A 144,179-nucleotide genomic window follows, 5' to 3' on the forward strand; every position below is an offset into this window, starting at 1 on the left:
TGTCATGAATCCTATATGCACATTGAGGAGAGTGGAACAACCCAACTTCTATAAAGCATTGTACTTCACTATCACTTTAATAACGATTAATGCAATATCATGATGCTTTCCTCTTTCAGTTAGTGTCATTGTCATTGTCAGTCCAATATACAAGGTTGTCTTTATGAGTCCAAGCTTCCAACTTAGAACCTAATTCACTTGTGTAACTCTTAACCTCAAATTGGAATGGCGGAAAAATAAAGGAAAAAGTGCAAAAAGAATAAAAAGAGAGCAAAGGCATAGAGGAGGCCTCGAAAACTAAACTGAGGCAAAAAGAGCAATTTTAAAGGAAATGCACCTTTAAAAACTCTAAAAACTCTTGTAAAAGAGCGCCAGGCTCCCTCCTGTGCCACTTGTAAAGGAATAGACGAGTATAGGCATGAAGCAAGAAGAGGGAATTAGGAAAAGGGACCTTGCCATAATGGTCAGTCATGTAACAAGGGATGGGCGCCCATGGGGGTTTTAGGGTTTAACGTATATATGAAGTTCAAAAAGTGAATGAAAGCTCATTCTTTGGTGTGTGACTAACAAGAGTCCTCTCTTCTTCTCTTCTTCTTGCTAGTGTGTGTGCTCTTGAGGGAGGAAGTGTCAGAGTGTGAGGGAGTGAGTGAGTGTGTGGAAGTGAGGGATCAAGAGGGTGAAGCTCTTCACCATCTCCTCTTCTCTTTTCCTCTCTCTTCCCTTCCCTTCTCTTACCTTGCACGTGGCTATGGAGAATGAAGCTTGGAGATGGAGGAGGCTTGAGGATTCTTGAGCTAGCATCTAGGATCATGGGGCTACCGACTTGTGTGAGGGAGGAGGCAACTCGTTCCGGCATCAAGGTAAGCTCACTACACCCCAAGAGAATCGACGACGCATCAGCTAGGTGAGAGATAGCTATGAGAGCTCGCTTGGAACGCTTGAAGCAATAAGCGATCCATGGGTCTTGGCGGTTAAGTGAAAGCTGCCACATTTTGGTTCCGTTGAAGGGACCAACGAATTCAAGCTTGAGCCCTCGGACGCTGCATATCGAGCATCGAAGTAAGGGATTCATCCCCAAACCGGAGCTTGAGATAGGTAGGAAGTTTGGGTTCTTTGATCTTCGAAACAAGTAAGTATTTCGGGTTATTTTGTTGGTTTGATGATTAGATAAGATGGAGAAATCATTTCAGTTTTTTGCCTTCGATCGTTGTTGCATTTAGAGTATGATAGGATTAGGAAACCGAATAGGAAAAGCATAGGTTTTGCTACTAAAAAACAGGGTAAAACGGGGCACAAGTCATGCAAAAATGGAAAAAAAAGAGCAATTGGGATGTTAATGTCGGCATGTGAGTGATTGGGGACACCAAAACCTTACCCAGCAAGGGATTTAAAAGTCAAGGGGATTGGGAACATCTCATTTCATGCCCTGACATTCAGAGAGAGTGAGAGAGAGTGAGAGTGTGCTTCCAGCATTGATTCGATTCGATCTTGCCATTGAGGAGCTCTCCGTGCGATTCAGGTACGTCAAGACCTCTTTGTTATGTATTTGTTGTGATCTAGAAGGCATCGTGCTCGGTGGTGACAAAATCATTCCAAATGCGGCCGTCGTCGCGCACGGCTCGGCCCGTCCGAGTGTTGGCAATTCTGGGCCGAGTCCCAGAATCGGCCCTCGGACCACTCCACCAATCGGCCCACTACACTCGAACGCCTTTCACTCGGCCCGTCTAAGTGAAGCATTCGGACCAACTTTGAAATTCGACCCTCGGCCTTGCCGACTTGGCCCAACCCCACTTGGACAAGTTGACATTCGGCCCAGCCAAATTCACCACTTGGCCCTCAGCCCACTTGACTCGGCCCACCTAACTCAACTACTCAGCCTACAACACCATTCGGCCCTCAGCCCATTAAGCCTCGGCCCATTAGCCTCGACCCTCAGCCTACAATACCATTCGGCCCTCGGCCCATTAGCCTCGACCCTCGGCCCTTGGCCCTCTTGACTCGGCCCTCGGTCCATTTGAGCTAGTTACCATTCGGCCCTCAGCCCGTCTGAGTGAATTCACCAGGCCTACAACCCCATTCGGCTCTCAACCCGTCCGAGTGACACACTCGGCCCCTGCAACTTGGACGAATAACCCAAGGATGGACAAGACGGCCAAACGCGGGTCAACAAGCCGCCTAAAACAAAGGAAGAGGGTACGTAAGCTGTTTAGACACTTGTTTTTTGCACTCACCTTGAATTTTTACACCTGAAGTACACTTAAGGACAGTAGAAAGCCTGATTGAGCACAAGTGCACGAGAAAGAACACACGCATTGAGGTGGGGTAGATTGAGGATTGGATGCAATAAGTTAAGGAACTCACCAAATAAACAGCTCAAGGAACCCACCAGTAGGAGAAGATCCCAAGACATAGACGAACAACCAAGGTACAGAGTAGGACCAAGCAAGCAACACTAGAGAAGTGGATCTCACCAGCTTGTGCAACCTGATCGACAGCTTGGTGGAGCATGAGAACGCGATCATGTCAGAGGAAAGCTCAAACCATAGGCCGAACGAGGAACTCGACTTAGGAGTTTTTCCAAAGGTGATCTAGTAGCTGGTAAGTAGCTATGATGTGCACGCTCGATATGAGCACCGCGGTAGAATAGCCATCATAACAGACTTGGAGGAGGAACGAAAGCTAGCCCACAAGGCACTGCAAGGCATAGTGAAATACAACCAAGACTAGCATGCTAGGAGCTTAAGGCAGAACGCAGAATTGCGCGAGGTACAGCGGGTGCTGAACCTGGCAGGTGGAAATCCAACTGATCACGAGAGAGCCCTAGAAGGAAACTTGACATTGAGTGAGCTTCTCATGAAGCGATTGCTTGATAACACCGCAGCAGAGCAGAGTGCTGCAGCCCTAGCGACATCATTACTAACAGGATTAGGAACAAACCAAGGCTCCAAGGGCCAGTCTAGAATCCCAATCGTTGCAAAGCAACTCAACAAGTACCAAACCCACGACGACCCATATAGCTTTGTAGAGCACTTTAAGCAAGTGTGCAAAGCCAACGGCCTCATCGACTTGACTCAATGCTCTCAAGCATTTGGGCTTTGCTTGGGTGACAAGGGTAGGACTTGGTACATGAGTCTAGATGCCAGAGAACGAGCAGATTTTAACTACCTCAAAGACCTTTTCATCAAGAGATTCTCCGAGCCTAGATACTCTGACAATCTGCTAGTGAGATTGATGAATGTCAAGCAGAAGGAGAAAGAGAACATTCGTGACTAAGTCACCCACGTAAGGAGCCTCTTCAAGAGAATCCCCATGGGCAAACGACCTACTGAGAGAGCGGTGTCCACCGTATTTATTAGTGGAATACAGAGCAAGGAGCTGTATAAGGCCTTGGCAGGTAATTCAAGCTTGCAGCGAGACTCGACAACTAGGGTGTTTGAGGAGGCCATTCGAGTGGATGACCAGCTGAAGGAGCGAAGCTCCAAGAGCTCAAATTTAGAAGAAACCAACTTGCAAAGTTTGGAGAGAGCGTCAGCCTCTAGCGAACGATTAGGTCCAATAGCCCAGGACAAGGGGAAGGCCTCTGAGACAAACCAAGACTTGATTGAGGTGAAAATGGAGATAGCCAAACTACATGATGCGTTGAGACGATCAACGTGCCCGCACATACAATGCATTTATTGTGGCGGAAGCCACTTGCCAACTGAGTGTCAAGACCCTAGGTCAAGACCTTGTGCTAATTGTGGTAGATTTGGTCACGACGTTGCGCATTGCAGATTACCAAGAAAACTCCCTTACTCACAACCCTACGGCCAACCATACCTAGCGGAGCAAACCCCAACAATTCTTCGGAAAGGTGGCCCCATTGGCCCTTCCTGCACCTAACGATGTTAAACCGGCTATTCCTAGAGTGGACATAAATCCTACAGGTATACCAAGACCACCTGGTCCCTATATGACTCATCCATCAATCGACGCGCCACTCCACTATGTGGAGGAGCCAAATGAGGAAGAGACTTACGTATACCCATACGTCTCGCACGATGACAAGGGCAACGCAGTCCTTATGGACTATCGGCCAGTGCCAGTGATGGTGTTAGGAAGAGGCCGAGGTAGAGGCCTAGGAGGGCAAACGCAGGATCCAATCATATGTTGAACTTGCAGTCATCCAAGGCATGTCTCATCATGTTGCCTTGAACGGGAGCAACCAAATAGAGATAAGGCAGACCTAAGATGCCCAGAGTGCGGAATCACTCACCTCTTCATTGACTGTCCTAAGCGAAAACCATCCTCAAGTTCAGCCAACGTGCCATTTGTCCCATTAGGGTTGTTCGGCATCGAGAATCTCGATGGGGAGGCCACACCTATCCCATTGTGTGTCATGACTTGAGCACAGACAAGGTAGGACGGCATATTGTTGCCAGGTTCAAGCAACCTCGATGCAGCTCGATCAGGAAGAAGAGCCGTAGACGGAGAAAGAAGAAACCCGAAGCTAAGATCACGCTGAAAATCGAGACTGCCACCACTCTGCTTGCGAGAAAGAAGGTTACTAATGTGGATGTAGAAACCTCAGCCCCTAAGACGGCCAAAAAGGGAAGTGCTAGGGTAGGGGAGTACCCGCATCCTAAGTGCCAACTAGAGGCTATCGAGAAAGTGAAGGAATGGGTAAGAGAGGCCCAAGAGCACCTAAAAGATGCCGAGCCCATCCTAGAGGATGAGATCAAAGATCTCTCCAGCATAAGCACGCAAGTCTCACCCCCTCAACTGAAAGCAAGAGATGCAACTATGCCGCAAGTGGTACTGCTTAGGCAAAGCCTTGATGCTACAGGCCAGCCAATCAGTCACAACCATTGGCCATGACAATCCGGAATAGGAGAAAGGCGAGCAGTCAATGACCTCCTTACCACGCTGGTGACCACCCCTATGACACTGAGCCTCGGAGGCATTCTTAGGTCGCATTCCACCCTATGGCAAGACTTGAAACAGTGGGTTGAAGGATCACGAGAGCAAGCTGCCATAGACCTGTACGATCGTGATGCAAAGTCACAAATACCAAGCCTGACGTTGCACTCTATGCCTAAGTCCTTGCACATTAATGCTTTCTGGGAAGGCACCGAGACGCATGCAGTCCTACCTGTCTTAGCCCTGGGCGACACAACTCGAAAGGGAATTGTAGACACAAGAGCGTGGGTTAGTGTACTGATCCACACAATGCTTTCAGACGTGGGGAAACCTGCCTGTGGAGACCGCCAGGTTCAATGTCACACTAGCAGACAGTACGAAAGTGAAACCATTTAGGGTACTTAAAAACTGGCCGATGAAGATCGCAGGTGTCCAGTTCTCAGTCGACTTTATAGTCATGAAGGGAGTGGACTACGACATCCTATTAGGATGACCATAGATGCGCAATGCCAGAGTCATCAAGGATTGGGGTAACGGCTTAATCTTCCTGAGCAATAGGATGGAAGCTGTGAGGGTAGAGATGAACACGTGGAAAACCTCACCAGTCGACTTGAATGATATCTCTGCTATGCTTAAGGGTCACCCTCAGGTCAAGAAGCCCTATGGGCCCTTGACCAAGTATATCCCATGCCCGGAGGATGAGCGAGATTGGATGCATGTCCTTGCTACGATCGACATGCCATTCTCAAATCATGAGGCATACAAACAAGCCATCCAAAGAGTTGGCACGACAACAGACACACCCTCCACACCAATCTATATGATGGCAGGAACCCTTTGTGGGAGACCTAAGCCTGTCACATTCCAAGTGCCAATTAACAAGAAGGAACTCCAAGAGATTCTGGAGTATGACTGGCACGCTACAGCAGCAAACCTCAAGCCACTCCAGGATCTACTAGATAGACCTAGGTGGCAATGGACCAAGGTGCATGACTTAAACCTCATGTACAATTGGGCTCTTGTCTCTGACCAAAGACAAGAGTTGTGCCAAAACCTAGCGGACGATGAGCAGTCGGACGAAGATGATTCCACGGACAAGTATGAAGACTGTCATTCCTTCAGTGACGAAAGCAAGGGCGAAATAGACATGGTGGAATACGACACTGAGGGTCGAGAAATAGAACAAATACGAGCAGACTCCAGGCCACAAAAAAAGGGTGCCTTTAGGATGGAACAAGGGGTCATGCGCATAGAATGTGACCTTGCGTGGTTGGAACACATAGGAGCCATAGATTTCAAACAAGCAGGCCTAACTCGACTAGGTACGACACCAATGCTTAGAGCAGAGTCACCCTCTGAATTGTGACCTCCAAGAGAAACCACCTCTTCTAGTAAAAACGGTGAGTTCGATTCTGAGTCAAAAGTGAGCTCAGATAGCGACCCGGAGATACCTCGACCATCCAAGATCAGATGCACCAAGGGGGACCTACTCGTCCACCTGAGGTGCAGACGGTTGAAGGAAGATAGAGCAAAATAGCCTAGGGACACACAAATGGAGGAGCAAAGGAAGCCGCAGGATCTCCCGAGGAGATTTACGAAGTTCAAGAAGGGTGACAGGGTAGTGATTCTGTTGGGTGCCAAATGCCAAGGGCAAATGAGTGAACCCGTCGAGGTCAAGGAGGTGAACCTAGCACAGGAAGGGGAGGCATCCCAACCAGTCTTAATTTCCAATGACTTGACTGAGGAAGAGGAGACAAGTCTTGTTGCTCTCTTGCGAGAGTATGTAGACATGTTCACTTGGTTCCTGGAGGAGCTTAAGGGGGTGGATCTGAGTGTAGTGACCCATAACATACCCATGACACTAGATGCAACACCGGTCAAGCAGCGACCATACCCGATGAATCCAAAACACGCTCATGCAGTCAAAGAAGAGATTGACAAGCTTATGAAAGCAGGATTCATCTACAAAATCGAGCACACGGACTGGGTGTCGCCCATAGTCATAGTAATGAAGAAGAACGGAAAGATTAGAGTGTGCATCAATTACAAGGAGGTGAACACTGCCACTAAGAGAGACAATTACCCATTGTCGTACACTGAGCACATGCTCGAAAGAGTGGCAGGCAAAGAGGCCTACAGCTTCCTAGACGGCTTCTCTGGATACAATCATGTGCAAGTGCATCCTGCTGATAGGCATAAGACTGCCTTTGTCACCAAATGGGGCGTCTTTGCTTACATAGTCATGCTCTTCGGGTTTCCAACCACCTTTCAACGCCTCATGTGCACCATATTTAAAGACATGCTTTGCAAGGAATTGGAGGTCTTCATGGACGACTCATGTGTTATTATCACTAACTTCTCGAACGTCAGGGTTATTGTTGATCTTCCACCCCCAATTAACTACAAGGGAGTTCAACGCTTCTTAGGCCATACGGGGTACTATCAATGGTTTATCCTGAACTATGCATTGATTGCCAAACCTTTGTACAAGCTATTGATCGTTTTCAAATGGATTGAAGCATGTCAACGAGTGTATGAGGAATTGAAAAAGGATCTGACTATTGCACCGATCTTACGAGCCCTAGATTGGACCGTCACCTTTCACATACATATTGATGCTTCGAAATTCACCGTGGGGGCAGTACTATGCCAACTTGGCGAACACAACCTTGACTATGCAATGAGCTTTGCTAGCAGACAACTCATTGAGACCGAAATGAACTACTCGATGACTAAGAGAGAAGGCTTAGCCATGGTATTTGCAATAAAAAAGTTTCATGGATCCCTAAGGCCAGAGCGGCCCATGGCATCACTCAAACGCCACCCTCTTGTTTAATCAACCCGAGCCCCGTGGAACCTTGGAATCAGAAGCCGCAACATTTCCCGAGCCTGCCTACTACCTGCTCACCCATGCATGAGCTCCAAGGAGTTGAGCAAGACTATTGGCCCAAACCCCAAAAAACGTTACCTCCTTCAACCCCTACTAATGACGATAAGACTTGCCAAGCCCAATTTGAGTGTAGCAGCCCATCCGTAGCAGCCACTACTCCGACACTTATCCATGGGACTCAACAACCGTATCATGGGCAACTACCACCATCTGTCGCTGCGCTTACTAGTCCCATCAAACCCCAACCACTTACGTGCCTTAAACCATCTTACGAGCGGAAATCATTCTTAACTCTAGCTGCAAGCCTAGCCGAAGACACAGGGGATGACGTTATTTCTTGTCTTAGATGCTTGGATGCCATGTTTATGTCACTAGCTCTAAGTTATGACCGCTTGGACTTGGGCCTACTGCAAGAGCCCTTAACGACGGAAGTTCGCATGATGCCTTGTTCCTGGGAAACATTCGAATTCTCTTTTGTCAAAACACCCCACTCAGCTAACCGAGTTGCTATGCACTGAGATATCAAGAGACCAAGCCCTCAAACAACGCCTCATTACGTCTTACGATAAGTGTGTGACTTCCTCCATCACTGACAAAGAAGTCAAGGAGCACCGCGCAATCAAGACTTCAGAGTACGACCCACCCACCTCATATAGAGTGTTAACCACTCTTTGTGGCCGACCCATGGAAGACCACATCAAGGGACACCCATATCTTGATCGCCTCTTGACCGAGGAGGAGCTCCATGTCGCTAGCCACGTCGATTCCGGTGATTTCCTAACCGTTGTCCTCACTTACATCACACATGTAAGTACATGACCCTTCGCTCTTGCACAAGTAAGCCTTATACTCGAACGCTGAATACCTTGGATCTCCTAACCTTCGATCCTAGAAAGGATTCTTCTCAATCTAGAAAGGGAGAGGGTACGAGGGTAGCATGAAGGTAAATAGGGTGAAGGTGAATCAAATTAAAACCAATCAAGATCAAGTAAACGCAATAAACACCTAAGAAACGGGTGATGTAAGAGGGATGTCACAAACCAAGTCTGAAGATGAGAATTTGTATCGGAGTTTAATGTTGTCCTTCAACAAACATAAAATCCTTCTTTTTTAGCAAATCCTTGTATGTATAATAATTATAGCACTAATGGGAATTATGGTTCATGACAGGAATGAGAGATGTCGCAACAAGACCGGGCCCACCGACTCCCCTTCACAAAAGAAGAGAGAGCACAGTACGGCATCATTCTAGAAAATCGAGCTTACAGACAGCTAAAATTCCGCAGCATTCAGAACCAAGAGAAGATGGTGGCCAAGAAGGATGGTGGAACAGTGCCACCTCCACAAGTACCTAGAGAAGTTTGCACAAGAACCTAACCACACAAAGTGTGTGGAGTTCTTGAGAACGTACAACCCCGACCGAGAGTGTGGAATGGTGACGGTGGGAAGGGGGGACAATGCCCAGCAAGTGCAGGTACCACTAATCTAGGCCTTGGTGGAGAAAGCACTAGGATTGGAACCTAGGGTGAAGAAAAAACGGCACTATGATTGAATATGCCCTGCTTTCCCACAATAAAAACAAATCAATGAGGACTTACGGTCATAGACATACTGCGAGACTGTCCACGTGACTGAGGGTGAGATTGTTGGGAGTCTCTCCCATGGTGGTCATTACCATCCCTACCATTATTATCTCTAACTATCAAAGCATGAGAGGTGTGAGAAGCATCGACATTCTTTTTGTTAACCTCTTCAATCAAGTATGCACCCTCTACATTTTGTAGTTGTAACCCATCAATAGTAGGTATGTTGACACGCATAGCAATATGAAAGGTATACTATGATTCAAGCTATGTAACTAAGGAAATAAGGGAAGAAGAGTGCCCTTGAATTCAATCCCCTATGAAGATAAATGACTAATAATGAAATAAAACTCATTTAAGTGAACTAACGTAGAAGTGCCCTCCTTCATGCGAAGGTCCATGAGTTCCTTTAGCCAATACATATGAGAAGTGGGGCGTTGTTTGTCATAGACATTGTGAATATTTTCCCATTATTCCCATGTAGATTGCCCATCAAAGTCAACATTATAGAATACCTATTTGGAGAGGGATAATGTGATGTGGACTTATATAGCTCATCTAATTTAGCCCAATCCTCTGGATCAATAGGTTTGAGCTTGATACACTTATGTTTCAAAGGCCTGACCTGCATTTTCCATACCAAAACATTCCAAATTTGGGACTTCTAGTAGCTGTAGTTGGTTCCATCCAACTTGTCGATATTAAAGATAGCACTATCACTCAAGTCACCAGTCATAATGAAGGCAAACAAGTGCAAAAATTGTCAAAGCAGGTTGCTATAATTACTGCAAACAACCCTAAAACCACTACTAAATTGGGCAAAAAACAAGGGGTATTGACCAAGTAATGAACTATCCACAAACTCAATGCAAAGAACTATGAAATGAAGGTGATTGATTGCATAAACAGTGTAGTAAACTACAATTACAACATGCTAAAAATGAATTGTGATCTAAGCAACATAGAAGAAGTTAATGTTTGGTGTGCATTTTTAGTCTACCAGGGAGATCTAGGAGATCTAATGCTTGGAGATTGCTTCTAAGTAGTCCCGAATAAGGATTTTGTTTATCTTCTCAGGTTCTATCAATACACAATGCTTTGATTCATTGAGCTTTGTCTTTATCTTGTGTACCTCTTGTTTATCCTTTTTCGTCTCTTCTATCTCCTATTCTCTACTTCCTTCTCTCTTTGATCGCCGGTGGATACAATCTTTCGACTAAATCCCCTCCAACAAGGTAGCCAACCAAGATGCATACATCAATGATAACATCGTGAGACAAAGATAGGTGCCGGCCCAAAAGTAATGTTAGATCAGCACTACATACATAAAGCATGACATGAGCATATACATATCACTAAATCCCATAGTCTCATTTGTAAGATCCTCAAGCTTAATTGCATAACCAAATGCTCAATGTAGCATCCACATACTAAGTATCGGCTTCCACTAGAATAAAAGTCGAATAGCAGATGAGCAAAGCTCAAAATAATATGTGGAAGACATCCATACATCTAAGATCCAACCAGCATATATCTAGGGGTATCCGACCCAAGTGGCTTGCAAATCTTTTACCATAGCATCAAATAATCATATATAATAGTGAATGACAACCAATGTCAAGATTTAAAGCTTCAATCTTAGCTTAAAAGTAATTCGAAGCATAACCAAGCATATAACATAAACAATAAGCATTGATATATCAACCCAAGTAATCGGTAAGCACCTAGGAGCAACATACATGTATTTCACTAATCAAATGAGCTTCAACCCTAGTTATTAAAGTAGTAAACAACCTCCATAAAATTGAGCAAAAGAGTGCTCAGGTCAGTCCCATAGCATTCCAATACATTGGTATAACATCTCCAAGTGATCCAGTATCAATAGACATCTCGAGAAGCATAAGTAACCTTCAAACAATTGAGAGTTGATTTTAAAGATGAAATTCAAGCATAAAAATAGCCGGAGAGACGTAAAAGAGGCGTTTTTGGTGAAATTTTGAATGATCATGAATCAACAAGCTGGAGTTTTACTAAATGCATTTCGATGTTAGAAATCCAACGCAAGTGTCCATTCATCAATTGGAGTTTGTTTAACCCCCATTTAATCGCTGCAAGGTTTAGTGCTATGAAGTAGCTACTGGATTTGAAAGCTAGAAAGCATGTGACAGAGGATGAAGTGATAGATTTCAATGCCAAAAAGTCGCCCATCCAGTCAGATCGCGATTTCAAGACCGTTTGCCCCTCCATCCAAGTCAGAACCACTTACAATCAAGTGTGAATATGTAAATGTGAACTAAATAATTTTGAGGTTAGAGTTTAATCATGGTTAAAGAGCTTATAGCTCATAAAAATCACACGAGAAAGGGAAGGGTGCATTTTTTTTGGCACTCCTTTCTCATAAAAAATGTACATTTTGCACATATTGCCATCTTCCTCCTTCTTTGTGCCATGAGATCTCACATTTTTTCACTACATGATGCTTCATTTCTCCTTCTCTTCTTCTCCTTTTCTCTTATTCCTCTACTCCCTCTCTCTCCTCTTCTTTTCCTTCTCTCTCATTTCTCTACTCCCACTCTCTCTCTTCCTATTCTTATTCTTCTTCTCTTTCCCTCTCTCTTCCTCTTCTTTTCTACTATCTCCCTACTCTTTCTCTCTCTCCTCCACTTCTTCTTCTTTCCTCTTATTCTCCTACTCTCTCTCTCTCTTCTTTTTCTCCCTTACTCTTCTTCTTCTTCTCCTTCTCCTTCTCTCCCCCTTCTCTCTCCCTCTCCTTCTTCTTTCCCTCTCCTTCTCTCCTCCTCTTCTCTCTCTCCCTTCTTTCTTCTCTCTCTCCCTCCTTTCTTTTCCTCTCCTTCTCTCCTCCTCTTCTCTCTCTTCCTTCTTTCTTCTCTCTCCCTTCCTCCTCTTCTCTCTCTTCCTTCTTTCTTCTCTCTCTCCCTCCTTCTTTCCCTCTCCTTCTCTCCTCCTCTTCTCTCTCTCTCCCTTCCTCCTCTTCTCTCTCTTCCTTCTTTCTTCTCTCTCTCCCTCCTTTCTTTTTCCCCACTACTTCCTATTTTTTCTACCACTCCTTCTCCTCCTTCTCTTCTCCTACTTCTCTCCCTCTACTTCTCTCACCTACTCCTTCTTCCTCTCTCCTTCTTCTTCACTTCTTCTCTTCTCCTTCTCTTCTCCCTCTTCTCTTCTCCTTCCCTTCCTTCTCTTCTCCTCTTCTCCCTCTTCTCCCTCTTCTCCCTCTTCTCCTCCTCTCTCTCCCTCTTCTCCTCTTCTCCTACTCTCTCTCTACCTCTTCTCCTCTCCCTCTCCTTCTCTTCACCTCCTTTTCTGCTCACGAGGGGGTGTTGACGTCACGCCCAGGTGGGGGCAGCACTTGCACAGGCGATGGGGGGGGGGGGGGGGGGGGGGGACTCTCCGATGACGAGGAGGAGGGTAGGCTTTTAAAGGGGGGGCGCATCTGAACGCCGCCACCTAGGCGGCATGCCCCTCCCCTTCTTCCACATCACTCCCTCTTTCTCTCTCCTCGACGTACTGTCGGGGGAGGGAGGGAAAGGGAATTTTTTTTTTAAAAGTTTCGAAAAAAGGGGGGGGGATGTTACAATGGGTTAGTAAAGGAAGATGCGGAGCTCCACATAAGTGAGTTTCACAAGTTAATTTTCAATTACCGAATTTAGGACAAAGGACATCTCATGATGTTTTTCAACGTGACTTAGAAAGGAAGAGCTGCAGTGCAGTATCATGGCTTGAAAGTTGAGACCATAACCACAATCATGTTATTATTTCTAGTCTTCGAAGAGAGTCTGCCCCTGAGAGAGGTGGTCAACATTGGCTGTGTGTTCTGAATGTGACGCGTCAAGAGTCCCATGAGAATACTCAAGCATATGCCAAGAAACTTAAGTGTTTTGCAAAATGTAAACCTCTATTCCTGTTTCACATATTGCCCAATTGTAGTACTTTTTACATGGATTAGGCTTCAATATCCAAGTGCAATTGAGTAATGTTGTTATTGCTAATATAGACATTCATATTACACAAGCAGGGGAGGTAGAGTTGCACTTACAAGTAGCCTATGTACCTAGGGCTAACCTAAATTCCAGTGTGGGCCCTTAAATAATTTGGCATTGGTCAATGGAAGTCAAGGTGTAACTAGTACACCTATGACCAATTCAAATGGAAGAGGAAGGATAATGCAAAATGTGCCTATGTTGTCAACTCCTCTTAATGTTGCTATGCCAATGGCTACCCAAGTGGTTCCACTAAATAATGGAAGCCAAATAGTGAACCCTAATGTCATGTTAATTAATCAGCAACATCAATCCCTAATCAAGTGATTAGACTAGCTAAACAACAAGCAGATGATCACAATTATGAGTCTAGTGCATCAAATGTTTTGGTGAAGTCAAGGACATGATGAAGCATTATACTAATTTGATAACGGAATAATATAGACAAATAGTCATAGATGTTAATTTCCTAAAGAAGTAGCAAAACTTGATAGAACGTCAACATCCTGAAGAGAGCGATCCATCAAAATTTAGTTGTAAGTGGTATAGTGGTCAGCATTTTTTCGAGACTGCCCTAATGTCAAATGTGACATATGTGGGAAGTTCAGCCATCTAGCTAGTACTTGCTAAAGTAAGATCAACTCTCTTTAGTAAGGAAGTAAGTAGCCATGTCCAATTAATCATCAAGCACAATGGCATAGCCTTTAGTAAGACGAGGGACCAAAGCAAATATTGTAGAGAGGAAAAGCTATCATAGAAGAATTGCCTAGTAGTAGTGGTGTTGGCCTTATCAAAGCCATGCATGTTAACACCACTGAGGCTACACTTTAAAGCCATTACAAGAGGATAGAAGGCTAAAGAAGGTAATGGTTGACTCCAATAAGATGTTACCAAAGAATCAAATAAAAACCAAGAAAGAGCACCTAAGCTTGTTCAGCAAGAGAAAGAATGGTTTGGCAGGAGAAGAGAACCATTGCTAATTATCATGAATTTGACCTAGCCAATTCTCTTTGCAAGATAAAGCTTGATATGAACCTCATGCATTTGATCAAGTTGTCTCCAAGAGTGCGTAAAGAGTTTAAGAAGATTCTTCACACTGAGTATATTATCAAACCTTTGGGAATAGCCAGAGTGGGAGATGACCAGTTTAAACATACTGAAAAGCATTGTCCAAGGGTGACAACATATGTTGATGGCATATTAGTGGATCATTCCATTGTGGATACGTGATCCTCTGTCGACATTATGAGTTCAGAATTGATGGAAAGACTAGAACTAGAAATCCAAAAGGATGCCTCCACAATTCTCCATATGGCTGATGATAGTTTAATGCAACCAAAAGGTTGCATTACCAAAGTCCACATGACTGTTGCTAATGTGAAATGCATTTTGGACTTTACGATTATTCAATTTGTAGGGCAACCAAGCTATCAAGTATTATTAAGAAGGCCATGGGTCTTGCAATCTGACTATCAAATTGATATACCTATTGGTCGTCTGATATTTGGTAGAGGTGTGAGATGCATAATAGTGGATGCATATCATGAATCTCCTCAAAGCAAGAGAGTACCTTTATCTTTGGCAAAATAAGATGCATTAGAGGATCCTTTTGACAGTGAGGCTTTGTCAAGTGAAGAATCAAGAGAGGGGTCCACTATAGAAGATATCTACTAGGTGACTCTGAATTAAGCTGATAGAAGCTTAAGACAGAATCAGAGACACGGATGTGATTGAGCTAGATCTCAGTACATTGGATGAGCCATGACCAATAAAATTAGGATCTTTGCTTAGCCTTAAAGAAAGGAAGGACTATGTGTCCTTGATCCAAGAATTTTATGATATTTTTACATGGAGCTATGATGAGCTAAGGGGTATTCCTTCTAGTCTTTCTGTGCATACTATTCCCCTAAAGAAGGAGAGTAACCGTCTTGTTCGACAAAAAGTGAGGCGTATGTCTTTTGACCTAAGGGACAAACTATGTGAGGAGCTACAAAATTTGCATAAGACTGGCCTGATATTTCCTATACAACACATGGAGTGGTATTCATGAGTAGTAATCAGGAAAAAGAAAAATAATTAAATTTGTCTTTGTGTAAATTTTAGGAAGCTCAATAAATAGATGATCAAAGATTACTATCCACTGCCATTTATTGATCAGATTCTAGATTAGTTAGTCAGTAGAGATATCTATTCATTTATGGATTGCTTTCCTAGCTATAACCAAATGGTTATCATAGAGAAAAATAAGTTGAAAACAATATTTATCACTATATTTGGCACATTTGCATATCATGTTATGGCTTTTGGATTATGCAATGTACTAGGGACTTGGCAATGCATGACTGATAAAACTTTCAGTGATTATTTTCCAAAGGAGCTGAAAGTCTTTATTGATGGCCTTGACATAGCCACCATAAGGGAGAGACAGCTGATTATTTTGAGAAAATGTTTCAAGTGGTGTAGGCAAGTTTGCAATACTCTCAATCCAAGGAAATGCATATTTGGAGTGTCCTATGAATTGCTATTGGGCCATGTGGTTAGCTTGGTTGGTATTGCAACCAATCCCGAAAAGATAAAGGTTATCATCGCTATCAGTTTGCCACATACTCCTAAAGAAGTTCATAGCTTTCTCTTATCAGAGTTAGATATTATCAACACTTTATTAATGCACTAGCTGAAAGAACATTACCATTGATGAATCTATTGTCCTTTAATTGTTTATTTGTTTGGAGTGATCTATGTTAAGTATCCTTCGAGGATGTGAAGAAGGAATTTGCAAAAATGCCAGTCTTAAAAGTACTTAAAAGGAGTGAGATATTTTATATATTTTCAGTGGCTATGATGTATAGTATCAACTGCTATTTAGCCCAAATTTGGGAGTCCAGGGCTACTATGGGGACTGCTTGTGCTCCTATTTTGGTTGTCGATGGTTAGTATGGCTTATGAGCCAAGTAGTGATTGATCGCCTTTTTATTCTATCATGGATGCATCAAATTGTTCAACAACATATTCGTCAGACATCCCTTGTTATTTATGCAGGGGGTTAGCTAATAATTTGATGCATTTAGTGTAGGGCCTAGATGGCCATCCCCTTGGTCTAGTTTTCTACTTCAGTCTAGTTTATGTGGGGACCAAGGGTTTTTTTTCAATAGTAAGTTGCTAAATGATATGATTTATGGCTATATTTTTGTTAGGCCAAGTGGGTCATTCTTGTTGGATTTAATGTTGGATTTTGAGGCTAAGATGGCTCTTTTGTTCTAACAAATCACTGTTCGATTTCATTAGGCCAAGAGGACCGTTTATTCTGCAGTGAAATGGTTTATTTTATTAAGCCAAGAGAGCCATTTGTTTGGTGTGGGTGTGGTTAATGGGTTTTTGTTTTAGTGCTACATCCAACAAATTTGATGAAGAACCTAGAGGAGCCTATTGCTACGTAGACACTTCTTCTGTCCAAGTCTAGGTGATGTCCTTCCTTTATGCTTTATGTATATATGCATGTGGGAATTTTTTCTTTTTGGAGACTGGCATTCAAGGCATGAAGTCCCAAGGTTAGGTTAGGTGTGTTTGAGGAGGTTTGAGTAGTTGTTTGCCTCCTATAAAGACATTGTCGGACACTCTAAGAGTTGTTTTTGAGGGTAGTCCTAGTGATCCTATTTTGCTAGCTTGCTGGGCAGTTGTTTTTAGAAATCCCTATTAGTTGTGAGGTAGATAGATAAGCCTGCCAAATGAAAGAGAAAAAAACAATGAATATATCATAAACATATAAGACATGGAAGTGTGTAAAAAGATGTTTTAATCCCCCTAAAATAAGAAAATAAAGAAATAAAAATTTCAAAGAGTAGATAATCATTGCCTTATGAAGGGTAGGTTTCTAGAGACAAGTCAGACCTAGGGCCGATGCCTTGGTTTCTTGGGGGTGGCATTTCACCAAAAAATAAATAAGGATGGTTAAAATGAAAACAAAAGCAAGTGAAAGAAAAAATAGATTTAGTATCACCTTGCAAGGGCTTAGTAGGTTTTTGGATATCGAGACAAGACTTAAGGCCGATGCCCTGTTTTCCTTGGGTCACAATATGCTCAGTTCCCTCCTTTTTACACACCCATGTATGAAATACTATTGAAAAAAATGTGGTCAAATAAAAAACATGTGGATTTTCATAGACCAAGCTATAAGAGACCTTGCTTAGTAGGACTTCTTAGTCTCGTTGTCCTAGGTCAAGTGGTTAGGTTAGACTTCTACTTAGGATGACTCCTTTGATAGTTTTTTAAAGCTGTTTTCAAACTTTGTTTGGCTTATCTTTTGTGGACTTCATGCCTAGATTTTGTCAAGGGGTAGGGTGAGAGCTATGTGTGCTCTATTGCATATTTTTATTTGAAGCAACTTGATACTCTTTCTGATTTATGAATGCGCATGTAAGTTTATGGATTTGATTGGGTCAAGTTGCCTTATCTTATGGTTGCCAATGAGAGCTAATTTTAAAACCAAAATTCAAGTGTAAAAGTACCCCGAGAGCTATAAAAGAGGGCATTTTGGTGAAAAATGAAACAATCACAGATCAAGGAGTTGGAGTTTGTCTAGATGTATTTCATTGCCTGGAATCCAACACAAGTGTCTGTTCATCGATCAGAGTCCATTTAACCCCCCATATAATGGCCGCAAGGCTTGGTATTATGAAGCATCTACTGGATCCAAAAGTCAAAAAGCATGTGACAAAGGTGACATTGATAGATTTTGATACTAAAAAGCTACTCGTCCAATCAAATTGTGATTTTGAGGCCATTTGCCCCTCCATCTAGGTTGGAACCACTTACAATCAAGTGTGAACATGCAAATGTGACCTAGATAATTTAGAGGTTAAACTTTAATCATGGTTACAAAAGCTTATAGCTCATAAAAATCACACGAGAGAGGGGGATATTTTTTTCTGCATCCCTTTCTCATTAAAAAATGATATTTTGCACATGCTATCGTTTTTCTCCTCCTCCAAGCCATGAGATTTTACATTTTTTCACTCTCCGATGCTTCAGTCCTTGTGAAAATGATATACCAAATGAAAAGATACAATTTTAATATTTCTCTCTCCTTTTTGTTCCTTGTTCATATGGTTATGTATAAGAAAGAGAGAGGGAGGGTTGATTCGATGAATTGAGGATGGATGATGGTTTTGGGAGCTTAATGGGAAGTAGATTGGGTGACTTGGATGCATCAATGGTTGGAAAATAGAATCAATAACTCCACTTTCTCGAAATACAAGGTGTACGTATGTTGATTTTAGAGTAAGCAATTTTTATTTATTTTTAATGATGAATCTTTATTGCATATGATGAAAATATGATTGAAAATGGTTGAAATATGTTTGTTGATGTCTGTAATCTTAAAAATTTAATCATTTTTCTTTACATATATTAAAAATAATAAAATCGTAAAATTTAAAACATGAGATTTGATAGAAAAATGTTGTTATTTTTTAATTTGGGAGAATAAATGATGTTCATATGGTATAAAAATGAGTATGCTGATGGATCGCATTTCACACAAGTCATAAAGTTTAGAAAACTTAGAAAAATAATTAATTTACGTTGAAATAAATGGATTTTTAAAATAAAAATAGTCAAATAAATAGACAATTTTAAGAAAAAATAAGTTTTGTGCATTAAAATTTACAAAAATTTAGAAAAATATTTGTGATTTGTGTAATGAAGGTAAAGCATGAGGGTTTACCTCAATTTATATGTTAAAGTGAGTGTTTAGGATGTGTTTTTATGAAAAACTATCACAAAATCTTTTTACATTTGTGCAAGCAAGCAAAATGTAAACGGTAGGGGGTGTGGGGTTGAAATGGAAAGATATTTGATTTAGTTGTTGATTTCTTTATATATCTTAGCATATAGGCCATGGTTTATATAAGTTTTAAGGGATTTAGTAGAATGGGTTAGCCGGTGTTATTCGTTAGCAACATAACACGATGCTAGTAGAAAGGAATCATGAAAAGATTGTTTGTGCACTTCATGATGGTTGGTTTTTAGTTAAGTTGTTTGAGCATAAAGTGCCATACACTTTGCATATGTTATCTAAATCGGGAGATAGTATGATATTTGGAAAACTGATTAAGTGAGGAATATATATACAATCTCCTAGATTGTTATGTTTATATTATGAGAGGACTTTGTTACGCTTATGTTTTATGTTGGGAGTATCATATCTTGGGGCCAATTCCTAGGGTATAGAAGAGTAGTAGGAGCCACAACACTCTATTGGGGGGAGCTCTTTGTGTATGTGAATCGAGGTGTTGATCATATATATGTTTGGATACTCCCTCTATTGAAGTTGGGATGGAAAAAATTATTGAACTGCAAATGGATACAAATGCACGAGTTACTTATAGTAGTGTATAACCTCTACACACTCCTAGCTACTAGGGCATGAGGGTGGTTTGGTGAGCATAGGAGGCTCGACTAGAGCCCTAGAGCCAATGTCAAGCCTGTTTTAGGTTTCAACAACAATGAATGAAGTGTCGTCTTGAATTGTATAATAGCAAATTGTCACAAATTATGAATCCATGGTTTATCTCGGGAGCTTCAAATGATGTGTAAGATGATAAGATCAATGTCGGGGAAGATTCCAAAGGTTGCCAAGTGTCAAGTAGTAGTGACAGGAGATGGGAGATGGAATAGAGTGATCAAGGAGGGACAACAAACAAACATAATTCACGTTGAATTATTGGCCACTCTTACTGCCTTTGTTGGATGAAATGGGGCACTAGGAAAGCTCATTAGATCCTAGGGAAGCCTCATGTGATATGAAGAAGTTGAGAGAAGGTAGAGCTCAATGCATATCTCAGGGTGAAGAATCCATGGCTACCATTAAAAATACAAGCTGAAGCAATGTCGAGTTAAGCTCCTAAATGTTGGTGCAATGGTTCTAATACTAGTTGAAGGGAGGTGAGCCCTGAAATGGAAGCACAAAGCGAAAAGCAAGAGTTATGATGGAAGGAGCAAGATGAAGAAAGAGAGACACGCACAATGTGGGAACTACAACAGTCAGAATGTGTGACCAGCCTTTCATTTATTCAAATATCATTGAAAGAATAAAGAATGAAGTGACAATGATGGGTGCCCGCTACCTATAGTGTACAGGTGTGTGGGTATTGTCAGTGTAACTAATACATAGGAGGCTAAGCATAGGCACCTTTACCCCCTACACTCTTGCCCGTAGCCCAAGGCATAACATACATGCACACGAGCAACTCACAACAAATTCTATGAATTAAAGCAGCTTGGACTATCCCTGGATGCATACCATTCAAAGTTTGTCTCTCTTTTAAAGTACGCTGCGCCGGGTATGTGGACCGAACCTATTGTGAGAGGTCTCTCCGTGGGTGCTGCTTGGAGTGGGAGGGAGGCAGTTTGGGAACTGAATCTTAGAAGTTTGACAGTAGAATTAGCGAGTCTGGGCTGTGGAGTGTTGCCATCTGAATTAAAAATCCAAGAAACGTTTATACCGTAAATACTTGCCTACCTTCCCTAATTGTAGGGTCAATAAATCGTATTATTAAATTTACTTATTATACTCTCTCTCTCTCTCTCTCTCTCTTTGTGTGTTTTCTCTTAGTCTTTGTCTATCTTTCTCAATCTCTCATACTGGTTTTTTAATCAATTTGGTTTTTACTTCAATTCTTTCTCACATATTAGCTCTCTCTTTCTTTCTCTCTCTTGTCGTCTTTTTCTTTGTAGCTTACTAGATTTTACTTTTATACCCCTCGCTCACACACTTCCTCTCTTACATATGATCATTATATGTTGAGATAGGAAAGAGTGTTAAGTAATCTCAACCTAATTTTATAACGGTGGAGACAAACTCAAATAAAACTAAAAAATGTAAAGCATCTCTATCTATTATTGACAATGAAGCTTTGAATCTTGATTTGAAAGGCTAAAAGAATACCATTGCGAAGCACCAAGAGAACACCGGTGTCTAATGAATGCTGGGAAAATCTAGCCGCGGAGTGCTTACTACGCTATCTTATATAAAGAAGGATGGGGCAAATGGATGCTCCAAAATTATTATTCTCATGGCTACAATGACAACATGCGGTCCTAGTCTTCATTACCTTCCAGCCCGCGCGTCCCTCTCGTCTCGTCTCCTTCCTCCTCATCGGAGGCCATTCAATCTCGCAGTTCCCTGGAAGCGTTGCCCGCCTTCATCGTCATTGCGCGCTTCCAGTGAAGACGCAGTTAGTGATAGCACTCAGGTTTGTTATTTTGCTCAGGACCTTCCAACCTATGACTGAAAATCAATCTGTCTGACGCCGATATAGGCTTTCTGTCAACTAACAGAAGATTTAATATCTCCTGCCTCGAGCTTGAAGGCGAAGTTTGAGATGCTTGATCTACGAATACCTAAAGCTTTTTCCACTCTATTAAATCATAGACAATGTTCACTACAATGGCCTCTCAGTTTCACCAGTGAGGCACTACTCTTTGACACGAAATTCATGATCAGAGAGACAATAGGTACCGGATCTTTCATGTATTTATCACAGAGAGCAGTTAGATTTTTTGTATATAAGTAAGAGGCATGACCTGCAACAGTTTTACACACAGGGTAAAATGTATCTGCATCCCGTCAGAAGAGGTCCCACTAGATTGAAATATTTTGAAGTGGCTACAACATCATAGAGAAGGCTCTATGTACTACTCAATAACGCTGAACATTAAGTGCCGAGAACTGAAGTGCACATCCCCAGCAATTGTCTCATCTTCTCTGGCATCCATGACACCCAAATAGCAGGCTGCTGTTCTAAATGCAGAAATGCCTACATGGTATTTGCAGACTATGAAAGTTCTTCATTTGGATGCTCCTATTGATGGTCGTACTAGAAGGCAAGCTCGTTTGCATGATGATGCACATACCATGGAATTTATTATGGTAGCAGATACATTTGATGATGAGGAGCTTGAATGTTTTGAGGATGCACAACATAGTGTGCATTGGATGGCAGCAATGCAAGTTGAGTTTGATTCCATCATAGACAATTAAACATAAGATTTAGTGTCTGTTCCTGTTTGGAAAAAAGGCATCGGTACAAAGTGGGTCTATAAGCTGAAAAGGAATTTACATGGATCCATTAACAAATATAAGGCCAGGCTTGTGGCCAAGGGCTGCACATAGAAGAAAGGCATTGACTGAGGAGACATTCGCTTCTACCTCCCGCATAACTACCATTAGGTCTATGGTTGCTTTGGTTGCCCATTATGGATGGACTGTGCATTAGCTTGACATAAAGACTGTATTTTCATAGGGAGCTTCAAGAAGGAGCGTATGTAGAATAACCCATTGGTTTTCAGTTATGGGATTTGAACACTTGGTCTATAAGCTGAAAAAGGCTTTATATGGTTTGAAACAAGCTCCTCGAGCTTGGTATGTAAAGATTGATTCTTTTTTACTTAGCCAAGGTTCATAAACAGCTCATCAGAGTCTTCCCTTTATGCATGTAAAGAGGGGGGATCCTTATTGGTAATATGTTTATATATTGATGATCTTTTGCTTACAAGGACACATGTTGATTAGATTTCAACATTCAAACAAAATTTGCAGTAAACTTTTGAGATGTCAAATTTGGGGCCTTTGCACTATTACTTGGGCGTTCAGTTGATTCATGATGCTAGGAGTATTGGATTGTCACAATCGAGATACATTGGTAAACTTCTTGAGAGGTTTGGCTTACAGGATTGTAAGCCAGTTTATACACCAATGGAACCTGGACTGAAGTTGTCATTGTATGATGACAATGACTTGTTTGATATCTTTGTATATGCTCCAATAGTTGGATGTTTTATCTACCCATGTAACACAAGGTCGGATATATAGTTTGCAGTTTCAGTCCTGAGCAGATATATGCATTAGCCACACATGTCCCATTGACAAGCTATCAAGTATGTTTTCCGTTACTTGCAGGGTACTAGGACTCTTGGATTGCTTTATGCCAAGGAGAGACCATTGCACTTACATGCTTACAATGATTTTAATTGGGTTGGTGATTATGATTATTATCACTCAACTAGAGGTAATTGTTTCTTTCTTGGCTCATCTTGCATCTCTTGGCTTAGAAAGAAACAATCCATTGTTGCCACATCATCATGTGGAGCTAAATACAAGGCAGCTTTTACTACCACAGTTGAATGTGTATGGCATGCTTGTTAGCTGATTTGGATGTATCTGTCATAAAGCCTACTTCTTTGTTCATTGATAGTCAGAGTGCCATTGGAGTGGCATGAAACCTAGTATTTTATGCATGCATGAAATACATTGAGATCCATTATCACTTTGTCAAAGAGAGGCTACATGTAGATGATATCAGCCTTGTCTACTGTCCTATCATCAATAATGTGGTAGACATCTTTACCAAAGCTTTTCCTCATGACAAATTTGAAGCATTTCGCAATGCTTTAAATTTGAACTCCTTTGGTGGATGAGCCTTGTATCTTGATCACTCTTTACTCCAGGGGGTTTGTTGGGTTTGACTCACACCTAGGCTCACAGATGAGTGTTGGCGATCTTCAGTAGGACATTAGGGCACTTTTTACTCTCAGTACGAGAGGTTTTTTTCCCAGATTTATTTTTTTCATTTTATTTGTCTATATTACACAGCTTTAGGCACTTATTGTGTTTCACACTCTTCGAGTGTGAACATCCTCTTACAACCCTAAGGTTTAAGAGTTGTACTTTGTACTTCATCTTACACTTTAGATTATTGTATTGATATCGTGCTCTCATACTCTTAGTTGAGCTTCGATCTCTTCTTACTCTCAGAAGTATCAAATTACTTTGGAATCATCGAGCCAATATGTCTTCGCAACAATTGATTTACAAAAGGTTTGTTAAATTCCTTCATTTTGAAATTCGTCTTGTTCTCAAGATGTTGCTTGAAGTATTTGTGATTCTACAATTTCTTCATAAACTGTAAGTATTTTTGATCATACGAAAGACTATTTGCTTTGGTTGAAGTATCTCATTCGCTCCTCATTCAAATTTGAAATGGAATCTTTGACTAAAATTGAGTATGAGGAAATAGACTTTTTGTTGCTTTACAAATTTGTACATGGGATAAGATGAGAATAGAGTTTTTTTTTTCTTCCACATCAAAAAATACATTTTTACCCTTGAAAGGGAATCTAAATTTATTTTGATTTCAATCAATGGCTAGATTTATTCTTCTATGTCAAGGCATTCCTAATACAACATCACAATGATCAAGATCTCCCATGACAAAACTCTCACGATCCACATAATCTCCTATCTCAAATTGTAGTTTCCGAAGAATGGGAGTAACTTCAGACTCCATTTTTTGAAAAGAAGCACTTGATATTTTTGGTGTTTCAAACCTCTCCTTTGGTAGATGTAGAACTTTGATAATCCGAGGATAGATATAATGATATGTAGCCCTTGTATCAAAATGAGTGAGAACAGGTTGATTAGCAATCTCAAGCCATAAAATGCTTCCTTTTCTCTAATGGAGATTGATTTTGTTACAAGGATTCCTTGGGTATACGTTCGCTTGAGGTGTCTTTTGGGTCTGATTTTCCTTCTTTGCCTTATTAGGACATCGGTTAGCCATGTGTCCTTTTTCACCACAAGAGAAACATTGTCCGCTTATATATTTTGTTAGTTGTTGATATGCAAAGTACTAGGGGCTGTGGACTGTAGGTAAGGATGATTGTTGAGAAACCGAGCCATTCAATATATTTCTTCTTCTTCATTTTTATTTTGGTCTCCATTTACAATCCCAAAAAGGCTTTATTTGGATCATTATTTAGTGTCAGGGTGCTACCCAAGAGAGCTAGGGTGCCACTCGAGGAACTTTAGTGAGTGCCACTTGAGAGAGTTAGGGCACGACTAAAGACAGTTTGTGCTTATAAGTACGGCATTGACTTCCCTCATTCTACATCCCACATTCATTCCTTTTGACACTCTGTTACTCTCTTTCATATTCTTCTCTTTTTTCTCCATACTATACTATGCTGTTTACACCCCATGAGGAGGATGTTACGGTTTATGGTTTCTACATCCATCTCCACCTGGCATTTTGCAGTCTACGCCATTTGGCATCAGCCCTTCTCGCTTGGCATCATCATCAGACTTGCGTTTGCAGTAGTTTCAAGCTGTCTACAGCAAGGTACGCCCTTTTTATTAGCCCTACATCAGATACTTGTGTTTTTATATGTTCTTCACTCGTGAAGGGCTGCCCAATACTTGCCTGCCTGCAGCTACCTATAGGGAGGGATCTTCATCAAATATTCTTGTGTTTTCTTCTTCAGTTGGCTACCCAACAATTGCCTTAATAGCAGCCATCATCTTAGAGAGATTTCAACATATCCTTCATCTTTAACAGTTCTTGAGGATTGCATTTCAATCCCTCTATAGCTTGCTGTCCTTTCCTTCACCATTTAGTATTACTTTGATACCTTGCAGATTGAAGGATTGCATTTCACTCCTCTTCAATGCAGATTCTCTACAAGTGCTGATGCCTAATCAGATAGGATAGTGCAATCATCTTTAGAGCTTTGGCTCCATTGTATCAGCTTGATTCACTTAGCACGATTTAGTGATTCATCTTTCATCATCTTCTTTTGTGTTTTCTAAGTTTCTCTTCTCTCTTAGTGTTTGCTATACACGCTTTATGTTTCTCCCCCCAAACCCCATTGTCTATTTTGACATGGTATCAAAGCCAGAGTTGCTCAGAGAGCCAAGAAGATCCTCTGTATTAGAGAAGGCAAAAATAGGTTGTGGGAGTGGCAACATCCTCTGATTACCCCATTTTCGTTGCATCATGGGGAGTTATTCTTATCTTTTTCTTTCTCCCATCCTCCCTTTTTCAGGTTGACACTTTGATGCTATGGCTTCTCTTGACGGACAATCTATTAGATGCTCCTACTACAACAAGAACGGTCATACCACCAAAGACTGTCGACTTTAACCTTTGCTTCCCACAGCTCCCAAGTATATGTGCCACTTGGCACTTCTTGTGCCACATCTCCCTTCTAGTCCACATAGATCGTTTTGCACCAGCTGAACAATGATTTTAGCACAATGGTAGGTTGCTAGGTAGCAATGATGATGGGGGCATTGAAGGGTTGGTGTTGATAAAACTGGTAGTGGACGGTGATAGCAAGGTGTATTGATGACCATTGGTGAGGGCAAGGATGAAAAAATGGTTTAACCCATGATTTCCATTTTTTAAAGTATTGAGTGTGTTGCTCTAGCATAAACTTGAGTTTCATATATACACAAACTTATCTTTGGGCTATATGAGAGTGGAGAAAAATTAGCTAATCATTTGAGATAAAGTTTTAGGCTAATTCTAAGGTACCTTAATAGGGTTGGGCCATTACAGGGGTGCCTTGCCCTAATCCGATGTGTAGACTGATTGGGGCAGTTGCTTCCCATGTGGCAGTTTGTTGCTTGCATGTTTGTGCCCGTTGCTTTTTGGCAAACACTCCTAGCATGGTCACTCGCCATGTCATTGGTTTGTCACATCATCACCTTTTCCGTTGTCTTTGACAAAGGATGACCACTTTGGTACTGTGTATGCTCAATTAACGCTCCAATATTGATCCATGGATGCTGCTAGTGGATGTTATCAGTTCATGGGTGAGTCTATGCATGGTGCAATGGGCTGGGCGTTTCGTGATGTGGCGCCTGCCTATTTTTGGGCGCCAATTTGTGGTCAGCAAATTATTTTATTACTGGTCGACTTCATTGTATGGCCCTTGATTTATTGCTGACCTGATCATATTATTGGCCTATTTATGGCCAGGCGCTCCCTCCTCCTTAGTCAATTGAGCATACACTCACATGTTGGTTCTAGTGGAGGGGGGGAGCCGGTGTCAGCGCCCACATAGTTGGTGATTCATTGTTGTTTCTGTACCATTGCTTGACTAGGTGTATGGATTCCATTTCCCAAGCATTCTTCTGAGTTTTCCTTGCAATGTTTCTCTTTTGTCTTCTATCTTGTGTTATGCTGTCCATTGCAGCAGATTTACTTGCTTCCATTGCTGCATCCGCTTCTAACATGGTATCAGATGGCTGTGTTAGGACTTGTGGTGCTGATTTTTTGTGCTCCAGGTTTGTGTTTCACCTCTTCTACTGCTGATTTCTTCATCTATTATCTGCGGCAACTGATCTTCAGCTTGTGCAATCATTTGCTGCTTATTTCGGCCTATTTTTTTCCTGTACTGATTGTGTTTTTGGCTGGAGGATCAATGTTTTTAGTGTCTGTGTTTGTTGCAGGGCTGGGTGACATCTTCCATGTCTGCTTGACCTGCTTCTGACCTCTCTGACCCTGCGTTTTATACAGCTGCACCTGCATTTTCAGATTCTTGCTCTTCTGCAGGACAGGGTGACTCTGTTTTCAGGCTGTATTGTTCTATTTGTGGTTGCCAGCACTTTGTTTGTGTACTTATTGGCTGTGATTCGATTTGTCTTCTCCTGTTTCCTTTCTTTGTGCAGCAGTTGTTTGGTTATTTGATTAGCTTTTGTGATTCACTGCTTAGCTTTAGAGAGGGTTCCTGGTATTTAGTTGTTGTGTTCCATACACTACACTTGCTAACCGGTGATCCATTTTCTATGTGCTTTCTTTACTGCTTGAACTCTTGAAACTCTTGTGAGTCTATAGTCTTGACACACATCTATCACTCCAGATTCCTTGCCTTTGTTAATCTTCTTTGTACCTACCTCATCATAGCTCCTTTGGCTTTTGTTGATGCTCAACATACAAACATTGTTTACTCATCTACGAGTGTTATGTTGGAGACTTGATGTGTTGAGATCGAGGTTTTGGTGAGGATGTTGTCTCTAGGTACTCTAGCTGTCACTAGTAGTTCTACGAAAGGAGGAGTGGACAAGGACGAAGGGTGGTGACTCTATTGACAAGTCAATATTTATAGGTTGAGGTTGCAAGCTCTAGTCATGCAATCTTGACAATGGTTGTAGGGGCCTCCCTTCTAGCTTGCTAGTACAAGTGATGCAAGTTATCCCTCACAACTTTGTAGTGCTAGAGAGGGAGTGTGAGACGATGGTGACAATGGGGCAGTTAGGCCTTATCCATATAAGTATATAGTTGCACAGGATCCAAAGAGGGGTATTGCTTGATGGATCAATCAAAGTTTGGTAGTTTGAAATCTTGAAGATGGGATTGGCATTCAAGTTCACGATAAGTTGTTTGACAGAGAACAGAATTTTGTTCCTTGTTTGAGCTCACATGAGGGGATACTTTGGTAGTTTGGCCGAAGGAGGGAAATCCATCGTCATAAATGTGCTATTGCATTGGTGATTGGATTGTCACATGTGCTACTTCAGAGGCATTGTTGACGGACATAGAGAGTTACTATCATATCTTCTCTATTTTTAGGAGCTAGTACGATCAATATCGATCTCATGTTCTTTTGGAGGCACCTTGGTGGTAATTGATATACCCATTGCTTGGGTATCTATGATCCTTTTTGAATGTCATTGTTGTATGTACTTGGTAAGTTATTATTGTTGTATAGCCAACTGTTCTCTCGTTAGTTAGTTGAGCATATATTTACATGCAGGTTTTGGTGGAGAGAGGGTGTCGATGCCGGTGCCTACACAAGCTACAACTACCATTGTTTTTGTACTATCTTGTCTTGGTATATAGATTCCATTTCTTGAGCATTTTTATGAGTTTTCTTTGTAGTGTTTTTCTTTTCTTTTGTAGTGTTTCTATTTTCTCCTCTCATGTTGCATAGTCCATTATAGTAGATTTACATGCTCCCATTGCTGCACACACTTTTGATAGATACTAGCCAGAGTAACTGATCATGATAGACCCCTAGCTACTAGGGTCCATGTTGCTAGTATATGCATCTACTTGATGCTTCAAGATTTGATAGACATGCAGTAAATGAGATCCATGGGATCTCTTATATTTAAGATAGGTTCAATGGCATTAGATAACCAATGTGACATGGAATTTCTCTTATGTTGCTTTGTTGAATGTGTGAGTCAATGGTGGGGATAAAATACCTTTCATATCATGACCTTGCAGTTTACCATTTTGCATCTTGTCATGGGCGTCTTACCAAGGAAGAAGACTCTAGGGTTGTATAGACAAAGAAATGATAGAATATTCAAATAAGAAAAGCTTGCCTTTTTACCTTTCTTACTTTTAACCCTTTGGTATTTGGAGTTTGTACCAAGAAGGGCTAATTGTATATGTGGCATAGTAGAAGGATGGCCATCCCAATGTCGTGCCGCTATGCGGACATAGTGTGAAATACTCTAGAGTGCATCGTCATTCGGCTTTTTTACTGATCTAGAGAGTCAATGCTATATTAGTTATTAGTGTGAGCGTCCATAGTATGGATGGTTCAAAAATACTAGATTTTTAGACAAGTTTAGCCTTTTTTTATATTGTAGATATTATTTCTTGTAAATATCCAAAAGCTATAGACAACTTCTAGAACAGGATGACATGTAAAAAAAGCAAGTGGCTTTCAATAAAATTTTTGGGGATTTTATGCAAAAAGAAGGATTGGCGAAATCGTGCGGTGCGATCGTAGTTTACAGGCAGCAAATAACACTCCGAACTAGGAGGAGTGATCTGGGAGAATTCTGATCAGGTGTCCTCGTATTTTATTCTCTTTTCGGAGCCAATGGAGGCATCAGATTGGCGGTTTGAGCAGCAAAGAGGAAGCTATTGTTTTATGCAAGTTTTTGGTCTACAAGAGATTTATCTTCTAAGGATGTAGAAATAAATTGTTAGGCTTTACCTCTATGCTTTTACATCTTCTATTTCTTCGAACCCCTTCTCTTCCGTCTGCTCCTCTCCTTGAATCTCCCTTCACCTTACTGTCTCTTACCCCTGTGGTAGACTTTTGATCCCAAACGCTCTAACACCAGGTCCTTGGGACACCCAGAAGCCATTTTGGGCAAATGTGCCAAAGGGGAACTAGGATGGGGGACGTCCATAGAAACAGGGAACACCCGTTCTGGGCCTTAGGAACGGATTAACGCGTTCCGGCATGTGTCTACTAGCGAAACGCCCACGGAACGTTCGTGCTCTTTCCCAGCCTTGTTCCTGCCCATTCCAACCCTATTCCAGGCCATTCCAATAGCCATTCCTTGGAATCAGACTGCAATGTCCCCAAATTGGGTAGTTCAGATCAGGGATTGCCCCAAATTTGGGGCTTTTTCAGCAAGGATTTAGGGTATTGGTCTTGGTTGCAATGTCCCCAAGTTTAGGGCATTTCAGACTAAGCATTGCCCCAAATTTGGGGCTTTTTGAGCAAGAATTTGGAGCATGGAATTGGCTGCAATGTCCCCAAAAGGATCGCCCAAAATTTGGGGCTTTTTCAGCAAAGATGTGGGGCATTGGACTTGGCTGCAATGTCCCCAATTTTGGGGTATTTCAGATCAAGCGTTGCCCTAAATTTGAGGCTTTTTCAGCAAGGATTTGGGGCATGGCATTGGCTGCAATGTCCCCAAATTTGGGGCATTTCCAATGTGTTGACTGATATGTGTGTGTGTGTGTGTGTGTTTTGTTTCCTCCGTTCATGTTCCCTAATCCTAAGCGTTCCCCCCGTTCTGGGGTTCCCGTTCCCCGTTCCTGGTATTATGGGGACGTCCCTTATCATGTCCCTAATAGCCATCTGCCCATCTTGGCCATCCCCTTTTTATGGTCAGCTGACTTGGGATGTTTTTGGCATGGGACGTTTTCTTGTTGTTGTTGGAGTTATCATTCTTCTTCTATTCAATTGTATGGAGTTATATCAAATCACTCACATTGTGTGCATGCATAGTTTTTCTACAATGGAAGGCACACATGCATGCGTGCATGTACATGCATGGTTTTTCTACAATGGAAAGCACACATGCATGTGTGCATGCACATGCACATATTCTGCGATAGTATATGTTCACCTACATCTTGACCTACCAACATCACACACACATATTTGGTAACTATGAAATTCAAAATGTTATTAATGTATGATGTCCCATTCCCCATCCCGGCCCCCCTCCTTGTTGCATGCTTTTGGCCATCCCCTATTCTTGACCAATGTAGTTAGGTATGATTTGTTCGACCCGTGCTGTTTGTGGACTTAATGGGTAGTAAACATACACAAAAAAATGTCAAATAAAATCCATTGTTTTGTACGGTCATTAAAAATACATAGAAATTTAAGGGTTAGGCTAGTAAATATTACTTGTTTTAACATGAGAGTGGCTATTCATGAGATAGAGTGTTACAAGGCATTATCCATCCAATTCTAATATAGTTTATAAACCACAAATGTCTTTGCGTTAGTTTTCAATAATGAGTCATGAATATGATGAGAGGTTGAGACAAAATGTAAATCCAAGACTCTAGTCACAAGTAATTTCCAAGATCCAATTTCATTTATAAGATCAAAAACATATACGATGGATCAAAAAACGAAGCTAGCTGCAATGATGGATCATGATTCAGGGATCATGGTATGGCAAGTCACAAGTGCCAAGCGGCAAGTTCAAAAACTAGTAGATACAAAAATAAACTGAAGGCTAAGACTTAAGGTGAGATGTGTGCAAGGTAAATGCTTCATGAAGAGGCTTAGGCATTGTGATTGGGATAAAGAATAAAGAGATATAAGTAGAGGTAGGGGAAGGGAAAGAAGAGGAGGTAAAGGAAGAGGAAATAGAATTATAGCTACACATGGGGATGAGATACAAGAGGAAGAGGAGGATGGAGAGGTGGAGAGAAGTGGACGAAGGAGATCCGAGAGAGAAGAGTAGAGGAGCTTATAAGAGAGAGGTAGAAGAAGAGGTGGTAAATGAGGTGTAGGTAGAGGTTAGTGAGGATAAAGAGGAAAAGGGTAAAGTCAAAAACTGGTTTTTGAAAAACACCAACTCACAAAAAAAGGGGGGTGAGAACTGGATGGATCATACATGTCTGACTAGACTGGATGGATTGTATATATGGATCCGTCCATGGACATAATGCAATCCTGTTCTTGACCATTTCCTTGTCCTCATTTCGGTCCCCCTCCTCCCATGTTAGCAGTGCTTGTTTGGGCTACCAAGTCTTTTTTGCCCTCATGGCTCAAAATTTTTAAGAATGTCAGAAGTTTTGTTGTCTGACTTTCAGTGATCTTTGCATATGAGTGGATATTTTCCCTTTTAAAAATGCAGTTAGAATAAGGGATTTTTTGGTTGGAGTTTGTAACACATTGCACTGGTTGATACTCTTTTCTTACATTGTGTCTATTTTTCTCTGTGGAGATCTTGCATTTTTGCTCATACGAACATCAGTCTGTTGTCTGTAGGTTGCAGTTGCAAGAGCTGGAACTCGAACATTTTCCGTACCTTTGACATTGGAGGAGAGTGTGGAACAGGTGATATTCTACAACGTCACTCACTTGAGAATTTATTCATGTGAGATTGTCAGCTTTTCCTTCACTGTCCATTTTTGGATATAACAAGTACTAATTAGTGATCCAGCAATAGAATCTTGAAGCATACTGGTCACTTGAAAGATAGAAAATATTGTAAGGCTGTAAAGACTAATTCTGCCAGACTTGCAATATATGATTCTAGTTCGAAGTTTGAAAAGGGTGATGCTACAATTGCTTTTGGTTGACATGTTTCAGCTCAAAATTGCAGGCACTGCTAGCATGTAAACAAGCTGGAAAAGGTGGCTTGAGAAGATTGCAATTGGAAGTTTTACTTCCTCTCATTGGGGCCACAGACCTTGATGACTGGCCAGTATGTAAAAATCAGATTTAATACTTCGCATGAACGCATACAGCCATAAGGTTCGTCACAAGGAAGGTTGTATTGGGCATGGCATTGCAAAATGGTTTTTGTGAATGCACTTATTTCACTGAAATTTTGTAGTCCCTTTTTTTTTATGGACTTGCTTTTTCAATATCCAAAAAGCAAAGAAGACAGATTACCTGTTGTGATTACATTTGGCTTGTGTTAGCAGGGCGGAATCCAACAGCAGTTTAAGGCTGCAATTCCCATTGTGTTTGCTTTACTGAAGGGTCTTACTGGTGTTACCAATCCTTCACAGGATGTTACTGTAAAAGAATACATCTTAGATGAAGGTGATGCTGTTGGAGTGTGGGAAACGGAAAAGGTATTGGCTGATGTTTTCTAATATGATTGCTACTATTCAGTTTTTCAAACATTAAAGCTTGGATAACATGCAGGTGCTAGAAAGCCGGTTTTTAATTATCATCCCTGTTGCTAAAGGTTCTGCTGGTTCTTTTTCCAAATGCTGATTGCCTTGAGAAGGTGGAAGAATTAGCAGGCTCCAAAGATCGTATGGTACTGTTTGTCAATCCTCAATGGCAAGCAGGACAAGTGAGGAAAAAACTCTTTTTAACATGTTTACAGTACTGAGCTAATAGTTTGGCAGTTCGTTTTTTCTTGTCATATTTCACACATTCCTGATCACCTTGGAAGCTGCATAAACCTGTATGTTCACACAAGTGTTTCAGGGTTTTAGTTGGACCACAGAGGCCATATGGGATAATGAGTCCCCAAGATTCAGTTTCAAGCTACCATCATTCCTTCTCAGGGATGCCCAAAAAGAAAAAAGAGAGAAACAAAACTCCCCTTGTGCCTGTTGCTGCTAAAAAAGTCTAGATAGGATAGCTTTGACCTTTAAAGCCCAGATAGACATTGTTGCCTTAACTTGTACAGGCATATGTTTCCACCATTTTTCAGTCCGCTGCTTAGACAGATTAGTAGCGATTTCTTTCCATAAATATTTGTGCCGCTTTTAAGGGAAACACAGTACACTTCTAACTCAGTGTACAGGATTCTCTGTTGCAACCCTAAGTTCTCTGCTTGATGGGCTGTGGATTTGGTTTTCCTGTTAACACTGTCTTGAGAAACAACTGACTGAAATTTTGGAGGTGGTGAGACAATTGAAAGAAGATCTACCCTTTCACTTGAATGCTAATGTTGGCAACAGTTCCTTTTATGAATAAAGCATCCTGGATTAATATAGAATTTCTGAAAGTATGCATCAATGGGAGTATCAAGACAAGTCATTTGCACTTAGCCACTTCTCTTGAATGAGCTAGTCAGTACACTTAGAGTTTATGAAGAGAATGGTGCATGTTCATTTTGTGAAGGTATTACCTCTACGCAGCAAGAGCTTGTTTGTCCGAATCTCATGCCTGGAGGTGATGACATAGTCAAAGCCAGCATTTTCTTTTCATTTTTTGTGTTTTACTAGCTGGTTTTGTAGTCACAAGTATAGGAACACTTGTCATATAGGTGAGTTGGTTTTCAGAGAAAAATTAATTCTTTGTATCGTGAGCACAATTTAGACATTCAAGATATTGTGCAGAATATCCTTTGATGAAGCCATATTATGCTGGGTGTATAAGGTCAAGAAGATATTTGCGCAATCTATTGGCCAAGACTTTGGTAAGAATCTTGTACACAGAGACCATCAAGGAAATTGGTCGCCAATGATTCAAAGTTGAGGAGAACGACATTGTCCATTTGAACAATAACGCCCACCCACAGATTAGAAATGAGCAGGGTTGGTGCCAACCAGTGTGTAAGATTGAAGAGCCTGTCCACGTCAAACAGGCAGGAGGACTGCTTGCTTGGCATTGAGTGGATGCCTTAGATTGCTAGATGGCAAAGACTACTGAAAGAGAAACCAGTACATGAGACTAAACTTGACACACAACCAATTAGGTTGACCATAGGAGGCATTGCATCAATGGGGCAATACAAGACTCCAACCAAATATGAAAAGTTTTTCTACAGACAAAACAGGAGAGCTCTTGAAAATGCCACTCTCATAAGTGCCAAGGGATGGACAGAGATGCAAAGGTTGATTGCAACAAATGGTTTGGATGATGTAAAAGCCCTTATAAGAGACGAGATTGCAGCAACATGTATGCCAATGATTGACAAGGTGACAAGTGACATGAATGCAATGCATGAAACGTGGGGAAAGGAATTAAATGCTAAAATGGATGCAAACTTGAAAGCATGTCTTAAGGTGTGGGGTAGCATGCAGCAAAAAGTCATGAATGACATGGATACAAAGCAAAAAGACATATGTGACAAATTGCAGGAGACATCCAAAAGGGAACTAAGTGCTGCTATAGATACAAACAGGAAACATGCATTAATGGCTGGAATGATGCAAAATACAAAGAAATCAAGGTTGACTTGCAGGTTGATATGACAGATAACTTGAACAAAGTAAGCGATGCTTGGAAAGTAGATATGGATGCATTGAAATTTGATACAAATGTTGTAGTATGTTTCTTCCCACCTACCTATTCAACATTTGTCCTTGGGGAGAGATCACCATTTCAAGTACTACATGAGAACATTATGAGGTATGCAGGCATTGGGGACATACTACTAATGGGAGACTTTAATGCTCGAATAAGAAGTGAGCAGGTAGACTTTTATAATACTAAACATGAGATGTTTTAAGGAGTTGGCATTTGACGAACTAGGACTTGACAGGACATCTCAAGATAAGGAAATGACATTATATGGATCCCATTTGCTAGCATTAGGAAGTGCTCACGGATTAGCTATATTCAATGGTTTATTGAGATGGTCGGGAGTGGATGCTTTCACTTGTTGGAGCAGCAAAAAGGGAGCCATCATTGTGGACTATGTAATGGGCTCACTAGCGTTAATTTCAAAAATTAAGCATTTTGAGATATTTGATAAGCTGATTGGTCTAGCAATCGACTATGCAATTAAAAAATTCACCCTAGCATGTGGTCAAAGATAGGAAGCATACACATATGTACACACATTTCTGCACTATGAGTTTTTAGAGCAAACTTTGCATATCTATAGTGATGTAGTACGAGATGGCTTAAGCTAGCTAGACCAGTATGAACCACAGGAGGATGTCACTAAATATGTAGTGAAGGTTTTACATACAATAGCTACAGAGGCATTCCCATGTAAGATGGGCTCTATTGCACCATGCAGATGCACTGCCCCTTAAAATGCTTGGTATGATGATGAGTGCAGACAAACTAGGACCTACCTATAGAGGGATATTACACTAGGGACATGCACACACGAGTATGCATGAAATCTCTTCCATCGTCTTGTGCGGAAAAATAAGAAGATAGCCAAACTAGAGTTTGAGATGTATAAGAATTTTTTGACCAAGTTGTAAGGCATGGATGCAATTTCATGGTAGACAACCCCCAATTCAGTTGACATCACCTATGGTATAGCATGAATGTGCTAGTGCACTGTATGATGTTCCATCACAAGAGCAGTGTCCATGAAACTCTAGACCAATTCTTTATGGAAAAAATGGTGAGGTATGCCATTTGGAGGTTAAAGAATGGGAGAGCACATAATCAAGGTGGCTTTGTGATAGAGCATTTTGCACATACAAATCATGTTATCCTTACAATGTGGATGAAGGTACAAATGTTCATAATATACAATACAAAATAAATAAATGTCTGAAAGTGAAAAGCTATGAAGATCATCATTGTCACTATTAAGAGAAGGAAACCACGACCTCCAAACTGGAAGGAGAAGTAAAAGGGAAGTATATTCTCTTGATCAATCTGAAGAAATAGAGGAGGGTATATCCAAGCCGATTTGTGGTAGAAGATATTGTAGAACTAGCTAGTTGAACGCCTTGGTCAAAATATCTCCAAAATTGTCACTTGACGGCACAAACTCTAGGTGAATGGTGCCTAGCTCAACCTGCTCTTTAGTGAAGTGGTAGTGAATCGCTACGTGCCATGTCCAAGGGGTGATGATAGGATTGCCTGCAAGGGCAATGGCACTCTGGTTGTTGTAGTAGACAGCTGTAAGCGACTCACAAGGAAACTAAAGTGCAGCCAGCAAGTTCCTCAGATAGATGGCCTTTGTAGTACCATTGAAGAGATCTCGATACTCTGGCTTTGCTGTGGAAGCCGCCACCGTCTCTTACTTACGGCTAGCAGTACCATTGAAGAGATCTCGATACTCTGGCTCAGCTATGGAAGCCGCCACCGTCTCTTGCTTGCGGCTAGCCCAAGAGATGGGGGCTGTGTCGAAGGTGTAGAAGTAGCCTCCGTGAGAATGTGGGGTGTCAGGATCTTTCGCCCAATCAGAATCAATATATCCCTGTAAGCATAAGCCATAACTATAAGTGAGTCCATAATTATAGGTGCACCTTAAATATCTTAACACATGAAGACAAGCAATCCAATGAGACATTCTAGGTATATTAAAATATTGACTAAGCAAACAAACTGAGAATGCAAGGTTTGGTCTAGTATGAATCAACTAGAGTAATTTTCCTATAACAAAATGATAGGTATGAGCATCAAAAGGCTGACTCGAGATATCCTTGTGTAGATGGATAGTGGGATCTAGAGGCATGGCCATTGGTTGTGGCTGATCAATGCAATATTGTTCTATCAGCAATAGGGCGTACTTTTGCTGTGAAAGGAAGATACTTTCCTCGGATCTAACAATCTCCATCCCCAAGAAATAAAACAACAAACCTAAGTCAGTTATCTAAAATGTAGAGCAAAGATGTGTCTTAATTTTTGCGAGAGCCACAAAATTTGAGCCAATGAGTAATATATCACCAGCATATAGTAAATATACCTGACCCCTATATTAGTGGTGCATATATATAGATTTGGATCATAGGGAGTAGAATTGTATCCATGAGTTCGTAAGAACTCGTCCATCTTGTGGTATAAAGACCTTGGTCCTTGCTTCAACCCATAAAGAGCTTTTCGTGAGTGAATTACCTTGTCAGTTCGGTTAGTGGAAGAAAAGCCGGGAGGTTGCTCCATATAGACTTTGTGCTCTAAATAACCGTTCAGAAAGGCACTGTTGACGTCCATCTCATAGATCGGCCAATTGTGGTGAGTGGTGAGCACAATCAACAGATGAAAGGATGTTAACCGAGCAATAGGTGCAAAGGTTTCTTCATAGTGAATGCCATGCTTTTGCTTAAAACCTTGCACTACAAGCCTTGTATTTGTCTAAAGTATCATCAGCCTCTAGCTCGATCCTAAAAATCCACTTCGTCTTGATAATGCAAGGATGATTCACCAATGTCCAAGTCCCATTGCGATTGATACTATTCAATTCCTTTTCCATGGCCTCATATCACAGAGGGTCCTAGAGAGCCTCTTGCTAACTGTCCGCCTTAGAATGTGCAATATAATCAGCTGTAAACAATGATGCACATGAAGTATGAGGGATGAGCTAAGCAGAACTTCTAGGGTCCTTAGGAGTAAAATCTGGTGGAAGGATTCCCAAATCTAGCACGGTTTGTTGGTACCGGTGAGGTAATGGGTTTTGCGGAGGAGGCTTGGGAGTTGAAGTATTTATAGTAAAGTCAAGAGTGGGTGGTAGACCCGGCTTAGTAGGCACGATCTCAAATATGATGTAACTGAAGGTGAGGACGAAGAGTCTAGTGCAAAAGACTGCACAATGTCCCTCTTATCAAAGACGACATCCCTCCTAATACTCATATTCTTCGTCCAAGGATCGAACAAACAATAGGCTTTCGCTTAAAAAAAAAAGCCCACAAAGATCAAGAGATCTGCTCGAGGGATGAGCTTTTCTATCTTGTCATTAGGAGTATGTGTATAAGCACAACTGTCGAAAACTCTGAAGTGAAATAATAGGCTAAGAGCCAAAAAAATGCATCGTACGGGGTCTTTTTAGGAATCGCCACAGTCAAGCATTGGTTGAGGATATACAGTGAAGTGTTAATGGCCTCAACCCAAAGGAGCTCAAGAAGCTATGATGCGAATAACATGCAATGTGCAATATTCATGACTATCCAGTTCCTATACTCTACTACTCCATTCTGTGTAGGGTAGTTGGTAGAGGTGAGTTGGTGTGCAATGCCCTACTCCTGTAGAAACACAGAAAACTCGTGGGAGGTAAAGTTGCGATCAGAGTCATTCCTCATAGTAGCCACACAACGACTAGTCTAGTTATGAACCAACACCACCCAAGCACTGAAATAAGTAAAAGCATCGGACTTGTGCTTGAGGAAGTACGCCCATATGTATCTAGAGAAATCATCAACTATAAAAAAGAAGTATAGTGTGCCATTTAGGGCGGTAGTGGATGTGGGACCACAAAGATCGACATGAATGAGCCTAAGGGGTTCTGCAGCACGAGTGATAAATTGTTGAGGAAAGGATGTACGATGCTGCTTACCTAGTTGACATGCTTTACAGACCTCTTGAGATAGTTTTGGGCGTGGAAGGCCCTCAACCATCCCCTAATGCGAGAGCTTATAAAGAGAGTCGTAGCCAAGATGTCCTAAGTGAACATGCCAAAGATGCTTAGAGTTTGTGGGCTCCTGTGTGGTGGCCAAAGCTTGGAAGCGATGGAACTCCAAATCATTGGCAGTCGGCTCGGTAAGAAAGTGTCATGTGATAAAGGTCATTAGGCTGGGCATTGCCACGAGCAATTACTAAACCAATGTGAGAGTCTAGGACCGTGACTGTGGTTGATGTGAAGAAAATTGCTCGCCCCAACTAGCAAAGCTGTTGAATGGACAACAAGTTTACCCCAAGTTGGGGGACATGATAGACATCATCCAACGAAGCGAGATCTAGATCTAGGTTAGTGGAAAAACTGATGTGACCCTGGGCTTGAATCTTGACCGAGGAGTTTCCTATGTGAACACTTCTGGCTGTTGCAAGGGCTTGGGAAATGAAAATGTCTTCTCTAGGAGTCATGTGATGGGTAGCTCCACTGTCCACAAGCCAAACAGGTATTGATGTGCTCGGCTCTGACCAGTGGGCCTCTACAAGCACCTCATCAGGAGCCATCTCGCAGATGTGAATGAGACTTGTGTCTCTAAGGAGACGATGTGGGCCTTTGCAAACCAGTTAGACAAACCCTTTGGAGTTGATGAGTAGTTTGTCGACTATGATGATTGATTGGTGGCAGTGTGGACCTGGCCTCTGTTAGAGATTGTCATTCCTTGGACAGCTAGGAGAGTTGCAGTGTGCAGAGCAGGTCAGCAGCCACGTCAGCAGCCAGGGTAGATGCCACGTGGCAGTCTGCAGTCGGCCAGGCAGGTGCAGTTGGACAGTTCTGTACTTGTCGGCTGCATTTAATGCAGCCGACCAGGTCATTATTTGGCATTTTCTTTTCTGCTATTTATAGCAGCCCTCCAGCACATTGTCTATCACTTGTATTTGACAGATTACAGCCTACTGATGACGGAGACAGCACTTGGGCTGACGGAGATCGAGGTCCTCAAGGTGGAGACACACGCAGATATTCTCTTTGTACCCGTGTATAATTCTGCACTCCTATACAACATTCTTCATTGTAGGTTTTCTGCGTTTCACTCTCTTTCTCTCTCTCTCTCTCTCGCTTCTCTCTATGTTCACTCTCTCTTAGTCTTGGTCCCACGCTTTCTGGTCCCATGCTTTTTGCGCTCTGACACGGTATCAGAGCTGTGAAGACAGACTTACTGAGTGAAGAACCTACCCGAAGAGGAGATTTCAGCACGACACAAGGCTGTGTTTCCAGCATTCGAGGGCGAGCGGGAGGGCTGTGCATCGGAACAAGGCTGAAGCGAGCATGGGTGCGCGGGAAAGGAGTCCAGTTGGTGAATTTGCTGCTGTTTGAAGAGGAGGAAGGCTGCTTTTATGGCTTTCAATTGCAGATTTTACCTTTTCATCGCCTCTGGCGATTGAAGAAGGTATATGAAGCGGAGGAAAGAGCCTTAGCAGGTTGCATCTTCATAGTCTGAGGTGGCTGCTTTTGCGTTTGTGCAGGCATTGCAGGTGAAAATGTCTATAGAGACCGACTTGGAGTTCTAGGCGATCATGGACTGGAAGGTGCTTGTGTTACCAGCTCTTCCATCAGATCAAAAGTTCGATGGTGACAATTACCGCATCTGGCGCGTGATGATGTTGGCCATCCTAGAGTCTTATGATTTGGTGGAGCTTGTGATGGAGGAGATCAACTGGCCCTCAACGAGAGATGAGTCCAAACTCTCTTCAAATGCTCGTGCGGAGTTGACCAAGGCTCAGTCTCAGTGGGACAAATTGAATGCCAGGATTCGTTCTTTTCTTTTCGTGTCTTGTACTACAGCCGTGATAGCTCACATCGAGCACTTGACGGTAGCTCGAGTGAGATGGCTGGAGCTCGACGAGATGTACAACCGGATGACCTCGCTGAAAAGGGTTTCTTTGAAGGTGCAGATGCGGACTTTGTCCGTGAGCAAGTCTTCTTTGCTATGGGAGCACATCAACAAGCTGAGACAGCTTCAAATGCAGATTAAGAATGCGGGGAAGCCAATTTCCTTCGAAGACATGGCGATCACTTTATTGTCCTAGTTGCCGCCACGATTCGGTGCCTTTTACTCTGCTCTTATTGTTGCAGGGCAAGAGTTGACTCTTCATTGGGAAGAGTTAGTTCCTATGGTCTTGGACTAAGAGGAACAGTTGAAGGGACAAAATGCTTCCAAATCGGAAGCATTGATAGGTCAAGCCTCTTAGAAGAAGTGAAAGGACCAAAAGAAGGAGGAGGAGGACAACAAACCAAAGAAGTACAAGGAGAAGGAATCAACATGCTATATTTGTGATAAGATTGGTCATTGGAAGAAGGTTGCTCCAACAAGGACAAGAAGGACACTAAGAAGAAGGACCTGAAGGATACTGGAGTGGTGGTTGCACCTTCATCAGCTGCTTTTCTACACTTAGCGGTCATTGAGGATCCCACACCGAAGACTTCTGATGTTGCGATGACAGCTTCCTAGGCTCGAGAGTGGATCGTGGATAGTGGTGTCTCACAGCACATGACTGCTTCTATCGTTGGTGTTGCCCATTTGCGATCTTCGCATGGATAGATTCTCATAGTTGATAGCTCTTCAATGTCCATTGCTGCACGAGGTGAGATGCAGCTGATTCCAGATGGATGTGGTGGTACCCACACTTCCAAGGTGTTGCATGTACCAAGTTTAGGGTATCATTTACTTTCGGTACATAAAATTTGTTCTCTTGGCCATTTGGTAGAGTTTGATAATGATGCTGTTCAAGTCCTGGATCGTGGATTGAGGAAGGTTCTCTCATTAGGGTATGAGGAGAACGGCATTGACAAATTGAAGTCTTCTACAACTCTTACTTCTCTTCTTCTTGCCTCTCAGACATAGTCCGAGCTGTGGCATGCTCGGTTTGGCCACCTGAACTATGCTTATCTTCGGAGGGCGTCACGAGGACAGTTTGTTCGAGGGTTGCCGGACGTAGTGGTGAGCCAATGGCCTTGCGTCTCCTGCATTTGTGGGAAGCAACATAGGGATGCGATTCCCCACAAAGCTTTGCGGCGGTCTACTTCACCAATGGAGCTTGTATCTACGGATCGCTGTGACCCGATGAGGAATGAGTCTCTGAAGGGAAGCTTGTACTTCATGTTAATCGTAGATGACTACAGCAGGATGACATGGGCCTATTTTTTGACGTTGAAGTCGAAGGCCTTCTCTCACTTCAAGGATTGGCTTCTCTTTGAGGAGAACCGATCTGGCCGGAGATTGAAGATCTTGCGATCAGACAAGGGTGGTGAATTTGTTTCTATGAGTTTGCTCATTTTTGTGCAGATAGAGGCTTTCAACAGGAGTTTGCTAATACCAACACTCCTCAAGAGAATGGCATCCTTGAACGGAAGAATTGTAGTGTGATCAAGTTGGCACACACCATGATGGAGCACCGACAGACACCTCAGTTTATGTGTGCCGAGGTTGTGGCTACGGTAGTCCATATCCTAAATTGATCTCCCACTTTGGCTGTTGATGGGATGACACCTTTTGAGGCTTACTTTGGGACTAAGCTTGATGTTTCTTATTTTAGGATATTTGGGTGTGATCATAGAAATAGGGAATGGCCGTTCCGGCCTAATGCGTTCCAAACTCTCCAAGGAGGTGAAACGGCTAGGGAATGTTCGTTGCTGTTTCCAAGGCCGTTCCTTGCCATTTCTAAGGGCGTTCCCTACCGTTTCTTGTTGTTTCCCCTGCCGTTCCCTATTTGGAACGGCCGTTCCAGGCCCGTTGACTGAAAATTGGCGTTTTTTCCGGTTTTTTCTTTTTGCTTGGGTCACACTCTTTCTACCACATGTTCACCCATCTCCATTGCCTAATGTGCACATACTAATCTCTCTCTCTCTCTCTCTCTCTCTCTCTCTCTCTCTCTCGGGTTGAAGATTCAAAGTGTCAAGACAACCCACAAGCTAATTAGGAGTCCATGCAAAGTTCAAATTTGATGCATTATCAACTCTTGCAAATCACAATCAAATTTCAGCCTATCCTCAATTCCAAGGTATTCATCCATTTATATTGTCTAATTTCAAGGGAAATTGGGATAATTGGAACAATTTAAGGCAATTTGAAGCTATGGGGGTAATCAAGTCAATTTTGGGACATTTGGGTCAATTTCAAGCATTGAGGGGTATTGGGGCAATTAGAGGGACATTCTTTGGGGCAATTTGGGTCATGCAAGGCATATTTAGGGCACTTAAGACATGTGCCGTTTCCCCTGTTTCCGTTTCCTGACCTTGGACGTTCCCCCCGTTCCAAGGGGTCCCGTTCACTGTTCTAAGTAACTATGGGTGTGATGCATATGTGCACATCCCCAAGACTCAGCGCGACAAATTCGACGTGGCTTTTTGAAGATAGGTGTTTGTTGGCTTTAGCTCCTAGTCCCAAGGTTATCGCATGTATGATCCTGTGAAGCGGGATGTCTACACGAGCTGAGATGTGCCGTTTCGACCACAGCAAGGGGTGAAGAGCACCCCGCACTTGGAGATCCAGGGGAGAGTTGGGCTCACGAGACAGTTTTCCTTTGGAGCCAGAGGCTCTTGATGAAGATCTTGCTTCAGATACAGAGTCTTCTCTTCCATCGGCCACTCCAGTGGCGCTTTCGTCGGTGGATATACTCGAGTCTTTAGTAGACGGAGAGTGACGAGGAGAGATCCAGCCTCCTCCTCGTTGGGCCCGTGACACACCCCGAGATTCAAGGATCGAGGTCCCTGAGGAGTGGGAACAATAGGATGGACGATGGAGGGTACGGAGGAACTAGGCACATACTACGGAGCTTGTTTGCTCTAACTATTGTTTGATGACCCGTGTTATGCAGGATCAAGAGCCCACCTTCGTGAAGGAGGCTTTGCAATCTGACCATTGGTGGAAAGGTATAGAAGTTGACCTAGAGGTTATTGAGAGGAATGGCACTTGGTTCCTTGTGCCTCACTCCTCTCACACAAAGGTGATTGGTATTAAGTGGGTCTTCAAGACCAAGTACCTTAGTGATGGTTCTTTGGACAAGCATAAGGCTTGCCTTGTTGCTAAAGGTTTTGCTCAATGTCGAGGCATTGACTTCCATGATACTTTTGCCCCTATTGCTTGTATGGCGACTATTCAAGTTGTTCTTGCCTTGGCTGGCCATAGGAGATGGCTTGTCAACCAGTTGGATGTGAAGTCGGCCCTCCTTAATGGTGACTTGAAGGAGGAGATCTATGTGGAGCAGCCTCCTGGCTTTGGATCCTCGGATGGGAAAGTATACAGGTTGAAGAAGGCCTTGTATGGCCTAAAGCAGGCTTCGCGTGCATGGAACGAAAATATTAACTCGTTTACCATGTCAGAGTGCAGCAAAGCGGAAGCGTGGGACCAAGACTGAGAGAGAGAGAGAGAGAGAGAGAGAGAGAGAGAGAGAGAGAGAGAGAGAGAGAGAGAGAGAGAGAGAGAGAGAGAGAGAGAGAGAGAGAGAGAGAGAGAGAGAGAGAGAGAGAGAGTTTCAACTCATCTTATTTGAAGCATTCAATCTTTTAGGGTTATATGCAGCAATCGATTGATAGATTTTCATTGGACTTCTCCTCTGAGGGCAATGCTTCTTTTGAACGATTGCTCTCTAATGTGCAGCGGGTTGTTCGGCAGTATGGGATCCATCATGCCTCTCTTTGTCGGCGGCGTTGACAAGCGGTGGAGAAATTACTGGCTTTGGTTCGTTCTCTATTGGTGGAGACTCCAGATGATGTATTTCTGCTGCCATTGGCTATGCGTTTGGCTGATCTTATTAAAGAGTTTCAGTTGAAATCTTATCAGAAGGACAAATTGCGAAATTTGACTGAGAATTTGCAAGATAGTGATTGTCAGACTCATAAGTTCTTTCGAGCTCTCCATGGATCCCCTGCTCGAGAGAATATGAATAGACTCCAGGATGCAGACGGTCGAATGGTCATTGATCCTCAGACTATTGTGAATATGTGTAGGAATTATTTTCTAGACCTTCTTGGTTCTACTCCACCTTCTGACCAAATTACTCATGCCCGCTCAGTTTTCTAGGATTTGGTCCGCAATCAGGTTCCACATGACATGCAAACTACATTGGAGACAGATATTCGTGAGGAGGAGGTTATGGATGTTTTGTTACACTTGCCCAAGGATAAAAGTCCCGGTTGGGATGGTCTCACCAATGAATTCTTTGAGGTTTTTGCTACCCGACTGGTGAAACCATTGACGGCTATGTTTCAGCAGGTTTGGGAAATGGGGTTCATGCCTTCCTCATGGAAAGAAGGACTTATCAAACTGCTTCTAAAAGTTCCTTTGCTGTCTATGTTGAAGCATTGGCGACCAATTTCTTTGATGGGTTCTATGTATAAAAACATTTCCAAAGTGATGGCGAATCGGCTCCATTAGCATTTTCCTGCCATTGTGCATCCTCTTCAATATGGTTTCATTAAGCGCCGAAACATTCTGCATAATGTCTTAAATGTGCAAATGGCTATTGACTATGCAAGGCACTCTAATCAGGAGGTGGTATTGATCCAATTGGACTTGGAAAAGGCTTTTGATTATTTAGACTGGTCTTTCATTGCAGAACTTATGTCTACTATGGGCTTTGGTACTCGGATGTCTTGTTTGATCTACACCATTAGTGCTGTGGCTTCTTCGCGAGTTATGTTGAATGTTGGTGTTACCAAGGCATTTGTCCTTGCACGCTTTGTGAGACAGGGTTGCCCTTTGAGTCCTCTCTTTTTTGCCATTGCAACTCATCCGGTTCTTTCGATGTTATCCCATATGGTAGCTTCTAATCAGTTGCCTGGATTGTCTCTTCCTTTGGGACATCACTTCATTAGTCAATCCTTGGCTGATGACAGCTTTATGATTTTGCGTGCGGACAAGGATAATCTTCGCAAAGCATTAGATGTTTGGACTCTCTTTGGTCACGCTTCTGGTCTTCATATCAATGCTTTGAAATCAGCCATTCTCAGTTGCACGGAGTCAGATTTGCAATCATTTGACTGGCAAGGAATGGTTGTTCCCCGTGGTTCCATTGTTAGGCATCTTGGGTATCCTTTGGGTGTTGATGTTCGACCAAAGCAACTACTAGAGTGGATTTCACAGAAACTGGCAGCTAAGTTTCTGTATTGGAAGTCACAGGCGTGGCCTTTCCATGTTCGCCTCAAAGTGGCTCAGACAATTTTGTTGCCAATGCTCACATATTTCTTGCCATTGCTCTCTTGGACTACTACTACATTGAATGCTCTTACTCAGTACATTCGTTTCATGTTATGGAAGAAGGACTCCTTGCATGCAGGCATTTCATGGATTTCTTGGTCACATGCATGTACCCCCAAACGCATGGGTGGTGGGGCTATTTTGGATGCCGAAACTCATATACTGGCACTCCGTTGGTCTCTTTTTCGTGCCATGTGCTTGGATCATCACCCGTGGGTCTTTATAGCCCGTTATTTTCTTGAGGATCACAGGCTTGTGCATGGTAATACCCAAATTCGGAGCTCCTGGCGGCATGTTCTTAATGTAGACTCTCGGTTTTCTAGTCCTTCATTATCCCTACTTGCTCATCTGGTATGTTCTTGGAAATTGGTTCTCCAGAAGGCTCAGTGGCATCCAGCGGAGGACTGCTTAGCTAGTAACTCTTTTTAACTAGAATTGTTGGCAGCCTTGCGATTACTTTCTTGGGAAGGCAAACATGAGCTCAGACCAAAATTTAACCACATGGCACGCTTGGGCTTGACTTCAGTTGTAGATGCCACCCTTGCGAGTCGCAATGTGTTGATATCGTTTCGTACAGCCAGGAGGCTTTTCAGGATCCCTCATGGATACCGTTATTTATGGGGACAGCTTTTGATGGTGCTTCAGAGCAGACAACCCTTTCTTGCCCCTGCTTCGGATCGTCCCTGGTAGGACTGGGACCTTGTAGGCCGGCTGAATTTGGAAAAGGCCTAAGCTAACCAGGTGTATCATCTTCTGATTAAAGATCATCAATGGCTGGCTACTAAAGCTAATACTGTATGGGGATTGCGTAAATCTTAGTCATGGTGGAAGGTAACTGTGATGGAGGGACTGGTTGAACAAGACACCGTTCAAATGCAAGGTCTTTCTTTGGAGGGTGATGATTGGTGGTCTTCCTCTTACTTCAACCCTTTCCAAGCGTCGAATCTCCAACGGCAATTGTTTCTTTTGCACCACCAGTGTGGAATCGGCCCGTCATCGATTTATTTCTTGCCCTCTCGCTAAGAAAATGTGGTAATTCTTTTCAGCGGTTTGGCGAGCAGTGGTTGGTTTCTCGCTAAGCCCATTTGATTGGGTTTTTGTGCGGCCCAAATACCCCACACCGTCACAGTCGCATATGAAGATCTTGTTTCACTTTCTTAGATACTGGGGCTGTTGGCACAATTGGACCATTCGGAATGCTTTTCTTTTTAATTCAGCCTCTAATGTTCAGGGACATATTGCTAGGCTTAAAGGTCTCTTGCATTGGCAGATAGATCTCATTTGGCACTTTGACTTACTCCCTCGGGAGGACCTACTTCCCTGGCATATGGCAATTTCCTCTGCGTCTTTGCCATGACTTTTGTAACTCTCTTGTTGTTTAGTACTTTATAAATATAACATCCATTACGAGAGAGAGAGAGAGAGAGAGAGAGAGAGAGAGAGAGAGAGAGAGAGAGAGAGAGAGAGAGAGAGAGAGAGAGAGAGAGAGAGAGAGAGAGAGAGAGAGAATCTGCAGTGAAGAATGCTTTATAGGAGTGTAGAATTATACACGGGTGTAAAGAGAATATCTGCGTATGTCTCCCCCTTGAGGACCTCGATCTTTGTCAGCCCGAGTGTTGTGTCCGTCACCAGCAGGCTGTACTCTTTTAGATACAAGTGATAGACAATGTGCTGGAGTGCCGCTATAAATAGCAGAAAAGAAAATGCCAAATAATGACCAGGTCGAGAATGCAGCTGACCGGTATAGAACTGTCCGACTGCACCTGCTTGGCTGACTGTAGATTGCCACGTGGCATCTGCCATGGCTGTTGATGTGGCTGCTGACCTACTCTGCACATTGCAACTCTCCGAGGTGCCTAGGAATGACAATCTCTAACACCCCCTCTGAGAACTTGGACAGGTCATAAGATTGAGGGATTTGGCATGTCTCCGAAGAAGAGCCTGGGGAAGCGCCTTTGTAAACAAATCTGCAAGATTATCCTTCGCCTTGCAGTACTCCACATCAATGGTCGCATCCAGAAGCTTCTCCCTAATGAAGTGGTACTGGATCTCTATGTGTCTCGTTCGGGCATGGAATACAGGATTCCGTACCAAGGTAATGCAACTCTCATTGTCGCACCACAGAAGAGTAGGACGAGTTTGGGGGCAGCCAAGCTTCTCCAACAATCTCCGAAGCCACACAACCTCACATGTGGTGGAAGACGTGGCCTGATACTCTGCCTTAGTAGAAGAAAGGGCGATTGTGGGCTGCTTCTTGCTACTCCATGAGATAACACCCGCACCCAAGGTAAAACAATAGCTTGTAGTAGACCACCAGTGGTCCACATCGCTAGCCCACCACTCCGAGTCGCTCCAACCTGCAAGAACAAGATCTGAAGCTCTTGTACCTACTGGATAAGAAATCCCTATGTCAGAAGTCCCCCTCAAATACAGAAGAATCCTTTGGGCAGCCTGCCAATGCACTTATTTGGGTTCACTCATGAACCCCGCCAAGAGACCCTACAACAAAACAAAGATCAACATGAGTGTTGAGGAGCCAAATCAATGATCCAATCAACTGACGGTAGCGGGAAGCATCCGTCAAGGGAGAATCTGAGTGTGAAGTGGCCTTCCAGTTCGGGTTCATGGGAGTAGAAATGGTTCGACAATTCTCCATCTCAAAAGTCACCAAGAGCTTCTGAATGTGTCTCTACTAAGACATGAAAATCCCCCTCTGAGACTGATAAATCTCGTGACCCAGGAAGAAATGAAGAAGCCCCAAGTCGTCATCTTGAACTGCTAATGTAAAGCTGTCTTTTTCGCTTGGACGTGTTGTGCATGGTCACCTGTAAGAATCAAATCATCAACATACAACACAAACAACATACGACCAGTCTTTGAAGTGTGTACATTAAGCTTCGGATTGGCGTTGGAGCGCCAATATTCCAACTGTGACTGAAGGAACGAGTTAATCTTCTCGTTCCATGCACGAGGAGCCTGCTTTAGGCCATACAAGGCCTTCTTCAACTTGTATACTTTCCCATCCGAGGTTTCAAAGCCAGGAGGCTGCTCCACATAGATCTCCTCCTTCAAGTCACCATTGAGAAAGGCTGACTTCATGTCCAACTGGTAGACATGCCTTCTCCTATGGCCAATCAAGGCAAGAACAACTCGAATAGTCGCCATACGAGTAGCGGGGGAAAAAGTATCATGGAAGTCAATGCCTGGGTGCTGAGCAAAACCTTTAGCAATAGGGCGGGCCTTGTGCTTGTCCAAAGAACCATCGCTAAGGTACTTGGATGACCCACTTGATGCCAATCACCTTTGTGTGAGAGGGGCGAGGCACCAAGTGCCATTTCTCTCAATAGCCTCCAACTTGGCTTCCAAAGCTTTCCGCCAATGGTCAGACTGCAAAGCTTTCCTCACGGAGGTGGGCTTCCGATCCTGCATAACACGGGTCGTCAAACAATAGTTAGAGTAAACAAGCTTTGTAGTATGTGCTTGGAGCCTCCGTGACTTCCACGGTCCATCTTGCAGTTCCCACTCCTCAGGGACCCCCTCAATCCTTGAATCTCGGAGTGTCACAGGCCCAATCGCTGCACTCTGATAGCCTTGCCATTGCCCTTGTTGAGGGTTGCTACCACCTTGCTTCCCTTGTCGGGGGTTATCCAATTAGGATGTGGGGGTTTGATTCTTGGATTTTGGCTATGTGCCTCTTGCCTTAGATTGACACTTGTCGTCATAATGGCTAGCCTTTTGACAACGTTGATAAATATCTATTCTTTTTAGGTACATTTTGCCAACCAGGTTTCAGTGTAGATTGATTGGTTCCTTTGGATTCACTAGCCCTGTTGTGATTGTGATTTTGATTTTGATTTTTGTGTGCCCTTGCCTTGTTATGCCCTCTAAGAAGATCCAACTAGAGCCCTGTGTATTGAGGATGTGTTATGAAATTGATCGAACAACCGTGCATAATGCAACAATTGATACTTAGACTCATAAAATGTGGGTATCTGAGGCTGTGAGATTACCTGCTGCACAAAATGGAAATATTTTCTTGGCAGCTTGTTAAGGAATAGGGTAACCCGATCATTTGAGAACTTAGCAGCCCCAATGGTTGAGAACTCGGTGAGAAGACAATGATACTCGGCCAACTTAACTTTCAAGTCATCCTTGTTTGTGATTTTGAATTTTTGAAGCTCATGATTCAAATTGATGTGACAGGTCCTATCTCGAGCCACATAGCGGGCAATCAAGTGTGCCCAATGCTCGGATGCTAAGTCAAAATGCTGAAGCTGAGAGTGAAACTCAAGCAATAAGTCTTACATAAGCATGTCAATAATAGAGACATTACGAGCCTTTCATGAGTGGATGATCTCGGATGGGAGAAGCGTGGGATTAGGTCGGGGTTCCAACCCCTGCACTAAATCCCATAGGTTCTGAGAGTCTAAGACATGCCTCATCAAATTTGCCTAAGTGGTGTAGTTTGATCCATTGAAATGAGTCTTGTCATTTAATGCATGCTTGGCGGATGAGGAGCTAGAACCATGAGGTGTCTGTAAAGTTGGATAGATGGGATAAGATGGTGGTGGTGGTGGTGGATAAGAAGGGGAGGGGGTAAAGGTGGATAGGTAGAAATAGCAGTTGATGTCCAATGAGTGCCGATTGCTATGGAGGTATCAAAACGGACATAGGTCCATATGACACCGTAGATGTAGATGAAGGCATTGAGATCAATAGCCTTGTCTAAATGTCAATTGGGGCACGACATAATGATCGGATGGTCCACTAGGTCATGCCGTAGAAGCAAAGTGCGATACCAAACGATTCACACTTGAGTATGTTTGGGATGCACTCCCAGAGGGATAATCCGAAAGTGTGTGTGTGGGAGGTTGAGCCTCCATCACAGGTACACCACCTTGAAATGGATATGTAGAGGTTCCAAAGGCTGTGCCTAAATGTGTAGAACCCCTCGGTGTGGTGTGTGGTGGATAATGTGGTGCACCTAATGGAAGCGGAAAGGAAGGTGCAGCGGAAGATGAGGGAGGGATGGGTGGGAGCCGAAACTGATTTGCGATCGATGTTGTTGTGGGAATCATGATTGGTTCCTTTTGTTCATTAAATTCACTAGATGAAGATACACCTACTCCATATTGAGCATGAGAAATAAAATCATTTGAAGGAAAAGGAAGGGTAGGAACACTTACAAGTTCTTCTTTTAGCTTCTTACCTAGTTTTGAGTTCATAAAGAAATACATGTCTTCCTCATTACTCACAAACCAAAGCTTGTTTTGAAGAGTCCCTTCTTGATGAGCATCTCTTAATTCAATAGAAAATATAGAATTAGTTGGCATAGAATCTGAAATAATAGGGTTCGTGCTTGGCATTTGAGAAAAGAAGTATTGTGGAAGTGATGTGTAATTTGAGCTAGGTGCCATTTGTGGATGGCTGGTCCATATTGGAGATTTCGAAGGTCGTGCAAGATAATTAATTCTATGCACCGAATCTAAAGGAGAAAACTCAGCCTATCTTCAACCTTGTACAGAGCCCTATGCATAAGGATGAGGTCATACTTAGTGATGGAAATTTGATATGGTCAGTGGACTCCATGGTAGTTTGATGGTTCTCAACCCATGTCAGATCGAGTGGTAGCAAGTTGAGAGGCCCACTCCTGATGGTTTTTGTCCATGTGTGGTTGTGGAGATTGGAGCGGTGTTGTGAATGTGTTCGAAGTCATCTGACCCTTGTGTTGTTCTTGTTTTTGTGAATGTGCTTTCCGATCAAAGGCTAGGGTTTCTCAGAGAGTACCTAGCTCTAATACCATGCAAAGGAATGCTCTAAACGCAGAAAGCACAAAACCAATCGTACAACAAAGCATGGACTAATAAACTCAGAACATAATTAGGATTAGGGTTAGGAGAGATAGTGAATATAATGAATAATATAATAAATATACAGTGCTCATGCTGCAAACACACTATATAGTGAATATTGAACCTCGAATTTTGGTATCTTTGGAATCAAGGTAGAGGTTATGAGCTGTAGAGTGTGTTTTACTCTGAATGGATCTTGAATCGCAACAAAGGCAGCCTCCAAGTGTCGAACACGAGTAAACGCAACCAACGAAGGTTGGATTTGATGTAGATGGCAGTGCAAGAGAGAGAAAGACTAAAAACGTAGGTACTTGAGGAGAGTGAAAATTTGAAGGACATCTGTTAGGTGCAAATGCAATAAAAAGCCATAAATTGAAAACACAACATTCAAAGGAGAGAAGATCAGGGCGACAACTCCAGGCTGATGGTGATAGCACTAGAGGTTAACGTCAACATCAAACGCATAAGCAAATTGTAGGTGATAGCTCCTGGGAACCTGGTGTAGATTGCAGATTGGTGGTGAAGAATCGAGCGCTAGATGGTAGCAGATGGTTGGGGGAATCTTTGACCATGATGTCCTCCACGAATGGGATGTGGGCACTAGAGATACGGCTCTTAAAACCTACAAAAACGAGATTAAGGGATTGCGGTGGGCTCCATGTCTATTTTTAGAAAGTTTGGGGCACCCAAACTAGGGTTTTGCATGTGGGACATAGTAACTCTCTAGGATTGTGTTTCTTTTTAAAATAAGAGGTTTTCATCATTGATTAAGTGTGTTTTGGGGCTGTTTTAAGTCAGGCTAATGCATTTTTAGCTCAACACACGCACCTCCAAAATTGGAAAGCTTTATAGCTTCTAGGATAAGCCACCAAGTATACAATTAGTGTTGCGTTTTCTGAAGGGGAGAGGTCTTAGATGTGATTTGTTGGGCCTATAGGCCATTATGATTCTCTCTCTCCTAAGATTTTGGAGGTCACACTTGATCATGAGAAGCTTGTGTATGAAGCTTGCAGACACAAAGCATAAAGGTGAAGACTCTACAACTTGTGGGTGAAGCTTCCTGCTTCACCCATAAAGCATAAAGGTGAAGACTGTATAACTTGTGGGTGAAGCTTCCTGCTTTTGTGCTCTGAAATAGAGTGGCTTATGCTACAAGACTTTTGCCTTAAAACAACTCGTGTACTTATTTGAGATAGGCACTGTGATCAGTGCAGAGCATCATATCCTTGGTGCTTTATGCCAGAGATTAGTTTGATGGTCTCAAGCCATATTGATCCATAGCTCTAGTTGAGCTTTGTGCTCATCAGAGATTCAAGTCTGTTCATGTCTTGTGAGCCCTTGCATAGTTTGCAAGGGAGTACTCTTTCTACCCATATTTCATCAGTATATTATGTTTTGCTTCAGTTGGCTCTTTGCTTCTTTGTTCTCTTGTGTTTTCCTTACATGGGTTTTGGATATCCCATTGTTGTGGATGTGACCCCTAGAGATTCACTGAATTTAATCTCCTCTTGTAACAACAAAGACAAGCTCATGTATTTGAAATCTCAAGGATGGCCTTTGCAGGCTTGCTTTAAATTGGGTAGAGGAGTGATGATTAGTATGATTTACTACTTTTGCCTTTGAAACCTCTGGTGCAGCCTGTTAGGTTAATGTAGTGTATCAAATAGGACAATTGTCTGGGTCTTTTGGCAGCATGCCACTAGCCCTAAGTGCATGGGCAGAGTTTTTTTGTTTGATGTTGAGTGTCATATGATGGCTTTATGGTTGGACCTGTTGCACGCTTTCTATGTGAAGCAGGATGTTGCCAAGGCTTCTATTGAGGATGTTGTTGTTTTGCATGTAAATACTCAGATTCAGGCATAGTGGTCCCATGTTCTGAATGCTCAATGAAAAAAAATTCTGCATTCTTTTGTGCTCTCTGCTGTTATGAAATTGATTGTTCAATGGTTCGCATCCTTCTTAATCCAGACAGATTGCAAACTCTATCCCAAGCTAAGGTTTTGTTCATGTCCAGACTGCTTGATTGGTTGCATGAATACTTGTTGCATGATAGATTTAACAAGATGGTAAGGCTTGGTTTGAGGATAGATTATATGCAGTGGATAGTCCAGAGTTTTTCCTCCTTCCACTGCATCTGTTGCAGAAATTCCCTGTACTAGGTTAGTGGCCCAATGTGTTTTATTTGACCTTGTCCTTTTGTTTAAAAGAAAAACACATGTTTGATTTTTTTTTTCACAATATCTCAACGACTCTATATTTTGGAGGTATCTAGTAGTTTTGTTATATGTAGACTGAATACTATTTCATGGTAGCTGTGGCTGTTATGTCTCATCTTGGGTGGTTTTCTTATAAGCAAAATTTGTCATTAATAAAAAGAGGCAGGTTTTAAGCTGCTAAATTATGGAAGTTAAAAGCTAAAGAATTAGTAGTTCAAATATTTCATATGCGGCTTTGCATATGCAGGTTATTTCAGACTTTGGTTTTGGAGCACAAAAAAGAGCTAGAGAGGGCTTTGTTAAAAGTTTTGAGACTGTTTATTCCTTAAAGCAGTTACGAATTTTGGGAGAGGATGTTCGACTTTTGAAGTGCTACCCTGGAAATTGGCAGGTTGATCCATTGCTATTGCTGTGTGTATAGTACAGCCAGAAACCTCTGTTATGCCAGTTGTTAAAGTAGGGCATAGATTTATCTTCTGAATGGATTATTGCCTTCAATCATTATGCAACTGTTTTGGAAAGAACTTTAGAAGAGCAACCCCTATCATGACATGTTTCAACATTGCTCTTGGCTGCCTTTTCTTGACTTGTTGCATCATTTTATTGTAGTACATGCTTGACATAAATGCAAATTTCCTTGGTCGTACAAGGTTTGTTGCTGCTCAAATTGTTGCAAATACATAAGTGTTTTTTTCACAATCTGCACATGTTCCCTTATAGTACCCAAATATTGTGTTTTTCTGATCTTTGTGACAATACTTGCATCACTGTTTTGGACTTTGGTATAGATCACTGTCAACAAGATCATTCTTTCCAATACTTTTTTTCCCCTTATCTTAAAGATGTGGTTTTTATGAACAAGAAGAACGAAAAAGTGTGCATGCACACAGATGACATGTTTGGGCTTGGTTTCTAATATCTATTGCAGATGTGACTGTTGGCTTGTAGTACGAGATGGTGTCGTTCTTGGCTAGTTTCGGGTTTATTGTTCTCGCTGTAGCTGTCAATATTTTCCAGTTCCTCGGGCTTACAGGTTGATTTGGTCAAATTTGGAGAAATGACTTCAACGACATTCCTCTTTGCTTGCTTTTGAGCCTTCATGCCCATGATTGAACTAGGATTTTGTGTGCCTAGATGATTTGTTGAAAAGAATCAGCCAATCAGGTTTATCATAAGATGGCTGAAAATAAGAGATAGGTGATTGAGAAAGCAAATAAAGTTTGGTTTGTGCAAGATAGAAAAGCTAAGTGGTTTGATTGGTTGCATCAAATTTGGAGGTCTAAGCTTCCATATCAGGGGAAAGTTTTCATATGGAGGCTTTTTATCGAGGTCTCATAGGGGAAATTGGGATAAAGCTGGGTGGTTGCAAGATCACTAGTGGTAGATGTGTCTTCTATACTATATGCGATGAGCCTCTTGTTCACCTTATTATTTCTTACCTGGTTGCTAGACAAGTTTAGGATTTCATTTCCGAAGTACTTGAGTGACACATCAATTACAATCATCCATTCTTGGGTTTTGGGCAAGATGCTGTCCACAGCCACTTTATAGTTGCAACATTCTTGTCTTATTCATTCTTTGCATTGGATTTGTCTTTGGCACCTCTGGCGGACATACAATGTATTTAGTTTTGATTCAGCCCAATGTATCTGTGGTCGCGTGGGCTATGGTTTGACATAGTCACAAGTAACATACATTTTTGGGCTTGAGGATTGTGGGGATAGTAGCTTCTTTCCATCCCACATCCCATTCCATGTTTCTTTATAGTTCCAAGTGACGGTAATTCCTCCTCATCCCCCATCCCCATCCCATTTTGCATCACTTGTGACTATGGCATTCGAGAATTGTTATTTGGCAATTTAGCTCCATGGTTTCGGTTGGTGTGATCCTTAAAGGTGGTTGCTCCATGGATGGATACCATTTGCACCATCTTGGTTATCCTCACTTTGTGATCCCCTTCTTCTATTCTTGTTGCCCTATGTTTTTCTTTTGGCTCCATGTATTGTTTTCTATCTGTCTTTGAGCTTACTTGGTTGGCGAGAAGCCCCTTTGTAAGTATGTCAATTCATATGTGTGTGTGAGAGAGAGAGGGAGGGAGGGGGAGGGGGAGGGGGAGGGGGAGGGGGAGGGGGAGGGGGAGGGGGAGGAGAGAGAGAGAGAGAGAGAGAGAGAGAGAGAGAGAGAGAGAGAGAGAGAGAGAGAGAGATGATTTCTTGCTTTGGTTGCCCCGTCGTCTGCTCGCCTGGTCCCCGGTTCGTCCCGTCGCTTGGTTGCCTATTCGCCAGGTCGCCCCGTCACCGGTTCGCCCCGTTGCCTGTTCGACTGTTCCTGGCGCTTGAGTGCCTCCCCGCTTGCGGCTGTGGCTTTGGCCATCGCCCTGTTCCTTCCCCGCCAAAGCTGCCCCGCCCCATGAACTTCCCCCTTCGTGGCTGCCGTCCGCCTACGCCCTACTGCTGCGACCAGGGCTTCGCCCCGCTAACAGCGCCTGCAGCGTACTTTCCTTACTGTCTGGCTCGCCCCCGTCAGCTGCCACCGGAATCTGCAGAGCAGTTGCCGTCCTCTCTGGCTCAGGTAACAGCTCACGTGTGACAGAGCAGGGTAAACAGATTTCTTATTCGCCTCAGCGAGTGTTAGGATTTCGTGATAGAGGAGAGAAGCATGGCTGGCCTGGATATGGCTTTTATCGACCAAACGGTGGCAGCCCTTGGTCCGGATTCTGATACAGAGGAACCAGAGGATATGGTTCCTTGCAAAGAGGAGATGCCTCCTGCTCCTGACTTTCAGCCTTCGGGCAAACGCTCCAAGCATACGTCAGAAGAGACAATGGGTCATCAGGAACGTTCTTATGCTCAGGTTGCCTCTGACTCCGTGGATTCTCAGGATATTGACTGGGAGCATTTACTGGAGTTTGCCAACACTCTGCTGGGCGAGTATGTCCAACATAATCATGAAGCTTTTTCGGACTCTGGAATTGAAGATGTTCTGGAAGCCACGGTGGACCCGAAAACTGTCTTGCGTTCTTTTTCGGTGTTTTATGACCCGGCTGTTATTCTGTTCTTCACTAGCAAGATTCCAGTGCTTTTCCATATCGCCAGTGGCTGCACCATTTACTATAGGGGGAGTGTGTTGAGGAGATTTTCGTTGGACCCCGAGGCTTCTATGAGGTGTTGTTGAAATCTGAGAAGCATCGGGCTGATCTTCTGTCTAAACTGCCATTGTTCTTTGATTGCCGTTTGGTCCATGTTGTGCCATGGCCCCCTATGGCAGACTTTCAGCGCCTCCTTCAACGTGAATGCTCGGTGTGGGTTGAAGTGGAAAATTGCCCGGCTGTCTATTGGCCTTTGTTGAAGGATGCCATGGCCGCTGTGGGAACTCTGCTGGTCCCCCCGAGCCTAAGGGCCATGAATCGCAACCGTTTATCTATGTTATGGGACACTGCTAGGAAAAGGCCTGCATGGCTTCGTATCAATTGCTCTGGCATGCATCCTTTGCCCTTTCGTTTGAAATGGGGCAACTTTGCAAGACAATGCTTTTCGTGTGGAAAATTGGGGCATTTTATGGCCGAATGCCTAGAAAAGCAACCGTCTTCAGATGATGAGCATGTTGTGCTGCCTATGGAAGACATGGTGCTTGATGCTCCGTCACAGGATGCAACCCAGCCACCTAAAGCTCTGGATAAAGGTAAACAACCGGTTTCGGGTTTCGGTTCCCGTGGCAATGACTGGGTAGAGGCACGACCCAAAAAAGGTAAAAAGGTTGATGTTGGCCTGTCGGCTCTTGGGCCTAATGTTTCACAAGGTTCCATGCGCACGTATATGCGCAGGAAAGAAATGTTGTCTTCAGAGCATGCTGCGCGTACTATGGTTTCTTCTGCTCCTCGTAATTAGTCTACTAGGACAGTCTATACGGATGGTCCAAAGGGCGCACCCGCTAAGTTGGCTTTTGATTCTCGCGGAAATTTGATTACACCATGGGATCGTCGTTATCCCCGTTCCATTCCCAAGACAGTGGATATTTTGTCTACCTCTAAAGTTGGCCGTCCGAACTCTTTTGCTATGTTAGCTGATTTTTTGGATGAGGGTGTCCTTGATATTCTAGCTGAAAAGGTTAAATCGAGGCAAGTGGTGCCTCGTTCCTGATTTTCTTTTTGGATACACATGAAGATAGCCACGTGGAATGTGTGAGGCATTTGTTCTCGCTATAAGCAACATGCCATGTGGACTGTATTGCATGAGAATCAGTGGGATGTCTTGTGTGCGGTAGAGCACAAGAGTCACGGTGAAGCAGGAAAAGTTGTGGATTGCCATGGGTTTCGCTTGTTTTATTCAGGGACACACGCTGGACATTATTCTGGTGTGATTATGATTGTACATGAGAAATATCAGCCGGTTCTTATTAAAAATGATGTACATGGCCGCTTTATGGTGGTTGAAATTTTATTTGAAGGAGAAATCTTATGGTTGCTGGGCCTATATGCTCCGAATGACCCTTTATCCCGTCGGGATCTTTGGAACACCTTGAAGACCTCCTTGTCACTTGGCAGACGAGGTTTTTTGATGGGGGATTTCAATATGTGTGTTGATTCTTCACAGTCCACTTCAGGGCATTCGGTGATGGACGCTCCGGAAAGTCGGGTATGGAATGCGTTTGCGCTTACTACACTTAAGCAAGATCTATGGTCCTGGCTACACCCTTCTGCTACAGGGTTTACTTTCCACTCGGCGCAGTATGCAACTACATGGTCGCGGTTGGACCGAATGTACATCATGCAGGATGATGATTTTCTTCCTGAGATGTTGGAAATGACAATCTTGCAGCAATATGCTTTGTCGGACCATTTCCCTCTCCAGCTTGAGATCCTTGCACAACCCATTGCACCTTTTCTGCAATTGTTGGATAGACTCCCTTTACGTTTCAACTCCTCTTATTTGAAGCATTCACTCTTTCGGGGCTATATGCAACAATTGATTGATAGATTTTTATTGGACTTCGCCTCGGAGGGCCCTACTTCCTTTGAACGATTGCTCTCTAATGTGCAGTGGATTGCTCGGCAGTATGGGATCCACCATGCCTCTCTTTGTCGGCGGCGTCGACACGCAGTGGAGGACTTACTGGCTTTGGTTCGTTCGCTGCTGGTGGACACTCCAGATGATGAATTTCTGCTGTCACTGGCGATGCGTTTGGCTGATCTTATTAAAGAGTTTCAGTTGAAATCTTATCAGCAGGCCAAATTGCAAAACTTGACTGAGAATTTGCAAGATAGTGCTTGTCAAACTCATAAGTTCTTTCGCGCTCTGCATGCCTCTCCTGCTCGAGAAAATATGACTAGACTCCAGAATTCCGAAGGTCAAATGGTCATTGACCCTTAGACTATTGTCAATATATGCAGGAATTATTTTCTAGATCTTCTTGGTTCTTCTCAGTCACCTTCTGACCAGGTGACGCATGCACGTTCAGTCTTCTATGATCTGGTCCGACATCAGGTTCCACTTGCTATGCAAACTACTTTGGAGACAGATATTTGTGAGGAGGAGGTTATGGATGTTTTGTTGCACCTGCCTAAGGATAAAAGTCCCGGTTGGGATGGTCTCACCAATGAATTCTTAGAGAGTTCTGCTACCCAACTGGTGAAGCCATTGACGGCTATGTTTCAATAGGTTTGGGAAATAGGGTTCATGCCTTTCTCATGGAAAGAAGGGCTTATCAAATTGCTTTCAAAGGTTCCTTCGCCGTCACTGTTGCAGCATTGGAGACCAATCTCTTTGATGGGTTCGATGTATAAAATCTTCTCCAAAGTGATGGCGAATCGGCTCCATAAGCATCTTCCGGCCATTGTGCATCCTCTTCAATATGGTTTCATTAAGGGCCGCAACATTCTGCATAATATCTTAAATGTGCAAATGGCTATTGACTATGCAAGGCACTCTAGTTAGGAAGTGGTATTGATCCAATTGGATCTGGAAAAGGCTTTTGACTATTTAGATTGGTCTTTCATTGCAGAACTTATGTCTACTATGGGCTTTGGCACTCGGATGTCTCGCTTGATCTACACCATTAGTGCTGCGGCTTCTTCGCAAGTTATGCTAAATGGTGGTGTTAAAGAGCCCTTTGTCCTTGTACGCTCTGTGAGACAGGATTGTCCATTGAGTCCTCTCTTCTTTGCCTTGGCGACTCACCTGGTTCTCTCGATGTTATCTTCCATGGCAGCTTCTGCTCAATTGGCCAGATTGTCTCTTCCTTCGGGTCAGCACTTCATTAGTCAATCTTTGGCTGATGACAGCTTTATGATTTTACGTGCGGACAAGGACAATATTCGCAAGGCATTAGATGTTTGGGCACTCTTTGGTCAGGCTTCTGGTCTTCGTATCAATACTTCCAAATCAGCTATTCTCAGTTGCATGGAGTCCGATTTACAGTCATTGGGCTGGCAGGGACAGGTTGTTCCCCGTGGTTCCATTGTCAGGCATCTGGGGTACCCTTTGGGTATTGAGGTTCGGCCAAAACAACTACTGCAGTGGATTTCACAGAAATTGGCAGCGAAGTTTCTGTATTGGAAGTCGCAAGCTTGGCCCTTCCATGTTCGCCTCAAAGTGGCTTAGACAATTATGCTACCAATGCTCACATATTTCTTGCCATTGCTGCCTTGGACTCCTACTACTTTGAATGCTCTCACTCGGCCCATTCGTTTCATGTTATGGAAGAAGGATTCATTGCATGCAGGTATTTCGTGGATTTCGTGGTCGCATACATGTACTTCCAAACGCCTGGGTGGTGGGGCCATTTTGGATGCCGAAACTCATATGTTGGCCCTTCGTTGGTCTCTTTTTCGTGCCATGTGTGTGGGGCATCATCCGTGGGCCATGATAGCCCGTTATTTTCTTGAGGACCGCGGGCTTCTGCATGGTAATACACAAATTCGAAGCTCGTGGTGGCATGTTCTTAATGCAGACTCTCGGTTTTCGAGTCCTTCCTCATCCTTGCTTATTCATTTGGTCGGCTCCTGGCAATTGTTCTCCAGAAGGGGCGTTGGCATCCAGTGGAGGACCGCTTACAGATTAACTCTTTTCAACTGGAAATGTTGGCAGCCTTGCGATTACTTTCATGGGAAGGCAAACATGAGCTCAGACCAAAATTTAACCGCATGGCCCGTTTGGGCTTGACTTCAGTTGCAGATGCCACCCTTGCCAGTCGTAATGTCGTCATATCGTTTCGTACTGCCAGGAGGCTTTTCCGAATCCCTCATGGATACCATGATTTATGGGAATAGCTTTTGTCAGTGCTCCAGAGCAGGCAACCCTTTCTTGCCCTTGCTGTGGATCGCCCTTGGCACGATTGGTTCATGGCAGGTCAATTGAATTTGGAAACGGCCTCGGCTAACCAGGTGTACCATCTTCTGATTAAAGATCATCAATGGCTGGTTACTAAAGCTAATACTGTATGGGGGTTGCGGAAATCTCAGTCATGGTGGAAGGCAACTGTGATGGAGGGTTGGGTGAACAAGACACCTCTCAAATGCAAGGTCTTTCTTTGGAGGGTAATGATTGGTGGTCTTCCTCTTGCCTCGGCCCTTTCCAAGCGTCGAATCTCTAACGGCAATTGTTTCTTTTGCACCACTACGGTGGAATCGGCCCGTCATCGATTTATCTCTTGCCCTCTCGCTAAGAATATCTGGTCGCTTTTGTCAGCAGTTTAGTGAGCGGTGGTTGGTTTCTCGCTGAGCCCTTTTGATTGGGTTTTTGTACGCCCAAAATACCCCACATCGCCACAGTTGCATATGAAGATCTTGTTCCATTTTCTTAGATACTGGGGATGCTGGCACAATTGGACCACTCGGAATGCCTTTCTTTTTGATTCAGCATCTAATGTTCTGGGACACATTGCCAGGCTTAAAGGCCTCCTGCTTTGGTAGATAGATCTCATTCAACACTCTAGCTTGCTCCCTCAGGAAGACTTACTTCCCTGGCATATGGCAATTTCCAGAGTGTCCTTGCCATGACCTGTGTATCTCTGTCCGGGTTTTGTACTGACAGTTTACACACGCTGGCTTACAGCCATCGTGTATCTTGTAATCATGTAAACTTGTACCTTTTTTCGTAATTAATACAATTACCTTGTACGAGAGAAAGAGAGAGAGAGAGAGAGAGAGAGAGAGAGAGAGAGAGAGAGAGAGAGAGAGAGAGAGAGAGAGAGAGAGAGAGAGAGAGAGAGAGAGAGAGAGAGAGAGAGAGAGAGAGAGAGAGAGAGAGAGAGAGAGAGAGAGAGAGAGAGAGAGAGAGAGAGAGAGAGAGAGAGAGATTCGCTTCATGCTATGGAAGAAGGACTCATTGCATGCAGGTATTTCCTGGATCTCGTGGTCGCACGCGTGCACCCCCAAATGCATGGGTGGCGGAGCTATTTTGGATGCCCAAACTCACATGCAGGCACTCCGTTGGTCCCTTTTCCGCGCCATGTGCTCGGATGATCATCATCCGTGGGTCGCTATCGCCCGTTATTTCCTCGAGGGCCATGGGCTTCGGCATGGCAATACCCAACTCCGGAGTTCTTGGTGGCACGTTCTTAATGCTGATTCGCGATTTTCCAGTTCTTCTTCATCGCTGCTTACTCATTTGGTGTGTTCCTGGAAACACGTCCTTCAAAAAGCTCAGTGGCACCCAACGGAGGATCGCTTGGCTACTAACTCCTTTCAATTGGAATTACTGGCAGTCTCGCGTTTACTTTCGTGGGAAGGTAAACATGAGCTTAGACCACAATTCAACCGGATGGCACGTTTGGGCTTGTCTTCAGTTGCGGATGCCACCCTTGCCAGTCGCAATGTGCTTATATCGTTTCGTACTGCTAGGAGGCTTTTCCGGATCCCTCGTGGATATAGGCCTTTATGGGAACAGCTTTTGACGGTGCTCCATAGCAGACAACCCTTTCCTGCTCTTGCTTTGGATCATCCCTGGCAGGATTGGGACCTACAAGGCCGGCTGCATTTGAGCAAAGCTTCTGCTAACCAAGTGTATCATCTTCTGATTAAAGATAATCAATGGCTAGTTACTAAAGCGAATGCTTTATGGGGATTGCGTAAATCCCGGTCATGGTGGAGGGCAGCTGTGATGGAGGGCTGGGTCAACAAGACACCCTTTAAATACAAAGTCTTTCTTTGGAGAGTGATGATTGGGGGTCTTCCGCTTGCTTCGGCTCTTTCCAAGCGACGAATCTCCAATGGCACCTGTTTCTTTTGCACCACTGCTATGGAATCCGCCCGCCACCGATTTATTTCTTACCCCGTCGCTAAGAAAGTCTGGTTATTTTTGTCGGCCGTTTGGCGAGGGGTGGTTGGTATCACACTGCGCCCCTTTGATTGGGTTTTGGGCCAGCCCAAATACCCTACTCCCGCACAGCCACATATGAAGCTCATGTATCACTTTCTTCGATACTGGGACTGTTGGCATAACTGGACCATTCGGAATGCTTTTCTGTTTGACTCCGCCCATAATGTTCAGCGGCATATTGTGAGGCTTAAGGGCCTCCTGTATTGGCAGTTAGCCCTTCTCCATCGTTCTGATTTGCTCTCTACGGAGGACTTCCGTCCTTGGCATATGGCAATTTCCTCCGCATCCTTGCCATGAAATTGTAACTTGTAGTACTTAGCACCTCTTCACATGATGGCTTGGATTGTCGTCATGTTTCTTGTAATCAAGTAATCTTGTATTTTTTTTTCGTAATTAATACAATTACCTTTTACGAAAGAGAGAGAGAGAGAGAGAGAGAGAGAGAGAGAGAGAGAGAGAGAGAGAGAGAGAGAGAGAGAGAGAGAGCTGTCCGTGACCTACCTGCGGAAGCCCTTTCCCAGAGCCGCTTGCGGACGTTGTCACTCCCTATCGGCGGACGTCTATCTGCAAGCGGGCGCCTGCCTGTGTGTTATATTTATAAGGTAAATTACGGGAAACAGGCACGAGGCATGACCGTCCGGGGCCTTGGGCGCCCGAACGGGGTTTAGGGGAGCCTAGAATTTAAGAGAGTCCAGGAATAGTAGGACTCACCAACAAGTGACGGCTGGCAATCAAATCACGATGGGAGTTGCTAGCAATAACTAGGCAAGGCTGGGAGGATAATGGGATCTCGTGCCCCATGAGATTTGGACGGTATTCCTCTAGAATTTTCTAGCTCAGTCGCTTTGCATCCGTCTGCTTAGTCGCTTTGCATTGGTATTAGAGCAGCCATCGTATCCTGCTGGAGCCGTTAGGTCCTGTTTTTCTAGTCATTCGTGAAGTCTTTTTCAGGCGAGGCCAGGCGATTTGACGGAGACGTTATCCGTCATACGTTAATATTGGCCGCAAGGGAGACGCCGTAAAAGTGTGAGGCGCCGTAAAGGAAGATGAAAAGCGTGAGACGTGCCAGGGGTTGTGAGACGCTGCAAGGAGCGTGAGACGCCGTGAGGGGACGTCTCTTCGCGTGAGACGTCTCAGGGAGATTAAAGCGTGAGACAGAGTTCACGTGCGTGCCTCACGTCATGCCAATCGTCTTGGGAGAGCAGTTTCACGTGCCTCACGCCACACCAATCGTATTGGGAGAGCAATCATTCAACGGTTCGTCACCAGCTGACTGAAATCAGTCAGACTCACCCTACATATAAAAGACATATTGGTGGTTCATGTGCTAGTCCCGTTTTCTGCCGAAGAACTTCATTTCCAGCGTGACTGGTCTAGTCCGGGAAGACAAAAATTGTTCCTTACTCTTCGGGCTTATTAATAAAACCAGCAACAGTAGCTCTGCCATTAAAACCAGGGAAGAACTTTACTTTGTATGCAAATTTCTTATCTTTGCTTTCCAATTCCAGTGTATTAATGGCAGAAAAAGGGAAAGAGGGAGTAATGGAAGGTTCTAGTTCTGGGGACCACCCTATGGTAGATCCCCATGAAACGGAGATGCAAGAAGAACAGTGGGGAGAATTCTTTGCTACACGAGAACAATTTGATGATCTTACTGCTCGTGTGCAGGCTCAGGGGGTTCAAATTGAATTTTTAACCCAAACACTCACTGAAATAAAATCTCAATTAACTTTATTGTTAGAAAGGGATAAAAATAAAATAGAAACCTCGGATATCCCATCTTCATCGAAAGTTTTAGATGTGACTATGCGAGATCCTAAGGAACTCCACCACAAGTTGAGGGATAATCCAGTTTTGAAAGATATGAAACCCCCTCAGTTTCACGGGGAGGAAAAAGATAGAAATAAAGATACAATCTTTAATTTTCTCCAAAAATGAGAAGACTTACATAAACTTAAAAATACTCCACCACATCTCCAAGCACTGGAGGCTAGTTTAACTTTGGGGCCCAAAGCGTATAAATGGTGGCGAACTTTAAAGGAGGCAAATAAAACACCTGAAACTTGGGCTCAATTTGAATCTGTATTTTTGAAAGAATTTCTTCCTGAAAATGAAATGGAAAGAAATTGGGAAGATTGGGATTAAGTCAGACAAAAGGGAAGACCCCTGTTGACATATTTGGAGGAATATCGTGAGATAATCCTCAAATTGGAAGGAATAGATGAATTTCAAAAGACAAGAGGATTCATTAGAGGACTAGATAAAGCCTGTAAAAAGGAAGTAAAAAGGAGTTCACCTAAGACGCTGGAAGAGGCAATTAAATTTGCATTAATCAATGAAGATAGTATGCGTCCAGGTACTCTCACTAGTCTCACTGATACGGAGCCCAAGTCTAAGGAATTGGAAACCTCAAAATTTGTGGGCAAATTTAAAAGAAAAATGCCATTTTTAAAGGGCAAAAAACAACCTTTTGAAATGAAACAATATGTGGGGCCAAAATTAAGTCCAAATGACTTTGATAAAGCCAAAAAAGAAAAGCTGTGTTTCACTTGCCTATCCCCTAACCATGCTACTTGGAATTGCCCTCAAAGGAAAAAGAGGGAAGACAAAGGAAAGGATAAGGACAAGGGCAAGGGAAAAGAAAAACAAATCCATGTAGTGCAGACCTTAGAATTAAAGGGGCATGAAAGGTATAAATCTTTAGAGGTCTTACACATGGATGTACAACACAAGTGTTGTATGTCAACTTCTATGTGGCAGCCTACCTTTGGACCACATGATTTAGTTAGAGTGCATGGATTGATAGCTAGAAAGAGGGTTCGAGTCATGATTGATGACTCTGCTACCCATAATTTTATAAATTATGCACTTGTCAAAAAATTGCAACTTCCCCAACAAAAGAGTGGGCATCAATATGTTGTTCGTATGATGCAAGGTCAAGATAATAAAATATGGGATACAATGGTATCCAATTTGGAAATTGAGATTCAAGGATATAAAGATAAACTTGATTTTCAAATTATGAACATGGAAAGAGCCGATATTGCTCTAGGGAGGGAGTGGCTATGGGGATTGGAACCATCCTTAAAACGTAGTTATCATCATAATACACTGGAATTTGAAAGGGATGGTAAGACTTTTGTCATTCAAGGTGAACATGAAGTATCTGATAATCCTTTGCTGTGTTCCACTGAGGTTCAGAAGCTGATAAAGAAGGAAGTTTGTGAGGTATACATGTTATGGTCTCTTTCTGTACAAAACACTTTTACTTTTTGTAATATAAAGCAACAATTTTCTTATGTTTGTGAGTTGAATGTAAATAATAAATTAAGTAGTCTGTTAGATGAATTTAAAGATGTGTTTCCTTTTGATTTACCAAGCCGCCTTCCACCAGATAGGGGTGATATAAATCACCCAATTGACACAAATAAGGATACCCACTCTATTTCTAAACCACCTTATAAGTTAAGTGAAACGCAGCATCAAGAAGTTGAAAGACAAATTAAGGATTACCTTGATAAAGGGTTTATTCAACCCAATAATTCATCTTGGGCTTCGCCAATTTTATTAGTAAAGAAAAAAGATGGTTCTATGCGACTTTGTGTTGACTATAGAGCACTTAATAAAATAACGGTGAAGAATAAATTTCCTATGCCCAGAATGGAAGATCTTTTTGATCAATTACAAGGGGCAAAATTCTTCACAAAGATAGATTTAAGATCAGGCTATCACCAAGTAAGAATTAAGGCACAGGATGTTCCTAAGACAGCATTTCGTACTAGATACGGGCATTATGATTTTTTGGTGATGCCTTTTAGCCTCACTAATGCATCGGCTACCTTTATGAAGCTGATGAATAGTGTTTTACAGTCCTATCTAGGACATTTTGTAGTAGTCTTCTTGGATGATATCTTGATCTTTAGCAAATCAAGAGAAGAACATTTGGAACATTTACAATTAGTATTCCAACTGTTAAGAACACATTTCGTTTATGCGAAGAAAACTAAATGTGAATTCTTTGCACAAGAGGTCAAATATTTGGGGCATATTATCTCGAAAGAGGGAATCAAGATGGATCCAGAAAAAGTTAGGGCAATTATTGAATGGCCATCTCCAAGGAACCTGGAAGAGCTGCAGATCTTCCTAGGTTTATCTGGATTTTATCGTAGATTCATTCGAGATTATGCCAAAATAGCTGTTCCAATGACAGACCAACTTAAAGAGAAAGGAAAGAGCTTTAATTGGGGAACAGACCAAAATGAAAGTTTTCAAAAAATTAAAGTAGCTATTGCTACAGCTCCAGTATTATTAATAGTGGATCCCAATAAACCATTTGTGGTTGAAGCTGATGCCAGTGATAAGGCGATAGGCGCGGTCTTATTACAAGAAGATCGACCAGTTGCTTTTGAAAGCAAGAAATTAGACCATGCAAAACAGAATTATTCTGTTTATGAGAGGGAGCTGTATGCAATAGTACATGCAATGAAGAAATGGAGGCACTATCTGTACGGTGCCAAACTTTTGATTTTATCGGATCATGAAAGCATTAAGTGGCTTAATGATCAACCGGATTTACACGGGCGTAAAGCCAGATGGGCCGAACTCCTCCAAGAGTTCGACTATGAGATAAGATATAGAAAAGAAAAGTATAATATAGTAGCTGATGCACTCAGCAGAATGCCCATCATAAATGAATTGAGTTTTACTCAGTTCTCTTCCGACTTGCTTGAATCTTTAAAAGGGAAATGCCAGGTTGATCCGGCATATTCCAATATATGGGAAGCAATAAGAAATGGGGATTCAAATGAAAGTGCTTCTACTGAGGAAGGAATATTTGAGGATGTTCAACAAGAAAATGGAGCATCAGGGGTTGCTCAAACCGGATTCAAGTGGAAGAATTTTACCATTGATAATGGTTATTTACTCTACAAGGGTAGGGTATGTGTCCCGAAAGATATAGAAATTAGGCGCCAGATACTCTTTGAGTGTCATGATACCCCTAGCGCGGGACATCCAGGAGTTAATAAGACTTATAGTCTTATTAAAAGGCAATTCTATTGGCGTGGAATGAATAAGGACGTCCTTGACGAGATTCCTTCGGGAAAATGGGAGAGTATCTCCATGGATTTTATTGTTGCTTTACCCAGAACACAGAGGGGGCACGACTCTGTGTGGGTGATTGTGGATAGGTTAACCAAAATGGCTAGGTTCATTCCAACTTCAATTGATGTTAAAACATCAGAATTGGCTAGGTTGTTCATAGAGAACATATACCGATTGTATGGCCTTCCAGCTACCGATTGTATGGCCTTCCAGCAAATATAGTTTCTGATCGCGATAGAAAATTTGATAGTCAATTTTGGCGTGCGGTATTTAGGAAGTTGGATACTAAACTTAGCATGAGTACGGCGGATCACCCGCAAACTGATGGGCAAACTGAAAGGGTTAACCAAATCCTTGAAGATATGCTTAGGGCATATGTAAGTAAAAGGCAAACTAATTGGGAAGAGTATCTACTGATAGCAGAGTTTGCATATAATAGTGCCAAGCACTCTTCCATTGGATATAGTCCATTTATGTTAATGTATGGGCTTCAGCCCAGAGCTCCTTATGCAACAGGACTGCATAAGGAAAAGGTTCAGGCAGCTAAGGATTTTTTGGAGGATATGAATAGTATGTTAAAATTTGCTCAAGAAAATATTAAAAAAGCTCAAAATCGAGCTAGAGCATATGCAGATCCTCACCGAAGAGACATCTCCTTTAAAGAAGGAGAATTGGTCTATCTTAAGATGCCTGAACAAACTAAAACCATGAAAAAGGGACAATGTCCAAAGCTTTCACCCAGGTATTGTGGTCCTTTCACAATACTTAAAAAGGTGGGAGAACTGGCTTACAAGCTCCAACTACCTGCTGGTAGTAAAATACATCCAGTTTTTCATGTAAGTAAGTTAAGGAAAAAGCTGGGTGATTTGGATAATCTAATCTTAAATGATAACATTGAGGAGCTATTAGATGACCAATCTAATCCACATGAACCAGAAAGAATATTAAATGTTCGTAACAGACGAACAAGGAATACTATTTATCAAGAATGTTTGGTTAAGTGGAAAGATTGTTCAAAAGAAAGCTCAACATGGGAGCGAGTAAGCACCTTAAGGAAAAGGTTTCCCAATTTACAGTTAGACCTTCCAAGTATCGTTTTTGAGGACGAAACCGATTCTTAAGGGGAAGGAAATGTTATATTTATAAGGTAAATTACGGGAAACAGACACAAGGCATGACCGTCCGGGGCCTTGGGCGCCCGGATGGGGTTTAGGGGAGCCTAGAATTTAAGAGAGCCTAGGAATAGTAGGACTCACTAACAAGTGACGGCTGGCAATCGGATCACGATGGGAGTTGCTAGCAATAACTAGGCAAGGCTGGGAGGATAATGGGATCTCGTGCCCCTTGAGTTTTGGACGGTATTCCTCTAGAATTTTCCTTCGTCTGCTGAGTCGTTTTGTATCCGTCTGCTCAGTCGCTTTGCACTGTGGATGGTCAAGACTCGCTGTGGACGGCCATTTCTACACGTAGCGCCTCGTTACCCTGTTTGTTCCTTGCCTTGCCGTCTTCTGCCTTGTCCATCTGTCGTTTGCCATATGGATGGTCGAGACTCGCTGCGGACGGCCGTTTCTACACGTAGCGCCTCGTTACCCTGTTCGTTCCTTGCCTTCCCGTCTTTTGCCTTGTCCATCCATCGTTTGCCCTGGTCGGGATCCTGACTCCCCTTGCGGTGCGAACGTGCTCACCTGCCCTGCGCCCTGTCTGAGTTCTCTCCTCAGACTAGTGCAGAGTCCGTTTTGCCCTGCCCTTGCCTATCCTGTTGACCCGTAAGAGAGAGAGAGAACTGCCGTTGTGTGGACCTGTGCAGGCTGGGGGCCAAAGCTGTGACTTGAAGTGCTGATCTCCTGCAAAATAACGTTTCGCCCTGCAGTAAATCCTAGCCCGCAAGTGACATGGTCTGAGAAAGGGAGTGCCTGATCACAAAGGTCAAGTGCACAGAGAGAGAGAGAGAGAGCGCCTTGCAAATAGCTTTAGATCTCTTGTTAAAGTGGTGATACAACATGGCTGGATTTGGACATGGCCTTTATTGACCAAACGGTGGCAGCCCTTGGTCCGGATTCTGAAACCGAGGAACCAGAGGATATGGTTCCTTGCACAGAGGAGATGCCACCTGGTCCTGACTTCCAACTTGTGGGCAAATGCATCAAGCATACTTCGGAAGACACAATGGATCACCAGGAACGTTCTTATACTCAGGTTGCTTTTGATTTTGTGGATTCTCACCTTGACATTCTAGTAGAAAAGGTTAAATCGAGGCAAGCTTTGCCTCGTTCTTGATTTTCTTTTTGAATACACAAGAAGTTAGCCATGTGCAATGTGCGAGGCATTTGTTCTCGCAATAAGCAACATGCCATGTGGAGTTTATTGCATGAGAATCACTGGGATGTCTTGTGTGTTGTTGAGCACAAGAGTCACGGTGAAGCACGGAAAGTTGTGGATTGCCATGGGTTTCGCTTGTTTTACGCAAGGACACATGCCATGCATTATTCTGGTGTCCTTATGATTGTACATGAGAAATATCAGCCTGTTCTTATTAAAAATGATGTACATGGTCGTTTTGTGGTGATTGAAGTTTTTATTTGAAGGAGAGATCTTATGGTTACTTGGGCTCTATGCTCCAAACGACCCCTTATCCCGTCGGGATCTCTGGAATACTTTGCAGACCTCCTTGTCACTTAGCAGACAGGGGTTTTTGATGGGGGATTTTAATATGTGTGTTGATCCTTCATAGTCCATATCAGATCATTTGGTGATGGACGCTTCGGAAAGCCGTGTGTGGAATGCGTTTGCTCGTGCGGCACTTAAGAAAGACCTCTGGTCATGGCTACACCCTTCTTCTACAGGGTTTACTTTTCATTCTGCGCAATATATAACTACATGGTCGCGGTTGGACCGCATGTACATCATGCAGGATGATGCTTTTCTTCCTGAGATGCTGGAAATGAAAGTGTTGCAGCAATACGCCTTGTCCGACCATTTTCCTCTACAGGTTGAGATGCTTGCACAACCCATTGCACCTTTTAAGCAATTTCTGGATAGACTCCCTTTGCTTTTCAACTCGTCTTATTTGAAGCATTCAATCTTTCAGGATTATATGCAGCAATTGATTGATAGATTTCTATTGGACTTCTCCTCTGAGGGCAATGCTTCTTTTGAACGCTTGCTCTCTAATGTGTAGTGGGTTGTTTGGCAGTATGGGATCCATCATGCCTCTCTTTGTTGGCGGCGTCGACAAGCAACGGAGGAATTACTGGCTTTGGTTCGTTCTCTACTGGTGGAGACTCCAGATGATGTATTTCTGCTGCCATTGGCTATGCGTTTGGCTGATCTTATTAAAGAGTTTGAGTTGAAATCTTATCAGAAGGCCAAATTGCAAAATTTGACTGAGAATTTGCAAGATAGTGCTTGTCAGACTCGTAAGTTCTTTCGAGCTTTCCATGCATCTCCTGCTTGAGAGAATATGACTAGACTCCAGGATGCAGAAGGTCGAATGGTCATTGATCCTCAGACTATTGTGAATATGTGTAGGACTTATTTTCTCGACCTTCTTGGTTCTACTCCTTCACCTTCTGACCAAATTACTCATGCTCGCTCAGTTTTCTATGATTTGGTCCGCAATCAGGTTCCACATGATATGCAAACTACTTTGGAGACATATATTATTGAGGCGGAGGTTATGGATGTTTTGTTACATTTGCCCAAGGATAAAAGTCCCGGTTGGGATGGTCTCACCAATGAACTCATTGAGGTTTTTGCTACCCAACTGGCGAAACCATTGACGGCTATGTTTCAGCAGGTTTGGGAAACGGGGTTCATGCCTTTCTCATGGAAAGGATTTATCAAACTGCTTCCAAAAGTACCTTCGCCGTCTATGTTGAAACATTGGCGACCAATTTCTTTGATGGGTTCTATGTATAAAATATTTTCCAAAGTGATGGCGAATCGGCTCCATAAGTATCTTCTTGCCATTGTGCATCCTCTTCAATATGGTTTCATTGAGGGCCGAAACATTCTGCATAATGTCTTAAATGTGCAAATGGCTATTGACTATGCAAGGTACTCTAATCAGGAGGTGGTAATGATTCAATTGGACCTGGAAAAGGCTTTTGATTATCTAGACTGGTCTTTCATTGCAGAACTTATGTCTACTATGGGCTTTGGTGCTCGGATGTCTCGTTTGATCTACACCATTAGTGTTGCGACTTCTTCGCGAGTTATGCTGAATGGTGGTGTCACCGTGCCATTTCTCCTTGCACGCTCTGTGAGACAGGGTTGCCCTTTGAGTCCACTCTTTTTTGCCCTTGCAACTCATCCGGTTCTTTCGATGTTATCTCAGATGGCAGCTTCTACTGAGTTGGCTGGACTGTCTCTTTCTTTTGGATAGCACTTCATTAGTCAATCCTTGGCTGATGACAGCTTTATGATTTTGCATGCGGACAAGGATAATCTTCGCAAAGCATTAGATGCTTGGACTCTCTTTGGTCACGCTTCTGGTCTTCATATCAATGCTTTGAAATCAGCCATTCTCAGTTGCACGGAGTCAGATTTGCAGTCATTGGACTTGCAAGGAATGGTTGTTCCCCGTGGTTCCATTGTTAGGCATCTTGGGTACCCTTTGGGTGTTGATGTTCGGCCAAAGCAACTACTAGAGTGGATTTCAGAGAAACTGGCAGCTAAGTTTCTGTATTGAAAGTCACAAGCTTGGCCCTTCCATGTTCGCCTCAAAGTGGCTCAGACAATTATGTTGCCAATGCTCACATATTTCTTGCCATTGCTGCCTTGGACTACTTCTACATTGAATGCTCTTACTCAGTACATTCGTTTCATGTTATGGAAGAAGGACTCCTTGCAGGTAGGCATTTCATGGATTTCTTGGTCACATGCATGTACCCCCAAACGCATGGGTGGTGGAGCTATTTTGGATGCAGAAACTCATATGCTGGCACTCCGTTGGTCTGTTTTTCATGCCATGTGCTTGGATCATCACCCGTGGGTCTTTATAGCCCGTTATTTTCTTGAGGATCACGGGCTTGTGCATGGTAATACCCAAATTTGCAGCTCCTGGTGGCATGTTCTTAATGCAGACTCTCGGTTTTCTAGTCCTTCATCATTCCTGCTTACTCATTTGGTATATTCCTGGAAATTGGTTCTCCAAAAGGCTCAGTGGCATCCGGTGGAGGACCGCTTAGCTACTAACTCTTTTCAATTGGAATTGTTGGCAGCTTCGCGATTACTTTCTTGGGCCCAGACCAAAATTTAACCGCATGGCACGTTTGGGCTTGACTTCAGTTGCAGATGCCACCCTTGCCAGTCGCAATGTATTGATATCGTTTCGTACAGCCAGGAGGCTTTTTAGGATCCCTCGTGGATACCGTGATTTATGGGGACAGCTTTTGATGGTGATCCAGAGCAGACAACCCTTCCCTGCCCTTGCTTCGGATCGTCCCTGGCAGGACTTGGACCTTGCAGGCCGGCTGAATTTGGAAAAGGCCTGAGCTAACGAGGTGTATTATCTTCTGATTAAAGATCATCAATGGCTGGTTACTAAAGCTAATACTGTATGGGGATTGCGTAAATCTCAGTCATGGTGGAAGGTAACTGTGATGGAGGGCTGGTTGAACAAGACCCCTTTCAAGTGGAAGGTCTTTCTTTGGAGGGTGATGATTAGGGGTCTTCCTCTTGCTTCAGCCCTTTCCAAGCGTCGAATCTCCAATGGCAATTGTTTCTTTTGCACTACCAGTGTGGAATTAGCCCGTCATCGATTTATTTCTTGCCCTCTTGCTAAGAAAATCTGGTTGCTCTTGTCAATGGTTTGGCAAGCAGTGGTTGGCTTCTCGCTAAGCCCTTTTGATTGGGTTTTTGCGCGGCCCAAATACCCGACACCGGCACAGTCGCATATGAAGATCTTATTTCACTTTCTTAGATACTGGGGATGTTGGCACAATTGGACCATTCGGAATGCTTTTCTTTTTGATTCAGCCTCTAATGTTCGGGGACATATTGCTAAGCTTAAAGGTCTTTTGCATTGGCAGATAGATGTCATTCGGCACTCTGACCTTCTCCCTCGGGAGGACTTACTTCCTTGGCATATGGCAATTTCCTCTGCGTCTTTGCCATGACTTTTGTAACTCTTTTGTCATTTAGTACTTTATAAATATAACATGCATTACGAGAGAGAGAGAGAGAGAGAGAGAGAGAGAGAGAGAGAGAGAGAGAGATTCCTAATATGGTGCATGTTGCTTAATATGGGGTTTTAAGGGGAGGAATATTGTGCATAATATTTTAAATATAGAAATGGGATTGGATTTTGCATAGCATACGAATCAGGAGTTATTTGATTAGATTTAGAAAAAGCTCTAGATAATATTGAATGGTCTTTTCTGGCCCAACTCATATATGCTCAATGGAGGTGTTATAGAGCCATTCATCCTCTCTAGGTCTGTTAGATAGGGAGATCCTTTGCTCAATATGGGTTTATCAAGGGTAGTAGTATTTTGCATAATATTTTAAATGTGCAAATGGAATTGGATGATGCACAATGTACAAATTAGGAGATAGTAATGATTTAGTTGGATTTAAAGAAAGCTTTTGATCATCTTGAATGGCCTTCTATAGCCCAACTCGTGTAGAAGATGGATTTTGGGTCTAGAATATCTTATTTGATTTAAACTATTAGCAGGAGCTCTTCTTCGAGATTTAAGTTCAATGGAGCTGTTACAGAGCTATTCATCCTCTCTAGGTTTGTTAGACAGGGACGCTTTCTATGTGTGTGTTCTTTGCCTGGTGCAACAAATCCTATCTTGTCAACGTTATCTCATTTGGCTACAAGCGGTGATATGATAGGCTTTTCTCTCTTCTTGTCAATAACTAGTCGTCAAGCCATGAAAGATGATACATTTGTAAAGAAATGCCCTAATCAGCACACATAAATACAATCATATGACAAAGCACAAAATGATAATAGAACACAGTTAGGGTTAGGGTAACTTAGAGACAATGATTTGAGTGAATAATGTGGAATGAATGAATGTGAATAATACAATGCTCAGTGCAACAAACACACTATGTAGCGAATGAATACTGTTTCTTGAAATCTCATGTCTTTAAGGACTAAAGTAGAGGTAATGAGTTAAGAGAGTCTCGCACTTGGACGGATCCTGAAATGTAGCAAGGCAGCCTCCAAAGATGTCTGGCAATAGCAAATATCAATGTAGATATGGGATGAGTGTTAGACAGGTAGAGGAGAGAGAAAATCTGGAAATGCAGCAAATGGTGATGACATGGTAGGCTGTATGATAGTCTAAATAGCAAAATGTAGGTATAGTGGCGACATGGTAGTTAGGTCAGCGGCCAGCAGATCAAAATGCAGTAGTTGCTGCAATTAGAATGGGGTGTAGGCAACAAAGCTCTAGCACTTGTAAACTGCAAAAGTGAGATTGAGCTGAGTGGGAGGGTAGGATATCTATTCATAGAAAGTTCGAGGCCTTCCAAATGGTTCCGATGTAAAGGTCCTTTGTTCTCTTTCGTGTATCGTACACGTGTATTATTATGTTGTACATGTGAATGCACCCTTACGTGCCCTAAGTATAAATACATTTTATTCTTTGTGTACCAACACATTGTTGGTACACCCAAAATCATATCGTACTCTCTTTGTCGCTCTCACTCACTTGCGCACTTGTGCTACAAATATTCACGCTTTCTCTATCCCTACACACAACAACTGGTATCAGAGCCACATTGGTTCGCGCAGGCCACAGGCATTAGTCAGAAGAACAGCATAGGCGTTGTGTAGAAGACCAGCGGGCAGCCAACGGCATGTTGACGGGGGGACCAGGCGACAAGAGATATAGGTTGCAGGCGCATGCGAGGACCTGCGTGGAGGCCGTTGCATGGTGACGGGTCCAATGGGGCGCAAGTGGGTAGGCGAAAGCTGCACATGGCGACGGGGTCCAGCGAGGCACTGAAGGGCAGGCGTCGTGTGACTGACGCGACGGGACGGTAGGTCAATGCGCTTCCGGCCTTGGAAAATTGGGTTTTTGTGTAGATTTTGGTAAATTTCTGCAGTATTTGCCTGTGTGGTGGTTAGTTTATGTAAAAACAGCAGAGGTTTATTGCTGGTTGGGCAAGAACAGCAGTGTATTTGCTTGTTTAGCTTGTGCTTTTGCATTTCAGTGCATTTACACTTGTGTTTGTGATAAAAATGACTGCAACTTCTTCCAGTTTTGACATTAAGATTTTGATAGAAATCAAACGGTTTGATAGTTCGGGTTTTGACCTTTGGAAAGACCGTATGCAAGGCATATTGTTCTTAAAGGATTGTGAGGTTGCTTTGCAAGAAGATAAACCCGCACAAATGTCTAATGCAGATTGGGCCAGAGTCAACAAAAAGGTTGGTGCTTATATAAAGATGGTTTCATTGATGACATTTTGAAAGACATTAAGGGCTTAGATACTGGTTATGCAATATGGGAGAAGTTGAAAACTACCTATGAGATCACCACACGTGTTAATCAGGTACATTTAATGCGCAAGTTGGTGAATATGCGGTTGGATGAGTCCAAGCCTGCAGCAGCTGAGCACTTGAGTGCGTTTACTGGTATTTTAAATTAGCTCAAGGATACTAATTTGGATTTTGATGATAAGTTGAGGGCGATCTTTTTGATCATAACATTGCTAGATTCTTGGGAAACCTTGTAATAATCCCAATCTCCTCATATGATGGTGTGAGGGGTTCAATCTTGAATGAAGAAATTAGATGTAAGTCTAGTGGATAAAAAATTGGGTAGCAACTCAGCTTACAATGTTAGAGGCAGGGCTGAAAAGAAAAATGCAAATGCTGGATAGAGAAGTAGAAGCAAGAGCAAAGGAAAGAAAAAGAGTGATGTTACTTGCTATCAATGTGGTCAAAAGGGCCACAAGAAGCCTGATTGCAGGTACTACAAGAAGGAACTAGAGAGAAAGAAGAATGCAGGAGACAAAAAGAAGAAAGAGAATAAGATAGATGCATTTGAGGTAACCAAAGGCAAGGAAAAGGCCAATGTGGCCTCCAGTGTAGTCCTAGAGGAGCTCTCGGATGCAGAGGCTGATGTACTATGTGCAGTAGATTATGATGCTCTTGTATGTCACATGCAGGATATACAGATTACCAAGGCTGATGTGATTGATGCACTTTTGTCAGTTGATGATGGTGCCACTCAGACTTGGATTGTAGACTCTGATGCCTCTTTCCATGTAACTCCTTGCTTGGAGTGTTTTGCTATGTTCAATGCAGACAGTTATGGAAAAGTATATCTTGGAAATAACCATGCTTGCAACATTGATGGGATAGGCACTGTTTACTTGTCTTTGGATAATGGGCAAGAGCTTGTGTTGAAAGATATCAGATATGTGCTTGGCATCAAGAAGAGTTTACTATCTGTTGGACAGCTTGACTTGCATGGTTACACTACACTATTTGGTGGTGGTTTGTGGAAATTGAAAAAGGGTTCCATGCTGATAGCAAAAGGAACCAAGAAGGGCTCTTTGTATTGTCTGCATTGTAAAGCTTTGAATGGCAAGTTCCTTGCAGTTGCTGAAATTGGTTGTCATTTAGAGGTGTGGCACAAGAGATTAGGCCATATGAGCCAGAAAGGACTTGATGTCCTTACCTCTTTGAAGAGGGTTGATGGAAAAGGCTCTAAACTTGATTTTTGTAATGATTGTCAGTTTGGAAAGCAAATGAAAAATTCCTTTTACTCTTGTGTCTCCTGTAAGTCCAATGTCTTGGACTTGGTGCATTCTGATGCATGTAGTATGCTCGTGAAATCGTTGGGTGGTGCTGCATATTTTGTCTCTTTTATTGATGATTGTTTTAGGAAGATTTGGGTTTATATGTTGAAAAAGAAAAGTGAAGTGTTTGCTGTTTTAAAAACTTTTCATGCATTTGTGATCACTCAAACAGGTAGAAAGCTGAAATGCTTGAGAACTGATAATGAGAGTGACAGAGTTTAAGTCTTTTTGTGACTTGCATGGAATCAAGAGGGAGCTTACAGCTCCTTATAACCCTTCTTCAAATGGTGTGGCTGAAAGATACAATAAGACTTTATGTGAGAGAGTGCAGTGCATGTTGTCTACTGCTAATCTCCCTCATGAATTTTGGGGAGAGGCACTTAAAACCGCGGTTCACATTTGCAACCGCTCTCAAAATGAGTCCTTAAGTAATGACATCCTTGAGGAGGTTTGGTTTGGCAAATCAACCTCATATGACCTTTTACGGATATTCGGTTGTGATGCTTTTGTGCATGTTAGAGATGAGTTGGGGAGTAAACTTGACTCGAAATCCGCCAAAGGCATTTTCATGGGCTATGGTGATTAGGGTGAATTTGGCTATAGAGTGTGGTTACCACAGTCCAAGAAAATTGTTCGCAGCCATAATGTTGTGTTTTATGAGGCAAAGCTGCTGAAAAGTACTTAGCCTATGATGAAAACATGAAAAAGGTTAAATTTCAGAATTTGTAGCCACCTATTACTTCAAATGATGAGCCTCATGATACTGAACCATCTGATAATTAGCCGGTTATCTTTGAGCCAGATGATGATGGACAACAAATAGAAGCACAAGGAGGTCATGGACAGCAAGATAGACTTGTTGGTTATGAAAATGCAGGTGCTGGAAATGAAAATGAAGGTGCTGTACAGCATTTTGAAAATGGCTTACAGCAGCCAATAAATGTCGAAAATAACATGCCCCCAGATGTAGATCCAATTCCTGAGAATGTAGATCATTGGGTACGCAGGTCTACATGCTTAAGAAGGCAGTTGCATAGGTATGATCCCTCTTTGCACTATGTGATGCTTATAGATGAGGGTCAGCCCCTTACATATAAAGAGGCCAAGTCATGCAAATTCAGTAGTAAGTGGGAGCTAGCTATGTAGGAAGAGATTAAATCTTGGTATGGTAATGATACTTGGGATTTTGTGCCGTTTCCCAAAGAAAGAAAGCCTCTTCCAAACAAATGGGTTTGCAAAGTAAAGACAGTTGATGGGAAACCCAAGTACAAGGCAAGACTGGTTGTCAAAAGGTATGCACAAAAGGAAGGGGTTGACTTCCAAGAGATTTTCTCACTTGTTGTGAAGATGACCACTCTACGTGTGCTTTTTGATCTCACTGTTGTATTGGATTTAGAGCTGTACCAAATGGATGTGAAAACAACTTTTTTGCATGGTGACATTGATGAGGAGATCTACATGAAACAGCCGGAGGGTTTTGTAGTTCGTGGAAAAGAGCAGTTCGTGTGTAAACTAAAACGTAGCTTGTATGGGCTGAAGCAAGCACCACGGTAGTGGTACAAAAAGGTTTTACACTTTTATCCTCTCTCATGGGTTTACACACAGCCATGTAGATAATTGTTTGTACATGAAAAAGGATGCATATGGCAACCCCATCATACTTGTTTTGTATGTGGATGATATGTTTTTAGCTGCGAAAAGAAAGACTAGCTTGGATGCTCTCAAAGATCAACTGAAATCAGCCTTCTCCATGAAAGATTTGGGAAATGCAGAGCATATATTGGGCATGAGGATTCACATAGATAGAATACAAAAATTACTGTTCTTATCTCAAGAGAAGTACATTGAAAAGATACTGGATAGATTTAACATGGTTGAAGCTAAGCCTCTTGGGGTGCCCTTACCTCCATATCTTAAGCTTAGCAAAGTCAATAGCCCAAAAGATGACATGGAAGCCAATGCTATGAAGGGAGGCCCTTATGCATTAGTGTGTAGCTCTCTTATGTATACTATGGTCGCTACTCGTCTAGACATTGCTCATTTAGTGGGAGTTGTCAGCAAGTTTATGCCAAATCTTGGCAAACCACATTGGGAGGTTGTCAAGTGTATTTTTCGATATCTAAAGAGTATACAAAGAAAGTGTATTTGTTGTGAGCAGGGTGCACTTAGTCTGCAGGGTTATTGTGATGCAAACATGGTAGGTGACTTGGACACTCGCAGGTCCACTAGCAGGTATGTCTTTGTAGTTGTTGGTGAGGCTGTTTCTTGGTGCTCCAAGTTGCAGAACATCATACCACTGAGTACTAATGAAGCTGAATACATATTAGCTACTGAAGCTTCTAAGGAAGCTATATGGTTGAGTAGACATGCAGAGGATCTCGGTATGTCTATAAGTACTTTAGTGTTGGGATGTGACAGCCAGAGTACTGTGTATCTGGCTAAGAATGCCATGCATCATTCACACACAAAGCATATGGATGTGTGATATCACTTTATCAGACAGATTTTGGAAGATAGTCTAATCACATTGACCAAGATCAAAACATAGGACAACCTTGCAGATGTTCTCACTAAAAGTCTAAGCAAGGCTTAGCATGAGCATTGCATACGACTAGTGGGAGTTGGTTAAAGGTTTACTTCGGACCTTTCAGTGGGATTTTGTTGGGATGTAAAGGTCCTTTATTCACCTGCGTATATCCTACACGTGTATTATTATGTTGTACATGTGAATGCACCCTTATGTGCCCTAAATATAAATACATTTTATTTTGTGTACCAACACATTGTTGGTACACCCAAAATTATATCGAACTCTCTCTCTGTGGCTCTTGCTCACTTGCACACTCCTGTTGCAAATCTTTACACTTTCTATATCCCTGTGTACAACACAAATGAGGATTTACATGTGGGGCATTGAAACTCTCTCAAACTGCTTCCGTTTTAAAAGATATGATTAAAAATCACTAATTGAGTTTAGTTTTGTGGCTATTTAATGAAGGCTAATGATAATTTAGCTCTCAACACCCTCTCTCAGGCCGAAAACTAGCACAAAAAAGGGATTGCAAATATGCCCAAGGCCTTTTAGTGTTCTTTTTCCCAAGGCATCCCACCCCAAAGCAGCTAGGGTGTTAAGCAAAGGGCGCATATAAAACTGCATGGTGACCTACCAAGACTACAAAGGCGATGGTCATCTTGCCAAGGGAGCTCAAGTGTTCACCCTAGAGAGGATAGAGCATTGGATAAAGGGTGCTCGTCAGCTACCTAGTGGTCCACTAAGTTTTGTAAACATGGATGGAAACACAATGGGCTTAAAAAAAGAAAAAGGGGGATGGTTGAAGGGCTTTGTTTTGTTTTTCAAAAGATTTAGTAATAAGATTTTTCAAGAAGTTTTTGGTCAATTGAGTAATAGAGCTGCAAAGGGAGATAGGGATGGTTAGCTCCAAGACTTTCACAAAACAAACAACAATATCTCAACCACTATTGGATGCTGATGAAGAAGAAAATAGGCCGAGTGTAGGAAGCATGTATGATGGGTATGTGGAGAGGCAAAAAAAGAAGCGTGTAAAGTAAGCTAGACAAGCTAAGCAAGCAAGGGAGATTGCCATGTGCAACGCCATGAATATGTTGGATGCAGATTGACCACTCCAAAGACTAAAATGGGATAAATGCGCACAGATGCGTGTTTACAAAAATTGAATGCCAATGTATTGGAGGTATGCAAGAGGCAATGCAAGTGTGATCACACTTATGCAAAATGCAATCATGGTAACGGCGAAACACGTTTCGCTAGCATCGAAATGCAAAACACTGAAATGTTCCACTGAAACACAAAATGCCCTAAGTGAAATGATTGATTGAAATAATATTTTTAAATGGAAAAAAAAATATTATTTTGCTCTTTGAGAGTTTTTAGACACTTTGCATATAGGATAGACATCATTTGTTGACATGAAAGAATTTGCATGGTATAAATATGTAAGTTGCAACTCATTGTTTATAAAGAAAACTATTTAATATATATTATTCAACTGTTTCACTTGGCATTTCACTTGGGACTTGCCCAAAGGTGAAACATTTGGGGACGAGATGCAACGTTTCAGGGGTGAAATGTTTTGGGGGTGAAACGTTTCGCGGTTACCTTGAATTTTCATGGCAAAGGTATTGAGGTTTTTATTGTCCATCCTCCATTTAGCCACACTCTTTGGCATTGCTACTTGGATCTTGCCCATTATAAATATTTTATTTATTGCCATAGAACAAGGCATATATTAGTTTAGCTTGAATATTCACTATATGATCTAAGATAATTTCTAGAACAATGCCATCATTAGTGAACACTTTCTATTTATCCATCCCAAGCATTGTGTACATGTCTCTTTTTGGCTTTTTTTTTCTTCTTATCCAATAGGCCTAGGGATTTATGCAGCGCTTTTGGACTAAGAGGGATCTTCACCTATTCCACATTTGAGGTGCGATGATTGAGTTACTAGCTAGTGCAATCGCACTCTAGTTGTCGTAGTAGATGATAGTTGGTATAGTACATGGAAACTAAAGTGCCACTAGTAAGATCCACACATAGATGGCCTTGGTAGTGCCATCAAAGAGAGCCCTATACTTGGCCTTTGCCGTGGAAGTTACCACCGTCTTTTGCTCATGGTTGGCCTAGGAAATGGGAGTTGTGCCTAAGGTAAAGAGGTAGTTGCCATGGGAACGTTAAGTGTCAGGATCTCTTGCCCAATTTGAATTAGTGCACCCTTGTAAACATAAACTAGAACCATGAGTTGGTTCACAAGGATAGATACACCACAAATATCTCAAAACATGAAAACATACAGTCCAATGTGACATACTAGGTGTAGTGATGTATTGATTGAGCTAACTATTTGAGTATGCTAAATTTGGCCTAGTAGGTATTAACCAAAGAACTTCCCTACTATAGATCTACAAACATGCTTATTGAAGGGCCGGCCAAGAGTATCCTTAGATAAGTAGATAGTTGCGTTGAGAGGTATGGCCACAAGCCATGTTTAATCGTAACAATACAGATCCATCAACTGAAGAGCGTACTTCTGTTGTGATACAAAAATATATCCCCTAGATTGAACTACCTCAATTTCCTAAAAGTAAGATAACAAAACAAGGTCTGCTATCTCAAATGTAGGCAGAGCTTGGCCTTAATGTCTGATATGACAACAAAATGTCAACTAGTGATAAGTAGATTATCTATCCACAGTAGGATATAACTAGCCCCCTTTGAAGTTCAGATCATGAGGGGTAGAATGGTATCCGTGAGATCTATGGAACTCATCCATCCATTGGAAAACCAAGACCACGGTGCTTGCTTCAGTCTATAGAGAGCTTTTTGCAAGCGAAACGCCTTATCTTTCTAGTCAACAAAGTGTGGCTGCTCCACATAGACTTCCTTCTCCAGATAATCGCTCAGAAAGGCACTTTTGACATCCATCTAATAAATCAGCCAACCACTGTGAGCAGCTACTACAATTAACAATCGGAATAATGTCAACTATACAATGGGGGCAAAGGTCTCTTCATAATCAATGCCTTGCTCTTGTCCAAATCCTTACAGTAGGTGAGCTTTGTACTTGCCTAAACATCAACCTTTAGCTTGGTCCTAAATGTTGACTACATCGTAATGACTTTCTTGTGACTCGGATGATCCACCAAGGTCCAAGTCTCATTTTAGTCAATACTCTCTAGCTGGTTATCCATGGCCTCTTGCCATTGAGGATGCTGAAGAGCCTCCTATCAACTATCCAGCTTAGAGTGTACTATATAATCAGCTATAAATACCAACGCGAATGAAGCCTGAGGTGCAAGCCAAGTAGATCTTCTAGGGCTCTCCAGAGTGGAATTTGGTGGAAGGATCCTTGAATTCTGCATGATTTGTTGGTACCAGTGGGGTAATGGGTCACATGGAGGGGGTCGAGGAGCTGAAATTTTGTGGGAAGGTCAAGAGTGGGTAGTAGACATCGCTCAGAAGGCACCAGCTTTGATGAAATATGTTGAGAAATTGGTTCGGAGTCTGGTGCATGATATTGTACAAATCTCTCTCATAAAAAACATCTCTCTTAACAATCACCTTGTTTGTTCGAGGATCGAACAAATGATAGGCCTTTGCTTTGGAGAAGTATCCTACAAAAATAGGGAGATTAGCTTTGGGAGTGAGCTTTCCTATCTTATTATCAGGTGTGTGCATATACGCATGACTTCCAAAGACTCTGAAGTGGAAAGCTAGAGGTGGATAAAGCTTTTCTATCTTATTATCAGGAGACTTGTATCAGCAAATGCCTCTAAGGAGACAATGTGGGCCTCTCTAGACTAGTCAGACATGCCCTTTGGTGTTGAGAACTATGTAGACTATGATGGTTGGCCGGTGGCAACTTGGATTTGGCCTCACCATTCTCCCTATCAGGGGTTGCCACAACTCTGCCACTCTTGTTGCATGTTGCTCGATGTAGGGACGAGGGTTTGAGTCTTAGCTTTTGGTACTGTGCTTCATACCTTTGAATGACACTTGTCTCGTCGAAGTGGCCGATCTTTTGACAATGTTGAAAATACCTATTTTTCTTAAGTGTTTTAGAGAGGACTGGGAGTTCCCTTGGTTCTCGTTGGTTGGGATTTGGTTTTGATTTTGCTTTGATTTTGTTTGAGTTTTGGTTTTGCTTGCCCTTCCTTTGCTGCCCTTTCTGAGAAGTAGCAACAAGAGCCCCCTTTGTGAGCTCATACTATGAAACTGATCCAACAATCGAGTGTCACACAGTAGTTGACTCTCAAATTCATAGAATATGGGCATTGTGGGATGTGATATCACCTGTTGCACACAATGGAAGTATTTCCGCGACAACTTGTTAGGGAGCCCCCGTGGTAGAGAACTCGATGAAAAGTCATTGATGCTCAGTCAACTTGACATTCAAGTCATCCCGACGAAAGCTTTGACGCTAAGTCAAAATGTTGAAGCTGAGAATGAAACTTGGGTTGTAAACCTTGCATTAACTTAACAATAGAGGAGGCATTCCTAGCCTTCCATAAGTGGACAACCTCGAATGGAACAAGGGCGGATTGGGGTTTCAACCCTTGGACAATATTTCATAGATTTTGTGAGTCAAGGACATGTCTTATCAGATTGTACCAAGTAGTATAGTTAGACGCGTTTAAATGAGGCTTGTCAGTGAAAGTATGCTTGGTTACTGAGGAGGAAGAACCATGAGGTATCGAATAGGTGGGGTAAGAAGGATAATGTGAATAAGGAGGTGGTAAAACTTGATAAGGAGGATGAGGTGGGTAGGTAGAAATAGGCAACAGGGTGTCCACTGTCCAAGTTTATGAAGGTAAGTGAGCATTTTAGTTTATGTTCATTTGCTAATTGCTGTAATTAAATGCTTAATCAGGTTAAACCACCCTATTGGAGAGGAAGGCTGGTTTCATGGTTCCATTGCCGGGATAATCACTCAATCTCTTGATTTGGTGAGCCTGAGGCACCTGATTGCAAGCCAAAGCTTTGTGCTAGTGCTGATTTTTGTGCTCAATTGAGAAATTACAGCAACATGTCTTCATACAGTGAGATGGAATCAAGCAGTGATGATGCCTCTCAGTATGGACATTCTCATGGGAATGAAGGAAATGCAATATCTAATCTTGGACAAGGCTCTCATGATGGACAACAAGCTGAAAATGTTGCTGTTGGGCTAGATGCAGGGCCTTCAAGCCGTCATGAGGTAGATGACCAGCAAAGTGAAGAGGAATTTGATGAGTTCAAGAATCGGATGAGGGCAGCAGCAAATCTCTTTGCTGAATTGGCAAAGGATCCTCAGTTCACCCGATTTTTGAATGCTCCGAAGAAGGACAGCAAGGGCAAGAAGAAGAAGTCAACTTCTATACCTTCGGGACAGCAAGGTGCACCGAAGGTAGTGCCAAATCCTTCACTTGAAGCTCCTAAGGAGGCCAATGAAGCTAAACAGTTGGTACCTATGGGGCAAGGAATGCAAATGCAAGGCCATTATGGAAGTGCCAATCCAATGGATTTTGGATAGCCGGGCATGCATACTAGGATGGGTTAGCCAGGATACTTTGGTGGTAGTACGATTTTTCATGCAATGGTTGGCCAAGGGCCGCATACGCAAATGCATGGCACAAATCCCTATGGTATGCAGCAGCCAATGCATGGTGTGCAAGGCCCATTGTATTCGGGTATGGCTGGAAATGTGCAAAACCCTATGTATGGTAGCATTGGCTTGATGCCTTGGGCACAAAGTGGAATGTTTGGCAATGCATCTGCATCCCCGAATGCTTATGGGGCTCAAGGAATGAGTGTTGGTCATCCAAATGTGTCATTTGGGCTTGGTCATGATGTAAATACAGCAAATGCACCCTTTTTGCAGCAGCTAGTGTATGACAACTCGACTCCCAAAGGGGAAGCAAAGGACTATGATGAGGGTAGAAAAGCAGTGAAGTTATAGTCCTTCAGTGGTGCACAAGATAGGCTGAAATCTTTGACCTTCATTCAGCAGCTTGATGCAGCCTATTCAAGGGGAAACTTCACCGAATTCTCTAAGATTCAAAAGGCAGCCACTTTCTTGAAGGGGAATGCATTGCAGTGGTGGTCCACGCTCTTGATGCAAGGTATAGCACGGTCAACATGGGAACAATTCAAGCAAATGTTTGCATTGAATTGGTTGACTAGTACCTTTGAGGTGGACATCATGAGAGCTTGGAACAAGCTTGATGCAAAGGAATGCAAGAATTTAGATCAATACAATAAGAAGTTTTGGGATGCATTGCTGCCCGTCACTTCTTATCGTGTCGTACCCCTTCATGAGCAAGTGGAAAAATATGTATGTGGGCTGCCCAAAGGAATCAGGGATTTTTGCATAAAATCCACCCTGTCTAGCATGTCTCAGCTTGTAGAGACTGCTGCTACAGCCGATGCTTTGCTGCGTGGAAAGGATTCGGACTTCCAAGAGAGCGGGGAGAAGTCAAATAAAAAGTTGTTTAAGGCTGAGAAAAGGGGCATATTTGAAAACCAGCCTGAAAAGAGGCCAAAACAGCAAAGAAATTGATGGCTGCAAATAAATGCTTTATTTGTGAACATGAGGGTCATATTGCAAAGAACTGTCCCAATAGGCAGCAAGCTGCAAAATCAGAAAACCAGGGAGATTCTAAGGATAAAAGGCCCAAAACATCAGTGGGATTGGTGCCCGATGTTGTTATGATCAGCCCAATGATGATGCTACTGAGTTGTGTAGAGCGTGGGGCAAAATTAGGGATCAACATGCATTGATCTTCTTTGATAATGGTGCAGGAGCCAACTTCATCTCTATTGACATGGCAGCCCGTCTAGGCATCAAAGAGGATGAGATGGGAGCCATGGGGGAAGTTGGAATGGCATGTAAGGGTCATGCAGAACCTGTGACACCACTCATTGGAAAGCTTCGGTTGCACATACAGGGATATGTGGACAGCGAAGAGTTTTACATTGCTCCACTTAAGGGTCGTGATGTGTTGCTTGTTATGCCATGGTGCCACAGTATGAATGCAGTGATTGATTCATATGCAAAAGGGATCACTATTCAACATAAGGGAAAGACACTCACACTTGATGTAAAGTTGAAAGGGGAATCTGTCCTTGTTGTATCTGCAGCTGCTATTTCTAAAGTAATGAAAAATCATCTTTCAGCGTATTTTGTGAGAATGTTGGGAATATGTCTAAATTAGAGAAGGATCGCATGTCATTTCTGAAAATGTATGCTGATTGCTTCTCTCAGTCACTTCCAGGGCAGCTATCACTTGAAAGACCCAAAGATCATGGCATAGACCTTATGCCTGGAAGTAGCCCTCCTAATAAACCACCCTATAGAGTCAGTGCAGCCCAACAGAAGGAGATTATGAGTCAGGTAAATGAGCTGTTAGAAAAAGGGCTAATTCAGCCTAGCTCATCTCCTTTCTGTTCTCCAGTGCTTTTGGTTCAGAAAAAGGATGGTTCATGGCGTATGTGCATTGACTATCATGCTCTGAACAAGATCACGATAAAGAACCGCTTTCCGATCCCTCGGATCGATGATGTTATGGATAGATTGCAGAGGGCAACAATATTCAGTCGTATAGATTTGAAAAGTGGGTATCATCAGATACGCATTAGACCAGAGGATGTGGCTAAGACAACTTTCAAGACATCTTTTAGGTTATATGAATTTCTTGTAATGCCTTTTGGACTTACGAATGCTCCTGCCAGTTTTAATCGGATGATGGATCTCATATTTCGGCCACATAGAGCATTTGTGGGTACTTTCTTTGATGACATGATTGTCTATTCAAAGAATGAGACGGAGCATAGAAAGCACTTGGACATTGTTTTCAATGAGCTACGTAAGCATAGGCTGGTTATCAATGACAAGAAGAGTGAATTCTTTTTGCATGAAATCCACTTCTTGGGACATATTGTATCGGCTGATGGTATTCGTATGGATCATGCTAAGGTTGAAGCAATACGTTTATGGTCAGCTTTGAAAAATATTCATGAGATCCGCAGCTTCTTGGGTTTATGTTCTTACTATAGGAAGTATGTACACGGGTTTGCTGAAATTGCATTTCAATTGCATGCGATCCTGTGGTTATGTTGCCTGATCTAAGGAAGCCATTTGTGGTTCAGTGTGATGCATGTGGTAACAGCATTGGGACTATCCTTATGCAAGATGGCCGAGTTGTGGCTTATGAGAGCTGAATTCTCCACGGTGTAGAGAGGAATTTATTGGTTTATGAGAAAGAGCTCTCGGCTGTAATTCATGCACTGTCTACGTAGAAACATTATTTGTTGCAGTTGAGGCCTAGAGTGATAATTGAAAGTCATGCTCCTCCGTATGCAGGACACAGAGGTATTGATGCCACAGTCAAGGCAGTGGGGCATTTCTTTTATTGGCAAGCTTTGAGGCATGATGTAGAGCATTATGTTAGGGCATGCATCATATGTCAGAAGGTAAAGCATGATAGGCAAAAGATGCCGGGCTTGTTGCAGCCCTTGCCTATTCCAGATAGGCCTTGGCAGAGCATTGCTATGGACTTTATATTTGAGCTTCCTAGGATACCTACAGGGAATGATGGGATATTGACTATTATTTGCAGGTTTAGCAAACAAGCCCATTTCATTCCGGTGAGGAAGAAGATAAATGCTGATCATATGGCACGATTATTTAGGCAGCATATTTTTAAGTATCATGGTATGCCTAAGTCAATCATCAGTGATCGAGACCCTCGGATGACCAGTCTATTCTGAAAGGGGTTGTTTGAGAATATGGGTACCACGCTGAAATTCTCATCATCCTTTCCTCTGCAGATAGATGGTAAGTTTGAGGAAGCAAATTCCACAGTGTTGGATCTTTTGAGGTGCTATGTTTTAGACCACAAGACATAGTGGGAGCAGTATTTGCCATTGGTTGAGTTTGCATACAATAATATGGTGCATAGTTCCACTGGCAAGGCTCCATTTGAGGTGGTTGAGGGTGGCAAGAAGGTTCCACCTATATTGCACACTAAGGATAAGATCTTTGAGGCTGATCGCTTTGTGGAAAGCTTGGATGCAGCCTATGCAAAGATATGTTGAAAAACACGGATCTAGAGCATGGCAGCTATGGAGGTTGGAACTTAAAGTACAAACTCATGAAGATATAGACTAGACAAGACCAATTGTCACACAAGTGAATTAGGTTCCAAGATTGAGACTTGGACTCATAAAGACATTCTTGTGTGTAAGGACAATGACACTGACACTTGATTGAAAGGACAATAGTATTACTTGAAAAGTGAACCAAGTACATGCCTTTATAGCTTTCCAACTTCTCCACTCTCCTCACTGTGCTTATGGGATACAGCACCTCATCCTGCAGCATACATCATTTGTCTATTTCTCAACACCCCCCCTCAAATGATGAATCTCTACCCTTGCTGGCTTTTGCCCCCCCTGCATACAAAGATGGACCAGGAGACTAGCTCTATGGCAGTCTAGTCAAGTTAAGGCTTGAAATTGTACATTTTTGGTAGGGTTTTTACAAAGTCAAATCCAGAAAGATCCACTATGGGAAAAATATACAATAAAAATTCTTCAAAACAATCTGTCAGAGTTGTTGATGGTAGCGGAAGCATCTTCTTCTTCTTTTTCTTCATTCATGAACTGGTTCTGGTGATGATCACTTTGCACTTGTTGGGCTCTTTTCTTGTGGAAACATTCACTGGTTACATGGCCAGTCTTACCACAATAATGGCATGTCATCTGACTTCTATTGTCGGTGTTGAATCCTCGACCTCTTCCTTTGGGTCCAGTATCTCCTCTAGTGTATAAGAGGTTTTCCATTGAGTTGGTCTCCTTTATATCTTTGCTTTTAAATTTGCTTTCTTCATCAAGCAGTGAGTGCTCGATATCTTTGAGTGAGAGACTCGGAACATTACTTAGAGTGGACACAAAGTTCTCATATGGATCCTTGTTTACACTTGCAAGCAGTACGGCTATTGCTTCATCTTCATCAATATTCTTTTTAAGAGTTGCAAGCTGGGTTTTTAAACTCTTAAACTTATTAATGTGTATGGACATGGAAGCACTATCCTTTATATCCAGCTTATAAAATTGCATGAGCAATTTTACTTTTGAATTCTTTGCTTGAGTACCAAAGATCTTGTCAAGCTCTTCCCAAGCCTTTGTAGCATCTCTGATGCCAAAGATATGATGCAGGACATCATCAGATAGTCCCCATGCAATGATGTCTAGAGCTTTGTTGTTCATCTTCTTCCATTCTTTGGTTCTTGGTGGAGCTACTGTAAGTATCCCGATTTCTGCATCTTCCTCCTTGTCATCTGTATCTTCTTCCTCATCTTCAAATAGGTCCCACAAATCCTTCCGCATGAGGTGGTACATGGTCTTCTCCTTCCAGGCATGGAAGCCTTCTCCATTGAACTTTGCTATTTGCTCAAGCTCTGCCATTTTGAGCAGCTCCAATTAACTGAGAAAAGACCAGCAAAGGGGATTTGTGAAGTGTCACAAGGAGGTTAGTGTCAATTGACACTAGTTGAGTATCAATAGATACTATTATTGAGCTTAGTATTGAATGTCGGTGCTTGAACTTCTTCTTGCTTGTTGATTTGAAGTGTTAATCTTGCTGGGAACTGAGTTCAGACTCAGATAAGAGTGGCAGTGTGTGCCCTAAGTTGAAGGAAATGAGAAATTGAAAAAAAAATGAGCTTGGACCTTGATGGCTATGGCTTCCTGGATTAGGGTTTTGACCCAGGCCTGGTTTTTTCCAGATATCTTGAGCTAGAGTTGATCATTTTGAAAACTTTTTTAATGGAAATGTAGCTTACTCCATGCTCTACAAGAGCCCCATGAAAATCGTCAGGTTCGGGTATAGCAGTATGCTCGCAGATCAGCGAATCGTAAACAGGCGCAGTTATGGCAGCGATGTCGAATTTCAGCAATGCCTGGCTTGTGAGTGCCCAATGTCAAGCTTAGATGTGATAGGAAGAAGATCCTTGAGTAGAAGAACAATCTTCCAGAAGAAAGCACACTGAAATATGCCTGGTTTGAGAGATATGAGAGCTCAAAGTGAGGTATGTCCTGCAGGCCACAAACTGGGGCTATGGCAGCAACCGACAATAGTGACAATGCTGAGGTCCAGATAGCCAAATCTCATGGATTGATGTGATATGGGGAAGCTTTGTGAGGTGGGGAACACCTCTCCAGAAGGAAGCTCAGAGAGATTTGGTATGTGGAGTGAGATATAGGAGCTTCAAGATGACAGGGTGCTGCTGGCTATGGCTGACATGGAAGCTCAAGTGAAGGTAGAGTTGAGAGATGAAGTCATGGACTAGAACTGAGCTGACTAGAGTTGAAGAGGGATTGAGAGAGAGTAGAGGAGAGCTAAACCATGCTCAACTGAGCTCTGATACCATGTTGAAAAACACGGATCTAGAGCATGGCAGCTATGGAGGTTGGAACTCAAAGTACAAACTCATGAAGACATAGACTAGACAAGACCAATTGTCATACAAGTGAATTAGGTTCTAAGATTGAGACTTGGACTCATAAAGGCATTCTTGTGTGTAAGGACAATGACACAGACACTTGATTGAAAGGACAATAGCATTACTTGAAAAGTGAACCAAGTACATGTCTTTATAGCTTTCCAACTTCTCCACTCTCCTCACTGTGCTTATGGGATACAGCACCTCATCCTGCAGCATACATCATTTGTCTATTTCTCAACAAGATAAAGTATGCACTTCAAAGATCACAGGACAAGCAAAAGCGGGCAGCCGATCGCCATAGACGTGCTTTGCAGTTTGCAGAGGGCGATTGTGTATTGTTGCGTTTCAAGAAGACAAGGCTGAAAAAGATGAAGGGAAGAGAGAGGTTGTATTCGAAGTTAAGCATGAGATACCATGGGCCCTTTCAAGTGTTGGAAAAGATCAGCGATGTTGCATATCGGCTGAAATTACCTCCACATTGGCGGATACACAATGCCTTTCATGCAGTTTGTTGAGATCTTTTCGTGGTGATGTGCTAGAAGATGTATCTGTTGAAATTTAGCCAGAGGTTGACGAACTAGATGAGATCTTGGTACCCGACGAGCGGATTTTGGCACATAAGGAAAGGAAGGTCAGAGGTAAAGTTTCCAGAAGATATTTGGTGAAGTTTCAAAACTATTCACCAATGGATGCAAAATGGATGGAAGAGGATGACTTGGCAGACCATCCTCAGTTGTTGCAACTTTATCTCGATGCCTTTTAGTTAGAGCCGACTTTGGATCGGGCTTACTCAGGTTTAGCAGAGCGGGGGTCCGGAGCATTGCCTGATGCTCAAGGGGGAGGTAGCACTTCCAATCCCTCGGTTTTGGACAGCTCTCGTTTGTATTGGATCTCGGATGTATTCACCATGTATCCAAGGTATTGTGCTGATAGTATGTCTGCCATAAGGTCACTACTTGGTATACTAGTCACTGTGAGATATATGCATATGAGTATGATTGTCACCGCGGCTCTGAGACTATACTTATGCATGAGTTTTTGGACAAGTTTGGTATGAGTTTGGCATGAGTTTGGCAAAACATTCCTCTATGAGACTTTCAGTTAGCAAATTTGTAAGATTCTCATCAATCGAGATCTTAACAAGCTCAACAAACTTGTCCTCCATAACCTCCCTGATGAAGTGATGGAATATCTCAATGCGCTTTGTCTTTGCATGGAATATTTGTTGGCCAACTGAATAGTACTCATAGAATCCAAATGTAGTGTAGAAGTAATAGTAATATCAAGGTCCTAGATGGCCTAACCATAGCGTCTCCTTGGAAGCATCAGTGGGGGGTTGCAATACAATGTATCTCAGTGTAGTAGATAAGACTGTCTATTTCTACACCCTGGATATCCAAGAAACAACACCATGAGCAAAGGTGAAGACATACCTAGAGGTGGACTTCTTACTATCTACATGTCTTGCATAGTCAAAGTTAGTGTAGCCCAAGACTATACTAGCTTGGCCACCATAGCAAATGCATATATCTACAATGCCTTTCAGGTACCTCATGATATCCTTTATAGCATCTTGATATCGTCAGTTAGGTGTAGCCATATAGCGTGCCATAAATCCCATTGCAAATGCTATGCTAGAGCGAGTTGCTATCATGGCATGGATTAAACTATCCACCACGGATCCATAAGGATCTTAGCCATCTCAGTCTTTTGCTCATTTGACTTGGGGCAATCTTTTTCATTGACCTTCACATTGGAAGGTTAAGGACAACTAATAGGCTTAACATCCTGCATATGGAAGTGCTCAAGGATCTTCTATATATACTCCTTTTGTTGTAAGTAAAGGAGCCCTTTAGAGCGATTGTGTGTGATGCACATCGCAAGAATATGTGAGGCCTGCCGCATGTCTTTCATCTCAAAGCTCTTCTTGAGTTGAGTTCTCAAAGTATGTAGCTCATTGTGAGCTTTCCCTATAATCAATATATCATCCATATAGAATACCAAAATCATGAGGTTGTCATCAAGGGCCTTCTTCATATATAAATAAAAATCCATATCACAGTGGGTGTATCCCTATAAATACATAAAGGTATCAAACTTCTGGTACCATTTCCTAGGTGCTTGCTTAAGGCCATAAAGGCTTTTTCTAAACTTGTACACTAGGTGTTTTCTATCTTTTTTGTCAAAGCCCTTACGTTGTTGCATATAAATCTCATAATGCAAGTCTCCATGTAAGAAAGTTGTCTTCACATCGATTTGATAATGGTCCAGATCTAACTGAGCAATGAAAGCCGGTACTAAGCGTAGGGTAGTCATCTTGACTACAAGAGAAAAGACCTTATAAAGTCAACACCATGCTTGTGCTTAGAACCCTTAGCAACCAATTTGGCCTTATACATTGGTTTGGGTGTCCAGGGGTACTTTTCAACTTGTGTATCCACTTGCATAGCAAAGCATGCTTTTCATTGGATGAAGGAACTAAATTCCATATATGATTTTTTTTCAATGAGTCATACTTTGATTGCATGGCCGTCTCTCAAGAGTGACTATCGCCTTTACGCATAGTTCCATCATAAGTAAGAGGCTTACTAGTATCTGGTACTATAACATAGTCCATGGAGGGGTCAAACTGCTTAGGAGAACGTCTCTCTAGTAGAATGTCTCAAAGCAAATTGTGGAGCCTATACATGCTGTCTAACCTCATGGTCATGGGCCATTGGAGCATCAAGTGCATGCTGTCTAGCTGGCTGTACGGGAGTAGGAGGCTCCTCTCAAAATATCACCCTATGGATATCAACTACCTGCTCAGGTTGCTTATGCATTTTCTCATCATGGATAAGAACATCATGGTTGCAGTTTGTAAGATCGAAGTACAACAATGGAGCAGAAAGAAGTGAATACGATTGATAGAGAGAGGGATGTTGAGCTAAAAATGCATTAGCTTCACTTAAATAGCCCCAAAATATACTTAATTAAGGACCAAACCTTGGTTATTAAAAAAAAAATGCGTTCCTAGAGAGTGGCTATATTCCATAAGTAGAAACCCACTTGGGAGGGCCCAAACTTTCTACAAATAGGTATGCTGCCCTCCATTCAGTCTCAATCTTGTTTTTGCAAATTTTAGGTATTTCAACTTGCTGCCCACACCTTGGACGCGAAGGATATCGAGGACCAAGCTAGCCATTGTTGTCTCATGATGGCCCACTTCTTACGATCACTCCATCCATTGGTGAGAAGGGAGCAACCATATTTAATTCATGCGTCCCAAATAGGAGCAAGGGCTCTATCAATCCTCTCCTCTTCATTAATCTTTTTTGTCCTCATGTTGTTGTATGTGATACCGGTCCATCCTTCACATGGATCCACAATGGCAATGGCTTTTACCATCTTCTTTCATTGCTCTTGCTTTAGGACATTGAATGCAAGATTGCACTCAATCACCATGCATGCAATTTTAATGTTTGCAAGTCATTGCCTTTCTCTAAGAAAGGCAACCGATCCATGCACATGACCGAGAGCTTGAGAGAGAGAGAGAGAGAGGATTCTCTCTCCGGCACTGGATGAGCTTCCATTTTGTCTTTTATTGGAGCCAGATGCGGACGTGGAGCCCCCACCACCAATGGTAGTGGCCTCTCTTGCATTGGTTGAAGATATGTCCACATTTGATACTTCCTCGTTAGTAGGCATAGGAGTTGGTGCTGATAAGCCACTTCCTCCTCCTCTTGTGGATCCCCCTCTCATCTTGGAGAGAATCTCCTCCGCGATATTTTGAAGGATCTCCTTGCATGGAGCAACTTGCCCCCCGTCTTGGAAAGATGTTGGAGAAGCCGAGTTGCACCACTTGTATAGTGCTTCTTGCAATACTTGCATGCCCAATGGCGGGACTTGGGGTTCTTTGTGTCCCTCTCCAAATGGGTCACGTGTAAATTGAAGGCCTCGAGCTTCTTAGAAGTTATGGTACTGATGATAGATGGAGAGTCCCAAGGGGGGAAGAGAGAGAGAGTAAGATGCTTGAGTCTTGACTCTTGCAAGTTGAAAGTTGAAAGAGAGGGAGAGGCCCGGGGTTGGGGTAAAGTTGAAAGAGTAAGAGAGAGAGAGGGGATGGGAGATGAGAATGACAAATGCTTTGATAGGGTCCGGGATAGAGGGGATGGGAGATGAGATTCGAGAATGGCAAATGCTTTGATAGGGTGTGGGAAAGAAGAGATGGGAGATGAGAATGACAAATCACAAGTCAATTGAAGATTCAAGAGAGAAAGATGAGAATGGCAAATGCTTTTTGAATAGGTGTGGAAGCATGGAGCAAAGGAGCACCTTTTGTAGATGAGAGAAGGGTCAAACAGTCAAAGAGGGGTCAATGGTCAATGAGGGTTGCTAGCTGGATAGAATCCAAGGAGATTATTGGGGGGGGGGGGGGGGTGCATATCTGGAAAAGGGAGTGAAATGAGGTATCCAAGGCTTTCCATCTCTCCAAAAGTGCCATATAGGCAGAACGTGCGGGATTAAAGCGCAGGAGGAACGCGAGAGGACATGCCACCCCAATTCAATGCATTCTGTTTCATCTTGATTGCTTCAGGATAGATAGACCCTTGATTTCTATTCCACCTTGATTGCTTTAGGACAAACAAAGGCCCTTAACTGGGAGGAGCTTTAGATGTGGTGGCCAGGATTGGCTTTTTTTTCGTACGGATCTGTACGGTACGATTAATTTCGTACGACGTACGGAGACAAGTATGAGGTAATCAATTAAAACAAGGAAGTGTGAGTACTCGTTTCTCTTCTTTTTTTAAAAACAATTTTGTTTTCAAGGGTTAAAATGAAGTAGGTACATCTTCATCATCATTATTTCAATTTAATGCATTTAATGGACAAAAGAAACACACATTATTTTCCATATCTACATCTATCACAAATCCATTTCAGCCTCCATTAAGTCCACCGTATATTGCCTCTTACGTAGGATCACATGCATTTTCATTCCACTTGGTAGTTCTTCAAACTTAGGCACAGTCGTCAGGATCTCATCTATTTCTCAGCTGAGTGGTGTTTCACGTTTTTCTCACACACTTTCGGGATCATTGCAGCCTGGGTATTTTTCCCCTAGTCTCTCCTAAGTGTGGATTAGTTGGTGCCACAGTTTGCCTATATTGCATTACCTAGTGGACCCTCTAGTCATTATGCTGTCAGTCAACATTTGGACAGGGCTTATGTGTCCTAGTGTCTCCACCTTTTCCTTATGGAAACATTCATGTTCTAGTGCCTTTGCATCAATCGGCACTCATTGGACACTCACACAGTCTATTTTTGCCTACCTACCTCTTCCCTTTCTCCATATCAAACAACTTCACCACTATGACCACCACCACCACCACCACCACCACCACCACCACCACCATCTTATCCTCCACATCCATCTTATCTCACATTCCCATTACCTCATGGTTCTAGCTCATCTTTTGCCAAGCATGCATTCAATGATAAGACTTGTTTTAACGTGTCAAACTTTACAACTTGATCGAACTTGATGAGACATGCCATTTACTCACAGAACCTATGGGATCTTGTGCAGGGATTGGAACTCCAACTCGATCTCGCACTTGTTGCATACGAGGTCCTCCGCTCATGAACGACTAGGAATACCTCCACTATTGTCGAGCTAATGCAGGGCTTATTGCCTGAGTTTCATTCTCAGCTTGAGGATTTTGACTTGGCATCAGAGCGATGGGTACACTTGACTGATCGCTATGTGGCTTGAGATAGGGCCTATTTAATAAATCTTGACCATGAGCTTCAGAGCTTCAAAATCTCTAATTGGGATGTTTTGAAAGTCAAGTTGGCTGAGTATTGGCGTCTCCTTTCCGAATTTTCCATTACAGGGACTTCTAAGTTCTTTGACTATCAGGTCACATTGTTTCTTAACAAGCTGCCGCATAAATACTTCAATTTTGTGCAGCAAGTGGTTTCTTTGTCCAATTTATCCACATTCTATGAATTTAAATATTAGCTATTGTGTTATGTACGGTTGTTCGATCAGTTTCATATGAATAATCCCTTAGAGAGGGGGCTCTTGTTACTCATTCTCAGAAGGAGCAACAAGGAAAGGATAAATCAAATCAAACTTCAAATCAAAATCAAAATCAAAATCAAAATCAAAATCAAGCAAGGGAATCACAAGAAAACTCCCAGTCTCAACTGAAACTCGGGTGGCAAAATGTATCTAAGAAGAATAGGTATTATCAACATTGTCAAAAAGTTGGTCATTTTGATGATGAGTGCGGATCAAAGGCAAGAGGCACAACACCAAAACCTAAGCTATAGACCCTTGCTCCTCAGTCATGCAACTCTGCTTAGGGGAGGCAGGGTGATAACAAGGGACAGTACAAAGATCACACTCACACTGCCACTGGTCAATCATCTCAGTTGACAAACCCTAGCCCTTGCAGTTGGGCGGGTCCACGTAGGAAACAACTCCTCGGTCAAGATCTAGGCTCAAGGTTGGTTTAGTTTTGCCACTGACAAGGGTTTGGATTTTGCTTTGCTGAACTATATATACTAATTTCCTTAGCTTGGGGTGAACTTGTTATCTGTTCAGCAGCTCTGCTGATTGGGGTGAGCAATTTTCTTTATAGTGATTACACTCGAGGTCCTTGACTCTTAGATTGGTTTAGTGATTACTCACTGTGAGGCACAACCTACTAGTCTATATTACATGATCCATTTTCTTATCGAGCCGACAGTCGAGGGCTTCTTGTTTCATAGCTTTAAGGAATTAGCCACATCTCCGGAGCCTACAAACAATGAGTATCTTTGGCATTTCTGCCTAGGGCATCTTGGCTATGACTCTCTTTTTGAGTGGTCTCGCTGTGAGATGGTTGAGGGCCTTCCTCTTGAAGCTAGCTCGAGATATCTGTAGAGCATGTCAGCTCGGGAAGCAGCAGTGTACCCCGTTTGCTCAGCAGTCTACACATTGAGTTTAAACGCCTCTTAGATTGATTCATGTTGATCTTTGTGGGTCCATATCTACTACTGCCTTGAACAATGCGCTTTATTTTTTTTTAATAGTGGATAATCATTCGAGATACATGTGGATATACTATCTGAAGCACAAGCTCGATACTTTTACATATTTCTCTGCTTGGGTATTGCTTGTTCATAATCAGACGGGTCATCTTTTTGGTTGCATCAGGAGTGATAGCGGTGGTGAGTTTATCTCCCATGAGTTTTTCAAGTTTCTACAGCACTATGACATCTCTCACGAGCTCACCTCTACCAACTCCCCCTCTCTTAGAATGAAGTCATAGAGCATCGAAATCGAATAGTCATAGAAATGGCACGCTCTATGTTGTTCGTAGCAGAACTTCTTGAGCGCCTTTGGGTTGAGGCTGCTAATACTGCGGTGTACATCCTCAACCAGTGCCCGATTACGGCTCTTCCTCAGAGGACCTCGTATGAGACATTCTTTGGATCTTGGTCTATTATATCTCACTTCAGAGTCTTTGGGTGTCGTACTTATAGACACATGCTTGATAATGAAATAGGAAAACTTCTTTGGTTAATTCATACTCAGCTCGACTTAGCTTACTCAATTAGTATTCTCAATCAGTATTTCACAACACCTAGGATGTCACATTGGATTGCATGTCTTTGTGTATTGCGTTATTTACGGTGTACTTATTTTTATGGCCTCACTTATGGTTCTGGTTTATGTTTGCAGGGGTTCATTGATTTTTATTAGGTATGAGATCCTAACACTCGGCGTTCTCATGGCGGCTACCTCTTCACCTTGGCATGACTCCCATTTCTTGGTCTAGCCACGTAAGCAAGCAACGGTGGCGGCTTCCATACTCGAGGTTGAGTATAGGGCTCTCTTCGATGGCACCACTGAGGCCATCTACCTGAGGATCTTATTGGCAGCGCTTCACTTCCCTTGTGATTGTCCCACCGTTATCTATTGTGACAACCAAAGTGTCATTGCTCTTGTAGGTCCGATCGTCACACCATGGACGCAGCATGTAGGAGTCCACTTCCACTTGTCCAGAGAGCAGGTTAAGCAAGACACTATCTGCTTAGAGTTTGTATCTTCATCACAGAATTTTGCAGACATTTTGACCATAGCAGTCAACCGGCCAGTTCTTCAGTACCTTTTACCCAAGATCGGCTTTCTTTTCGCTTTCCCTTCCAGTTTGAGAGGAAGCAACTATTTCTATTGATAGTAACAATAATGATGGTTACCATTTTTAGACATTCATTCATTCCTTTATTTTTTCTTTTGTGTTGTACTTATGGACATTTGTAACTTCATCTGTATTGTCAAGATGAGATTATTGTAAAAGGGCACTTGGGTAAGTAAACAATTCCCTTGCGAGGGCATTGTCCAAGTGGCATTGTTGCATTGCATTTTATGTGGGCATGATATCTTGTATCTCCCTTTGCACTACCCCATGCATTGGCATTCTTTTCGTGTAAACATGCATGCGTGCGTATTTATCCATTTTTAGTCTTTTGGAGTGGTCGACTTTGGATCCATCATATTGGTAGCATTGCACATGGCAGTCTCCGAGGCAGTTTTTTCTAGCTTGCTTGCTTACTTTACTTATTTTGCTTGCCTCATATCTTTGCTATATTTGTGTCACCCGTAGCTTAGCTATTTGACTTTTTCACCGACAACTAGTAATGGCAGGGATAGTATGGTTGTTTTGTGAAGGTCTTGGGTCTAACCATCTCTCATCACTCTCCCGTTTGGAGCATGGATACTCAATAGAATGAAAACTGATTTGAAACGGTCACTTAATGTTAAATCTATCAAAACTACAAAGCCCTAAAAAGAAAAAACAAAAGAACTTCCATAGCTGATTTCATACGTCTTAGTAGGCCACTATGCACCCTACATGCACCCTTTGTCCGATGCTTTAGCCTCTTTGGGGTGATCACTTGGGTTTCCTTGGTAAGATAACCATAATCTCCATAGTCTTCATAGGCCACTGGGTAGCCGACGTGCATCCTTTGTTTGGTATTCTGGTTGCTTTGGGGTGGGACACCTTGGGATAAAAGATTTAAAAAAAAGAGGCTTGGCTTGCCTACTTCTCGTGGCACCATTGTTAGGCCTGAGAGGGGATGTTGAGCTAAATATGCATTAGCTTTACTTAAACAACCCCAAAACATGCTTAATTAAGTAAGAAACTTTGTTTATTTAAAAAGAAATGTGTTCCTAGAGAGTGTCGATATCCCATAAGTACAAACCCACTTGGGAGAGCCCAAAATTTCTATAAATAGGTATGGTGCCCTCCATTCAGCCTTAATCTCACTTTTGATAGATTTCAGGTATTTCAACTTGCTTCCCATACGCCGCACATGGAGGACATTGCAGTCCAAGCTGGCCATTGTTGTCTATAACAACGCAATGTTTGTTTCTAGTCTACCATACACTGTTCGGAACTGATTTCAACATGTTGATTGTTGCTGCTGGTTTTTCTTGCATTTTTAGTCTTTCTCTCTCGTGTACTATTGTCTATATCTGATCTAGCCTTGGCTATATTTTTTGGTGTTCGATACGCGGAGGTTGCCTTGCTGCTATTCAGGATCCCTTCAAAATACGACACACTCTCCAGTCCAGTATCCTTGCCTTGATCCTTGAGATACAGGAGTTTGGCTTGTATCATCCACGGTGGAAATAATAGGCTACCCATTCTCATAAATTGCTCTCTTTATCTTTCCCAAGGATTTGGAAAGTTGCTCATATTGATCATGTATCCCAATGTTCAACATACGCATCTGATTTACCTTAATCGTAACTGTGTTCTTCTATCAATGTGTACTTTGTTGTACGGTGTTATTTGTATTTCTGTGTTAGGGTATTTCTTCACGAGGGAGTGGTCATAGCTTGACAGTTTGCATAATAGAATGTGAAGTGAAAGGTGCAAAGTACAACCCTTAGACTTTAGGGTTCTTGGAGTGACTTAAAGTGCGTTCACACACGGATGTGTGTATTGTGTGGTAAGTGATCAAAATGTGTAACTTAAATACATTAATGAAAATAAAAGTGACTGGGGGAAAAAAACCTCTCTTGTGGAGAGTTAAAAGTGCCCTTGTGTCCCATGTGCGGATCATTGACACTTGTATGAGTGTAGCCATGAGTAAAACCCAACCACCCCGCTAGAGTGATAAGTGATTAGCATACAAGGGTCATTCACCAAAGGAGATCAAATTTGAAGCATCGTGGAATGCTTCAAATTTGTTGTGAGGAAGAGCTTTGGTGAAGATGTCTGTCACATTCTTGCTGGTAGGATAGTAGGCAAGGTTGATATCCCTTGCATGTAGCCTCTTTGTGACAAAGTGATATTGTATCTCAATGTGTTTCGTGTGTATACATGAAACACTCGGTTCCATGCCACTGTAATGGCACTCAGACCATCAATGAACAAAGGAGTAGGCTCCGTGATAGATACATCAATATCAGCCAACAAACGTATCAGCCATACACATTCAACTGTAGTTGTGAAAGCTGCCTCGTACTCAGCTTCACAAGACGATGTGGCAATAGTGGATTGTTTCTTGCTAAGTTAAGAAATGTAAGAAGAGCCAATAAAGAAATAATTGCCATTGGTAGAGTGATGAGAATCAAAATCACCAGCCCAATGCGAATCAGTGTAAGCATGTAATTGCAGTAGCCTCCCCTTGGCATAAAGTAATCCAAGAGTCCTAGTACACTGTAAATATTGGAAAACATGCTTCATAGCTTGCCAATGTGAGATGCGTGGGTCGTGCATATATCTGCTCAAGGTTGAAATCGCAAACTGAATATCTAGCCTTGTGACTCATAAATAAATGAGGCAACCAACTGTTGGAGCATATGTGTGGATGTCAAACATATCACTGTCATCATGCAAAGACAGGTTAAGTCCAGTCTCCATCGGTGTGCTTACTGGCTTGGCTTGCAATTTTGGAAGCAAAATCTCTTGAGGAGTTGCCCAATATATTTGGACTGTGACAATCCAATGCCTCTAACATCATGAATAAATTGAAGGCCCAAATAGTAATGCAAAGGCCCCAAATATGGCATATCAAAAGCTTGCTGCAAATTTTTCTTAAATGCTGAAATATGGCAAAGGCCCCAAATATGGCATGTGTCCCTATGAGTAGAAGATCGTCCACATACAGAAAAATGACCAGCAAGGATCCCCCCTCTTGGCGTACATAAAGAGTAGACTTTGATGGGCTGTTTATGAACCCTCGAATGAGTAAGAACACATCAATTTTTAGGTAAAAGCTTGTGGAGCTTGTTTCAAACCATATAAGGCCTTTTTTTCAGCTTGCTTACCGAGTGTTCGAATCCTTTAACTGCAAAACCAATGGGCTGCTATATATACACTTCTTGAAGCTCCCCATGTAAAAATGCAATTTTAATGTCAAGATGGTGCACAATCCAACCATAATGGGAAGCCAATGCAACCATACACTTGATAGTGGTCATACGTGATGTAGGAGCAAATGTCTCCTCATAATCAATACCTTTCTTTTGTCCATAGCCTTTTGCCACAAGCTTGGCTTTGTACTTATCAATGGATCCATCCGCTTTTCATTTCAGCTTATAAACCCATTTAGTACCAATGGCTTCCTTCCCAATCAGCAATGTAACGAAATCCCATGTTTTTTCATGATAGAATCAAATTTAGCTTGCATTGCTGCCATCCAATGCAAACTCTGTTATGCATCCTCAAACGAATCAGGCTCATCATCATCTTGTGTGTTTGCTGCCATAACCAACTCTAGAGCATTAGTATAATCATGCAAATGTGTTTGTCTTCAAGTATGACCAGCAAGAGGAGCATTCAAATGGCTATCTTGCATAGTTTGCAAATACCATCTAGGTGTGTGCCTAGCTTCTTGATTATGTACATGCTCTTGTTGAACTTGTTGTTCAATGTCCTGTTGAATATTTTGATCAGCCATAGGTTGATTTTCTGCATTATTTAATGAAGGAGATGGTTGAACATTTTGCTCATTTAATGGAGATCCAGTTGTATCATCAAAAGAAATGGGCAATACCCCTCAAACACATCTTTTGCAGCTTGATATGTGTCATAGCTAGCAAGAGATAATTTTGATTTTTTATCAAAAATCACATTTTTATTGACAAAAACTTTCTTGGAAATAGGATCATACGATCTATATCCTTCGATTTCACTATTGTACCCCACAAATATACATTTGACATCTTTATTGTCCAACTTTTTTCTTAATACTCTTGGAATATGAGCATATGCAAGACACCCAAAGGTAGAAAAGTGACCAACTGAAGGTTTACGATTGTTCCAAGTATCAAAAGGTGAATATTTTTCAATGCTTTAGTAGGACACCTATTCAAAACGTGACAAGCACACATAACTGCTTCCATCCAAAAAACATGTGGCAATTTCTTAGCTTTCAGCATGCATCTAGCCATCTCCATGAGTGACCGATTCTTCCTTTCTACAACCCCATTCTATTGTGGAGTATATGCAATAGTAAATTGATGTGCAATACCTTTTTGCTTTAGAAAGGAATTTAGTAATGAAGACATATATTTCCTCCCTTGGTCTAAACGGAGAGTCTTAATCTTACAATCTTTTTGCTTTAGAAAGAAATTCAGCAATGAAGACTTATATTCCCCCCCTCAGCCTTCAATTGTGGGTAGCTTTATGTAGGCTATGGTTGCTACATGTCTTTATATTGCATTTGCGGGTGGAGTGGTTAGATTGTACGTGGCACATTGGGAAGCGGTGAAAGGTATCATGAGATATTTTAAGGGCACAAAGGATTTGTGCATCTGATTTGGAAAGCAAAAGACATTTGTTGATGGCTTTACGGATGCAGACTATGCTGGTCATGTTGATTGTAGAAAGTCTACTTCACCTTCACAGAGGGAGCAGTTTCTTGGATTTCTAGGCTATAAAAGTGTGTTGCATTGTCTACTACAGAGACAGAGTATGTGGCTGCCACTGAGGTATGCAAGGAGGCTTTATAGCTTTCATGTCTAGTAGGAGAGCTTGGCATTATCGAGACCCATATCCTCCATTGTGATAGCAAGAGTGCTATCATGCTAGTATGGAACTTTGTATTTCATGCAAAGATGAAGCACATACAAGTGAAGTATCGCTTTATCAGAAATGTACTTGACATAAAAAACATTAAGCTTGTCAAAGTACACACATGTGATAACCCTACAGATCTTCTCACGAAGGGTCTTTCAGCAGAGCAATCTGCTCATTATCAAGAGATGATGGGAGTTGGATAGCGTATGTATTTCAACTTTGTACATACTTAGACTTAGCTAATTCTTTTTCTCAACCTTAAGGCACATTGCCTTTAGGTGGGAGGTTGTTGGGAATAAAGGGTCACCGTGCTTGTATATGTGCACGGGTGTGAACACACCCTTAGCACTTGTACTTTATATATATCTATCTCTAAAACCTAAAAGAGGTATACTCTATTGTACCCACACATCTTGCATATCTCTCACACTCTATTCTCTACTGCTACTCATGTTTTTCTCTCTTTGCCATTGCCATCGCTGACCATCTCATCTCCAATGTGCATCAGGCGCTTCAAAATGAAACTTATTTAAGCAGGTGGACATGGAAGTCCCCTCTTTTATATGAAGATCCATGAGTTGCTTCAGCTAGTATATATGACAAATAGGGCTTTGCTTATCATAGACATTATGGATTTGCTCCCATAATTGCCATGGAGTTTGCCCTTCAAAGACAACATTGGAGAATATTTACTTAGAGAGTGACAAAATGATTGTAGACTTAACACATCCAATTCAATCCAATCCTTTGCATCAAAACATTTTTGCTTTACACCCTCGTGTCTCAATGTCTGAATTTACAATTTTTGCACCAAAACTTGCCATATATGTGTCTTCCAATAGCTCTAATTAGTGCTATCCAATTTGCCAATGTTAAAGATAATGCTATCATGTGATCCACTAGCCATCATGCAAACTACTAAAAGCATAGTGCAAGGAGACAAGCTGCTGTAAATGACTGCAAATCAGCTCTAAGTCACAGCCAAGACAAGGTCTAAACGGAAGAAAACACCAAAGTGTAGGGCGGTCCACTAATTGCCACCAGTGAACTGTCAAATCAAAGCATCTACTCTCATAAATAATGCATAAACCTGCAATTACAGCACTGCTGTAATAAATAGAGCAGTGAATCTAAGACAAATTGTGGGCAATTCGTCAAGGAAATCCACGCTCGCATTGCTAGGTATATCTTGCAACAAATGGGTTATGTAAGAGCAACTAACAGTGATTGGGCTTGCAAACGGTACCAAGATTTGTCACAACCTTGATGTGTCAATAAGCCATACATTTAGTAGGCATAGACATCATACATATAGTAGGTCTCAAGAGGAAAAGAGAATTGGCAAGTGCATGACCAATTGAGGAAGGGTAATGATGCTCAATAATAGCCAAGTAATGTGTCTACATCATTGACATCACTCTGATAGAAATAGGTGCTAGGTCCAAAGTATGAATCAAATTAGCTCACTAAAGAGTAACTACATCCGAGAAGCATCAAGAGAGCATGTACATAACTCAATTAGTCTCACTGTCTCAATGAAAGATGCTGAAGCCCAATTGTAGAAATCCAAAGCTCAATGCAAATATCCAAGTGTCAAGTGGCTCCCACAGGAACAAAACTGAATACTGGCTGAGCAAGACAAGCTCAATACATCCAAATGGTATGCCCGAGTAGGAGTAGATGGCAATAGGCATAAACTTTCCTAGACAAATAGCTTCCTGGCCACTACATCACCACAATGAAATTCCCTGCATAAACTGAGCTATGGTAGTTTAAATCAATTTGCCAAACATCCCAGCATCAATGCATGCGCATACAGGCACCAGTAGACACATATACATGCTCCAAGCATTGAAGTAAACCCTCTGAGACCTGTATTACAGAAAATAACAGAGGTTTGGCAGCTCAAGTCAATACCCAAAGCCAAGGATCCAATGCCAGGATTGAAGCCAAGCCTTGCCCAAGTGTTTGAGGGCAAACAAGTAAGCAATGAACTTCTGTAGGTAGGAGTAATCCTTGCTGTCCACATAGCTTGGAAATCAGGTGCAGGCTGTCCAGATCACGTTGCTGCTCTTGAAGCTTATGCTGAATGTGATGGAGCTCAAGAGGCACTTTAAGGTGCTCAAACAAGCCTCCTCAATGCTGGGAAGAAGCTTACACAAGCTGGGGAGTGAGTGAGCAACAATGGTTACCTCTTCAAGCTGAAGCCATGGCTGCCATTGGTGAAGTGCTGCACGTATCAGCTTTGGGATGAAGCAATGGCCGGTGAAGCTCGTCGATCTTTGCTTTGATGCCAATTGAAGGGAGAAGCCCAAGTGGAAGCACAAGCAAGTGGAAGCAAGAGAGGTGCAAGCTATGGAGAGAGAGAGAGAGAGAGAGAGAGAGAGAGAGAGAGAGAGAGAGAGAGAGAGAGGTGTGCGCCTTTCTACCGGGAGATGGACGTGACGTCTTTGTCGTTCTGTTCCTGCCCCACACGTTGCAGGTTTCCCTGTTTTTGACCAGAGCGGCATCTCGTTTCGTCCTACCTATCCCGTTAATTCATCTCTTGTTTGTGACTTTGAGACACTTGTCTTATGCTTGCACAAGCTAAATCTGCCTTCTGCCCAGCATGCGCTCTGTCCTGGAAATCAGCGTCGACCTAATCCGACATCCCTGCTCTGCGCTTGACAGAGAGGGTGTGACGACCTACTCTAATCCAGGTAAGGCAGACTGTGAGTGATTGAGATTGTAAAAGGTTAGTTTAAATTGAACAGTAGAGTATAGATTGGGACTGTGGTCTTGAGGTACAACGGCCTATTGAAGGAGACAAGTTCAGTTCAGTTCTGTGAAAGACAGCCAGAGTTGGATTAATTTGTGTAATTAGCATAAACCTCAGAAATGGCGAATTTGCAGGAATCTAATGGTATCGAAATGGCCTTTCTAGACCAGCATATTGGAAATGGGAAAGATAAAGAGTTGGTGGAATCAGATGGTGATTCGTCAACTGAAGATTCTGGGCAGTTAATGGAAGGGGACGAGATGGGTAAACATTGCAAGATGTCGGTCGAAGAACTGGACTTGTGTGCCTTGAATTTGCCTCAGCAAAACGTTCAAGCCTCGTGCTCTCAGACTAATGAGTCTTTTTGGTCTATGTTGGCCTCTGCCAATCATGTGATGTTGGAATATGCTCAAGCTACTGAGGGTAAAGCGAGTTCTTTACTACAAAGGGAACATGTGATCGCTATTATGGGTGCTGATCTGGTTCTACAGCAGATCGCTGCCTTCCATGAGAGGGTTGCCATCTTTTACTTTACGAGGACCTCATTGATCACTAGCGTACGTGCATGGTTGCTATCCATGCTTGCCAATGTGGAGATGTGTCAGGATGATGTTTTAGGGTAAGGTCAGGCATCCCTTGTGGAAGAGATCTATGATGGCCTAAGGGGTTTTTTTGAGGTTCTCTTTTGCTCCTCGGTAGTGTGTGCTCAGATTATGCAACGTATCCCGTTGTTCATGGATGGTGAGTTAGTCCATATGGTTCCTTGGAGGTCTATGGCCAAATTTCAGAAGGTACTGAGGCAGGCATGCCAATTTGGGTCGAGGTGGTTGATTTTCCTGCCCATCTTCGGCGATTTCTTCCCTTTGTTTTGAGATCTCTTGGCGAGGTGTTGGTGGAGCCTCAGTTGGCCTCCCGTAACAGGAATAGGGCATGTGTGCTTTGGGATATAGGGAAACCTCGCCTAACCAAAGTTCATTTTCAGGTTCTGGGGTTGCAAACTTTGGTCTATGAGCTGAAATGGGGCACATTTGCTGGACATTGTTTCAGGTGTGGACAATTTGGACATTTCATTTCAGAATGTGATAGAAGCCAGGAGGTAATGCAGCCATCTTTGGATCCGACAAGTAGGTGGAAAGAAGGCTGCTTCTCAAGGTGGTAATCAGCATGCATTGCCCTTGGTGGGCCAGAACGTCGTCAGGTCTTCATTGCAACCATCTTTGATTTCTCGGGATCATCGAGGCAGATTCATGATTTTGGAAATCCAATATGAGGGAGAAGTTTTATGGCTGGTGGGTGTGTATGCTCCTTCTACTGCTCGTGAATGTCGTCAGCTTTAAGATGACTTGCATTGCCTTGCCATGGCCCGTCAAGGCTTTGTAATGGGAGATTTCAATGCATGTACATCTCTGGATCAGACAACTTCTCAACACTCGGTTATGGATGGTCCTGAGCGACAGGCTTGGGATGATTTTGCAACTGAGTCTTTGAAACAGGACGTGGACTTGGGTGCTTCCCTCACACTCGGGATATACTTATTCTCTTCAGCATCCAAACACATGGGCCAGACTGGATAGGATCTATGTTTGTCAAAGTGATTCTTTTCTCCCTGCAGTCATTGATATGTGGATAGAGCGACAGCATGTCTTGTTTGATCACTATCCTTTGATCTTGGAAATGACACATCAACCTATTTGTGCCTCTAAGGCTCTCCTGGCTCGCTTGCCTCTTCATTTCAATCAATCCTTTCTCCTGCAAAATCAGTTTCTAGAATGTATTCAACTAATAATTTATTCCTTTCGTTCTAGGGTCCTATCAAAAGGAATGGAAGCATGGCTTGTTTTTAGGGATAATGTGCGTATGTTATCCCGACAGTATGGTATTCCGCATGCTTCCATTTTATGCCCTGAATTGCTGCATGCACAATCTTTGTTGGCCCATTCGTTGTCTTTATGTTAGTTGGGAGATACCACGGATGAGTTGCTTGCATGCATTGAATGGTTGAAAGGCTAAGTTCAATCTTTACAGGAACAAGAATATGCTAAATACAAATTGTTGTCCCAGAGGATTTGCACAATAACAACTGTCAATCTCACCAATTCTTTACTTGATTACATTAGAAATATGCCTGGGAAAATATTGTGCATTTGAAGAATGAGCAACGTGTTATGGTGACAGAACCTGCATCCATCATTCAGATGTGTGTAGATTTTTATAAATCATTGTTGGGCTCTCAAGATATTCTTTCAGACGTTGTACACTCTGCTCGCAAATACATTTGTGATCTGGTTTGTAATCAAGTTCAGCTAGAATGGGTAAATGGAGGCGGATATTTCAGAGGATGAAGTGGAAGAGGTACTGTCTCATTTGCCTAAAAGAAAAAGCCTTGGTTGGAATGGGCTTCCTAATGAATTGTTTTCAACTAATGTTGAGCAACTTAAGGATTTGTTGACTCGCTTGTGTCAGCAAGTTTGGAATTTCGGTGTTATGCCTTCAAACTGGAAGATTGCAGTCATTCGGTTATCACCCAAGGTTCCCTCTCCTACTTTGAAATAATGGAGACCCATTTTCTGTCATGGGCTCTTTATACAAAATCTTTTCAAAAATCATTGCTAACAGATTGCCGAAAGTATTTCCGCATTTGGTTCATCCACACCAATACGGTTTCATTAAGGGTTGGAATATAATGCATAATATTTTGAATGTTCAACTGGGGCTTGACTTTGCAAAAGCTTTAGGCCAGCAGGTGTTCATACTTTAGCTTGATATTGAAATGACATTTGATCATGTAAGTTGGTGTTTTTTGAGGTAGCTAATGTTCACCATGGATTTTGGGCCATATATGGTTTCTCTTGTGGATATTATTGGTTAGGGGGCAGTGGCACGTATTGCACTTAATGGAGGGATCATTGATAAAATTACTTATCTCGCTTTCTCCGACAAGGTTGCCCTCTCAATCCTTTGTTGTTTGCATTAGTTACTCACCCGATGCTTTCTTTGTTGGATAAGTTGGTCAATCAAGGTGAGATCGTTGGTTTATCTCTTCCCAGTGGGGCCCAACTTGTGGGTCGATCTTTGGCAGATGATTCCTTTATGTTTCTTAAGGTTGATCGCTCGAATGTTAATCAAGCAATGGTCGCGTGGAAACTTTTTGCTATGGCATTGGGACTTCATATTAATGCTCAAAAGTCCACTCTGCTCTCTTGTATGGAAAACGATTTGTAGGCTTTGGGTTGGTTTATGTACTGGAAGTCACAAGGCTGGCCTCTCCGTGTGAGACTTAAAGTTACACAATGCATTATGATCAGCATGATTTCGTTTTTCTTGCCATTGCTTCCTTGGACTAAGAAGTCCCTATTGGAATTGGTTCAACCTATCTGATTCATGTTATGGAAGAAGAAAGGAAATTGCCTGGGTCAGATGTGGATTTCATGGCAGCACGTGACTACTCCTAAAAGGATAGGGGGAGTAGCTCTTTTGGATGTTAATTTTCATATGGTTGCTTTGAGGTTAGCTCTTTTGCAGGCTGTTTGTGTACAGAATCATCCCTAGAAAGATTTAGCCATAGTTGTTAAGTACAAAAGGTACGATATGGTATGGTACAATAAAATACGGTACTAAATGGTACATTAAGATTTTATAAGGTACGGTACGATATTAGTACGAAAAAAAATAACTTGATTATTTTAGACAAAAGATAATAGAATAGATATTTCAAGTCTAAATAGCAATGCTACTAGAGTATAACATAAGTTCTTGAGGGTAACATGCCAAAACCTAATACGGAATGCGCAACATGGGCTATTGCTACCTACAGCTTATAACTACATAGATGGGAGTGGATACATCATACATGCTTGATCATACAAATAAGAGAAGTGTGGGCTTGAGAGAGAAAAGGTTGAGAGAAATTGTTTGAATCTCAAATAACCTAATCTCATGGGAGAATCATATTAATATAAGGAGCATTTAGCTCGTCCCAAAGTGTAGTTCGAATGGGAAAGATGCATCCATTAAGTTGGTACCTTATGGTACTAATACATAAGGTACAGTACCTAAAGTATGGTATAGTATCAAACCTTTCGTACGTGGTACTAGTGCAACTAGAGAGAGGAAGAGGCTAGAGAGAGAGAGAGAGAGAGAGAGAGGCTTTACGAAAAAAAAAAGAGGCTTGGGGAAGAAATAAGAAAGAAAGAAGGGAAAAAAAAAGAAAGAAGAAAGAAAAAAAGAAAGTTGTAGACTTAAAGTAGAGTGGTAAAAAAGTACCCATTTTGTCGTACTAAATCGTACGGATTGTACCGTACAGATCAATCTGTACTACGTATGGAGACAACCTTGGATATAGCAAAAAAATTTATAGAAAAACTGTCATTTTTCATGGTAGCACGGTTATTCATGCTTCTTGGTGGCATGTATTTAACTCCACAAGATCTATTAAGGTCTCCCAGTCTTTTCTCCTTTTCCATATGATCACATCTTGGCAAGCGATGTTACATTTTTCGATCTGGTACCCTCGGATTTTCGCAAGGAGAATTCCCTGCTAGGCAAGGTACTGGCCTCCTCTAGGTTGTTGGATTATCTTGATAAAGATCTACAGAGAGACAAGTTTAACTGGATGGCTCGTTTGGGGTTGTAGTTAGTTAAGGATGGTGTCATTCCTAGAGAGGCCCGTCTTTATTTCTTTCAACGTATTTGCCAGCACTTTTGGGTGCCTAGAGGGTATCATGTTATTTGGACGGCCATATAGGACAGAATTACGAGCTACTATCCTTTGTCTACATTACAGCTTTTGTCTCCCTCGCGTGATTGGATGTTTGTGATTCTTGATGATTTCGAGAAAAGGTTAGCCAATCAGATATATCATCAGATGGTAGAGGCCAAGAGATGGGTCACAGGTAAGGCAAATAAAGTATGGCATATTAGGGAAAGCAAAAAGAACAGATTCATCCAGCTCTAGAAATCTAAGGTTTCGTATCAGGGAAAAGTGTTTATGTGGAGGCTACTTATTGGGGCTCTTCCTACTGGGAATGTGCTACGTGCTCGTAAGATCTTTGGTAGGCAATGCATATTCTGTACTACATGTGATTAGACAGGGCTTCATCTTTTTGTCTCCTACCCTGTTGCAAGACAGATTTGGAGTTTTATTTTCCATGTCTGGTCCTCATTTACTCGACACCAGATATCTGCTCGTTCATGGATTTTGGGGAAGAAGACCTCCATGACCTCTTTTGAGTTTGGATTATTCCTGCCTTTTCCATTTCCTTAGATGGACAGCCTTGTGGCATATTTGGCGTACTTGGAATGCCTTCGCTTTTTATTCAGTATCTGGTATTCACGGTCATGTGGCCCGAATTCGGGGTTTAGTGTTGTGGCAAATCACCTCTATGGTGTCTGCTGATCTGGTTTTTCCTGATATTGTTGCTCCCTGGTTGGACAATGTTCACTCCACACCAGCTGTACTTTCAGTGTGACATTTCTGTTTTAGAGTCTGTGTAGACTTTCTTTCATGTCTGTTATTTTCTGTTATTTCTGAAGCTGACCTGATGGTCTGATGTAGAATATTTACTACTTAATTCAATTATCTTCACGAAAAAAAAAGAGAGAGATGTGGAAACTCCAATAGTCACAATGTGTGACTGGCCTTCCTTTATTCAATAGTTATTGAAAGAATAAAGAATATAGCGATAGGTCTTGCCACCTCGGGTGATAGGTGTGTGGTCACAATGTGTGAAGTAAATACAAGGCAGTGTAGGCACATCAGCCTTTACCCCAACATGTTTGGAATCATTTTTTATACTGAACTGTTTATCAAATCATGGCAGCTTGATTCTTCTAGTAAATAGTGGCTATTAAAAGGGTGTGTTGTTTCTCCTGGTATGGGTTGACACCTAGTTCATTTTATCCAGACTGTGCGCCTGAAGGTGCTTAGAGAGGGTTTTAGCTTTGAAATGTGTCCTGGATCCTCTCAGCTTCAGACTGCAAGAATTTCTGTAGCCAACGGTTTCAGATTTGTGTTTCTCCATGTTTGCTAACAGTATGAAACATGGCAGGTCTTTGTAATGGATCGTGGAGGGGGCAGCGAGTGTGTGGCTATCGAAGAAGAGAAACCTGCATATAGCAGGCTTCAAGCTATTCTGAGAGCTAGAAAAGGGTCTAAGGCAGGCCAGGGCTGGTTTGGAAGGCTTCTTGAAGAGTTGAGATTCAATCAAGATTCTCTCAACAACTAATTTGAATAGTCTGAACTTCATCCTATTGAGAAATTTTGTTGTTCATGCATTTTTGCCGCTTTGTGGGTTTACAGATTTCTCCTCTACACATGTAAGCACTTACTATGTTCAATCCCCTGCAAAGGCTAGTGTTGGTAAAGTGAAAATGTAAACTTGTGTTTGGATAATTGGATCTTAATTATGTTGGGGTCATTTCTAATGTACAAAAAACAGGTTTTATGCTTGCCCTATTTTTCAGCAGCACACGTTCACAGCTGTCCAGTCCTTGCCTATCTAAGCATTAGGTGAAAAGGAGGCCAGTCATTAAAGGGCCCTTAGCTGCAGGCAAGTCCTTCCACGGAAGTGTATAACTTTTCGGTTGGATGTATTCCAGCATTAACCAGAACCTAGAAATAGATGGGGTTATCGCATCCTCTTCACAGATGCCAAGACATATTTTGCTTCATTTTAGGGCGGTGCAAACAACTCTGGTCTTAATGGAAAACATGTGGATGGAGTCCTGCAATATGGAGGCATCTCCAACTGTATGCCTCATCGAAGAAACTCAGAAACAGTAAGGAGATGCTGAAATAAGAACATCAAGTTATGGACATGGGTGTTTGGGAGCAAAATTAAAGCTTGTACTTGCGTATTTGGTTTGTATATAGATTTGCAAAGCTATTTATCAATGTGGGACATTTGGGTGTAGTTCTTTGGAGGGATGCTTTGGCATAGTTATTTGGAGAGGGAGCATCCCCAATATCGGTAACAAAGTATGTCTAAAGAGGTTCTTCCAAGCAACCTAATCTAAGGGGTAGCATGCTTGCACAAAAGTTGGGAAGGGGAGCAGGGGTGGGAGACCTACAATGGGTGTTTCAAGACTTAACCTTCCTTTCTCATGTAGTGGAACTAGCTTCAAAGTTTGTAAAAAAGCCTCACTTTTCCTTGATACCTTTGAATCTTGGAGTTTTCCTTGTAGCTCCTTAAAGGGCGAATAATGTGCTGCTCACTATTGGGGAAGTCAACTATTGCTCAATTGCACGGTTACACTTGGCCTTCCAAATCCGTTGTGCCTACTTTGGTCAATTTCCTACTTTTCCAATGAAAAATGAAAGTGCTTGTAAGACCATTTAATCTCTAGAAACCTATGACAAGACATTGTTGATGATTCTCATAATCCAAGGTTTGCCAAACTACAAGACCTTGCATTCCAAGTCAATCATCTTCCAAAATACAAACAACAAGTGTTTTGTGTCAAGAGTGTTCCTAAATGGAATGCCTTTAACTTTGAAGTGTGTGCCGTGTAGAGCAAGTTGTTCCATGTTTGCATGGGCCTTCTCATTCATACCTAGAGTATGCTTCTAGGATCCCCATTGCCTAGGGCTGCATATGTAAGGGAGAAGACCATGAGAAGAGTCTCATATTTCTTGAGAACCCTTCCCAAACTATCTTTGGAGAAGGATAATGTGTGGGAAACTGTGACATTGTTTATCCTTCTCAATATATGTCCTTATCTAACTTGCTATTGCCATCTCGTATTTAAGGGTGTTGTGTATTGCTTTCAATCTCCAAAAGGATTGGTTGGATAAATGTTGGGAGTTAATCATTAGATGCAAAGCTTGAACCTTAGTATAGTTCTCTATGGAATGAGGTAAAATAGTTTTGAATAATAGGTTACAGCAAGCTTATAGGATTGTACGAAAGGAGACTTGGTTGAGGCACTTGCTTGAATGATAAGCTCTAAGAGGAAAGTTCACACATGTAGAGGTACTAACAACAATGGTGAGAAAACTATTGATGAGAAAATTAATAGGAGGAATGTTCACACATAGACATATTAGTATAATCATTGGTGAATAGGAGGAAAATTAATAAGAGGAAAGTAAGTTCACACATATAGATATACTAGTATAATCATTGTTGAATAAAATTCAATTGAGCGAGTTGCTTACATTGGTAGGTGCACCTAAGTGAACTTGGTTGAGATCTTTATTTATTCAATCTCATTCTTGTGCTTGTTTGCTTAGGAACAATGTCTATTCTTTGTGTAATGTTATTTAGAAAGTATTTGTGAGCTTGGTTGAGTTCTTTATTTATTCAATCTCATTCTTGTGCTTGTTTGCTTAGGAACAATATCTATTCTTTGTGTAATTTTTTTTAGAAAGTATTTGTTGCCTTGTGTGATTGTATGTTTAATGGAGTCCCTATTTCCCACTACCCTCGTGGACATGCCTAGAGGTTCTTTAGAGTATGAAGAGTGTGGAGATTGGATGCAGTTCTACCTTTATGGAGAGGGGTTGACGTTGTATGAAACTTATTAACATAACTTATAATTAATATTATGATGGGACTTTACTAGCATCTTTATGGACTTATTTGAGGCTCTTCTTATGAGGGATTGCAGGGTTGTTGGCCTTTTAAGAGTAGTATCAAACTCTACAGAAAATCTAGTAGGTTTTCAAGGCATATCATGAATTTTAGTTCAAGTTGAACATCCACTTCTATGTGAAGGATTGGCCCTCATTGGGATTTGAGATGTTTTTTGAGCTAACCAAGTGTGCAAACATTGTTTAAAAACAAATCATTATCATTCTTACAAGTTCCATTTACTAGATTGAGCTAGAGTTTTTGAAGATGAAGACCTTAGAAAACCTACTTTGGGCCTCCTAAATCTAATTGAGCATAAAATTTCTCCAGAGGCTCATTTTGTATCCATAACCAAATAGAATGGCATTTGTGCAACTATACTTGGAGATCTTTTGAGGACATAACATAAATTGCAATAAACAACAACAAAACTTAAATAACAAGAGAAAATATTAAAAGACCAACTGAATCACTCCTTTTGAATGGGGCATGCCATATCTTAATTGCATCCATTGGAATTAAAAGGGATACTTACCTAGCTACTTTTGACCTTACAAACTCGTGGTTCCCCAAAATTTATTGATAATTGCCTCACTTGGAACACTTGTTTACCAAGTTGAATGCCATTGATTGAAAACAACAAAAGAGCATTCAAGACTAAAGCAAAGTGACCAAGAGCTAGCCTTAAGTTTGTTCAAGCACCCCAAACCTTAGATCCATTTAAAAAAATGTCCAAAACAAGTGAAAATTGCTCTTTCTACATTTAGCATGTGGCATGTGGCATGTGGCCATTGGTGCTAATAAGCTTCCGACTCACTAAATATGTGCCCCTAGCTATTATCAACCTTTGAAGGCACATATCAAGTTATACTTTTCAATTTTCTTCCTAATTGCTTGAATGAGACCAAATGAGTCGAATTGAGAGCATTGTTATTGAACACTTGTAAATAACAAAACTGAACAAGGTCTCACATGTCTCTTTGGTCAAGAAGAGTTATACATGGACTAGTCAACCTCAATCATTCTTCATCATTGGAACATCAATCTTGAAGTATTGTGTTTGGTACCTTGCTTAATGTAAATGGCTTTGAGTGAGAATCCTCTAAAGTTTCTAGTCACTATTGAGAACAAGTGCATAATTTCTAGATTAAACCAACCCATAGGTTGCAAAGTAAGTCTTGAATGTTGTGATAGAGTGAAAAGGCTTCATAAGCAATCCCTTCACTAGATATGTTTCGAAATCCCAAATTGCAATGGATTCAACCTCCAAATTTAGTACTCCATTGATATGGTATATGACATGACGTCATTTTTGCGTGTACCAATAGTGATAATACTAGAGCAAGTCTATAAATGTTATATGCTTAATTTTATATGTTGAAGTTGATTGGCCCACTATTAAGCCTATAAAATAAGGTTGACTCCCCAATTTCCAATCTTAACATTGTCTAACAAGGTCAAACACCCTTCAATCTTGAATCTTCTAATGAATATTATGTAGGCTTTCATGTTTCCAAACACATAGTTGCCTCCATAGTTGCCTTGACATTGATAAAACTAATGGACCTAGAGCTATAACTCATCAATGATAAACAAAAGACTACCAAAAGTCACACAAGAAATACGAAACTAATAAATTAAAAGAGACCTTAAAGAGTGGTGGTTGAAATTATATTGCTCGAGGTGAGATGCAATGAGCCAAGGTTGAACTTATATAGGGCTTGGCCGGTCTATCTTCCTTGTTTATGGGATACATCTCACCAACTCAAACAATAGGTGTGATGCGTTCTCAACACTGCCCTTAAGATGGGTCATTTATTCCTCCCATAATGTCCACTTGGCCTATTAGCTTCTATGTGATATCTAGAGGGTGTTGGATCTAAGATCCTACCAATATCCACATAGGCCCATAGCTTTATAGTATTATTGAGGGTGTAAGCCTTAGTTGTGTTATTGAGTGTTTATGCCTTACAAAATTTAGAAAATAGGATCATATGTAGTTGCATGTGAGGCATCCACTACTTTATTAAATCCATTAGATACAACGTGGGATTTATGGTTTTCCCCATGTAAGCAAAACTTCTTATGATTGTTGTACCTTGGCTTTCCTTCATTTCAACGTGTTTGATTGTTATGGTTGATTCTTCTACTGAAATTAAAGTTGATCTTGTTCTTTGCCACTGTGCTTGATTCTTTATGTTGACCAATTATAGAAGCTACAAAAATAATGGTTACTAAAAATAATAGAAGCTTTACTAAAAATAATGTAAGCAAAGACTAAGGTAGGATTGACGAAAATGACATTAATAATTTTGAAAATTGTTTTAGGTTCTAGTGCTACTAAAAGTAAAGCTCTAGAACTAATTTCCATGATCCGTGAACTTTGGTTGTAGTTTAAAAATAATGTAGCATGTGGATGATATTCAATGTAAAGTCATAGCGATAGGCTCACTATTGTATAAGTTTTATAAATTTGCACATAAAGTTAATTATACCATGAGTAAAGTCTTGTATAATCTATCTAAACCTGTAGGTAAATCTATAAGTCTTGTAAGAACTATGTGCTCTAAATCTAAATCTTGTGTGCAAGCCACAAAGGTCTACTAGCATTATAATTTGCAGTGCAATAGGGAAATGTTTTAAGAGCACTCCAACATGTAACCCTATGTATATAAAGGTGAAAATGAATGGAACAACTCATTCTTGCATGTCAAACTTTGAAACTTTACATTTTCTTATCTTCTTCTCCTTGTACTAACTCCATAGCTTGATAGTCCATGAGGGAGAGATTTAGAGCATGAGGGAGTTAGAGTGAGTGAGAGAGCAATAGACCATCATGTGAGCATTGAGGTTTCGCTTTCAAAATCTAGACAAGAAAAAAGGGAGGATGCATCAATGAGTATTTATTGCATCTCTTATCTTTCATTCTTGCTTTCTTGTATTCATATGAGTGTGAATGAAGTAGGCATGAGTAGATAGCAAGAGGGGTAGATAGGGTTGTTTAAGTGAGAGGTGGATGAGCCAAGAGAGAGTGATGCCCTTGAAACAATAAGAGTATTACATTAATGTCTCACCATTGAGCCTTGCATGCTTCAACATTTTCACTTTGTTATCAAAAGTGACAAAAATTAATCATTTAATTGTGTTCTTACCGATTGAAGGATTAGGAAAATGATCATGGCTTGGAAAGATCAATTAGCACTCTTCTTTTCTTCTTGGAAGGGACGGTATTGCAAAACATGTTCAACAAGTTTAGGAAAGGAAGCTGAAAGGAACTAGATATATGGTGTAGGTATCTTGTGCAAGATGCATTTTCTTGAGATTTAAGTTGAATCTCTTATGTTTTAGGCATATGTTGGCCATGATTGAATATGTAAGAATCATAAAAACCAAAAACTTGCCATCTTTAGGATGTATAATAGTTTTTTAAACCTCTTAAGTGTAGCCAAAATTCATTTCATTCATGCTACATTTATCTTACCATTTCCAATCTATTTGATGGATGTTAAACATCTTTGATGGTCACTAGATATGCTTCACACCGAGTTATGAGTTCCATGCTATGTGTGAAATCATTATATAAGTGCAATTCGGAAGGCTTGATGCAATCTTGAGTGCACTTCATGAGTGGAGCATGTTTAGGAGTTTGCACAAAAAAAGGCTTAGTTGCATGCGTAGACATCCCCATGGTGATGGTACATTAGGCCAGAGTTTAATTGATTGGGTCATTTACTTGCAAACCAACATCAAAGAGGTAGAAAGATTCATGTTTTAATCTTGCATACACATGAAAGCATGATTTCTACATTTGCAAATTGGAAATCATTCATTCTTGCTTGGATTGTGAATCATGAGCATGATCTAGATATTGTGTAGAAGATTGTTAATGCTATGCTTGACTTATTGTGGCGATTTGCATGTCTCAATATTCTAAAATGCTTAGACTTGAGGTAAATCGGTGGCATGTTTACCTTGACACAACAAAGTTTCCTTTGAGCACTTATGAAGCTTGGGGCAGTGTATTATCCTTCACTTGAAGAGAACTTGGAAGACAATATGAATCATGGACCTCACATTCAGTACTTGTGTGTCTTATTCTACTAATTGCAAGGCATAAATGACTAACTTGTCAACTTCACCTCAAGTCAAGAACATGTTTTCTAAAACATCAAACCAAGGTGTGGATGCCTCTCTTTAGATGTTGATGGAGACCTTAGTTGCCTGAATTGTACTTGTGTATGTAGAACAAGGCTACATATACATCTCACCTAGCTTGTAGGAACAATGTGGCCTTTTCCTTGACGAAAAGCTTGCCTTGAGGTGAAGCAGCATTTTTACCTTAAGCCAAAAATACATTGAGGCATTTTCTTGGCATCTCAAAGCACCTTTTATTGCACAAAACCCTTGGCAATGAATTAAAAACCCTTAGTGGTAGACTTGACTTGAGAAGTGGCACTTGAGTATTTGGTTGGCTTGACAACCAATTGTCTTGCTATCAACTTCTTTACCTCAAGGAAAATTAAGTTCTACCTAGATACGTAGCCCATGTATTGTGCTTAAGACTATAGGAGTTTGGCTTTGTGTTCTTAAATCCCTTAGACACACCAAAATTTTAGCCTTGAGGTAAAGGGAATTTACCTTCAGACCCTTTTCAAAATATCTCAAACATTTCTTGAACGTAAAACCTCACGTGCTTCATCTTGTTAGCCTTGAGTATAACTTACTCTTGAACTTGGGAGCTTATCCTTACACCTCATGTAGTTCAATTAGTCTTGATCATAACTTACTTTTGAACTTGTGTGCTTTGTTGGAAATCAATTCTCCACCCCTCATGTAACTATGTAGGTAATTTTTTACTAATATCTTTATGAGGCCCCCCCATGTGAGGAGAAGGCACTAGCATCACATTCACCTAGTAGGTCCTAGTATCAACATCAAGTGGTGGCTAAGTGTGGCCAAATAGTTAGACACAAATCATTGTGGAGGTTGGCACATTGCTAGTACAATTACATATCTATGTGCATGTGGCGGGGCACGGCATAGCCCCTCCTTGTAGGGGTCTGAAGGGGGAGGGCGGGGGGGGGGGGGGGTGGGGATCATCTCCCCCTAGCCTGAAGGCAAGTTATGCTAACAAAAGCACATTGCAAGAAAGCATTAGCTATCTATTTTATTCATCTAATGTAATCAAAGCTTTTTTTTAAATTCCATATTCTCACATTACTTGCTTACAAAGTTCTTACACTTTTCCTACGTCGTGTTTTGTTATATGATAACAAAGCATAGTCTGTGAGAAAGAGATTTGTGAGATTCAGAGAGATGGCATAGCCTGGTATAGCGAACCTACCTCCTTGTGTTTCATCCGGCATGGGGAAGTGAAGGAAAGCTTGACACCAAAAATTACTTCTTGTGGGGATTTAAGATGTAGCCTATCTTAAGTGCTTACGAGCTGTGGGATATTGTAGAAGGTTGAGATGTGAAGCTTGTTCCATACCCATATCCTAATGATCTATTGGTGAAATCCAACCCAACCCACATGATGTGATGGTGTGGAGTAGAAGGTTTACAAACTCCTTGTGTCGAATTGTGATCAGCATCAAAGACTCAATCTTGATGTTGATACAACATATTGATAGTGTAGCAAAAGCATGTGCCATTCTCAAAGCCTAGTATAAAACAACAAACAAGACAAGGAATAATTTTTTTTTTGGGTGGTTCCTCTTACTTCATGACATTGATTGAATACTACAGTAGGAGGACATGCGTATACTTGTTGAAAACTAAAAATGAAGCCTTTGCGAAATTCAAACCATGGCATGTTTTGATAGAAAAAGATCTAGCAAAAACTGAAGAAACCCAAATTAGATAGAGGGAGTGAATCAACTTCAAATGAATTCACATAATATTGCAAGGATTAGGCATCAACTTATTGTGGCACATATACCTTAACAGAACAGTGCAATAAAGTGAAAGAATTATGTCATAGTAGAGATGTCAAGGAGCATGCTTAAGGGATAGAATATTTTAAATATTTTTTTTATTGAATCAATAAACACTGATGTTTACATCCTAAATCATAACTACACCAAAACTCTAAAGGGAATTACTACTCTACAAGCCTTTACTTTGGTAAGAAACCTTTAATCGCTCATTTTAGAATCTTTGGAAGTGAATGGTTTGTGCATGTGTTAGATGCTTCAAGAATGAAATGGGAGGCAAAGAACCAAAAATGCATCTTCCTTGCGTACATTGAAAGAGTCAAATGGTTATTGACTCTACCTCTTTTAACTGTGGTATTCTTTGAGCTTATAGATCATCCAAAGAATCGCAAGGTAATAAGCACCAACTGGGTCTATAAAGCTAACTAGAAGGCACATAAATAATTGGACAAATATAAGGAATGAATGGTAGCAAAGATATTTCCACAAATAGAAAGTTTTGACTACACATGTACTTTTTCTCCATAGCTAGATTGATTAATATACCATTCTAGCCCTTGTTGCATAGTGTGGGTACTTGGTGATACAAATGGGTATCAAATCAACCTTGTTAAAAGTGTATGTGGAACAACCACTTGGTTTTGTGGCTTCAAGGGATAAAGACAAAGTTTGTAGACTCTACAAGGCACTTCATGGGCTAAAACAAACCCCATGTGCTTGGAATGAGTGGAATGATGGGTACTTATTGAGTGACGTCCTTAAAAGAAGTCTTTCTAATGCTAGTTTGCATGTATTTGACAAGAATGGTAGGTACATATTCATTGCAATATATGTGGATGATCTCAACTGTACTACAGATCACGATGATAAGATTTTTCTAACAAAGAATGCTCTATGTAGCGATTCTTGGACTTATGCACTTCCATTTGGGATTGAAGTTTGGCAAAGACCAAACAAGTTCTTCATATCTTAAAGGAAATATGCTAGTGAAAATCTAAAATCTTTTGGTATGATTGACTATAAGACAATAGGTTACTCCATCTAAACTCAACGTGAAGCTTTCAAGAGAAGATGTATCTATATTTATTGATATGATCTTTTAGAAAACTTGTGGAAGCCCTTCTTTACTTGTGTAATACATGCCTAGATATTAGTGGAGATACATGTATTTTAAGTACATTCTCCAATCAGCCTAAAGAAACTCATTAGAGGCAAGGAAAGCATGTTTTAAGGTACATTGCAAGTACTTTGAACTAGAGGTGGTGAGGGCACCTTAATTAGCTATCATGACTTAGATTGGGTAGGAGACGTATATGGCTGGAGATCGACCTTTCTCTATTATATGTTTAGGCAATCCATTTGTCAATATATCTACAATATCATTGGCTCAATAGGGAATTAGGTTAGCCTTGAACAACTAAGCCTCCTACTATAGAATAAACAAATCTAAATGTGAGAGATTATCATTGATTCCAGTTGCTTTCTCTCCACTTGTCACTCTTGATATGTGGTCTATAATGTGGTACAATAAAGCTTGATGGTCTACAAAGAAAGTGAAAGGGGTGGCAAGAGAGTAGTGGCAAAATTTCTTAACTACATATACCATGCGAAGTCCCTCATGTTCCATAGTCAAATAGTTCATTTATGTTTCCATGAACTATCAACTAGAAAAGCTCACAAGAAAATCCATGTTATGTTCTCTCTAGCAAAGCACTACTCTAATGTCAAGTTTGGATATATCAATGTGCACATAGAACATTAGCTTCCAATCAAGGGCTTATAAAACAGGCATACTGATTAGATATTTCTTCAAGACTCCATAAGCTTTTTCGATCCATTCTCAATTCACCAAGAGCTTATATAGGGGTCTTATAATCAAACACAAAGCATCTATAATAATCAGTGTGTTAAAGGAAGCATTGAAATCCTTTTGTGCTTTCTAGTGGTGGAAGCTTCAAGGCAACCTAAATTTTTAACACGTCAATTGCAATCCCATTCTTGGGTGTGCCATGTCCTAGAATGGTTTCATGTTTTAGCCAAAAATAATATTTTAATGATTTAAACATAATGGATATTGCATATACTTTTGGAAGAATGCTTGAACTTTCTCTAAATGTTCATTCCGTGAGGAATTGATGTAGAGGTCATCAATAAACACTTCAAGATATTTACAGAGCATGCCCTTAAAGATGATACACATTAGGTGTTGGAAGGTTGTAGGTACATTTGTTAACCCAAAGGGCATGACAATATATGCAAACCCCCCCATTTAGTATGTGAATGTAGTTTTCTGCTAGTGAATAGGGTGATCTTGCACCTAATTATATCCTAAAAATCCACCAAGAAATCCATAGGTCTCCTTACCTACCATAATCTTGATCATATGCTCAGCATAAGGTAATGGCTAGTGATATTTCTTGGTTTCTGTATTCACTTTCTTATAATTAATGTATACTCAAATTTTATCGTTCTTCTTGAGTACTACCGTGAGATGGGCGATACCTAGTCAATATGCTCTCTCATAAATGAACCCCACTTTGAGAAGCTTATCTAGTTCTTCTCATCTAAGATGCACACATCTCGAGTTCATTGGGTAAGGCCATTGCTTTGTGGGTTTGACATTTGGATTTTTCAAGATAATGTAGGTGAGTACTCCCTTAAGATAAGTGCAATTCCACATTAACATGTCTTGGAATTATTCAAGAGGTACGATGAATTTCTCTTCATTCTCTTTTGCGAGGTAATCAACAATATATAAGGTTTAGGAGAATCCCCTTACCTAGCAAGATTTACTTAACCTTTGTGAGTCCCTTGATCAATTTTTAGGATCTCTCTTCTTAATTGGCTCCCAATAGGATGACTATGCATCTCTCGTTTTTGAATCATGTGAACCTTTTTCAAAGATCCTACGAATCTTTCTAATTGTCTCAACATAAGAGTCTCAACTTTTTTGGCTTCCTTCAGCTTTCTTCGCCTTAAATGCACTAGCAAATTAATGGTGGATTTCTTGGATGGAGTTGGCCATGGAATTTTTGGATCTAAATCCATGTGTTAGAGCTTGTCATGTCAGATTCTTGAAATGAGACTATCCTTGTTTTGTGCTTGTTTGACTTCAAGGACGTCCAAAACTAGAATGAGGTCTAAGGATTGACACCCTAATCATTCATGATTGAGCACCTCCAAATATTCCAACCATTATAGCTTTGACTTCACTCTCACCACTTTTGTGTCTATGAGTAGTCCATCTATCTTTTGAGATTTAGGATCTATTGTGATTCACTCTATGGTTTTACCGTCAAAGACATTATAAGGACTATTTTTTGTCATATTTACTTTTTTGTTCATGAAGAGAAAAGTCTTCTCCAAGATTACTTCTTCTTCAACCTTGTTGACCTTTATGAAAGATGTGACCAATTTGGCATGATATCAAATTGTGTTTGATGCAACCTCATCTAGTTCCACTCTTGTTGTTAAAGAAGCTCTTTGAAAATTGACAGGTTTACCTGTGATTGTCCTTAAGGCATCAATGCCACTAAGCACCAATTTTTCTCAACTCCCAATGCTTACTAGGAACATTGAATCCTATGACATTGGGTTAAGATGGTCTTGGGCTCATTATAAGGATATGTGTCACCAATTCTGTTGTGCTAGATTCAATTAGATGCATGGTGAGATAGCCTTACCTACTTGGCTAAACATTTCACTTGCATGTTTGTATTCTTCTTCTTTATAAAAGGTAGGTCAAGCATGGCAAGAATGTAAATTTAGTATTGTTTGTTATCGTTTAGAGGCTTCATAGTAGTAGTGCAATTTGCATTACCCATAAGCACATTAAATATGGTGACAAGGTCCACAAGCATTTTTCTCCAATTTTCCATATACATCCTTATTGTGTCTTTCCTAATTCCCAAGAATACCAATCCGTTATCCTAGTCTCAATAAGTTGAACATTTTGTATCCAAGGGTGGCCTAAAAGCATGCCATATCCCACCCCTTCTATAACCACGAAATTCATTGTGAAGTCAATTCTCTTAATTTTAACTTGCCAATCCTCCAATACATCCAATAGTCTAACTTTGTAGCCTTCAACCACTATTAGACTGAAATGTACATTCTTAATGGGCATATTTCCACATGCTTCTAGCACTAGTTGATTGACTATGCTAACTTTGGCACATGTGATAATAACTCCTCTTCTCAACAAGTCACTAGAGCCTCCATAGGAAGGACGATGTGTGTTAATAAATTTTTTGAATGAAATTTTTAAAGACAATCAAAGAATGTCAAAGCAAAGTGAAAGCACAAGTACTGGATTTATTTTATAGTAGATTATTATTTCTAGAGCACTTCATTATATTATTGTGGGCATTTGTACTATTTTTTATACTTCATGGACATTAGATTATCATTGATATATTATTTTTTGAGAGTCCATCCATGTTGTGGAAGCTTTATTAGTGCAACTATTGAGGAATCACAGTCTTCTTCTATTATATCTTGTCTCCATTGTTGAGAGTGAGAGGTGTGTTGAATGAGGGATTGAGGAAAGATGAAGCTTCACATCATATTCTTGTTTTTCTTCTTCATCATCTTATTCTCTCATCGTTAACATACTCAACAATTGATGTGAAGAAGTTAGAGCATCGGATTGTGTTGTTTGAGTCATGGAATCATCTTAAGCCTTCAAGATTTTTTACTACAATGAAAAAAGGTAAGTTGGTAAGTTCACTGCACTTTGAAGCTAGTCTTGTGGTCTTGCTTTCTTGGGTTGGAGAGAAGGATGCATGATAGTTAGAGTTGAGTGTCAAGAAGACAGATGAGAGGAAATAATAGTAGTCCACCCAATATCTTGACCATTGTGCATCTAGTCCAACATTTTGGTTCCATTGTTGAGAGAAAGGATGGTGCAACCACCAACGCTCTCACACTCCTACCATGTTGTAGAATAGGAGACCTTTTTTGTTGAGTGTGGAAGAGATTGATGGGGTATTGATTATCTGTGCTGATGACTTGTATACTTTGAAATGCATGCGACTAGTTTAGGAAGACTGAATTGGGAGGAATATATTTATTGGATTGAGATTCAAAACATTAAATTTGTTAGATTAGGAAAAAACATAAAACTCAAACTCAAAAACATTAAAAAACTCAAAAAATAACACAAAAACACAAATATGCAAAAAGACAAAATGCAAAAACACAAAGTACAAATGCAAAACTACAGCTCTTCTTCTTGCTAAAACACTTGTGTAAACTTGTTGTGGATTATTGATCACCTTATTGTTGGAGTGTGTGTGTTCTGTTAGATTTTTTAAAATTTATTATAAAACTCAAATTCTCCAAAAACAAAAGAAATATAGAACAAAAAACTCAAAATGCTTGGGTGAAAGAGAAATGCAAGGGCATTGTTTTGTTGGTTGAGAATACTTATCGGTATGGGCCCCTTGCTTCAATTGCCGTGGAAGGGGGGACCTAGTGAAAAAAAGGTTCTTTTGAATTTTAAAATAAAATTTTAAATCTCTACCTTCATGCACTCTAGCCCTACCACCACTGTTCCATCAAGTTAGATTGAAGGAATATTTGTAGTTAATGAATCGTATTCTCTCTCTCTCTCTCTCTCTCTCTCTCTCTCTCTCTCTCTCTCTCTCTCTCTCTCTCTCTCTCTCTCTCTCCCTCCCTCCCTCCCTCCCTCCCTCCCTCCCTCCCTCCCTCCCTCCCCCTCTCTCTCTCTCTCTCTCTCTCTCTCTCTCTCTCTCTCTCTCTCTCTCTCTCTCTCTCTCTCTCTCTCTCTCTCTCTCTCTCTCTCTCTCTCTCTCTCTCTCTCTCTCTCTCTCTCTCTCTCTCTCTCTCTCTCTCTGCCTCCCTCCCTCCCCCCTCTCTCTCTCTCTCTCTCTCTCTCTCTCTCTCTCTCTCTCTCTCTCTCTCTCTCTGGCCCAAGTTTAATCAATGTCTTTCCGTCACTCATATTGGTTTCTTAGGTAACAATAAGGATGGAAGACAAGAATGTGATTGTGAAGCTTAGCAAATATAGATTTGATCATTTCAAATGTTGCTACTGAGGTATTAATCGATACTATTGGAACTTGGAATCAAAGACAATGATCATTTACAAATTAAATTGAAATCGATAGCATTCTAATGATGTGCTTGGATGCAGAATTAAAGGACTTTCATTCTATATTGATAAAATGTTTTATATATGTTGGTCTCAAACGCTAGAGCCGATGATTCTTCATATAGAATATCTTCATAATTTTTGTATCATCATGTGTTTTATTTCAAATAGATGTAGGCATGCTTGCAAAATTACTATAAATATTTAAGATATCTCGAATTCTTATGGAGTCATCCCATTAGAGTATTGGGGTTTCTAGTATGCCATGTATGTACATATTGGGGTCTCTAGTGTCCCATCTCTTTCCATTAGAGTATTGAGGTCTCTAGTATGCAGTGCATTCCATTAGAGTATTGGGGTCTCTAGAATGACATGTGTGCATGTATTGGGGTCTCTAGCATGCCATGTGTGCATGTACCAAATATGGCTATTGTGAGCACTTCTTAAGGTGAAAGCCCCTAATAGAGTAGGTTAGAAACCCATAGTAAAAGAAAGTAATGAGAATTATGTTTGATGTAGATAATTTATGTACTAATTTATTTTATAGGGCCCATAAAAGCCTTCATAAGAAATTCTTCAACGTAACCTCATGTGCTTCAAGGGGGGTGATTACATTTTTGTCCATCTTCCTATCTTGAATAAGCCAACTGTTAAAGCTAGGGTCAAGAGTACTAGCATCATTATTTATTACTTACTTCTACATCAATAATTGATTGCTAGCTCTCCAAACCTATAAGCATTATAGAAGGTGTCTTTTCCTAGCAGCAAGGACACTTACCTCAAAATCCTAATACTATTCTATCACCTTCCTTATCACTACCTAATGAGAAGATCTACCTTTCATCCATATCTTCAGATGTAACTACCACCATCTTACTTATCATAATTATTTGACCTTTTAAGGTCCAAAATCTAAATTTGGTGATATAAAGTAGATGCTTCTCATGTGAACTAGAATATATGTATTAATTTAAGAATGCTAGTGTGTTATTTTGTTATATGGTGAGGATAATAATTAGCATTTACTATTATAAGAGGTGAGCACTTTGTTGTTCATATTTGTGCCTAGGTACAAAAAATCATGTTTTAAGTATAACCTTCTAGATGTTCATAATTACATTCATGTAAGGAAAGGATAATGAATGCATCAGTGAATGAGAAATATTGAATCATAAGGTATAAACACAAAAAGGAATATTAAAATGAGGTGAGTTCACGAGACAAGGTGTGTCCAAGAGATGGATAAGACTCTACATAATACTATTAAACATAACTTCTTCTTTTGGCATCCATGTGTCCCAATGATTGTGTCATTTTCACAACTAAGTTTTCAAAGATAGAGAAGTGTAGTAAATTGCAACAATGAGCAATCTAGAGTGATAAATTATTAAAAATGATTTTGTAATTTGTGTATTTTATGAAAAAACACTCTGTTAACTTTGATGTGTTCTATAATCATTTTTCCTTCCACTACAATGTATACTAAATGTATTATGAAATATAGATGCACTTTTCAAAATACAATGTCCAACTTTGGGGGCATTTAATGTATAAGCTCTAACATGGACAATCAAATTAGATTCGACAAGACAATACCATGTTTAGGCATATACTTATATTTATGGGGATCGACTGACTAACTTCAATTTGGAAAGCAGACTCACAAATTTCTCAGAAGCAAGAACAAGGAAGCTTGGCACAACCCATTGAATTCTCATGGCTTGAGTAAATATGCTATTATGAACTTTTTTGCAATTGCCTCTTTTTGTTGATTTTTTAATGTCTAAATATTTATGTGCACAAAGTGATTCTTATAGATTTCATTTGCTCACGTTGCTTAGGTTTTTGTGTGCCTTTGGGGCAAAATATTTGCATGACAGATAGCAAGTAACCCCTCATGAAAGATAACCATTGGTTAAAACTGCGAACATTTAGTTGGTTGTTGCAGATGTCATTTCTATGTGTAAAGCTTTATTTATGGCCAAATGTAGATCGAATAAATTATGTGGAGATAATCATATGAATTCAAAAAGCCATATTTACTATGGGATACATTGTGATGGTGTGTTAGATTCAAGGTTCCTTATTGCACCTTGGGTATCTAAAGAGAAGAGGACTTGGGTTAGAAACTTGCTCCATGTTGTGTTTACTCCACAACAAATATTCCAACATGACATTATATTGGTGGAGAGCCATGCAATACAAAACCTTGATATAAGGTTGGGAAGGGATGCATTTACGTCAATGTGAGATATTTTGAACATCGCATCAAAACTAGAATCAATCCTTACATTCAAGTCCAATAAGGATGATGCATGCAATGTGCATATTTGGGTACCTAAAAGCAATGCTAGAACTTTCATCTACCAACAATATGATGCTTCTATAGGTCAACCTTTCATCTTGGATATCCAAATAGACTTTCATCTACCAACAATATGATGCTTCTATAGGTCAGCCTTTCATCTTGGATATCCAAATAGACTGGCAACTACATATGCTTAACAAGTATGGAAACAATAGTTTACTTGCCACGGATGCTATAGTTTGCATCAATAAATATAAGCTGAGTTATTTATATCTTGTCCACTTTTATATTTTCACATTTTAGATAAAACAATACACACTATGACCCTTTTTTTATATGTATTTTATTTTCATAACATTAGCTTAGTACATGTTCGAATATAGTACTTGCTCTACTCTATGTAACTTATCTTTAATGCACATCGAAACCGGAGTAGCCATAGCATGGAGCATCACCTCCTTGATGGACTCCACTTGTATGATCAATTGGCCAAAAGCATTTCAAAAACACATTTTGGATTTTAATTCCTCTTGAGAGGCAAGTGCATGGATGGTTGATGATGTAGAAGTGGAAATTAATGCCATACAATATGTATCTTTCTCATTTTTTAATGTTATAGTTTGCATTGCATTAGTTTTTATGTTTTTCTATAAGTTACAATTCGCATTTGATCATTTTTCATGCTTTTCCTAAAAGTTATAGTTGAATGTTGCTCAATTAGTCACACTAGTAAACTTCTATGACTGTTTTCGGGTCTCCTATATATATTTGCATATGGCATATTAGAATATGTTGGCTCAAGAACATGATAAAGAATATTCAAGATCCTCAAGTATGAGCTAATATGTTTTGAGACCTTGGTTATCTTAGTACATGTAACAAAAGTAGTAAATATTATTGTAAAGAGGGAAAGAATGAGATTGTAGTTAGGTTTAGGGACTATGCTTGGTGTCTCTATGAAAGCACCAAAATTTACAGCAAAGTCAATTGTTTCAATGGTCGATCTGCCAATTATGCCTATTGGTCCATTTGTAGAAGAGAATGGTATGGATGAGTTAGTGAAGGGATTGCATGATCTTAGTCTAAAGGTTAAAAATTTGGAGGAAAGGGGATGCACAATAACCCAAAGACTTGTTAGAGGAGGATTGAAACACAGGTGTATATGGTGTGATAATCTTCAACATGAAAAGCATGAACATGTAGCTTATCGTGATGCAAAGGCCAAATACTTGGTTTTTTGAAAAGATGGAAATTTTTATACAAGAGAAACATAATTGCCGCTTGAACCAACCTTTGGTAAAGGGGGTATACATCAATGGCTTAGCAAGAAATGCATTTGCCATAGATGCTATTACATATAGGTTGTAGATTGAGGAATCTCTTGGTTCTCTTGATACATGCAAGATTTTCATGAAATCTGAAGTTTGGTCTTGTGCTTTGGATTGTGCAAAGAAGGGAAAGAGAGTTAAGGCTGACTTATCATGTGCTAGTCAAAACATACAGAGTATGACAGGATGGGATGCTTCGGTGGATTCATTAAATTCCAAGAAATCTTGATTCTCTCTAAATCGGCAGGTGGTAAGCACAAGCAAGTAATTGAAAAGTGTGAGGCCATAAGTTGCTTGTGAGTGAGGACCACCACCTAGTACCTTCTCAAGTCATGATGAAAGAGGAGAGAAAATGCCACCCCATCCAAGATAGTGAAATATTGATCGAGATAACATGTGATTAATTTTTAAAAACACCTTAATATAGAGTTGGCCACTATCTCTAAGGATCGTTACACACTGAGTATGGCTAAATCTATGTGCGTGAAAAGGGCCCTTTAAGGAAAAAGGCCAAAGCTAGGTTACATAGTAGTGATGGACGCTTAGGCTATGAGGGGGGCATTGAATGCTCCCCTTGCCTTGTTTTGACCTTCCACACGGCCAAGGAGCTTACCTACCCTATTTCCTTCATCTCCTCAACCAATTAGCCCAAATTGTGCCCAATCCCTCACCTTCTTCCCATTGCAATCTTGGAGCAATTGGGCAAGTGGTGTTGGCTATATTTCTTCTCCTCTCATAGGGCCTATTACTACTTGTATCATTATTTCTTTAGCTGCTCATTTGCATGTTTCATCTCCTTGACATCAACAACTACCTATCTACATGGAGAAAACAATCTTCAATAGGCTCTCTCTCTCTCTCTCTCTCTCTCTCTCTCTCTCTCTCTCTCTCTCTCTCTCTCTCTCTCTCTCTCTCTCTCTCTCTCTCTCTCTCTCTCTCTCTCTCTCTCTCTCTCTCTCTCTCTCTCTCTCTCTCTCTCTGTGTTGCATGGTGGTTTTGAATACAATGAACACCATATTAGAGAATTTGGGAATCTCTCAAGTCCCACTTTCAAATAAGGGGTAAAGATTTGGCCATGTGGCTAAATCTTAACCCATGCTTCAAAGTGGGAATTGGAAAGACAACCTATATAGTAATAGGGTAGACTCCACTTTCAAGTGAGGGGACAAGATTTGATCATGTGGCCAAATATTAACTATTTTGGGAATTCCCAAACTATATGAGAATTCCCTAATATAGTGTTAATACATTATGACTTTTAATTTTAATAGATTGATACATGCACTAACATAAAGACATTCATCAATTTTATTGTTAATAGATTATGCATATTTGAGGTGGATATTGGAATGCATAATTTGAGTTTACAAATTATGCTTATGATGTTGAGGATGCATACATTGATGTGTAGATAGTATAAACTAATGCACAAACAAATATAAATACATTGATCATTTTTTAATTAATTGATTATGTATACATTGATGTGGACATTAGGATGCATAATCTTAGTTTTCAAATTATGTTTATGATGTTGGGGATGCATAAACTAACATGTAGATAGTATAAGCTAATGCATAAACTAATATAATTACATTTTTTTATTTTTTTATTACTAGATTATGCACAAATTGATGCAAACATTGGAATGCATAATTTGAGTTCACAGATTATGCTTATGATGTGTGGGATACATAAACTAATGTGTGGATAGTATAAACTAATGCATAAATTTAAATAAAGACTTTGATCAATTTTTAAATAAAAAGATTATGCATACATTGATGAGGACTTTCAAAAATGCATAATTCGAGTTTTAGTATTATGCTTATGATGTATGGGATGCATAGACCCGCATGTGTATTTATAAATTGATGCATAAGTTGATATAAATTCATTAATCATTTTTTTATAACTAGATTGTGTATAGATTATTGTGGACATTGAATTGCATAATCTAAGTTTATAAATTATGCTTATGATGTGTGGGATGCATAAACTGATGTGTAGATAGTATAAACTAAAATAGAGACTTTGATCAATTTTTTAATAAAAAGATATGCATACATTGATGCAAACTTTGAAATGCATAATCCAAGTTTTACTATTATCCTTATGATGTGTGGGATGCATAAACTGGTATGTGTATAGTATAAACTAATGTCAATTTAAGTATTACCTATATCCTTGTATGTATAAGCTATACAATTACATATGAAAATGCATAAACTGATGTGGACTTTGGAATTTATAAATTGATTAGGTTTATTCATGAATCTTGTTTGAATACAAAGGAGATTAGGTATTTTTATGCATAGCTTGATGCATACACTGATGTATAGATATTTATTTTTTTTAATACATAAATTATGCATAAAGTGATATTGACATTGAAATACATAATCTAGTAGGTTTCCCTTTGACCCAAGCAGCTACCCATCCCATGCTCTTGATTTGCCTAGATTCTTGGACTGGTTCTAGGAGTCTGAGCACCCTACCATTCACAACAATACTAATGGAAGCATGTACTTATCTTTATGGATAGTGGTAGTACACACAGTTTTGTAAATAAATCAACCATTGATCAATTGAGATGTACTCCTATGGAATTATCACACCTCCTGAAAGTTCAAGTAGCAAATAGTATGTGACATTAGTTGATCTAATCACATTAAAAATGGGCTCCATTGATGTTGTCATGAGTTGTGACTAGCTGAAACATTAGTTTAAAATTGCTATGGACTTCTCTTAACTCTACATGGAGTTTATGATGCATAGACAACTCATCCACTTAGAGAGAGTTCATGATAATAGTGTTTTTTGACTAATTATAGCAAAGCAACTCAAAAGGGAGTTTAAGAAATTCTGACGTATCTTTATTTTGCACTTGAATAAGGAAAATTCAGATCATCCCTTCAAAGTATCTTAGGATTCGGCCTTGAAGGCTTTACTTGAGAAGTATAGTGATTTGTTTCAAATGCCTATAGCCCTTCCCCCTAAGAGGCTAGTGAACCACCCACTTGATTTAGAGCCCCATTCCAAGCTAGTGTGAACAAGCCACCTTATAAACTCTCTAAGTGTGAATGGGAAGAAGTTGCAAAGCAAGTCAAAGAGTCACTTGAGATGGGATTTATTGAATTGAGTACTTTCCCTTATGCATCTCCAGTCCTACTAGTCAAGAAGAAAGATGGCTCTTTTCACATGTACATTGACTACAAGGACTTAGACAAAATCATAGTTAAGCACTAGTATCTATTTCCATGGATTTATGACTTGTGATTCTTCACTAGTGATACCTTTTGGTTTGACTAATACCCATGCCACATTTTAAAGTCTCATGAACAAAATCCTCCATCCCTTCATGTTCAAGTTTGTACTCGTTTTCTTTTATGACATTCTCATTTACAACAAGTCACAATAGAAGCACTTGGCACATGTTAAAATGGTGTTTGATATCCTGAGAGACCATTGACTTTTTGCTAAGAAAAGTAAGTGTATCTTCATGCAAACATTAGTGGAATACTTAGGGCACATGGTTAATAAGAATGGCATATATGTTGACCCCTAAAAGCTACAATGTGTAAAGCACTCACCCACACTATCCATCACTACTTCATTACATGATCTCCTTGGTCTCTCTTCATTTTATAAATGCTTCATCAAGAATTATGCTACCATTACAACACCTTTGACTAATCAGTTAAAGAGGAAATCATTCTTTTGGGACACTACTACTAATCATACCTTTATGTAGTTGAAGGAAATGCTTACTTTGGCCTCCATCCGCGTATGCTGCCTTGACTTCTCGAAGGAGTTTACCATTCAGTGTGATGCTAGTGACCAAGGTATTAGTGTTATATTGCTATAAGGGCATGGTGTGATTGCTTTTGAGAGTAGTAAGCTTGATGACAAGGAGATGCAAATGAATGTTTATGACTAGGAGATATTGGTTATCCTCCATGCTATTAAGAAACGGCACCACTACCTATATGGTAGCCACTTAGAGTGAAGAGCAACCATTGAGTCCTCCAGTACTTCCTGAATCAATTTACTTTGACTCGTAAGCAAAGAAGATGGGTGGGAATCTTGCAAAACTATGATTTTGACATCTCTCACACTCTAGGTAAAGACAACATAGTGGATGATTCACTCTCATGAATGTGGGCATGCAAAGTGTCTTTCATTTCAATGTTACATATGTGATTGGATCAATGAACTTTAGGAAGATTATTTGTTGGATGGCAACTGCAGCCACATCTTTCAAAATTACAACATGGGTAATGGCTAAAAACTTCCAATATTAGCTCAAATATGGCCTTATTTGGTCCCATGGCAAGATTGGCATCCCCCACACTTCTCACTTCACACAAAAGATCATGGAAGAGATGCATTCTTGCCCCACTATTGGTCACTTGGGTGTTTTCAAAACCTACGATAGGATTGCTAAGATCATTGTAGTGGAAACTCACGCTCATCTGCCAAGACCCACAAGCCACTTATTGCTTTAAGCATTTCAAGCGAGCACAAATGGCTATCTCTCACCTAGCCGATGCAGCTTTGATCCTATGAGGGTGTAGTGAGCTTACCTTGATGCCTGAATGAGTAGCCTCCTCCCAAGAGCAAGCGGGTAGATGCGAGCTCAAGCAACCTCAAGACTCCACCTCTAAGCTCCATCATCTATAGCTGAGCATGAGACAAGAGAAGGGAAGAGAAGAGAAGAAGAAGAAGGGAGATGAGGGAGAGCTTCTTCTTCAAGATCCTTCACCCTCACACACTCACTCCCTCACTCCCTTTCCCAAGCTCACACAAGCAAGCAAGAAGGAGAGAAGAAGAGAATAAGAAGAGACCAGTTTTTCCACACACCAAAGAATGAGCTCATAATTCACTTTTTAGGTTTATATACAAGCCCTAAGTCCCTTGGGCACCAATCTCCTTTTTTACATGACCAGGCATCTTGCTAAGGTCCTCTTTCCTTATTCCCTTCTAGTTCCCTTATCCCTTCACCTATGTCCGTTTAGACTTTACAACTTGCATAGGAGGGAGCCTGGCACTCTTATAAAATGAATTACATTGTGGCCTATGATGCTTCCCTTGCTAGAGCCTTCAAAGCACCTTACTAGAATATTTAATGATTTCTCATGTTCTTTTTGAGCACCTTGCTAGAATATTTAGTGCTCTTCTTCATCCTTGAGAGCACCTTGCTAGAATCTTTAGTGCTTTCCTTCATCCTTGAGAGCACCTTGCTAGAATCTTTGGTACTCTCCCATGTTTTTCTAAGCTTTCCTTCTCGTCCACTTTTCTTGCTTGGGAAAAATGAGCTTCTCCATTAACTTTTTGACTTGGGCTTCCTTGGTCTTTCTCTGCTTCTTTTGGCTACATGGTCCGTGTCTATGACATGTCTTGTAACATTACCCCCCTTCTAGACAAGTGCCAATCCTATGGCACTTGAGGGTTTCAGTTCATGAAGATTCGGCAATTTAGAAGGCGGTCCTGTGAGTCAATGATGATGGGGTCTCCGATGTTGGTGGCTTTCATTGTTGGTTACTTGTAAAGAAAAGAAGGTGCAATGCATGGGGGTGTGTCTACCTTACCATGTGGTGTATTGCGCTCGTGCTAGTGGAACTGGGAGTTGGGTCAAAGGTAGGCCTGGGTGTTATCCCGCACTTGAGGACTCAGTTCTTGCCTAAGGGGGTGCAGTGAGTGTGGCTTAGGGAGACGCATCTAACCATAGGCGAGGGTGACCTCCCTAGGTATGGCATGCCCTTGATGTGCCCTAAGTGTGATGTGGGGAATCAAAATAGGCTAGAGGGTTAGGGATGAAGCCGACCAGCCAAAGTCACTGGACTTTCCTAACTTCAAGACCCCTAGGTGCAGTGAATATGGTCTACATGTAACAAGATTATTTGGTTGCTTCCCCTGTTCTAGTAATCTCTTATTCTTTCTCTTTCCTTTTCTCTTTTCTTTGTCTTTTCTCTTCTTTTCTTTTCTTTCTCTTTTTTTTAGTAGACAAAAATCTAGTCTTTGCCATCATAGTCATGAGAGAGAGAGGAGTTGGGGGCATGGATGTTGACAGCAAGTGAAGTGACTATCATTCATATCTTCTAAGAGAGCTAAGCAAAAAGAGGGTAGGATGTTAGCCTGCATGATTAACCTAGCCATAGTGTAGCTATCTATGCTGTTTGGATCAAAAAAGAGTGGTAGCACATAGTACTCTTGTGATGTAGGCTCTTGCTTCAATAGTACCCTAAGTAATCTAAGATAATTACATGTAGTCAGGAAGGCTGGGTCTAGGCATGAAGTGAATTCATTGAGGAAGTGGGCTATGGATTTGTATAGATCTTGTAGCGTAAAAGTGAGGGCTTCCTCAGGCTTGGTAGCGTTGACATTGTATACTCTAGGGAAGTCACATCGGCCATGGATGTCAGGATTGTAATCCAATCCTACCCTTCTTGGATATGGCATGAAAGTGAGGTTATTTCTTTCGAAAGGGTAGGGTGTTGCAAAATGACATCCAAGCATCCGTGTTACCTTCCCTGATATGCCTCTTCCACTTCGATTAGCATTCATAGCCCTTCACTATTTTAGGCACTTCATAGACTTTGTTTTCCCAGTTGTCTAGAGCCTTTGTTTCCCATTGTGTAGGATCTCTCTCTCTCTTAGAGGTCCACCCATCTCCCAACTGCCTTTCAACATCGATCACCTCTTTCACCACCTTGGTTGATAATACCCTGCTCAACGAAATGGGGAATCAGAAATCAAAGTCGAGTGGCTCGTAGTTATTCTCTCTCTGCTCCCATAATATGATTTAGCATTATAGTTTACTGGGAAGCAATCTTCACTCGGCCAGATGGGCACTGCTGGCATTACTGCCGATTGAGCAATCAGCCTTCTTCAAGCATGCTCGAGCATTTTCTTCCTCTTCTTTTTGAGCTCAGCTTTTTTGGCAGTAGGGGTGTCCACCTACCATTGCTCTTCTAGTCGTGGGGAAGGCGGTTGTGGGACTAGCTCCTCCTCTTGTTGTCCCATTTTAAGGCTTGGCCTTGTCTCTTTAGTTGGCCTTTGCATTTCCTCTCTTCTATGCTCCTATGGCCCTACTTTCTCGGGCCCTAGTGCCTATGCTTGGATCTATAGTCCATGTCTTAGGGCTTTGTGGGTGGTTTCCTGTTTTTTTCTTAATGATTCAATGGCCTCCTCCTCTTCAGATTGTGTGGTATCTAAGAGAGTGTTGAGGAAGGCATGTTGTTGGGCTTCCAAACTTATTTATGCGATGGTTGCCCTACTTTTTGCTAACACATTGTTGCCTTTTGCAAGGGCTAGCTGGCTCGCCAAGTCTCTCACCCTATTGAAAGATAAGCATAGGAACTCTCCTTACACTAGAGAGGATAGAGGTAGCTAGCTGTAAAAGGGCTGGAGGATAGGGGAAACCCTAACCCTAACTCCTCCAATGGCTATATAAACAGCCTAAAGTACACACTCAAGTAGAGGAGAGTGTACTAGTTGTACTTTGAGCAACTGACTAAACAAGATCTTGTTCTTGTACTTGAGCTCTCTCTCTCCCTCTTGTGCACACTCTTTCATGCCTTCAACTGTGATTTTCAACATGGTATCAGAGCCATCTCTGATCCTTCAGCTTCCTTCAGTCTCTTTACACATCTAAGTGCACAAGAAGTACTCTTGCCATCTCAGTTACCTTCCTCTCCACCATAGCTAGCCATACCCCCTGACCTTGGAGAAGCTGGTGTGTGCAATAGAAGAAATTATAGCTTCTGATTTCTTCTGTTTCTTCTGGAGATCTTCTCCTTAGCTTAGGATGACTCAGCCTAGCACCTCAAAGGCTAGGATTAGAAGACATGGTGGGCAGCATTGTCAAAAACGCAAAATCTGGCACAGATTTTGTTGCCTCCAACTCAGCTCCTTGGCCGGTCGATACAGGGCACAATCATGGTGGCTATCTTAGGGCTATTGTAGCCCCTATAGTGGACCATCCTCACCTAAGAGGGTTTGTCCTAATTCATCTCCTACAGCCTGTTGTGATCAAAATCCTAGCTGTGGATCTCCTGGCAGTCATAGCTAGGAAGCTTCAAGCTTCTTCCATCTTCAAATTTTTTCAATGTTTGGTCATTAACAGTGATTTTAATCACTGAGTCAACTCTTCCAGAGTCAGTTTTTACTAATCTTCGAACTTCATTTCAGAGGTTCTTTTACTCGGAAGGTCATCATCAAGCTCATCAAGACTAATATCTACCATCTCTAGCAACATAAGCTACAGATGAGTGCTTGTAAGCACTAAGGCACATTGCTTAATCATTATTGCTGCTAGTACTTACACAATCTGAATGTTTTCATCAGAAAATTAAAACAATTGAGTGCTTTACTTCATGTTGTAAGGCTATGTGTACAATTATAAACACATAGACCATCCTACCCTAAACTTGTATTGCATATCTTATGTGACTTTTTTCAAGTACCCTGGACAATGAAATCAGAGGGATGAGTGTCATTGTACTCTCCTTGGAGTCATCAACAACAAGCATTGAAATCATAGACCGTCCTTGTCCAACACAAGGTTCATCCACTAAGCCATACCACAAGGAGAAGCCCGAAGTCCAGTCTAGGTTCACATCATTGAAGCCTAAAAAGACCATTAAACCTCGGAAGAAGATTGCACATAAGAAAGGACCACCAAAGTCATATTTTGAAATATTACATATGTATGATTTTCAGCCTTTCTCCTCATTACAAATTTTATGTCAATTATTTGATTTGCTTCTGCATTCAGTGGCAAGGTTGTAAGGGACTGGACACTGCCCTTGTTCTGACAAGTGGTAAGACCTTCCCAATGGCCACAACATATGCTGATGTCTGTCCTCAAATTCGAAAATTTAAAGGAAAAATTTTCCATCCTTGGCAATTTTTGATCAAATACAAAATGATGGATAGAGGATATTGGCCCTTCATAAAAGGGACCAAAGTAATTGACCCATCCAATCCCCTTGATGTAGAAGATGATGAACGGGCTCAGGCCATCATCATGCTTCATTTAGATGAATCCTTAATTCATCACATTGACCAACTCTCAACTGCAAAAGAAAAGTGGGATGAGCTCGAAAGGCTCTACTATGCTACAGGGAAGAACTCCAAGATATTTCTCAAGATTGAGTTTTTTAACTTGAAATACAAATAGGGAGAAGATCTAAGCAAGTTCATTTCACATATGAAGGGGATTATGGCATAGCTTGCCTCCATTCAAGCACCTATCCATGATGAATATGCCATTTCCATCCTGCTAAAGTCTATGAAGAAGGTCTTTCCAACCCTTGTGACTACCCTAACTAATATCCCAAACCCAACTCTAGCAAGTACCATTCAATCATGCCTAGATGAAGAGAAGAGAAATCATACTGAAGGGTCTTCAGCATTTACTTCCCGTGAGCAAGTGTTACTCCTTCTACTAAGTGCCCCTTTTGTCACAAAAAGGGGCATATTATGAGCAACTGCTGGAAGAAATATCCTGACAAAATGAAGTGCAGTAAATGCAAAAAGACCGAGCATATCACCAGTAAGTGTCCCAGTGTTCCAAAAGTATCTAAGGAATTGGAGTTCAACTTTGCCTCCCAATCCACAAGTGACCGACTCTTTTGTTTTTAACACTCTCTACCTATAACCTTTTCTTGTAGCCTGATTTATAAAGGCATCTCATTGAGAATTAAGGGGAGGCATCCTATTATGTTTTTTATCCAATGCCACCTAGCATTGAGGGGGGGTGTTGAAAGATAAGCATAGGAACTCTCCTTACACTAGAGAGGATAAGGGTAGCTAGGTGTAAAAGGGTTGGAGGACAAGGGAAAACCTAACCCTAACTCGTCCAGTGGCTATATAAACAGCCTAAAGTACACACTCAAGTAGAGGAGAGTGTACTAGTTGTACTTTGAGCAACTGACCAAACAAGATCTTGTTCTTGTACTTGAGCTCTCTCTCTCCCTCTTGTGCACACTCTCTTATGCCTTCAACTCTGATTTTCAACACACCCTTCCTTTGTCAAGAATCGCGTGGTGGAGGGGGTTGCTCAAGATGCTGCGCCGAACACACACAGAATGCACAAGGAGAAGCTCACTCAAGAGACAAGAAGAGAGATGGAGGCCAAAACGTTTTCTTGCTGATTTCTTCTTCTTCTTCCACACTCTTTACAATGTACACAAAGTATAGATAAGATACAACATAAAAGGAAAGTGGCCTACTAAGTCAAACAATGCATAACCGACTACACTAGTCGACTGGCGCTATAACTATGCCAGCTGTAAATAGGTGTAACAACCTGAATATAATAAGTAATGAGTCAGTGGCCATGTGAGAGTCATAATGACCACCGACGTGCTAAGTGTAGACGTGTGGACCCATCTAACCAGGCGGTCCATCATCAATGTCCGCATGTGTTGAGCTTGTCATCTCAACACTCCCCCTCAAGCTCAACTGCATCTCTGCAACTCCAAGTAAGCTTCGAAACTTTTGAAGCTTCTCTGTACCCAAGGCCTTCGTGAAGATGTCAGCTATCTGATCCTGTGTGCTGACATACACCAAGTCAATCTCACCTGCTAGTACCTTCTCTCTCACAAAGTGGTAGTGTACCTCAATATGTTTTGTCCTGGCATGGAACACAGGGTTCCTAGCCAACTATATACTGCTCATGTTGTCACAATAAATGACAACTGGACCTTCCACCTGCACATCCAAATCAGCCAATAACTTTTGCAGCCATACTATCTCACATGCTGCAACAGCAATACCTCTATACTCAGCCTCTGTACTTGACAAAGCAACTGTAGATTGCTTTTTGCTGCTCCAAGCAACTGCTGCACTACCAAGAGAGAACATGTATCCACTGGTAGATCTTCTATCAGACATACTACCAGCCC

General features: G+C 41.5%; 1 protein-coding gene across 3 annotated transcripts; it reads left to right on the forward strand.

Annotated features, from left to right (window-relative positions):
• Positions 1 to 21,410: 21,410 nt before the first annotated feature.
• Positions 21,411 to 115,473, forward strand: LOC148032189 (uncharacterized). 3 transcript variants are annotated; one of them, XM_087682819.1, is made up of 7 exons: positions 21,411 to 21,622; positions 32,700 to 32,768; positions 33,037 to 33,138; positions 33,362 to 33,514; positions 33,631 to 33,705; positions 55,213 to 55,356; positions 115,057 to 115,473. In XM_087682819.1, exons 1-7 carry the CDS (start codon positions 21,443 to 21,445, stop codon positions 115,231 to 115,233), a joined length of 900 nt encoding a protein of 299 aa, XP_087538945.1. In that variant the 5' UTR covers positions 21,411 to 21,442; the 3' UTR covers positions 115,234 to 115,473. The 3 variants fall into 3 exon arrangements, with proteins under 3 accessions (XP_087538945.1, XP_087538946.1, XP_087538944.1); XM_087682818.1 differs by having other exon boundaries at positions 21,420 to 21,622; positions 33,631 to 33,741; XM_087682820.1 differs by lacking the exon at positions 33,631 to 33,705 and having other exon boundaries at positions 21,413 to 21,622.
• The last annotated feature ends 28,706 nt before the right edge of the window (positions 115,474 to 144,179 follow it).

This window comes from Lygodium microphyllum, chromosome 8 (genome assembly GCF_053477565.2).
Source record: "Lygodium microphyllum isolate KBCC chromosome 8, Lygodium_microphyllum_v1.1.10, whole genome shotgun sequence".
NCBI classification, from domain to species: Eukaryota; Viridiplantae; Streptophyta; class Polypodiopsida; order Schizaeales; family Lygodiaceae; genus Lygodium; species Lygodium microphyllum.

What these genes read in the sequence shown, in the direction of transcription:
- LOC148032189 (XM_087682818.1), top strand. Translation starts at nt 21,443, where the DNA reads ATGGCTACAATGACAACATGCGGTCCTAGTCTTCATTACCTTCCAGCC. An exon ending in TGGAGGAGAGTGTGGAACAG is followed by an intron (nt 32,769 to 33,036) that starts GTGATATTCTAC and finishes TCAAAATTGCAG; the next exon opens with GCACTGCTAGCATGTAAACA. An exon ending in CTCAATGGCAAGCAGGACAA is followed by an intron (nt 33,742 to 55,212) that starts GTGAGGAAAAAA and finishes TTGCATATGCAG; the next exon opens with GTTATTTCAGACTTTGGTTT.